Source organism: Ambystoma mexicanum, chromosome 6q (assembly GCF_040938575.1).
Source record: "Ambystoma mexicanum isolate Mex_15411 chromosome 6q, UKY_AmexF1_1, whole genome shotgun sequence".
Classification (NCBI taxonomy): domain Eukaryota; kingdom Metazoa; phylum Chordata; class Amphibia; order Caudata; family Ambystomatidae; genus Ambystoma; species Ambystoma mexicanum.
Window position 1 is genome coordinate 824,845,151 of NC_090937.1, and position 144,179 is coordinate 824,989,329.

Below are 144,179 nucleotides of genomic sequence, written 5' to 3' on the forward strand. Positions count from 1 at the left end.
CATCTATCATCACCCACCCTACCCCCCTCCCTCCACCCTCTCCTCCACCGCCCCATACCCCTCCAGCACCAAGACCATCCTTGGCTGCCGATGTGAACTGCATCCTATTTAACGCCCGATCTGTGGCAAAAAACAGACATTGCATCTTTGACCTCCTCGCCTCAGTCAAACCAGACCTAGTTTTCATCACTGAAACCTGGTTCTCTGACGACTTCGGCCCAATCGTTAATGAAGCCTTTCCGCCTGACTACTCCCTCATCCCACTGAACCGTCCGTCCAGGGGAGGGGGGATAGCATTCGTCTTCAAATCTCTCTTCCGCGCCTCAATCATCGACAACCAACCCTCCATTCCAGCCTGCGAATCTCTCCTCGTTAAACTATCCCTCTCCCCGTCGCTCTCACACAGCTTCCTAATAATCTACAGGCCCCCTGGCTACGATAGACACTTCGCAAACAACCTTTGCGATTCTATTGCCACCCTCCAACTAAACCATCCCAACCTCACCCTTCTTGGAGACTTCAACATATGGCTCGACATCCCCACCAACCCTATGACATACTCCCTGGTTGACGGTTTAAATGCAATTAATCTCCAACCCCACATAAAAGGCCCGACTCACTATAAAGGACACACTCTTGATGCCATCTTTAGCTCCAACACCCTGACTCATCTAATGCCGCCCACCCCTGTCATCCGGTCCGATCACTTCATTCTCTCATTCGCCATCCACTCACCCAAACCCCTTCCCGTACTCGTATCTGAACCTCCAAACATACGCAAATGCTGGAAGAAACTAATAATCATCCCGGACCTAGCCGAGGCACTCCTCCAGTCTCCACCACCTACCTGTCATCTCAACAATCAACTAACCCCTGAGGCCTTTGATTCATGGCTCAACGCATCTCTGATGCGGCTCACCCCCTCGTGCAAACCATCAACCCGCCGTGGCCTTTTCCCCAGATGGTTCACCCCTGAGCTGAAGACCACTAAACGACAATACAAATACCTAGAACGCAAATGGCAGAAAGAGAAAACCCATGAGAGCAAGACCTCCTTAGCCCGACACCTGTATCGGTACAAAGCCGAAATCCGGAAAGCAAAAAAAGCCCACCACAACTCCCGAATCCTAAACTGCAAAAACCCAAGCAAAGAACTTCACAAAATTATCTCCAAATTCACCAATCCGGCTTGTAACACAACCATCCCGACCGCGTCACAATCACTGTGTGACTCTCTCTCCCTCCACTTTTACTCCACGGCTATCGAAAGGACAAAAACTCTAACCACCAAACTGGCTCTCTTACAGCCACCAGGCAATCCTCTGCCCATACTGGCCAGCCCATCAGCTGCGACCTCTACGCAACCAACGTTCGAATCCTTCAGTCCAATATCACCAGAACAATTTCTCAAACTCCTACCGCCCGCAAACCATCTGGATCACCATTGGACCCCTGCCCAGCCACAACCATAAAATAAATCTTTGCCTCCACCTGCGCAAGAGAACACGCAAGATCTATCATAAATGCCTCCCTTTCCGCCGGTATCTTTCCAGACGCATTCAAATTGGTGCACGTCAAACCTCTAATTAAAAAACCTTCGCTCGACCCTCTCGAGCCCAAAAACTACCGCCCCATCTCAAACACCAGGTTCCTTGCCAAACTCATTGACCGAACCGCTTACTCCCAACTAAATGCCTTTGTTGAAGCCAACAATCTCCTGGATCCCGCCCAATCAGGATTCAGAACCCGTCATGGAACTGAAACCACCCTAACCTCGATCTGGGATGACCTTAAAATGACAGCTGACTCCGCGGGATGCGCCGCACTAATCCTTCTCGTCCTATCGGCCGCCTTTGACACGATCAATCACTCAATCCTCCTGGACCGCCTCCACTCCCTAGGAATACGTGGAACCGCCCTTAAATGGATAGCTTCGTTCCTCAAAGACAGGCACCAAATAACGACACTCTCCGACTTTACCTCCCAAGCCCAACCAGTCGACACAGGAATCCCACAAGGAGCATGTCTATCCACCCTCCTGTTCAATCTCTACCTGATCACCCTCCCACCAATAATTCGTTCACACAACATCCTGTGTTACAATTACGCCGACGACACTCAACTAATTCTAAAAATCCTGAACGCAAAACCCAACTCCCGACCTGATCTGGCATCCTGCCTCCTGAACATAGAACGCTGGATGACCCAAAGCCACCTCTTGTTAAACCCATCCAAAACAGAAATCATGGTTTGCGGCAACTCCGATCTTCTACCGCACCCACTACCCTGGCCACCCGCCATGGGCAACTCACCGACACCCTCCAACACAGTGAAAAATCTTGGATGCACCCTTGACTCCGACCTAACACTCTCGCGCCAAGTCAACAATGTCTCAAAGTCCTGCCACTACCACCTCAAAAACCTTAGGTGCATCTTTCCATATCTCTCATTTCCCAACAGAGTTTCCGTGGTCCAATCAATTGTCATATCAAGACTGGACTACGGAAACCCCCTATACCTCGGAATTCATGCCTACCAACTGAATAAACTCCAAAGAGTACAAAACGTGGCGGCCAAAGTGCTACTCGCGCTCGGTCCAAGAGACCACGTATCCCCAGCCCTCAAGACACTGCACTGGCTTCCAGTAGCCCGTAGGGTGGCCTTCAAAACCTTATGCCTCACCCATCGAGCACTACATAAAACTGGACCGCAATATCTTCAAGAAAAGTTAATACCTTATCACCCCACTCGCACCCTTAGATCAAGCTCAGCCGGCCTCCTAGTAATTCCCAAGACAAACTCAGTCAGGTTAGGCGGAGCATCATTTGCAGCCCTGGCCCCAACCCTATGGAACTCGCTCCCTCCCCACATCCGTCTGAGGACTTAACGGCATTCCGCAAACTACTAAAAACCTGGCTCTTTTCCTAAAACCAACCGGTTCCAAACCAGCAACATCAAGCATCACAATAACACTGACCCAGCAAACCACAAAATAAATAAATAAATAAATAAATAAATAAATAAATAAATAAATAAAGTACAGCTAAACTAACCAGACTGTAACCTACAATAACAAACAGAACTAAACCGAGTAATGTAGATCTAAAACAGTGAAGTGGATAATAGGAATAAATCACTGGGAATGTAGAAAGTGCAGAGAGCGGATGAACGTGGAGACCGGACGAGCGTGGAGAGCAGAAGAGTGTGGAGGGTGTGATTGGACGAGTGGGGAGTACGAATGAGTGTGATGAGTATAGATGAGTGTGGATGAGTGTGGAGGATGAATGCTGTTGGCGGATGAGTGTGGAGGGCAGTTGAGTGTGTAGGTCGGTTGAGTGTAAAGAGCGGACGAATATGAAGAGCAAATGAATGTGGAAGAGCTCATGAGTGTAGAGAGCGGTTGAGTGCAGAGAGCGGAGGAGCATGGAGAGCGGATGAGCGTGGAGCGCGGATGAGCGTGGAGACCCGACAAGCGTGGAGAGCGGTTGACTGTGGAGAGCGGATGAGTGTGGAGGACGTGAGCGGATGAGTGGGGAGAGCGAATGAGTAAGGATGAGTGTGGATAAGTATAGATGAGTGTGGATGAGTGTTGGAGGATGAATGCTATTGGCGGATGAGTGTGGAGAGCGGATGAATATGAAGAGCAAATGAATGTGGAGGACGGAAGAGTATGGAGAGCAGTCGAGTGTAGAGAGCAGTCGAGTGTGGAGAGCGGTTATGTGCAGAGAGCGGAGGACGTGGAGAACGGAAGAGCGTGCAGAGCGGAGGAACGTGCAGAATGGAGGAGCGTAGATAGCAGAGGCGCGTGGAGAGCAGAGAAGCATGAGAGCGACTGAATGCAGGGAACGACTGAGTGGGGGGAGCGACTGAGTGAGGAGAGCGACTGAGTGGGGAGAGCGACTGAGTGGGGAGAGCGGTTGAGTGTGCAGAGCGGTGGGGGGAGCGACTAAGTGGGGGAGCTACTGAGTGGGGGGAACGGATGAGTGTGGAGAGCGGATGTGTGTAGAAAGCGGATGAGTGTAGAAAGCGGAAGAGTGTAGAGAGCGGATGAGTATGGAGAGCGGATGATTGTCGAGAGCGGATGAGTGTCGAGAGCGGATGAGTGTCGAGAACAGATAAATGAGGAGGGCGGATGAGTGCGGAGGATGAGAGAGCTGAATAGGAGACCGAATGAATATAGATGAGTGTGGATGAGCGTGGAGGAGGAGCGCTGCTGCCGGACGAGTGTGGAGCGCAGATTAGCGTGGAGGTTAGTTGAGAGTAAAGAGCGGACGAATATGAAGAGCAAATGAATGTGGAAGACAGATGAATGTGGAGAGCACATGAGTGTAGAGAGAGGTTGAGTTTAGAGAGAGGTTGAGTGTAGAGAGAGGTTGAGTGCACAGAGGGGAGGAGCGTGGAGAGCTGAAGAGCATCCAGAACAGAGGACCGTGGAGAGCGGAGGACCGTGGAGAGCGGAGAACCGTGGAGAGCAGAGGACCGTGGAGAGCGGATGAGCGTGGAGAGCGGAGGAGCGTGGAGAGCGAAGGAGCATGGGGAGTGGCTGATTGTGGGAGCGGCCGAGTGTGGGAGCAGCCGAGTGTGGGAGCAGCCGAGGGTGGAGAGCGGCTGAGAGTGGAGAGTGGCTGAGTGTGGAGAGCGGCTGAGTGTGGAAAGCGGCTGAGTGTGGAGAGCGGCTGAGTGTGGAGAGCGGCTGAGTGTGCGGAGAGCGGATGAGTGTGCGGAGAGCGGCCGGGTGTGCGGAGAGCGGCCGAGTGTGCGGAGAGCGGCCGAGCGTGCAGAGAGCGAACGAGGATGTGGAGAGCGAACGAGGGTGTGGAGAGCGAACGAGGGTGTGGAGAGCGAACGAGGGTGTGGAGAGTGAACGAGGGTGAGCAGAGCGAACGAGGGCGTGAAGAGCGAACAAGGGTGCGGAGAGCAAACGAGGCTGCGGAGAGCGGACGAGTGTGTGGAGAGCGAACAAGTGTGTGGAGAGCGAACGAACGTGTGGAGAGCGAATGAACGTGTGGAGAGTGAACGAGTGTGTGGAGAGCGCACGAGTGTATGGAGCGAACGAGCATAGTGGAGCGGATGAACGCATGGAACAAATGAGTGTATGGGTGAATAATGCATAGAGCGGATGTGAAACAAAACACATAGAACGGACCTGACCGCTCAGAATTGCGTGACGTGCATATTTTGTTTTGGAATGTAATGAACCTTTGAAAGAGCATACTGCATATCATACCCCACGCTTACTCTCTCCTTACACCACCATTCAACTAGAACACAGAGATACTATGACACCATTCGGTATAACTGTTCTCATATCAACATCTGCCGCTCACCCCCCATCACTCTAAGTAAACATGGCTGGTCTCACACCCCCAGCCAGGCATTTCTCCTCAGGCCTAACGCCGCCACACTCGGTCTGGATAATTCCAGCCAGACCGAACACATACCCCTGATCTCTCAACCACCACACCTACCGCTAAGAAGCAGCTACCACATGAATTCCGCACCAGCTGCACACATACCGGTGCGCACACGCACCTTTGGACTCTCTCTAATCTTTCCACTGACCCGAACTTCGGTTCCCAAGGGCGTTCAACCTACCAGCACCTTCAGACCATACCAATGGTATATAAGGCGCTATATAAATGCAAAATAACAATAACAATAACAACAATAAATGAGTAATTTAATGGCGGGGATCTGTTATGTTTACTCTGGAACGTAAGTGGCTCCCTGACGCCAGATTGTTGTCATTTGCGCTACAGGGTGCAAACTTAAAGGGCAAAAGGTGGCAAACAAGCATGTACGCCACCTTTTGCCCTTCAAATGTTCACTTTGCAGTGCAAAGTGCGTCAACACTGCATGGCATGCTGGCTTGCCAGGCATCTTTTAATTTTCATTATGAGCACTGCTTGCCATGCACACATTTATTAAAACCCTCCTTGATATTCTAGCACTTCAGGGAGGGTTTCACTTCAACTGGGAACACTGCTCACAATTGAAATGAAGCCCTCTCCGACATGAGAGCATGGCAGGGGGGTTTCATTTCAATTGTATATGCCTTGGCAGGGAGCATGTACATTGGATCTCCGCGCAAATGCTGTAGCATTAGTATGATGGAGAGGAAGGAGGCGGCGGAAACACAATTTGCGTTCCGCCCCTCCTCTCTACCAAATGCCTGAAAATGAGCCGTGGAGTGAATGGAAGGTGTTAAAGCCTTACTCAAGGCTTTTACTCCTTCCATTCACGTTACGACTCAATTTAAATTGAGCTCCTTAATTTGTGTGAGCCATATTTGTTCCCCCAAAAATACATTTGGTTGAGTGAAATACATCCAGTATTGTTATGTGTTTTTCCTTTCTGTGCATGTTACTGCGTCCGTGTCTCCACTTCAATGCCTATGAATAGGACAGGCAGGACTGATGGTGCAATATTTTGCTGTGAAAGCTGCAGAAGAAGAATGCTTTCAAATGGATAAAACTAGATGTTGCGGAAGGTCATGGAATTTGACTTAAGGGAAGATGTTGAACTTTTTTAAGTATATATTCCCTTAGGGAGCTCGAAAGAACATTCAAATGTGTTACCTCACTTTTCATTAATGTATTTTTGTAAAAAACACGGAAACTGTCACAAAGTATCATGTCAGGGCCTGGCAAGGCAAAGCGCAACTGGAATTGCTATAAACCCATTTTACAGAAAAGTCAATACCACTTCTATTGACTAAAAGTGTTGTCAAAAGCATCTGCTGGCTACCTTTGTGCTTGCATTTACGCCGCACCTCTTAAGGACGTTTTGAAGCTTTTACTGATTAAATCTGTTTCCCAGTGCATTAGTCCCAATGAAATATTTTACAATAAACAATACCCTGACATTTAAAGGATAGTTCCGGGACTTTTTTTTTATTGTCCCTACGGTTCGGCCATGTGTTTTTAAGCATAAATCGGTAGATCGTAGAAAACTTTCCTATGGACCTTACCCGACTTTTCGTCCATTAACGCACTCGAAATCAGCCGCCATTTTCTGATAATCCTATCATTTCCCCCCATCGCCCTGGCTCACCTGCTTTTGCGGCACTAAATCAAATTCCCCGCCCCTGAGCCTGACATCAGCAGACGCGTACCGCCCATTTCCCAACGCCAAAGCATGTTTCGTGTCAACAATCGCTGCGCCTCAGCTAATGAAGTGTCGCCATGGAAATGGCAGGACGCCTCTTTCCTGAATAAGTATAAACACACCGTTTCACAACACACAGCAGCAGTTTTTCGATTCCATTACTCTCTCTGTGTTACTTTGAGTATTCTGTGACTCGTTTCTGTGCTCTGGTCAGCTACCTTCGCCGCTTCTAGGCCTTGTGAACACCTGTACCATCTCTGTTAATTATTTTACTTTCTTTACCACACAATGGCTACAATAATGCCGTATATGTACGAGCCCGAGTACACCGAGGAGGAACTACTGGAAAGGCAAGCACGCGAAAACGATGGGGATTCAGACGGCAGTTGGGAGGACCAGTCAACGGATGAAGAGCCTGGACCATGTCGCATGGACGGCGTCTCCACCTGGTGCACGTGCAGTCGGTGCGAGCTAATGCCAACTGAGGAGGAGAACTGCTGCTGCCGTGAAAATTCCGGGTGCTTGGCCTACATTTCGGAAGGCGAGCCAAGTCCGCAATGCATCACCGAGCTGCCAGAGTTCAGGGAAGCCTGCCTCTCACGGACCGTGTTGAGGATGATGATGGTGCTTATGCACGAACTTCGCGGCACTGTTCGTCCGCGTAATCCGAGTAACGAGTAAGTATACTCTGGTTGTGATGTCAGTGATGCCACTACTATTTCATGGTCGTCTCCCACATATAAAATTACATCTACATATCATTCGAACGCATGTAAATTGGTTCCATTGCATCTTTCTTTTTCACAGGTGGTACAGGCTGGTGGCCTATCGTTGCTTCACTTGGTGGCTTCACGGGAGGCTCGGACACCGCCTTCGGAGAGTAATACCTGCCTGTGCGGTACTTGCCATTAGACAACATTTCCCCAGCGACAGTGGACAATACCGCAGATTTTCCCTGGATGTGCTGCAACCGGAACTTTACAATGTGTAATGTTTATTATTTATGTTCAATTGAAATTAAGATCTAAAATAAAACCCAACATATATTTTAACAATGGTTGTTTTGATTTTTTAAATGAATCTAGTGTGTCTCCATTGAATAGTCTTCCTGTGCCTTGTCTTGTCACACCACATGTCTCCAGCCAGCATCCTCCCTCACGCTGGCCGCCCACCTTCAATCCACGTAACCGTTGAACCCATATGCAGCAGACATACATATGTTATTTTGCGGGTTGGCATCAAGCCTCCCGGCCTTGCCTCCTCCCCCAAAAATACTTACCACACCACTTTGTTCAAGCGTTGGCAATAAAAGGCTGTTGGATTTTATTGAAACAAAACATGGTTATAGGTAAATAATCAATTTCGGTTGATCATAATAAATCATCCTTTTGGGCACCGGGTACAGAGATGACTCCCTCTGGCCCGTGCCGCCTTGCCACCACAGGCCAGCCTGCTGCTGACTAACTGCCTAGGCATCCAGGGTCTCCAGGGTGAACTGCACCCATATATTCTCCTGGGAGGCTGAGGTATTTATAAACTCACCCCCCTGCCTTCCATGTACTAGATCCTGCAGCCTGCCTCTTACATGCAGTTAGATGGCCTCTCCTTGGTGAGGCCCTGCGGCAAACGAGTCTTGTCTGCACGACCACCGCCCCAATCCACCCCCCCGCCCTATCAAAGGCAGTTCGCACCGGGGTACTTGTGCTGGCAAGTGGAGCTGTCAGGGAGTGATAAAGGCCAAGAGGTGCCAAATAGCATGTACACTTCAAAGTGGTCTATAGAGCATGGGTTGTTGTTCCCATGTCTACCTCCAGACCCTGTGTCTCCTGCCAAGCATCCCCCCTCACGCTGAACGCCCCCCTGCAATCCACATAAGTGTGTCTCCATTCACGAGTCTTCCTGTGTCTTGTCTGCACGACCACCGCCCCAATCCACCCCCGCCCTATCAAAGGCAGTTCGCACCGGGGTACTTGTGCTGGCAAGTGGAGCTGTCAGGGAGCGATAAAGGCCAAGAGGTGCCAAAGACCATGTACACTTCAAAGTGGTCTATAGAGCATGGGTTGTTGTTCCCATGTCTACCTCCAGACCCCGTGTCTCCTGCCAAGCATCCCCCCTCACGCTGGACGGCCCCCTGCAAACCGCATAATGCCACGACATATACACGTCATTCATTCACAAACACACCCCTGTTTCGAATTCTTTATAACCCACTTGATATTCTAATGAGAACTTCTTTGCGCTTTGCTAGTCAACCCGTGAAGGTGCTGGTTATCTGCTCTTCGTCTCTGTGAACTTCGTGACCACTTCGAGGAAACTTGTCAGTTTGCAACCTGTGAACTGCTCCCTGTTCTACGACAAGAAACTACTCTGATCCCTGCATCTAACTGTTTGTTCGTCAAGGTAAGGCCATGTACCATAATCATTTTGCGTCCAATTTCTTTTCGTTCAAGACAGTACATGCAAGGAACTAGTCACATGTTCTGAGTTTAGTGAAATTATCTTTCTATTTTTTTAAAGTTATTCAAATACTTATCCGCATGTGAATAACGTGTATAGTTCCAAGAACCAAAACGAACCTTGCATTGAACCTTTTATGTGTCATTTAATTTTTTAACACATTGGTATTCATAGAGAATTGTTGATCTTTACTTTTCAGAACTTTCCACAATGCCTGCCTGTTCCATTGGCGGTTGCCCTTCGAAGACCCATAATAAATCTGAAGGTACTATAATGCATGTTTTCCCTAAGACAATAGATCAGATAAGAGAATGAGCTTGAAAGTAGAGTCCTAGAAGTCTTTGCGGACAAGAGGGGTGATCGATACCGCATCTGTAGCAGGCACTTTAGCTCAGACATGTACTCCACATCATTGCTAATAAAGAAGAACACACCGCGAGCGAGGCGAAAATTGCTCTCAACCGCTATTCCCACTCTATTCGTCCACATCCCTCCACTGGTGAGTCAAGTTTACGTATTTATCTCTCGGCCTTGCGGTAGTGTGTAGCATTAGCTAACAATAATTTCCCCATTTATGTATCCACTCAATATGAAGGCGGAAGATTCTCCATCCGTGTCGTTATTGCAGTCATCAGCCACTTCAAGCGCCTATCGGGTAATCTTACTTAGCTATTCTGCCACTGACTTGTTTTAGGCATGTAAATCAATAGTTTTAATTTATCGTGTGATTATTTTACCTAATGGTACACCCTTGTACTCGTCCTCTAGTCTTTGTTTTCAGTTATAATTATTGTTATCCAAAATAATGCAAGTACTGTCTTTCAGGGAGATGCTGAGGAGTCCAACGTATTGACGACAACCGTTGATGTCACTCAGATGCTCGAGGTACGTTTCCAGACAGTTCCATCGATGGAGATCATCAGATCTTGCATTCTTGTAGCGTTATTGTTACACACAATGTTTCTTTCGTTTTTAGCCATTGATATGTCCTTCTGTCGTCGCCCTCCTATGTGTCTTCTTTTTTCAATATTGTGTTCATTACTAATGAAAGTCCTATGTTTCAGGGAGTCGATGGAGCATTAGTCCAAGAAGAAGGGGGAGCATGCAGTTACGGGTCGGCGCAACAGCTTGCAGAAGTGTGCACCGCAGTTACATCGTCCCTTGATGTTCTTATGCATTTCGAGGTATGGATACTGACAAGTTCGATCAAGCGAAATCATATGACGTGATTACATCCGCTATACTTCCTTCTTTATTAACGCAAGTACTATGTTTCAGGGAGATGACGGAGCTTCTTCTACAAGAACATCACCCCTAGTAGTTGATGCAGATATCTGGGTGGTGACACTTCCAACGATCGAGCAAATCGAATCATATTTAGATATCCATTATTTATTTTAGACAACTGATCATTTGTGCAGGTCTATTTAGATGAGCCGTTGACGCCTGCACAAAGTGTATGTTCTTTTTAACAAAATAGAAAACCATACTAATGCAATTACTGTGTTTCAGGGAGTTACTGAAGCATCATCTTCAATAATATCATTAATGGAAGTCTATGAGGAGCCCGAGGTATGGATCTTGACAGTTCCATCGAACTAGATCAACAATGCGTGAATAATTGTCGTTTGAATGTTCTACACAAAGCGTTCATTCGTGTTTTGCTATTGAGATGTACGTGGGTAATGGTCCCCAAGTACATTTTGTGTTTTCAATATTATTATACATACTAATGAAAGTTCTATGTTTCAGGGAGTCGATGGAGCGTCAGTGCGTGATGGATGTGCTTATTATGAAAATATAGTCATTGCAGCGCAAGAGGAAGTGGAGACATGCACACACGAGTCGGAGCAACAGCGTCCCGATGTTGAAGTTCGAGGCAAGAAAGTTTCAAAGAAAAGAAAGCAAAAGAAGGTTAGTGTCCTGGTCACTATATTATGTTGTTTTTCACTGTTAATAGTTCAGTACTGTAAGTTGTGTTTAAACTGAACATCCCTTTTCCAATCTGTCCTCTAGTTGCGAGTGGGTGTACGAACTAGATCTACACAGACAGTGAAGCGAACGAGAGATGTTGCTTGTCAAACCTTTTGGCAGGGACTTGAGACTGGAGATGCATCGTGCCAATGGGAAGAATATGAAGTGATTGACAACGGAACTATGCCACATCCAGCCATTGATAGTGAATGTCCTCCTGGTAGTTCGGATGCAGTCAGAGATCAATTCACAGAATCCACACCCGCAAAAACTAAGACCGCGAGAAAGTTGAAGAAATTGTTTTATTCACCCATCGCCGGAGAAGGAACAGATGTTGCAATGGAAGAGAATGAAGTGGACGACAATGAAACACCATCAATATCACTGAACATAGCGGAAGACGATATCAGAGATTCTACCTTTCATGTGAGTGACATGTCCTCAACGTTACAGGCCGAACCAGCTGGGATGCAGAGTGACAGTATAAGGAAAGAGGCCAAATTCATTGTATTCGATAGTTGTTTGATTGATATTATTATTCGGATGAAATGTTGGCATTCGGTTGGTGGGGAAGTATGTGGGGAGCCATTGATTAATGTGACTCGTGCAATTCGAGGCACTAACCTTAAAATACATGCCACCTGTACAAAATATCATCCTTTCTCATGGTCTGCACAACCCATGCTGGGGCAACTGCCAGCAGGCAATCTACTTTGTGCAGCGGCTGCACTTTTTAGTGGTTCAAGTTTTAAAAAGTTAGAGTCTTTCTTTCAGTTTGTGGGAATCCATTTCATTGCGAAAACTCAGTTCTACAAATACCAAACCGATTATCTATTTCCAGCCATTAGCGAAGCTTGGAGAATGGAAAAAATGTCTATTGATTGTACCTTCGCGGGGAAACGGTTCAGGCTAGCCGGTGATGGACAGTGTGACAGCCCAGGATTTCCAGCCAAGTACTGCACCTACCACTTTCAGGACATGGAAAGTAAGAAAATTGTGAGTTCGGTGGTCGTGCAGGTGTCACAAAGTACATCCTCAGTGGCCATGGAGAAAGTTGGCTTTGTAACATCATTGCAAGAACTACAATCGCGGGGAATGGTGATCGACCTGATAGCCACGGACAGACACGTTTCAATTGCCAAGACAATAAGAGAAGAGTACAAAAATATAAATCACCAATTTGACGTTTGGCATCTTGCAAAAACAATCAATTAAAAAAATGTCTGCTGCAGGTAAAAAAAAAGATATGCAAGGTATTTCACAGTGGTCCAAGTCAATCAGCAACCATCTTTGGTGGAGCTCAAAAACATGTGGAGGGTCGTTGGAAATTCTAATGGAAAAATGGCGGTCAGTAATGTTACACTGTAGCAACGTTCACCGCTGGACCACAAACCAACATTTCCACAATTGTGAACATGGCCATTTGTCCACAGTGGAGGCACGGAAGAAGAAGTGGTTGATTCCTTCATCACCCACTCACAAAGCCATTGAAAAGATTGTATTTGATAAAACTATAACAAGAGATTTGAGGGGACTCACGGAATTCTGCCACACAGGAGATTTGGAGGTGTTCCACAATATGTGCCTAAAGTACAGGCCAAAACGATTGCATTTTGGCATGGAGGGCATGATAAATCGGACTCTTCTAGCGGTCTTGGCACATAACCATAATGTTGGCCGTCAACAAAGTAGGACGACCGGAACTTTAGGGACGCTTCGCTACAATAAGGCCTTCACTAAAAGAAGTAAACAATGGGTGATCAAACCAGTGTTTCAGGATATGCAATATGAGTTTATTGAGAGACTTATTGTTGATGTCCTAGATAGGCACATACATGGAGTTGTGAACGAACCTGTGCAGGGGACAACTGCATTGCCACCCAACATTGCCTCTGTTCCATGTCCACCTAAAGCAGAGCTCGTTGAGAAATACACATCACGGTTTAAATGATTGTAATTTGATTGTTTGTTCTCTCGAGTCTCCTCATGTTGCAGGCCCATTGAATATGTGTATATATGTATTGTGTAAATAAAAGTGATTGCTCAGTGTACATGCAATGTGTCTATCCAACCTTGTTCATTTGCGCATTAAATTAAACCAAACAGTAATATAAATCATTTTTCAAAAAATATAGAATGTCTCCGTATTTATGGTTCTCTGGGGCTGCAAATGCACGCAGACAAAATGCAAAGATGGAGTGTAAATTTCAAGTCCTGTGAGATGGCCTTACACTGAATGTAGCTAACTAGGAATGTCTGCTCGTTCAAAGTGAAGGTCAGCTGCTTTGATTTTTTGCTCGGGTGGCGGAATGGCCCATGACTCAGTATGAGGTTCTATTGTTATTTGACCTTGACAGGCCGGGACCATCCCGAAAGACTTCTTTTTGGGGGTGTGGTGCAATAACGTAAACGATAATGAATATAATTTCAGAAACGAAAGCCATTTAATGTTCGTTCATTAGAAGAAATAACGTCGGCATAGAAGGAGTGGTATTTCAGGGCTGCCCTACGCACAGACACAATGGAAAATGCAAATATAATGTAAGTAACTCTTTAGATGAGTTTATACCGCAATTTAATTACTATACAGTAGCTTTAAAGACGGATTAAGTTGTACTTGTTCGTTCTCTGTGGCATATTGTTTTGTACCGCGCACTATCTTGAGGAGAACCATCTCCTTTTACGGAAGCACCTCAAAACCTTCCTCTTTGCTTCTGCTTTCTCTCTCCCTCTCCCCTGCTACAACTGGTCCACTGTCTGCGACCTCGGTCCTGGGCCCTTCCACTCTCCACCTGCACTGCCTCCCTGTCAACCCCTGCACTGGGGGACTGTCTCAGTATCCTACAGCCCCCCCTTGACGTATAATACCCAGTTGCACTGTCCTAGCTATGAAATAATTTCCCAACCTAATATATAAAATGAATAATTTTAATAAAGATCTGATGGTGAGACTAATTTAATTTTTTATGTTTTTAAAACAGGTACATCCTTCATTATTGTCTGTGTCACGAGTACCAGACACCGGCGGATGGCTTCTACAACCGCCAGTTGCTTCTCTGTGTGAACAACGTTACCACCCTGACCATTTTATGGGACGATCGCCAAGTACAAGTATGCCCTTATGCGGTACTAACGGCTAGATGCAACATACAGACCGTTGTGGTGGCCTAGTGCCTCGTTGTTGGAACAGCCATGTGATTATCAGTGCGACCGAAGAGCTTATTTTATCGTAAACCAACACCCTGTGTACTGCACACGAACATCGCTTGCCTCAAGACAAACTATTTTGGATCGAGAGCAAAGAAAAATGCAAATCGCAGAATATTCTCTAAACATTTGATGTCCAATAAATGTACTTTGCCAAATGGACAATCTTGCCGTTTGCTTTTAAACCACAGTTTCATATTCCGAATTGTGGCGCTGTATTGTGAGATGATCTAAGACCCTGTGTACAGCAAAGGAACATCGCGTGCCTCAAAACAAACTTTTTGGAACGTGAGCAAATAAAAATGCAAATCGCTGAATATTCTCTAAACATTTGATGTCAAATAAATGTACTTTACCAAATTTACAATCTTGCGGTTTGATTTAAAAGTACACTTTCATATTCCGAATTGTGGCGCGCTGTGTTGTGAGCTAATCTGTGTTGGTTTCCGGGTTCTGTGTGGAGTCGCGTAGAAGACGCCTGGGTGCGTTTGCCTACGCAGCACAGTCACGTCACGGATAGAGGCGGGGAATATGAATGTTTTGATAAAGTCTGTTTCAGGGGCGGGGGATTTGATTTAGTGCCGCAAAAGCAGGTGAGCCAGGGCGATGGGGGGAAATGATAGGATTATCAGAAAATGGCGGCTGATTTCGAGTGCGTTAATGGACGAAAAGTCGGGTAAGGTCCATAGGAAAGTTTTCTACGATCTACCGATTTATGCTTAAAAACACATGGCCGAACCGTAGGGACAATAAAAAAAAAGTCCCGGAACTATCCTTTAAGCGTTGCGTTAAGAATCCATGGTGTAAATCAGCAATGCCAACTAAATTAACTGTTGCTTTGAACTTAACTTTTTAACATATAGTTTACAGTGAAAGCAACACTTTTAATATTTTTCCTTGGTAGCTATTTTAGTCTCAGAATGTTTCTTTTAGAATTGGTAGAATGTTTGACATAATAACCAAAGCTTATTTTTTTATTTTTAAAAAGGAAGCTAAATAATATGCACTTACGGCTTATGGTGGGAAACTGATCACCTGTAAAAGGGAGAAAAGATGGGAGCATGAGCAGTCATAGTTGGCTGCACAGTGAGGCAGTGCATTAGGGAGATGAGCTTCCTACTGGGCACCTGAGAAATTATATTTTACAACATTCTCAGATACAATCCTGGTGTAAGTACATTTTTCACACGTTTATTATAAGCATAAATAAAGCAGTTTACAACATATGTGTGTAGCTAAATAATACATTACACTTTGCGGTTGCAAAAGGGCTATGAAGTACGCAAAACAGTTTCCTAATGTAACTCTTATATTAGGTGGTCACTCTCAACTCAGGGAGTTCCTTTCCCCACAAGCAAGGGGTGCGCACCCAAAGCGCTTATACAGATTCAACTTTAGTGAGACCTACAACCCGCCTCGCATCACCCAACAAATACCCCAAATTCCACTAATGAGCTAGGAACCAGGCTGGTGCATTTAAGTCTTTACCAAGAATGATAGAACAATTACACAAACATCAACCACCAATTCTGTGGCACTACACCATATCACAACTTCAAATTACTTTCCTTTATTAAAACAACACAGGTTTGAAATAGGCTGTCATAACTTAGATCAGATTTAATTGCACATTAAACCAATGAAAACATTCACAATACACACTGATGGATTAGTGTGTCACAATACACTTTACTCCCAGCAACCCCCACCCTTCAGGCATCAATTGAATACAACTCCTCTGATTTGAAGGAAAGGTCCCCGGAGTGTGAACACAATGGACACATCATTTTGGCTTTATTTTGAGAAAGGCAATGTTTGAGAAAGAAATGCAATGGGAAAATCGTTTTGGCTTTAGTTTTAGAAAGGCAATGTTTAAGAAAGAAACTCAATGGGGACATCGTTTTGGGCTTTTATTTGAAAAACCAGGTTTGGAAAAGGAACTCAAATGGGGAAATTGTTTTTCAACACACATTCAAAGGACATGCAGTGCTTTGGAATTCTAGTTTGGGATGCACGGGAATAAATGGGTAATTTTGTTTTGCAACACACATAAAATTGAGATGTAGTGCTTGGTAATTCAAGTTTTTGATTCAAGGGAATAAATGGGAAATTTAGTTTTACCCCCTCCCCATTTACTTGAAATACAGTGTTTCAGGATTACTTCTTTTAGGATTCAGGACCCCACCTTCTGGACAGGAGTCATGGACTTCAGGGGGACAGACATTCAAGTCTTTATTGTCTATACCGGCTCTATCCCACTGAGCATGAATTTTGTTAGTGTCGAACTCTAAAAAAACTCATCCTGTGATTTTCTATTTGGGAATTAATTTTTGTTTTTCAATGTATTCCACTAAGGATCTACACTGCTTCCCAACTCCCCACAATTTAATGGAAAGGATTAAGGCAGACAGTTCCCAACACAATAACATGTAAATGGGTAGGGTAATTTACTATAGTGGAAATAATTTGAATTAGATTTAATAAAATGAGCTAAGGGTCTCCCCAGTTCCACCCCCCTAGCCGCTGTGCGAGATGGAGATTATGACTGTCATATTACCCCATGCTTTTGATAGCTTTGGGATATATCTACTTAAATGGGCAGACAGTTCCCAACACAATAACATTTAAATGGATAGGGTAATTTACTATAGTGGAAATAATTTGAATTAGATTTAATAAAATGAGCCAAGGGTCTCCCCAGTTCCACCCCCCTAGCCGCTGTGCGAGATGGAGATTATGACTGTCATATTACCCCATGCTTTTGATAGCTTTGGGATATATCTACTTAAATGGGAGGCCTTGATTATGGGAATCCAGGGAAACAGCAGGGCTCCTCTGAGGACAGCTTATATCTGGTCAAAAGGCTTCAGTCAAGGGTAATTCCCAGCACCCAAACTTCCTCTAGCTCCTCAAATGGCAGGCCCAGCTAGCTTCTAGGTTTCCCAGTCTCTGTCTCCCACCCAATGATTGAGGCCTCTCTGCAAGTTGTTCCTTGCAAGAGTCTAGCAGTACCCCCAGTACTAAAGTGGAAAAAGCCCTGTTCTGATGCAAAATGTACCTCTAACGGGGCTAATGACACTCCTACATTATCATAATCCCCATGGTAAGGATTGGATAGCACTTTCCCTTCAACTCCCACCAAGCCTCCCACTGGCTGCTGCTATGGGGGGTATATGATGCAGGCTGAGGGAGGAGTACAAATAAATAATTTCAAAATGACAGGTGGGTTTTACCTTTTTTGGATTCCGAAAATCTAACAACATGGCAGCTATGCTAAATGTTCAGATAACTACATTTTTGGATTCTACATTTTATGGCGAGTCAGAAAATACTAATTTTATTTTGACACGCCCATCCTGGGAGGAGCTATGATTTTTCACGATTTGCTGCTGTGCTGAAATAGCTAAAAATGTGACACTTCGCAGTTCAAATATTAATTTCACAATCTATCACTTCACCAATTTTCCAGTTACTCAAACTCATGAAAATGCTAGAATCATAATTTTGATCATAACTTAAGTTATGTACATCACAAAAATGTCATGTTTACATGGTTCCCAACTGGCTTTTTATCCCCTTTAAAATGAGTCTTTAGTAAGCTCAGGGAAACACATGATGTTCTTTTTATTTAGGACAATGTGTTCATTGTTAAATATATGGTGATGCAATATATGAGAGGTAGTTTCATATCTGACTATTATCAAAATCTGCCCAATGCACTCACCACTAATTAAATTTAACATAACATTTGACACAACTAGTAATTCATCAATCTCAATGTTTAATATCAATATTTAGTACAATATGATGATATTCTCGGTCTTGCCAACACATGTTTTGAGCATAGGTCTTCTTCAGAGCTAATACATCATCATCAACATCAATAAAAGTTGATACCCAATTTAAAGTTAAACATAAAAACATTAAATAGAAAGTTTTTGTTTTGAAATGCAAACAAAATTCATTACCGACCAGGTAATGAGCCAGCGATGTGTTGCACAGCAGGGGAAATGAGAGAAAGGAATAGAAATAATATATACAAAAATAAAATATAAACATATTGGTAATCACATATCATGGAGCTACTCTCCGTCATGCTATACTACGCTTCCACCATTGTATTGTGTGTACAATCTCTTAGGTGCAAAGGACCAATGACAAGTTGCCGTGAAATCATGTGTCCACCACCATTTGTTAGTTAAATTGCAAGCACTAAATATGTCCTTTCAAAGATACCCACAACTACAGATTGGACATCATCCTCCAAATTAAGATGAAATCAGCATTCTATAATCTTACCTAAACTCAAGAATAATAAGGCACAACATCCATTACGAATGACTCTTCCTTCAAGGTGCACATAGATAATATTTTCTAATGGACACTTAATGCATGACCTATGAGAAATAAGGGTAGACAAAAATAACAGCACCCACATTCCAAACTGGTTTTAGTTCCAAATACACAATATTGCAATTTGCATTAATAAAACAGAATGACCATAACAAGAGCCCTCTACCTAGGTAAGTTAAGTCAATATATTTTCTTGCCTCTCAACTGTGAATCATGAATTAGCAAATATACGCTATTCCTAATACTGTTTAAATTGTCTGCTTCTCAAATTCCGGAAAGTACTTATTATAGCAATCAACGGTCCATAAGTGTCATTTTATTTTTATCAGAATTTTGTATATTCTCATACACTGCGCACTAATCCCAAACGATTGTTTCAACCTCAAAATGTTACAATTTTAATGATACTGATGGACAAACATGCAAAGCCATTGCAGAATTATGTATATTGCCATACACAGCACACTAATCCCAAACCATGGCTTCAAAATCGATATTTTACAATTCTAATGATACTGAATGACTAACAAACAGAGCCATTGCACAAGCTGCACCAATTGAGCCACAGACACTACTTGATTTACCTACATAATGCTCCTAATAGCATGTCTCCATAACGAACTGTAGTGATCTGCTAAGTGCAACCGCGCCATAGTTGATTGTTTGTTTATATAGTTTACCATGGTATCAGACGTGGGCGTCCGATGGAATGTGCGTTCACTGTAGCACCACAAACTAATCCCATTGATTAATCACTCCAAGCTTATTGTTCACAGTCCACTTACAACTAAATGTCATTGTCAATTCCTAATAATAACAATCTGCAATCACGGATAGTTGGTATATAAACATTGTTTATGATCAAGTTATCTAATGCCACACTCATGGACAAGATCTCTACCACAATTACCCATAGAAAGTCACTGCTGCCACAGATGTTTATGCACAATGAACAAACTAAAGTCGCACATTGCATAGACACACTCTTATGATTCAAATAATTGCCCTAATGTCATTTTCTGACTTCATACATCTAACTAGAGCACAGCATAATAGTATCTGTAACTTGAGTACTAGTTACTTATTGTCCCTTCATACAGGATCCATCCCTATCTGAATGATTTAATACAAGTGTATAAAGATCAAAAACTATGAACAAGCAATTAACCCTTATCAGTGTTTCCCAATTATCTAGTCACAAATCTTTCAATCAGACTAAAAGCCATAAAAAATCTTCTGCTTGCACAGCCAACCACATTCCATAAGTGTGATCTATGTTATGCTCATTGGTTAGACATCAGAACTCCCAAATTATACACCTGTGTGCCTGTTGTCCCGGAAAAACCAATAAGACGTAGAGACCAATTCCCCATAACATAAAAGATTAGTCATTGACGGGTACATCAATGTAGAGGTCCTCTAGCAAAGGAACTATTTGTCCATAACAGAGAAATCTGGTTTAGGTGGACACATACATGTACAGCCCCCCATACTCTGGTTAACCTACTTTTTAACCAAACATCTTGCTGTTACAGTATGTACAATTAATCACACAGTATTCAAACAGCTTAGATAAATTCCATATACTGCAAGCTATATTACATGGCCTTTGCAAAAAAAGGTATATGGGCCACTCTGAATTTTTTTTTGCAAAGTTTGGTGAGGTTTGGTCAAGTTATTGGGGGGGTCACAAAATTATTTTTTTCCCATAGACACAATGGGTAAAAAATGTGATCACACCTACAGCCCAAACCGCTGTACGGATTTTCACCAAATTTGCAGCAGGCGTGGCGGCTTGTTCCCAAAAGCGTGATTTTGTTAATTTGGTGTAAATCCATCCAGTAGTTTTTTTTTTAAACAACCAAAACGTAAGACAACAAAATTTGTGATATCTATGTCCGGTCTGCGGACTCCCTTCCCTGTTCGGTCCGTGGACTGGCCTCTGATAGGCTGTACAGTCCACGGACTGGCCTCTGATTGGCCAGAAAAATGTGCAGACTATTACGTGGTCTGCGGACAAAGGGGCGCAGCCGCTGATTGGGTGGTGGGAAAACGTCGGTTTTCCTGAAACGCCCGCCATCTTGAACAGCGCAATGAAACCATAAAAAAAAGCAGCATTTCACTTGTCAAACTCAACAAACAATCTCTGTAAATGTGGGGGGGGGGGTGAGGTTTGGATTCGATATGGCCATAAGAAGCTAAAAACAGGTTGTTTCACCTCCCGAAAGTCCACAAACTCCCCAGATCCTGGCGCAGTCCTGTGGTGTTCGCGGACACATCAGATGTCCTAGGACATCTGTTAGGACATCTGTACCTATTTCTGCATTACAGGGTTGGGGGAAAAGCAGTTTTTGGATGGCTTATAAAGTTTTGTGGGATTCTGTCAAGAGTGGCAAAATTAGAGGTGGGGTCCCAAAATATTGTAAAGGCATATAAATGTGGTGTAATTTGACGAATCTGCACAACATTTGGCAAAACGATTTTGGATCTAGATATAAATGGTTTTCTAAAGTTTGGTGGGATTTTCTCAAGAGGGTGCGAAATTAGAGAAGGGTCTCAACATTTTTAGATGGCTTATAACTTTGTTGCTATTTGACGAATGTGAACTAAAGTTTTGAAAATGATTATAGACCCAACCTTCAATGTTGGTGTAAAGACTGAATGGATTTATTCAAGTGGGGGCTAAATTATATGACTATTGCATGTACATACATTTTGACACTTTTAAACAAATAAAACATGGGCAGATGTCGAGCAAACTCGTGAGGAGCATTGGTAAGCACATTAAAGCATGGTTTTGCAAATATGCCTGTGTTTTATTTTTAGACAAGTGTAATAATGTAGGTACACAAAAAATAGTCATATACCTTTTGTGACTGAGGTATAGCCTGTGGCCGTGGACATTAGCCAGATTGTCTGGGTCATGGCATAAGGTCATGACACGGACAATCTGTCTACTGGCCATTATCGCTACGGCCGAAAAATTGTGTTAAACTGGCTGTCTACCTGGGACCGGGTATGTGGTAAAGTTATTTGAAGGTAGTAACCGTTTGAAAGGGAAAGCAAGTGCTTGTAGTAATATGTTCACAGGGTTTTGCAGGATGCCCTTCTCTTTCCATGTTGGCTGTCATGTAAAAAGATTTTCCTTCCTTCTTACAGTGGGACGCCGCAGGCATCCAGCTATAGGAAGAAAAATCTATATTTTAGCACCCTGGGTTCCTGCTTTGGGAACCAGGGGTGCTAATGGCCTTTATACCCCATTTCAGGGGCTGCAATGGATGATAATGATCCGTAGCCCTCCTTATTTATTTGTTTATTTATTTATAACACACCCATGCCCGCAGACATCAGGCTGTTTGGTTACAGTATTTGTTGAGGAAGATGAGCTGGCGGAACACAGTTTACTACTTGCTGAGAAAGGAATAACCTTTCTGAGAGCATTGCGGTCATTCTATTTGGTGTAGTGGCGCATGGTAGTCTGCGATTGAGTGCAAAATTGCACTCAGTGCATTTCACTTTGGTAGCTTTAGCCTTTGGTACACTCACAACAGTAGCAAAGAACTGGCACACCAATGATTAGATCTTGGTGCTAGAAGTAGGCCCTTCCTCTACCTCTTCTTCTTAGTCCTCTTCATTGTCATGGAAAGTACTGCACTTTTTTTGTTGTGAAGGTCCTCCAGCTGGCGGTGTTGGTGGCTCTTGGGGAGGAGGGATGGCAATAACTGATGCCATTCATAAGATAAAATGCAGTTTTGATAAAATTCTTCCAAGTATGTACTGTGTGCTAGATTGGTAATGGATAAAGAGTACAAAAAGATATAGGAGGTGTGCAAGGGTAATTATGAAGTTAAAAGTTCATAGATCAGTAGAAGATGCAGTCCCGAACTGTCCACAAAGGACGGATCTTTTCGTGAAGTGCGGACGGGTTCTCGGACACGTCATCATGCCGCGCGCCTGCATATGGTCACGTGGCACTGCCTGCAATGAAGTCAGATGTTCGTAGATATCTACGGATGCAAAACTAGTTGGAATAGTTGCAAAACATGTATAGAAGTGTTAAAAATGATTCTAGAAGGTGGGAAATGACAGAGTTTTAAGGTGACACTTTGTAAATTGGACACAAATATTGTTATATTTGGTAAGTATGATATTAGTAAGTTGTAGGAAAATAGCATGTACTGGTAAAAACCCATGCAATTCACTGAAAAAACATTGTTAAAGGGACGTTATGGTTAAGTTGCACTAATAAAAACCTATGAAATTCAGTGAAAACACGTTGTTAAAAGGACGTTATGGTCACAAATAAAATCGAAAAACCCCTGAAATTCACCAGTTATGGTAAGCTAAGCAAACATAACTCGCGCCACGACCGTGCACTGCTAAGACTAACACCCAGGACATCAAAGATGACATCACAAATATCATTGATGACATCACTGATGACATCACATGTCTAGCCCCTTCTTTGTATAACCTATGTGAAATAAGGGTAGACAAAAATAACTACACCCGCAACAGTGTTAGTTCGAAATAAACAACATTGCAACAAGCATTAATAGAACAGAATGAGCATGACATAAGCCCACTACCTAGGTAAGTTAAGTCATTCTTTGTATTTTTAACTGAACCAGTCCTTCTCCTCCTAGAGGTCCTCAGCCAAAGGTCTTGAGGTCAAATTTTCAAAGGCACAGACCTTTCAATTAAGTAGGGAAAACATCAGCTGCATCCCAGCTTCAGAAAAAACAGCTTTAAATTGAAAAGATGTGCTTACATGTAACATTTTAGCATTATATCTAGGCCTGCTGTTCATAAATACAATCTTTCCTTTCTTCTACACTAGAACAGAGGTAGATTCCTTCTTGGTTTCATGCACACAGATAGGCCACAGTTAACATAGAAACATAGTGTTAATTTATGCATAAAACGTACCTTCCATGCAATTTAAATTTGTTCAAACATGTGGTGTAAAAGTGAAGTCAGGCAAAATCGCCCGTAGAGTTCTTTTTTTCACATTGTGCTTGTAAAAGTGTAAAGGCCTCCCAAAATTAATTATTGCAGCAGCCATTTTCAATGAATGCCAATGGAATGCGTTTGTTCTTACCTGGTTTGAAAGTCAGGCGGATTCTATAAGTGCTGGCTCAATGCCACTGTGATAATATGTGATGTAGTTAAACCATGGTTTGATGCTCTCTGTGTAGTCAATGTGCTTTTGGGTTTCTCAAGAATGGTGGACAGAACATGCTCCACATAAAATGTCATTTCACAGCCCATCGTGATAGTGGCTAACATCTCAATTGCAAAATCTGCCACAACCAGTGATTGCTCACAGGCTTAATGGGCTCTGATCACTGGCTCTAGAATCCCGCTGTAATAAGATAATGGTTTGTGTCCCAAGGATGTTTTCTAGTGAGCACTGCTGTTAGTACCACTCCATTTGAGTGAGACAATAGAACAAACTAATTATGCACTGTAATCAAGGATCCCTAAAACTGGTGCTGTGCATATTGATTCCTTTAATTCATTACATTCTTCTATCATTTCACCGGTCAAAACTACACTGCTGTCGTCTTTCTGAGCTTCCTTACTTCTCTTCAAAAAGGGTGTGGTGTATGTGCTGTAGTGAAACACACACGCCCTAAAATAGTTACAAAGACCAAGTAACTGCTGCATCTCTCTTACTGTCTTTAGCTGAGGTGTTTTCATGATCACTTCTGCTCTTTCAGGGGTCACCTTCCTACCGTCAACTGTTCAATATACAATACTTCCTTCTAACAATAATGTATTTTTGCCTTGCCTACCTTATACCCTTTGTCCGCAAGGATTGTCATCAGCTGTATTGAATCTTTTCTGCACTGTTCCTCTGTGTCACTACACACAAAAATATCATCAACATGCTGGACCACTGAGCTGTCAAGCTGTTCATTTCCTAAGTCCATCTGGAGTACCCTGTTAAAGATGAATGGGGACTCACATTACCCTTGTGGTAAATGAGTAAGTTTCCACTTTTTATTTCTATATGAAAATGAAGACAAGTCATGTAATTCTTCATGAAGGGGGATTGAAAAGAATGCGTTCTTCATGTCTATAAATGTAAACCATCTGTCTTTGACTGGAATATTGCATAATATTGTGTCTGGATTGGGACCAATGGAAATTCGGCTTCAACAATATTTTTTAGTGGCTGAACATCCTGAATAAATCTCCATAACCGACTGTCGATTTTCCACTGGGTACACTGCTGTGTTACATGGGGATTTAGAAGGGAGCAGTATTCTTTGCTGTACGTGTGCCATCATTGTATCATAAATGCCCTTGTCTGCTTCCTATGATATGGAATATTGTTTTACTCTTGGTAAAATTGATCTTAACTGCACCTGCTCCTTTAAGCAGAGCAACGTCATAGTGACTGCTGGTCCATAATGTGTCTGCTATTTGTGCCAAGTCTTTCTTGAAACATTTTGGTGTCTATTTTATCATTGCCATCCTCTGTGGCATTTCCATGTTTCCAATCTTCACCCAATACATGAGCCTTATGAAGAATATTACTTCAACATTTGAATTTTTGTCTTTGGACAATTCCTCGTTTGTCAAATCAGCCAGCTTGTGTCCTTCATGCAAAGCCATTACTGCTCGCCACACCTTCCCTTTGTCATCAGTCCATTGGATAACCACCCTTATTTCTTTTATTATGACTGCTTCTAGCTCCAATGGGAATGCATATATGTCTTCCTCATACATAGACAATTGTGGTCTGAATAAGAATTCTAAGGGTAGCTGTAATAGTTTGCCCCTGATCCCGGGGATGCCAAGCTAACAGGAGATTCACTCCATACTGAAAAGACCAACACAAACTCATGTGTGTTCACATAATGAATCCCAGGAGTGGAACACACTATTCCCTTATCAGTAAATGAGATGGTCATGTTGAGTTTGCTCATCATGTCCCTTACCATGATATTGACTGGTGTTTGGCAAGAATATGATAGTGACATGGACAAATCATGTTCCACTATAGTAATAGGTAAGTCGTCAGTGAATGGAACCAAACGTGTAGCCCCAGAAAAACCTTGTGTATTCATGGCAGTGCATGATATTAAGAATTTCCTCTCCCTAACGCATGACCGGGTTGCCCCTGTGTCTACAAGAAAGGAACATGTTTTGTCATCTATGGTTACTCAGATCCATGGTTTCTCTAGTCGGTCAGGTGTAACAGATAGGATTGAACACATCAAGTCAGTCTGTGTGCTGTCCTATTGTGGATATTGGTTAATTCCCATCCCAGTGAAAGGGTTTCTGCCTACCACTGTCACACTCCCTGATCTAGGTGTGGGTGCTTGTGCTCCTGTATTAGGGTTCAGGTCACCATATTATTCTGTTGCATGGCTCTGGTGTCTGTATCAGTGCTTGTTGTGTCTGTATCTGTGGCTTCTGTGCAGGTTGTACTTGCAGTCCATGTTTCTGATACTGCCTGTGATCTTGGACTTAATATTCAGGTGGTTCTGTGATGTAAGGTGGAGGATATGCTGTCCCCCCTCTTGAACCATGCCAATTTTGTTGCATCCCTCGGTCACTTCTGCACACTAGTGCCAGGTGTCCCATCTTCCCACATGCCCTGCACTGCTTTGGTGGTCCTATAGGTCCTAGCTGTCCCCCGGTAAACCCTCTAACTTATGGGACCAGTAGTCCACTCCCTCTTCCTCTGGGGGAAAACCCTCTTCCTTGCTAGCAATATTTATGCTCTCCCCTTCCTACGATGTTCCCTCCAGCCTTTGGCTTACCCTTGCTTCACTTCTAGTCTAACCACCCCCCCGCCTGTCAATAACACCCCTTCCATTGACACATTTTTCTGCACTGTTTCTTCTACCTTTTGTTCTTCAAGTTTCTTTCTGTTCTTTCATTGTAATAATTGACAATGGTGAACTATGGTCAATTGGATCATGGCCAAAGTTTTGCTTCCATCCATACTGGTTTTTTCATTTGTCTCTGCACTGGATTGGGTAGCCCATGACCTAATATTTTATAAAAAAAAACACATTTTTGTCCCACAGTTCACAAGTTTCAAGACACCATCACTCTTTAATCTTTTGAATACACACAACATGGTCTTCATCTTCACGAATTTTGTGCGTCATGATCGCAGTCCTGTTTGATGTGTCTGGGTACTGTACTTGGAGTGCCCATCTGTTCTGTAGTTATTAAATGGTGCCCTGTCATGAGCTGCATTCTGTGCTATCTCTCCAGGGTACCCTTCCCTTTTGCATATGTCATCAGCCCGCTCACCTATGGTGGCAGCAAGAAAGCTTATTATGTCACTGATTGCTGTTGTCAGTTTTTCTCATTCATATATCCACTTTCCCACCTTGAGGTGGGAAAGCTTACATTTCAAATTGTCCTCATCCATTTGTGGCCATGGAATATTTTGCGGTCACCCTCCACTGTTCCCTAACAATGGGAATAGAGTTTCTCCTACATTGTGCCCATGACTGGTTGCATCCTTTGTTTTTGTGAAGGCTCCTGTCATGCTCACTTTCCTTCATCTTGGTAATGTTCTCATCCTGGTTGTATGCAAGGTTATCTCTTCTATATTCTGTGTGCATTCCTTTGAGCGATTGGGGGCTTGTACGGGCTTGGGTCTTTCCTCTTCTAATTCTTCCATATCGGACCACAGTCCTTCCCTCTCTGGGTTCATGCGCATGGAGGGGCCTTGCACTGTCCCCTCATCCACCTCATCTTTACTTCTGTACTTTTCCTCATTTAAACACTTTGTTCCGCAATTGTCATCACTCCCTTCATCTTCCCTGTCTTCAAAACCCAACCTTTCACAGGGTTTTCCTTGCATATTCCCTTTAATGCTTTCTCTAATAGACTTGGTTCTGTCTGTGGTGATTCCACTATGCTCCATGTATCTTCTTGGTAACACTAACTCTCCAGCTTCTGTATAACTTGCCGATCCTCCTTTGTATTGCTGCTGCTTCACTTTCATCTGGAAGAGTATGATTTTTCGTTATCTCTTCCACTTCTTTAAGGCATCTTTCTAACCTCTTTTCTCTCTCTCACTCCTGTTCTTTTCTTCTCTCTTTTCTTTGATGTTCATGCTCCACAGCAAGCTCTTCAACTTCCTTTCACTGCCTCTCTCTACTGTGCTCTGTCTGTTGTTCTGTTTCCTTTACTATTTCCCTCAATCGTTTCTCTTCTGCTTCCCTTTTCCTCTCTCTTTCTACTTTTTGCTTTCTAACCTTTTCCCTTTCTACCCTCTCTTTCTTCTGTTCTCTTTTATTCAGTTCCCTTCTCATCTGTTCCTGATGTCTTTGCTCCTTTTCTTTGTTTGTTCAATGCTTTCTCTCCCTTTCTTCTACTTCCTCCATTATTTCACTCCATTCCCTTTCTTCTTCTTCTAACTTCCTAATTTGTCTCGCTTCTGCTTCCCCTTTTTCTTGTCTCTTTTTAACTTCTCCATCTCTATCTTTTGGCTCGTCTATATTTTTTCCGTCCAATTTAAGTAGTGTTTGTCCTCACACCCACTCATTTGATGTGATCACTGTCCCCTTATTGTCATTTGGTTTATTCTTCTGCCTTTGTATTCCCTCTTCAAGCTCTGTAAATGTCGTCTGTAATTCGTGGTGCTGGCTATATTCTTCACTCATAGACACTGATTTTTGGTGGGTTAACTCTGCTCCATTTAGAGCATCTTCATTGATTTATGCAAGTGGCGCATATGTGGGGTTAGTGTACCCTGCTGCTGCTTTTAATTCTTTTAATGGATAAAATCCCTGTCCCTCAGTTGGTGGATTGAGGCTCTTGTGATTAGGAGGAGGAGCCAAAGGCACCTTATCCTCCCCTTTATGCTGATTAAGAATCCACTCCTTCACGGGTGGTTATTCCACCTCCTCACTGAAGATTTTCCACAATTCTAGCTAGTCTTTTCTGCAACTTGTTACCCTTATATGCAGCATGTACATGTGTTGTCATGTGTTGGAGCAATGATTTTGAAAGGGTTGGCTCTTGAGGCCAAGGTAAAAACATCTAATCTACTGTTTCTTGGACCCACTGCGCCTGATACTTTTGTATCTTATTTTTGTATCTCTGCAGGGATTTGCATAGGTGCATAAGGGATGCCTTCACCCATAATGGCACATTGCACTCTTGACTGCCAATACTTACCAGAATTAAAACCCCAAACTCTTCAAGTCTAATTCCGCCTCAATCTCTACTTATAATTTTCAATCAACAATGTTTTAATTCACTTCCATGACTTATCCATATTTTTTTCCAAGCCGCTTGGCTTCGTCAACAACCATGTGGATCCACACCATAAACAATGTCTATGTTTCACAAATCAACCTTTATTAGTTAAATCGGAAAATTCATGTGTGCTGTGATATAAACCGATTTTTAAAAAAAACGTTTTTTCCATGCCCTAAAAATGTTCACCCTCACCCGCTTGCCAGCAATCACTTACATATGCATTTATACAGGTGCACCTTCAAAATTCTCACAGCTCTCCTCTTTTCATAGCAAGGGAATTTCCTTATTTTACATACCAACAGGATGTTAACACGTTCTTCCTAAATGCTTCGCTAAGGATATATTTTTATCAGTCACTTCTTCAATATCTCGTTCCGATGTTTAATGCACCACCTTCCATGACCCTTGTAACAGGTAATCTTCTCATAAATAACACTTTATCATCATATCCAACTTTATACAGACAATTCCGTCCCACCTTCGTTTGTCACTACAATGCTCTCATACTTATTTTATCCATGCATCGACCGAGGCCTCCTATATCACCCTCCCTCAACGGAGCACTTGTCTTTGCCCTGCAGGGCACCTCCACGGTCATAGGGGTAGGATTTTCACAAAGGGGCCGACTGACGACCGTCTCAAAGTTCACGCATGATTCTCCGGTCTCCACAGTTTACTCTACAGTCCTTAGGCACGCAAGAGGAAAGAGTGGCCCATCCGGGGGTCCTGGTCAACCATATGGCTATGCTACCATATGTAATGGAGGGGCAGAAAATCCTAGCCCTGCACAGACCAGGAAGGCCGGGAAATCCCAGATCCAAAAACAGAAGAGTTAGAGTAAATGACAAAGGCCTTTTTTATTGAACAAATGTAAAACAGAGACAGCAGTAAGCACACAAGTATCAAAGTTCTCTAATTTCATAATGCAAAACAACAGTTTAAAAGGTAAAGATATGTCCCTTCTTACGTCACAACAATATCTGGGTTAGTAAAACGTATGGAAGGTGGGATTGGGTTAGTTGTATCATATAAGTATATAATCTATAGGAGTCAGCATTTTGTTTGGTTTTACTCTATCTGACTGCTCCACCTAGGACCACCTCTAAATTGATAATGGTGAATACAAGTCATCTCCATACTTCTTGATTGGTGAATGCAAATGTTGCAAAACAAATTAATTTGAGAGTAAAGATTGTTTGGCATTGACTTAGCCAACCTTGATTTCTTGGCAGGTCATCAGCACATGAGCATAATTTTATGGCAGTGGGATCGGCATCCAGGTGCTGTCTTTCCCAATTATACCTCAGCATCTCTGATTTCCTGGGGCAGAAGCCAGGGTTTCTGCTTTGAACTGGGTTCTGTTTTGTATCTTTTATTCTGAGAATTTGGAGGCAGTGAAGGTCTTGGTTTCTCTATGTCTGGAGCTAATGAATAGCCTTGGTCCTGCAACTCTAAGTCATGTGTGAGGAGACTACATTTTGAATTATTACACTCAGCCTTTACCCGGATTTTAACCTATTTTTACTAAGGGTGTGGTTGCCCTCTCTGTCAACTGGTGACTTGTTTGAGTTATTTTCCTCTCAGTATTATTCTTAATTAATGAGCACCTGGTCCTTGGAGGCTGTCTGTTTCTTTATTTATTCTAAGAGAAATATGTCTTATGCTTGGGAACTTTTTATCGCATGTGCTCCTTGGTACCAGTACAAACCTCCCTTTTCTATAATAACTTTGGTGAGCTGTGCAGCTACTGTGCAATTTGTTAATCTCTGTGCCTTTTACCCAATTCAGCAAGTTTGTTTTTCCCGCAGCTTTGATGTTCCTTTAAACTCTCCTATTCATTTGAGCATGGCAGGGCAATCAATTTTATCCAATGTGCCCTATTAGCGTCACTATGTTAAAGTTGAATTTAGAAAGTGTGCCCTAGTAGCGTCACTGTGTTAAAGTTTTGAACTTAGAAAGTGCGCCTAATAGCGTCACTGTGTTAAAGTTGAACTTAGAAGGTACCCCCAACATCACTCAGTATGCCCTAATAGCGTCACTGTGTTAAAATTCAATCTAGAAAGTATGCCCTAATAGCGTCACTGTATTAAAGTTGAATCTAGAAAGTGCCACTAATATCATCATCTATGGTGCGGATAGAGACAACACTTGTTCTCCATGTGGATGGAAAGGATAGAGTGGATGAAAGGATAGAGTGGATGGAAAGGATGGAGTGGATGGAATGGATGGAGCGGATGGAAAGGATGGAGTGGATGGAATGGATGGAACGGATGGAATGGATGAAGCAGACAGGGTGGACGGAGTAGACGGAGTGGATGCAGTGCATGGAGTAGATGAAGTGGACAGAGTAAATGGGGTGGATGGAGTAGATGGAGTAGATGGAGTAGATATGTGGATGGAGTGAATGGAAACTATAGGACGGATGGAACAGATGGAAGAGGTGGATGGAGCGGATGGAAATGGTAGGACAGATGGAACAGATGGAGTGGATGGAAAGGATAGAGTGAATGGAATGGATGGAAAGGACAGAATGGATGGAGTGGATACATCTCTGTACATCTCTGTATCTCATATATATTCTATGTATATGCTATGTACCTGTATCCCCATGTTATCTATATCACATGTTGACCCCTATCCATACTGTCACTTTATATTCGTAAGCAGGTATGTACGCCCCCTGTCATGCTCTTGTGCTTGGTCACAGGCACTTTACTGATAACGACCATATCACACTACTACGCTTACTCTCTCCTATAGAACACTGCTATACTATGACACATTCGGTCTAGCTGTTTTCATACTAACATGACCCCACAAACACCTCATCACCCTAATAAAACACAGCTAGCTGAGCACATACCTGTCTCCTCAGGTCTAACACAGCCAAAACTCAGTCTGGGTGTCCACACTCCAGACTGAACACATCCAACTGATTTCCTCAGCACCACACCTACCGCTAAGAAGCAGCCATCATGCAACAACCACAGCAGCTGCACACATATCCGGTGCGCCCACGCACCATACGACACACTCTGTCTTTACTGTCTTGAACGATGGTTCCCGAGGGCGTTCAACCTACCAATGTTTTGAGGTCATACCAATGATACATAAGGTGCTATATAAATGCCAAGTAACATAACATAACATAACATAACATTACATAACATAACAATATGTCTGCTTTTCACTGTGGCATTTCTGCACTAAACAAGCATTATGTGTGTTCTTATGCACCTTGCGTTACAGTGGACACATTTGAGTATATAGTTTCTTGTGTGTATTGAGTGCAATGTGTGTTCTTCATGTAAAAATGCAGGTTGACCTAATGTCTGTGCATTTTCTTGATGAATGTATATCTGCTTCGTGTCTTGTGCATCTACATGTGTCAGAAGTGGGATGACATCACTTGCTTTTGTTATTCTTTAGCTACAGCATGTTCAAGTATGCCAGATCTTGTAGACTCCTCACTTCTTCGATCGTTCCAGGGTAAGGCTCATAGGGCCGTCTTAGTGAATAACACCTTTGTGTCTGCAGTATGGCTGTGGGGGGGGTCAGTTGTCAAGGCTGATACGCTTCTCTCATTTTTACGAAATAGAGGCAGGGGAGGGGCCAACTACATGGATGACATATTTATCTGGCTGTAGACAGATTGCTTCAGCCACTGTTGTATTCTCTTGAAAAATTTTGTTGTTAGAAACACCCATCCCACTTTAATAAAAAAAATATAAAATAGAACTGATTACCACCACTTCAAGCAGTTGTAACAGCATTTGATAACATTTCAATCTCAAAATTTAGGAGAACATATCTACTTTTGATCCTTAACGTATTACCTTGTTTAACGGTGCTTGGACCTTGATCTAACTGATTCTTACTGAATATCGACACAAGTAAACTTGAGAGCGCAAGCCCTTTGTTAACATGTTGTGATAACTTGATGGACTTGTAGGGTAAATATTATTTATAAGCACTTTGTAGACTATAAAAAACACTTTGGTTAAGTTGCCTACCTAGTAATGAGTTATCCGTCTTGATTGCGCTTATTACATTATGGCATGAAATTGAAGAACATTATATCAAAAATGAAAACACAATAATGAACTTATGGTTTTAAATGAGGTGCTGTTTATACTGTATAATATTTCAAATGTATGTTTTAGAAACATGTGGAAAGTGTGATAACAACTAAAACACACAATACAAACATTTTAAAAAAAAAAACAACAACAAAAAAACAAAGCAATGATCTCTTGGCCCATATATCAGATCCAAAAAGTCAGCTTGGTAGGCCCATCAAGAAAACTGTTGGGGTAGAGTCTTTCTGTTTCATATTTACCTGCCAAGAATCTCTTAAACACTATTTAGAGAATCAGCTGAATCAAAACATGCTAATAAACACCTAGTCCAATAGCTCAATCTACCTGACACAACAAATAAACCTTTCACTCACACAGGTAATGGAACAATGCATCACGGTTTTTCTGATTAATATGAATTTGGCAAACCAACATGTTCTGGGCACACATCACCTGATCTCCAAAGCTGGCTGCCAGTTAGTAAGCCTAACAGAGACTTGATTTGGTAATAGCTCTGCCACATTTGTAGATGTCACACTGCCACCATAATATTGAATCATCTAAAAAAAAGAATTAGCGCTTGAGGAGCCAGATGTGCTGTTACATTTGCAAATTATCAATCACACACTGATATCAAAAATTATCTCAACAAATCGTTGAATGCCTGTCAACTATTTTGAGGTTAGTCCCAACACATAATTTATAATTGCTGCAATCTACCATCTCTTTACTTTGATTGGGTAACCTCAAATCCTGAAGGTGTGGTCGCAATGCCTACTTTTAGGGTAATCAATGCATTCTAAACGACATAGACAATAAGTCAACAAGTAGTGCCTACTCAAACATCAAAAAACAATATGCAAAAAGTAATTTTTATTACAGTACACAAACAAATATACAGGACATCACAATTAGATAAAACATCATGCACACACTAATTTGAATAAACACTATTAGAAGTGTCCAAACCTATATCTACACATATAAAAGGAGATCCTATAATCTAAAAATTAGACAATTCCTATAATACTCTATACCACTATCTTGAAACAAATCAAAATCCTGCATACACCTGAACGTTGAGTTTCACGCTATAAAGATTAAAGATTTATTAAAGATTAAAAGATTTAAAAGATGTATTAAAAGATTTATTGCTGGTGCAATAAAGAGCATTATGCATACTTGCATGTACGAAAGGTTTGCGCTGTTCGCTGATTCATATATTCTAAATCGCAAAGTAACCTGCAAAGTTGCGCCCGGAACGCCTTCAGCATGCCCCTCCACACAAGCATAAACTAGCGCCAACAAATAACCTTTGTGCCAGATTTTGCTTCAGAATCCAGCATCCCGGCGGAACTGTGCGCCGTCCCCCATAACTCAGGGCAGCACCATGGCAAAACTGAAAACCGTCCCCCTTAACTCAAATCAGCACCCCGGCGAAACTGCAGACTGTCCCCTGTGTCCTGCATGGCCCTTCAACTGCTGGACTTGCCTAGCCACTCCAACATCAGCCAGGCCTGTGTTGACACACCTGCACAGAGGAGTCCCTCATGCTCCCATGCCACATGTCTGTCACACAGGGAGACATTTACCACAGATGACAATGCATGCAGAAGGTGGGGTCCATGGATCTTGGCTGCAGACAAATGTGGGACACAGCTGGACCAGCTGCGACTCAGGGCATCTGATGGACCAGGGCTGGCCATATGGGCAGTTGTGTCTGACCGAAGGAACTGGCTGAAGGAGCAGATGGAAATGGGGCCTTGAGGTAGACCCAGACATAAGCCCACCATTCAGGTTCCGTCCTTAAGCCGCCAAAACTGTGCTGGTGTCTGCAAGTGGCATAACACTGACTGTGGTGTCAGCCCTGTGTGTTGCTGGGAAGGTGGCCACATTACGCCAAATTGCCTGTGTTCATTGTTGGATGTAAAATTAGCACTGTGGACATCCAACATCACTCGAGGTTGCTGAGGGACTCCTGCACATGTAATGATGATGCACTCAAGTAACTTGCCTTAATGTAGCAGTCTACCACGTCTCACCTATGTATCCAGGTAACTGTAGCTCAGTTTGCTGGCCTTGGGGAGAGCATCATACCCTCGGGCCTGTGTGTGTAACATCAGAGATAGTGGATGGCCCAATGCTGAAGTTTGGGGTGCCCTGTTGATCACTCATTTGCCAAGGGCCCAGCTTGATGGGTGAGAGGGAGAGCCTGGGCCCAGTTACCATTCTTGTGGGAAAGGGGTGGCTGTTTTACACACCCACCCCATCAGTGTTGAGAAGGGTGGTCTGCCACCCTGTGGAACTGCCATTACTTTAGAGTGCAATCGAAAAATGTGTTTGGTTGAGAAGTGCAAGGGCATGCCTCTCGTGGACCCACACTCACTGTGTGTTGGGCAGGCCCTGTGGTCAGCCCACCATCCTTACACTCTCACATGACCACTGGGGTACTGCTGCACTTCCCTTCCTCTGCACTGCTTTGAGGGGAGAGAGCACCATATAAGGGTTGTTGGGTATTTTGTGGAGATTTGGGGCCTGACGGTATTTTCTTACCGCCGAAAAATAACTTAGCAACAATAACTCCTTGTATTCAGATTGGGCCATGTACAACAATAATAGAGTGGACATGCATTATTTCAGCACCCAGACATGCGTATTTGGTATGCGTGGTTGGTATGCGTGGTTGGTGGTATTTTGGTGAGCATAATTCCCTTGTTTTATTTGTGGCCCCAATATCCAGAACCCCTTATTTTTGCTTAGATTTTTCGTGTAATCACTAGAGAGACCTCAGGCTTGCATTTCAGGAACACCACATTTTCATTTTTAGTGTGCCACCATGGGCAATTTCTCTCTGTCTTATCTACGGCAGCGAGCTATCATGTGGTATTTTCACTATCTTATATACGGTAGTGAACTATGTCCCGGGCCTCCCTTTTTGCCGACTCATAGACCTCCGACAAACTACAACACACACAGTTAGTTATAACTGCTCATACTGAATTGCTGTGCACACGGCTGCAACCAAATTTGATGTTTAGCTACCTTGAAAATGACAATTGCACTGTCTAAACATCTCCCCACATCATCAGCACTGTTTTGGTAAATATAAAACACACCACCCGTCTGCTTTCAAATATTTTTGTGTATTATAAAAGTTGCATTTAAACACGATCTCACTCTTTACAGAAATAAATAAAATAGCACAGTAACAGCATTGTCTGTGATACACTGAAAAGAGAGTGGCGGAGACAAGAACTCAATTTGCAACATTAACATGTGATTAAAGCACAGGAATCTCCTTTCCTACACTGACTGAATATTCTCGTACACATTCAGCCCCCACACTTCTGTAATTACCTTATCTGTTCAGCATGAGTTTTCTTCAGCTGTTCTCTTTCTGAATTTGGCTCCCTTGAAGATTAGCCCCGGTGAAAACAAGCGTCTTTCGTTCTCAAACCGGGGTTATTGCCTGGAATTCTCAGCTTTTGCAGCAGGAATGCTTCAGCCAGGAAAACAGGTCCTTCTCCCAGCTCTGCCAAATCCCGACTGTCCTCCCCCTCTCTTCAAACTCCCCCAGCAAAACTCTCATCACTGCCTCTAGCATGATACTTGCTATGACGCTGCTCCAATCAGAAATCAATCATGCCATCTCCTCCCTCACTACACAATGGCTCATTTTTACAGTAACCATTTGTAACCAACTGATTTCCTGTTCCTTCGAGCCCTTGGCTTCCTGTAGTTATGTGGACAGAGCAGCAGAGAAAAAGAAAAAAAAATGAATGTGCGTTTAAAAGTTCACTTTCAGAGTAGGCCTATTTCTGCAGTGGAGACACATTTTTATTAGTGGGTTATGTTAAATGCAGTTCTATTAGTCAGGTTAGTTATTAATAATGTTAGTTATTAATTTTCAAATGTGTCTCTTGCACCATAGGCATTTCAGGTGAAAAATAGTGTGCATTTTTGAATGTGCACGTGTGCTTTTAACTGTAAACATAGATTTGCATCTTATATGTTAAAATCGTTTTTGACTGAATAGCCTGTCTTTACTTATATGTCCATGTTAATCTGGTAACACATATAGCAATGCACCGCACCCATGTGGTGGTGCTGCATAAAAAAAATTGCTACCTGTGCAGTAGTGCTGTACTCTGTGCTGTAACACGCCAAATATCCTTACATACCCTCCTTTTGTTTTTAGAACTTGGCTACAATCCAAGCCAATTCCTAAAAACAACGTGTTCTTTTTTTTTTTCTTTTAAAATGCATGTGTATTGGGATATCTTTCTCTTCCTGACGTAGCTAGTAAAATCAGTAACATTTTCATTTTTACTGGTAGCACAATCAACCATCCACCCATGATTAGCACCAGGACAGCCAAACCCACTATTGAGCGTTCCCCCCAGGTTCTCTAATTAAATCTTTCCACTTCTATTATCCCCAGATTACTAATTGTAATATTGTTTTTTCTCAAATTCATTTTTATAACATGTCTTTCTTTGTGATTCAATAAATATTCCACATCCGGATCTATTGGAAAAGTATCCCTTTGAAAAAAATTGATATTTTCCACTTGGCTTTCCCAAACATCATTTGTTACATGAAACAATGTTAACCCCCCAATTGACACAATTGTATCCTTTGGAACCTGTAAATAAAAAACATTATATTTCACCTGTTTAACCACGTATGTTCCATGGTTTAAATGTACTACCGTCATGTTCTTTAAACAGGTGCTGATCAACCATTTACCTCTGACCATCTTAGCCTGTGCCTTTTCTTCACTCCCCATATTGCTAATAATCACTTCACATCCCTCTGATATACTTGGGTCAGATTTCAAACCACAAATAGCATCTGTGGCATCAGGAAGAAACGGTTTACCTGGACACATATAATTTTGTTCTTTAAATTTTACACATGTTTCCAGGTTTGGTATTAAATAAACTTCAGGTTCCCATGACTGAAATGCCACCACTTCTGGAGTCTTAATCTTAATAAATGTGTCCTCTTGCCAAAATCCCACGTTGTGTACCCACTTCGTTTGATAAATAAGTTCAGGGGCTACATATGGGATGCATAGCAAAAATCCGATCTCTAGTCTTTCCAAGTCCACATATAACGGCATTGCATTACCCATTTCGAATGCAATTTTTACCTGTATTATATCAATTTCCCTCTTGGTCAATCTTTCTATCATTTGACGAATAATATCCTGCGAAACAAAATACAAGGGGATATGTCCTTGAATCAATTGTGAAACTGCAGTTTGAACTTCTCTCATATAATTCGTTAATAGTCTATCAACAGGACTCATTATGTTCAATATTTCATTTACAGTTCTGTCATGCTTAAGTATTATTTTAGTCGCCCGTTGCATTACATCCGCTTGTTCATTTAGAATGATTGCAGTTTCATTTATGAATCTTACTTGTTCATCCAGTCCCCCTCTAATTCCATCTAATGTTTTTTGTATTATTTCTAGGTCAATACTCAGTTGTTGCGCTTTAGTACTCAGTGTTCCTACCGAAATAGAATTGACTGTTGATATTGTGGTACCTATTATGGCTCCAACTATAGACATTACCAATGATATCGCGAGCATCACCGCACCTCTCTTTCCTCTCTTCTTCTTAATGTCTGCTGAATTCACGAATGTTTTTTCCAATTGCATTAATATATCTCTTATTGACTGCTTAGTGTCCTCTTTTCTTATTTCCAGCCACTCTTTAGTCTGTTCAATCTTAATTCCGGTATTGTTCAAGTGTTTTTCAATCAAAATCTCAGGATTCAATGGTATGTATATATTTTGGAAAATCATCCTTCTATCACTCATAATGAATCCTGGTGCCTCTTCCACCGTGATACCAGATGCTGGTCCAGGTTCAACGACAACCTGTGCTTCTGAATTCTTGAAGATCCCTCCAAATATCATCATCATTAACCATATCATCGGTATCATCTTCAATGCTGATCGCTTTGCAGCCTTGGTCTTCACCCCTCTTTGGGGATTTCCCGGAATCCGTCCACGTGGGCTCCAGGACTCCATCGTCTCCCGTGGGCTCTGATCCCGGAACCTCCGACCAAATAATGTTAATTTTCTAAATCAAATAGAAAATAAACAAATGAAGTACATAGCACAATACTAACTTCACCCTTTTGCCAAATATAAAACATGCTTGGTAAAAATATTTGTTTTTTTTTTTTTGTTTTTTTTTCTGAAATTAAACACAAGTTAAAAGAAAACAAGCACATATAAAACAGCATTCAATATTTAATACATTTTCTCTCTGCACACCAACCATGAGCTTCCATTATATATATTTATTTATTTATTTATTTTATATTATATATTTTTACATATATTACAGTGTTTATGTGCCATTATAACCATCAACTTTTTAACTTCTTTGTCACTGCCTCCTGATTGTACCCATTTATTTTCTCTTTTTGTGTTCAAGGGACTTTATCTGTTTCTACATGCTCAAGCTGCCTGATCTCATGTCTGGGATGGCATGGTTTGATTTGATTTACATGGACAAACTGCTCTATTGCCGTTTCACCTTCATTTTTCAAAATTTTATAAACTACAGGAGAGACCTTATCTATAATTCGAAATGGCCCCTGCCAGGCTGCTAGAAATTTAGAATTTTTCTGTTTACTTTTTCCAAAATGAAACTTGTACACCTGATCCACTACACTGTATTCCTTTACTGATGTCTTTTTGTCATAATAAGACTTTGCACTGTCAGCAGCTGTTTCCAAATTTCTCTGCACAAAAGCAAATGCATGTTGCAAATGCCTCCTCAGTTCATCAATATATTCATGAACTGTGGATGCACTCACAAGTGTCTGCTCATGTGTTCTGTATAGTAGGTGTTGTGGTAACACCATTTTCCTACCTGTCAAGACCTCATGGGGGCTAACACCTGTTGCTTTGGCAGGAGTTGATCTGATTGCCATCAAAACCAACGGTAAACGTAAATCCCAGCTGGAACCTGCTTCTGCCACAAATTTCTTTAAAATATCCACAACAGACCTATTGCTTCTTTCAACTGTACCTGAAGACGCCGCCCGATATGCGATATGTAGTTTACTTTTCACACCTAGTATTTGCCATACCTTACTCATTAGAGTACTTGTGAAATGACTTCCTCTGTCTGACTCAATTCTTTGTGGCAACCCAAACCTTGAGAATACATGGTTCACCAGCAATGTGGCTGCTGTTTGCGCACTACAATCTGGTGCAGGAATGCATTCAATCCACTTCGACATCAAACATACCACACTCAAAATATAACGGTGTCCCCTGCTCGACCTTTTTAAAGGACCTACATAGTCTATTTGCAAATCTGACCATGGGAGAGTTAGGCCTCTTTTCATCAATGGTGCTCTATGCATTGGTGAAGCAGGTTTAAATTGGGCGCATACTAGACATCCCCTAGTATATAATTCCACATCTTGGGACATATGTGGCCAGTAAGCATAATCTTTTAGTATTTCTAATGTTTTTTGTGAACCTATATGGCCTGCAGTTATGGCATCATGTGCATGGTGTAGCATTAGTCCTCTGAATGAAAGGGGTACTACCCACTGTATTTGTCCTGTTATGGACTCTCTAATCATGAGTCCATCCTGTAATCTAATTCGTGTTTTGTTCTTTAATAGCACCCTCAACTCTTCTTTTCCCATACAATCATTTTCTGTTAAAGAATTTTGTTCGGGATCTATCAACTGATTATAATAGATTCCCAAAATTTGATCATTCTTTTGTGCCTCAATCAAATCTTGGTCTGGCGTGTCATGACTCCACTGCACCACCGCTTGATCTACCTCCTTTGGTGCTTTAGAACGTGTGACTGCATCAATTTGTATTTCACCCATTAAATAATCAATGGGTAGCAATTCTCCCATCACAGCCCCAATCTTAGCCAGGTGGTCTGCCTTATCATTTCCCTCCTTATCCTCTCCTGGTGTTTTTAAATGCCCACGAATTTTTCTCCAGTATATCGTTAACTTATTCTCTGACACCAATTTGTCTATGGCTTGTATCATTTTTCCATGCTTAAGTGGCTTTTTGTTGTATGCCTCTTGCTTTCCAACCAGGCAAATACTCCACAAAGCTATTCCGTGCATAGTCAGAATCAGTCACCAGGACAATTTCACTGAACTTTTTATCAACTGCAGTAGCAATTGCTTTATAAATGGCTGCCAATTCCGCCACCTGACTGCTCCTATCTCCAATCCTCATCCCTATACTGGGGACGCCTTCACATTTCAACCAGACATTTCCTATTCCTGCCACTAACTGTTTATTACTGTCATTTTCAATGTGAAAAGCACAACCATCCACATATACAGTTGGCAAATCCTTGCATGTTTTTTCATCAAAAGCTTTGTGTGGTGATTGTTCAAATTCCTGCAAACTAGTTTCCACTTCCATTTCATTTGGTATTTGTTCAGCTGCACAGTCATGTAAGTCAGCTAACCCTTGAGCAATTGGGTTCTTTTTATTTTGTCCATATCTCACTTCTACGGGAAAACCTTGTAATGCCAGCGTCCATGAAGTGATTCTGGATTGCGCTAGATTACCTGATCTAATTCTTTTACTCTCTAAAAATTGCAAAGGTTGATGATTTGTTTCAATAATCACCTTTTCTCCCTGAACAATGGGGCGGAAATGTTGTAGCGCCCACACAGTGGTTAATAGGGCCTTTTCACATTCATTAAATTTCATTTCAACTTGGGAAAATGCCTTACTTGCATATGCAATGGTTTTGTGATTCAAATCGTGTTTTTGTGATAACACTGCTGACATACAATGTTCAGAAAAACCTATTTCTATAAAGAAATCCCTGTCCTTTATGGGGTATGCTAAACATGGTGCCTTTACAAGACATTCCTTTAATTTAGCCACTGCATCAGACTGCTCTTTTTCCCATTTCCAGGGAGTATTCAGTTTAAGCAGTTTAGTCAATGGTTGAGTGATTTCTGCATAATTTTCAATGAACTTTCTGTTATAGCCTGTCATCCCTAATAAACTTTTTACTCCTTTCATATTTTTAGGATCTTTTAATCTTTGTATGGCCTCTATTTTCTTCTTTTGTGGATTTAGCCCATGTTCAGTCAATTCATGCCCTAGAAAGTTCACTTTTTTCTTGCACCATTGTGCTTTTTGCAAAGATACTTTGGCGCCTGCTTTCTGCAATTGGCCAAGTACATGTCTTATTTCATCAAAATGGCTTTTCAGGCTTTTATTTTTTATCAGGACATCGTCCACATAAACTATTGTTCCTCTTTCCGCTGCATCCGGCATGGCTTTTCTCAAAAATATGCCAAATTCACTCCCACTATTGATGTACCCGAACGGAGCTCTAAGCCAGGCATATTGAGTCCTGTCAAATGTAAAGGAAAATAAATGTTGTATCTCCTCTGCCAATGGTACGCACCAATATCCAGAGGTGAGATCTAATGTGGTAAATACATTTGAACCATGTACCTGAGCTAGGCCCTGATCAATGAATGGCAGTGGCCATCTAGATACTGGTACTCTTTTATTTAACTCTCTCAAGTCTGCACACAGCCGCCATTGACCATTTGGCTTTAACACACCTAAAATAGGTGTATTGGATGTGCTATGAATGGGCCTGATGATTCCCCGCGATTCCAAATTTTTAATAATCTCTGCCAATGATTCTAAACATGCTAGCGGTAGTCTATACTGGCGTACAAACACTGGATTTCTGCTACACCCTTCTGGTAGTGTGGCCACATGTAAATCAGTTAAACCACAATCATAAGCATCTTTTGCAAATACATCCTTAAACTCCATAAATATCTCCCTCAGATTGTCCCTATCTTCATTGCGTTCACACGCATTCGCTAAGGAGATCTGTTCTTCTACCATTTTGGAAAATTCTGGAAAATCTTCTGGTAAGGGAATCTCGGCGCTTTCCTCTAACTGTGTGGCTGTGTCTTTTTGTAAAGCTGTCACTTTTAAATATTTTGGCATATCAGCTTCCACTTCAATGGGCTGATTTTCTGTTTCATTTTCATTTAAATTAAATATTATGCAATCCTCTTGATGGCAGCACACTGTCTCATTTGAATCATAAGGATACACAGAATGAATTTTAAATATTCCTTTGGGCTGAGAGTCCAGGTGTTCTGGCAACTCACCCTTGGCATCTACATACTTTTCAGGAATATTGTCAATCACCATGTTATTTAAATCTGCCGTATAATGTGATTTTTGTATGGCCATTCCTAATGGGGAGTTTTCCTCTAAATGAATATCCTGACAACCTTTATTATTTACCATAATTTTTACAGATCCTTCACCAATATCTACCAATGGAATGTATTCATAATACAGGCCTTGCTGTTTTATGGATTCATTCAGGCATACAAATGCATCAGAGCCTTTCATCTGCTGTCCATTTTTGCATTTCAGTGTTATTGCAAACTGTTTTGTAAATGCAGGAATAATAGTATCTTTCGTCATTTGTAATTCGATTGCATAAGGAACCAGTTGTGCACAATGATAAGCCCTTCTTTTGTCTTCAAATTCAGGTGCCGGACCACCTAGGCGTGACCATATTTTTTGATTAAGGAAATCTAACACCATACACATTCTGTGCATGATGTCATTGCCCATGTAAAATTCATTTTGTGCTCCACTCACTATCCATACATTATGGTAAATTGTTTTCTGCCCAATGCTAATGTTAAGCATGCATCTGCCTGCAATTCGGTTTTCAAAGTCTGGACTGTCCAACCCAGAAACATATTGGTTTTTAATCCTAAATCTCGGGATTTCTTCCCTCTCCATTATTTTTTGCAATAATTTTTCATTAATGAAACTCCTTTCATGTGCAAGCGCTAAAGTGGCTTTTATTGTTTTAAAATAGTCATTTATACCAACATGAACCCATGGTTGCTCATCTTCCATGTGTATTTCTGCCAGAGTGGTAATGTGTTTTTCTGAATCTGTTTTAGGAGCAATATTCTGTTTGCATGTTTTCTCTTTTAAATAAAAACGTAATGTGTGCTCATCTATGGCAGTCTGCCAATTTTTCCTTGGGTCCAAGTATATTTGTACATGTAGTTTTTCATTGTCGCTCTGCATTTTGTCTTGACACATTAATATAACAGTGACACTAGGTATGCAGCTATTCTGGAGATATACCTCCACAGCATCATTTGTTTTGGCAACAGTGTGACATTCATTTATATTGCTGTTTTGTGATTTTAGTTTCTTAGGCCTCAATGGTTTTTTGGTTAAGGACCACAGCACTCCATTCACCCCATCTATTAGAGGAGACAATCTTTTCAGACAATCTGTCCCCATCAGAAATGGAATTTCCCAAATAGATGTGATCAATACCTCTTGTTTCATTCTGTGCTTTCCTATTTTTATGTCAACCTCAGTTACACCTATGAAGGGCACCTCCTCCCCATTAAAGTTATGCACTGGGCCTTGATTTTCCTTCACTGTGATCTGACTCCGTGGGGGTCCCCCTTCATTGATACTCTTTACCAGCTCCTTGGACATAATTGTGGCCTGTGCGCCAGTGTCAATCATAGCAAAGGTGTGGCATTTTTCTTCTACAGTGATGGGTGCATAATATCTGTCCTCAACTTCCTCTAATACACATAAGAAATGTGAATTCTTACTGATTTCAGGGCTCACCTTTCTCAGGTCTTTTTCACTTTTGGATAAACACATTGGTAAATGGAAAGACATTTTTCCCTCCTTTTTACCCATTTCTGCGCGAGAGATTTTATTCATTTCTCCATGATCAGAGGTTTTTTGGAGTGTGGCCACTGTTCGCCCATCCATCTGGGTAACATCAGAGACCACATTACAACCTTCCAACTGAACATGTGTAACAACATCATTCAGCAATTTGTCATTTTTTAATTCTGTGCATTTGTGATCATTTAGTGTGATACCAGCCCTTTCAGCCTCTTCAAAAATATGTGGCTCAAAGAATTCTTCAGGTGATTGACTTGTACCCTCCTTGTGAGTATTTCCTTTTTCTGTCTGTGTTTGGTCATTTTTTTGCTTGCCCAGGGAAGGAGCTATAGCATCCCCACTTACTCCCTGTCCACTGGTATTCCCCATGCATGAGTCATTTTTCTTAAGTCTGTCCCTTTGTTCTTTTGGAATTCCTAATGTTTCTTTTTCATTTGTACAAATCTTTACTGTTTTATTTAGCTCTAGGTTAAACCGTACCTCTTTTTTAGAAGTATTTGCACTTTCTGTCACAAGTTCATTTACTGGCACTTTCACATTTAATCCATTAGGCATCTCAGAGTCGTTATGCAAAATTATATCAGAGCAATCTGTCATTTTGGCACTGCAGTTATCATGAGTACTTTTCCGAAGCCCCCCGGTCATTGCTATGGCCATCAGGCCCCTCTTTGGAAGTTTTTTTTTGCGCTGTACAGAGCTTTCCTATTTGCTCAGCTAACATTTTCACTTGGGCCTCAAGGCACTGGAACCTTTCCATCTCTCTAGGATCCTCTTTCTGTGGTCTAGGTCGATATTGGTTGTTTAACCCCTGATTGGATCTATTCTGATACCTCTCAGGTGAATGATGTCGGTTGGGATGGTTTCTGAACTCTTGATTCATTTGTGGAGGGGAGCGGGTTGCACCCATCCTTTGATTATAGTCCCCTGGTGGGGAATCATTGTACTGGCGTGGATTGTAGTTCACGTTTTGCCTCATGTCCTGTCTCTCAGATTGTGGGTACTGGCCCCTAGGTTGATTTCCATTATCAGTAAATCGATCCACATATCGGGGCCTATCCTGATTACCATATATCATGGTGTTGGGATCAAATCTGCTCTGTGTCCCCAATGACTGGTAGGGACCATCATTTCTTTGATCTTGATTTTGTCTCTGGTTATTGTTCATACCTGCCATATCAGGCCGATATCCTACCCGGGGTCTGTCCCCTAAATACCTAGGGCTGATGTAGCTCTCTCTATTACTAGGATCATGTGATTGGAACATTGGTACAGGAAATGGCGATCTTTGTTGATTACTCCTTTGTTCAGGTGTCACATTATTTTTACCTTGGCTTTGAGCAGACTCAAGGGACATTTTGGCTGACCTGATTTCCATTACTGTGGCTGAGGGTTCTTTAGATTTAGGTCTAGTATCTTTCATTTTATCACTTTCTCTACCCTGACAATAGAGTACCTCATATAGTTTTGTGCTTTGATGTACAATCCATTCAAGGGACTTGTCACGGTCAAATTCACGGACCAATTGGGATATGATGTCTTTCTGTAGCCCATAGAAGTATGCAGTTTTAAACTCATTGGAATTTGAGTCAAAAGATACATCAAAGCGAGAAAATGCTCTTTTTAAGTCTTGTAAAAATTGGCGAGGGGATGTATTAGGTCCAGCAGTAATTGTGTAAGCGACTTTCTTTGCCTCCTGCAATGACTGAAAAGGAGAAAAATGACGCCTAATTTCTTTTTCAAACTCCAACCAGGTCATATTCTGCTGTTCATTTAATCCCCTTATGATGCTGGCCGTCGGGGCATCTAAAGTTAAATGAAAATATTGTCTGTACTGTTCCTTAGGTATCTGGAGTGCTTTAAAAATGTCATGCACCGCTTCTAAGTGATCCTCAATGCAGCATTCACCTCCCTTTTTAAATGGTTTGATCAGGGCTTTATTGGATTTCATTATTTTTATGAGGCTACTTGTTGCAATGCATGGAATTGCACTATTTTGTGATTCAATCCTGTTTTCAAGTGTATGAGATTGGTGGCTGCCCCCAATGGGAGTATCAAATCCCCCAAGGGCGCTGCAACCAAGTTCAGTCACCGGCCCAGTCACTGGAGCACTAGCTCTTTGGGCAGAGCTAGAATTCACCTCCACTCCATTGAATGTGGTACCCTGCCGCCTCTCCTGGGACCTGGGAATGCACATTTGCTGTTCTAAGTCCTTACACTTTTTAAGGAGTCTGTTGGCTTCATTTTGCAAATAGTTGTTTTCATCACTCATCTTATTAATCACCTCCTGCATGTCGCACATTTGCATTTGGCATTCATTGAACTCTTTATTTCTCTTGTCTCTTTCTTGAATCATTTTAATCATTTTTTGTTCTGCACTCTGGAGATCACATTCTTTTTCACAGTGTTCTTTTTGTAAAATCTGCATTTCTGAAACAACCTCATCTTTATCCTGTCTAATGTGGTCCACTAAGGCTTTTAAGTGTACCAATTCTTGCTCACTATCCTCAAATTGTCTCTTGCTTTTGGATAACTGAGTATCAAAGTCTCTGCATTTTAATTGCATGTCTTTTTGGCATACATCCAATTCTGCTCTCAACATTTCCTGATTTTTACTTGCCCCATCTAATTCAGTCTTTAACCCTGTTAATTAGCTGAGTATCATTCTCCTGCATTCGCAGGGACTTATTCAAAATAAACCATATTTTGCCGCATAGCCGTATTAAACAGTCTTTCTCTGCGCTTTTATCGGCTGCATTCAATAATCTTGTAAGGCAGACCTGAATTATGCTGCCTTCTGCAAAAATATTGTCTAGTTTTTCTTTCTGCACCTCACCCTGAATGCGTTCACGCCATTCTAACGTGCTATTTGACGACCAATTCCCATGTGCAAACAACTTTGCCTCTAAATATTGCACTAGATCTGAGAATGTGGTTTCCCTTTGTGACATTCTGAAATTCGTTTTTAGTGGCACACTGCTATTATAAAATGGGTTCCCTTTAATGTGCAAATGGCAGTGTGAGACACGCTTGCCACGCCCAGTAGGTACTCTATGATCACTTTCCCGGCCTGCAACGCACCATAAATATGTAGGGTATTTTGTGGAGATTTGGGGCCTGACGGTATTTTCTTACCACCGAAAAATAACTTAGCAACAATCACTCCTTGTATTCAGATTGGGCCATGTACAACAATAATACAGTGGACATGCATTATTTCAGCACCCAGACATGCGTATTTGGTATGCGTGGTTGGTATGCATGGTTGGTGGTATTTTGGTGAGCATAATTCCCTTGTATTATTTGTGGCCCCAATATCCAGAACCCCTTATTTTTGCTTAGATTTTTCGTGTAATCACTAGAGAGACCTCAGGCTTGCATTTCAGGAACACCACATTTTCATTTTTAGTGTGCCACCATGGGCAATTTCTCTCTGTCTTACCTACGGCAGCGAGCTATCATGTGGTATTTTCACTATCTTATATACGGTAGTGAACTATGTCCCGGGCCTCCCTTTTTGCCGACTCATAGACCTCCGACAAACTACAACACACACAGTTAGTTATAACTGCTCATACTGAATTACATTGTGCATACGGCTGCAACCAAATTTGATGTTTAGCTACCTTGAAAATGACAATTGCACTGTCTAAACATCTCCCCACATCATCAGCACTGTTTTGGTAAATATAAAACACACCACCCGTCTGCTTTCAAATATTTTTGTGTATTATAAAAGTTGCATTTAAACACGATCTCACTCTTTACAGAAATAAATAAAATAGCACAGTAACAGCATTGTCTGTGATACACTGAAAAGAGAGTGGCGGAGACAAGAACTCAATTTGCAACATTAACATGTGATTAAAGCACAGGAATCTCCTTTCCTACACTGACTGAATATTCTCGTACACACTCAGCCCCCACACTTCTGTAATTACCTTATCTGTTCAGCATGAGTTTTCTTCAGCTGTTCTCTTTCTGAATTTGGCTCCCTTGAAGATTAACCCCGGTGAAAACAAGCGTCTTTCGTTCTCAAACCGGGGTTATTGCCTGGAATTCTCAGCTTTTGCAGCAGGAATGCTTCAGCCAGGAAAACAGGTCCTTCTCCCAGCTCTGCCAAATCCCGACTGTCCTCCCCCTCTCTTCAAACTCCCCCACCAAAACTCTCATCACTGCCTCTAGCATGATACTTGCTATGACGCTGCTCCAATCAGAAATCAATCATGCCATCTCCTCCCTCACTACACAATGGCTCATTTTTACAGTAACCATTTGTAACCAACTGATTTCCTGTTCCTTCGAGCCCTTGGCTTCCTGTAGTTATGTGGACAGAGCAGCAGAGAAAAAGAAAAAAAAATGAATGTGCGTTTAAAAGTTCACTTTCAGAGTAGGCCTATTTCTGCAGTGGAGACACATTTTAATTAGTGGGTTATGTTAAATGCAGTTTTATTAGTCAGGTTAGTTATTAATAATGTTAGTTATTAATTTTCAAATGTGTCTCTTGCACCATAGGCATTTCAGGTGAAAAATAGTGTGCATTTTTGAATGTGCACGTGTGCTTTTAACTGTAAAAATAGATTTGCATCTTATATGTTAAAATCGTTTTTGACTGAATAGCCTGTCTTTACTTATATGTCCATGTTAATCTGGTAACACATATAGCAATGCACCGCACCCATGTGGTGGTGCTGCATAAAAAAAAATTGCTACCTGTGCAGTAGTGCTGTACTCTGTGCTGTAACACGCCAAATATCCTTACATACCACCCCATCAGTGTTGAGAAGGGTGGTCTGCCACCCTGTGGAACTGCCATTACTTTAGAGTGTAATCGAAAAATGTGTTTGGTTGAGAAGTGCAAGGGCATGCCTCTCGTGGACCCACACTCACTGTGTGTTGGGCAGGCCCTGTGGTCAGCCCACCATCCTTACACTCTCACATGACCACTGGGGTACTGCTGCACTTCCCTTCCTCTGCACTGCTTTGAGGGGAGAGAGCACCATATAAGGGTGCACTCCCAGAGGGAGCATGCTCTCGATTCAACACTGTTCCAACACAGGTGGCATGTTAATGCGTGTCTCAATGACCATGGCTGGACAAGCAGTCGACCCAAGTTGAACGAAGTGTGAAAATTCAATTGTAGATTCCAGGGAGCTAGACAGATGGGCTGCCCTGCCGTTGTGCTTCAAGTCATCTGAGGTTCTCTCATCAGTTTAGCACCCTGCTGGGCTGCATATGAACTTGGCCACACAGGAGAGCATACCCAGCAGGCAAAGCTCTGTTGGCACATTGTGTGTGGCACAGACCTTGCCAATCTTGGGGATGTGTGGGCCTGGGTGTGTCCACGAGAACCAAGTGAAGGGTCGATAGGACCCTTACACACTGTCACCAGTAAGTCAGAGGAAAGCAACTATGCTTGCATGTAGACTGTGCACCCTGGGTGACAGAGGAAGTGATTTCACCAAAAGTGTCATGCCTCCTGATAGACACAACTGGAATATAGATTGGAGCTTGTCCAGACCTCTGGACATACCATGTATTCCCCATGTTCACCATCAGATGACTGGGCATGGAGAGTACAACTGGCAGTTCAAAGCACCATGATGGGCAAAGGTGACCTATGGACCTGGCTTCTTGGCAAAGACAACTCTGTATCCCTCTGCAGCGTGGCCCAAGGAAGAAGAACACAAGGGTAGAGGGGTGGGCAATGTGTCCCTTGGTAGGGGAGACATCCAATAAATGCATGGGAGAATAGCAGGTTCAGGGGACCTACCTGGGCAAGCAGAGTGCACTGCTGGTCACACCATAGCTGGCAAGCAACCCAGTACCATGCAAGAACCCTCGAGCCAGCCATGAATTGATCATGCACAGCATGACCATTTTAGTGGGTGAAAAGGTCTCATAACACCTGCTTGGGCGCTTGTACATCCAATTACATGTAGCAACATGCACCCATGTCAGTTTGAGCAGAATTAATGCAATACGTGCAGGCACCCATTGCTGAGGTACAAGCCCCAATGATGTTGCTCCTAGTACAAACAAATGGCATGATCACACGTCATCTCTGGTTCCTCATGCACTGGGCTGATAGATCACACTGCCATCCCTGAGAGGTCGATGGTCCAACATGTCATTTCCAGACATCCATACATATGTGTTAGTCTCAGCTGCTGAGTGAGGAGGATGCAATCTTCATTAGCAAATGTGTAACCCATAGAGGGCTTGTATGTCCCTCACATGCCCTCAACATTGCAATCTGTCATGTGTACCTATATGAGTACATGTTGTCATCGAGTCACAATGCATGCACACAAGTGCACCAACTCACCAATGTGGAGAGTGCAAATACCTACTCTTGTCTACATCACAGATGTTGGCCATCCCATTCGCACAGCATCGGCATTAAACAGCATTCAGGTGTAGAGCAGTGGAATGCACATACTGTGTACAGGCGGGAGTGCCTGCAATCATGCATACCCATGCAGATCACACATACACCTATAGAGCATTGTAGTGCAGTACACTGTAGAGCAGTGCCCCCCATGGGTACTCACCAGCAGCTTCCAGCTGTGCCTGCTACTCAGGCATCCATGAGTGGAGCTCTGGGGAAAAACTCTCCAGGGCCAAGAGCTGAAGGACAGACATCCGATGGCAGTCTGCATGTTGCATGTTCATGGTGGCACCTGCATCGAGGGCTGCTGTCGCCTTTTCATGGCACTGGTGCTTCAGGTCATTCTAGGGCTTCTTCACAGTTCCGATGGAATGGACTGTCACCCCCTCTGCATCAATGGCAGCTGTGATGTTCTCCCATATCCTGGGATGTTCAGCCTTCGTGAGCTGCATCGCTGGGTTGAAGAGGGCATCAAAGCTGGTCCACCAGGGTGCCCATATTGGACCAGGTGAAGTTGGCATCCCTCTGGGGTGCTGCTCGATAGAGGGGAGGATGGACGAGACACAGCGACCCCTGAGGCCAGGTGTGGGACAGCTGTGTCCTGATGATGTGCTGTGGCACTGTGTTGGTGGAACAGAGGTGGAAGTCAGTCACAGGAGAACCGGCACTAGGGTAACAGCAGGCACTAAAAAGCACTGCTGGTGGGCAGCAGAAACTCACAAACACCAGGCAGCAGCAGATGGTGAGATTTGGAGGCAATACAGGGCAGAAAGAGGCAATGTAGAAATGAGAGGAAGGGGCCTCAGCACATACATTACGTGCTACGTGCTGCACACAGCATGATTCCGCAGGCAACAGCAGTAACAGGGAGGTTTAAGAGGTGTGACGTGCATTCCCAGTTGTGCACAAAAAGGTACAGAGACGGAGGATTAACTATAGCAGACATGCATTTGGGGGTGCTTTGTGAGTCGTTGCCTTCATATTAAGAAACCCATACCACATTATTTTTGTGAGGTGCCTTGCAGAGCCCTTTATTCATTGCATACCATTTCTTTCAGTTGTTGGTGACCTCTATGCATTGCATACTGGATTTTTATGTGGGGGGCCTTGTGGACTACTCTACGCATCACGTACCAATTTCTTCAGTTGGTTGTGACCATACGCATCGCATAGCACATTTGGTTTTGTGGGGTGCCTTGCAGAGCCCTCTATGCATCCCATAACCATTCCTTCAGTTGGGGTTGCCTCTAGAACCGCTCATCTACGTTCTGCATCATAGAGCCTATTTTTGAGGGGTGTGTTCCGAATTGAATGCACCATGAGTGGGAAAGCACAGTTGAGAAGGAGAGGATGTGGACAAGGATGGGGGAAGGAGAGGTATGAACCTAAAGGTGCGCCTGAACCACCAAGGACCACCAGGGGCAGGAGGAGACGCACTGCAGAGCAGGAAGACAACAGGGGAGAGGCATATGATATACTCTGACTCTGCCTATGTAACGTCAACTGTACATGCTGGTTTGTCATGCTGGAAAAGGAGGGGCTTCCTCCACGCAGACGGCACTCCAGTGCAACATGCAGCCCTATTGGATATGCTTATAGAAGCATTGAGATATGCTCCAGATGTGCAATGGCTACCGATATATGCTAGTCGTAGTATTTCCTTTTTCTATATGGATAGAGGCCGGTCCATGCACACACCCTGATGCCATGTGTGCTGCCAAGTTCCATGTGCGTGAGGTGTTCCCCACGTGGGGTGTGTGCGATGTTTTGCAGTCTGACAATGGAACGCATTTTGAAAATTAACTATTTGAGCAGATAGCTCTACTATTTGGTATAAGACATACATTTTCCTCTGCTAATCACCCACAGGGGAATGGTGTCTGTGAGAGATTAAACAGATTTTTAAAGGAGGCACAGCCATGTTCAAAATCACTCTGACAAAGGGATGGCTACATTGCCTGACCCTTGCCATATATGCCTTGGGAAAACAGCCTGGTTCAGATCACCATCTAACTACTCATGTGTTGGTGACTGGATGCTATATGAGAACCCCACTTGCTCCTCCAACTAGGGTAAGAACTGATGCCCACAGTGTAGGGAAGGCATTAGGCGATGAGATACACGATTACCTAACAACAATGAATGCAAGTGTTTAATTCATGTCTGAACAGATCAAGGACAGGAGGGAGGGGTTAAAAAGAAGTGATGACAACAATTAACCTTGTGAACCTGAAGATTTGCTGAAATCTCCAAGTTTATATGCAGGCGACCAGGTGCTAGTTAGCACATTTCCACACACCTGGTTACAAGAGGTAGAAGAAGCTAGCCTCACTGCTGTCAAACCGAAGGGGTGAAGAGTGTGGCTAGATCTACATGACGTCAAACTCTATAAAGGTGAAACATCAACACCTCCCAAATATATCCAAAATGAAGCAAGAGAAGTAGTTCCGCATTTGCTGATCCAACCAAGAGAATCCAGAGATGAAGTTCTGCGCATGCAGACTCGCCTAATGGCTAGAAATGATAACAAGGAAAATGACGTGCACACAAGCACAATAGATTTGTGTCCAGAGTTTCTCAACATTTTACTAGAAGATAATAGACTTGCAGCTACCTTTGAATTCTTTTTAGACAGGATTCAAGGAACAATGTGGGAAGAGTCAAGAATCTGAAGAAGAGTATTGACCATTGTTTATGATACCTATTATAGCAATTATATACACACTCTTGGCTGTTATTCTTTCTTATATATTGCAGACTTCTCCAGCCCTAGTCCAAAGGGGAATACACATGATCACGTTTCTGGAATACCCCAATAATAACTATATTGTCTGGAAAGTGATAATCACAATTATATTGCAGTTTATGATGTAAAAGTGATAAAAAACTAGATAACAAATTTGTATCTTAAAGTAAATACGAAATGGAGAGACTTCAACATTTTACATACTCACTACCATCTAGAAAGTTGATAGGTCTTCATGGAATATTGATGTTTATATCGGTTCGTATCACAATTTGTGTTTTTCTCATTATTATGGCATTTTGACATGTAGCAAAAAGTGGTATAGATATAGAGGGAGTTAATGAACATCTATTATTGTCACCACTAAAGGTACAGCCAGTTTGTTGTATAATATAACCAGGAGTCTCTTTCGATTTAAAAGGGATGTTGAGGAAAACCATGAAGATATAAACACATATCTTGATAATGTGGGTTTTTAAAAAAAATAACCTACAGTATCAGTACATCAAGGAGGTGGGAGAGAGGACATCAGATGAAAGCTGCTATGTCTGTTTCTTAAAGCCATATGCCATGAACGCAGCAAGGACATTTATTGCCAAAGAGATGCCTGCACACAATGCAATATGTCTCAGTCATCTTGCAGCGTGTACGACAAGAGGGCAATTCGAAGGAAAATGGGAAACTTTACAATTGCGATCATGATGAACATTTCCATATTACGATACTTATGTGAAGGAAAAAAGGATGGAAAGTGGGATGGCAAGGACAAACAAAAAAAGTATGTATACAGCCCGGATTGGAGAACATGTAAAATAAGTCAAAATGAAGAGGATGGACAGCTCAGATATGACTGAAAGAGCAGGAGAGCCAGGATGCTGGGAGAGACCTCAGCGTGTGTTGCCACCAATACAGGATGGGAAGAAGAACTATTATCTAGCCCTGCACACTTATTGAAGAAAGAACCAGTAGGCATAGTGCACATAGTGAATGACACATATCTAGAATCATGGGCCAAGTATTCAAAGCTACTAACATGAATCGACAACGAAGCAGGACCAGTATCCATAATACCATTGAGGTGATATATATTTCATTTATAATGCACCTGACACAAGTGTTTCTAGATGTGACAAGACAATGGGGGGTGACAGAGGGAGGACAAGACAAATATTCTTACCAGTCCTTGTGTCATTCAGTCCGTGCAAGTGCGACAGGGAAAACATGCTGGGGAAGGCAGAGGGGGCAAGTGCCAGGGAGAAGGAAGGGGAAGTGCAATCAGGTCAGTAATGCTCTGAGTGAGTGCAGCCAGGGCAGTGCAGCTCTGGGTAAGTGCAAGGAGGAAGTGGGCCGTGGATAGGTAACTGTTACAGCCCCTAAGTGTGTGATAGGCCGTGAGGTAGTGCAGGGGAGATTGATCATGGGGGAGCCTGATACCCAGTGAGACTCTGGGGGTAGCCAAGCAACCAGTCGGTGCAGCTGGCAGGTAGGTCAGCAGGGGAGAGAGAGAGAAAGAGAGAAAGCAGAGGAGAACAGGAAGGTCTTCAGCAGCTTTCGTAACTTCAGGTGGTCCTGCTCAAGTTTGAGAGGGGCAGGGAGGCCCTTCCGGAGGGAGGCACCTGCAGAGGTGAGATATCTATCCCCCACTCTCTGGCAGAGCAGCGTCTGACCCTCAAAGAGTAAGAGGTAGCTGGTAGAAGGGCTCGAGAAGGAAGATATTTTGGAAGAGAGAGTTGGATGTTGTGCGGGCCCTGGTCCCAGAAAACCTTGTGGACGATGCAGAGGGTTTTAAACTTGATCCTTGCAGCCACTGGGCGCTAGTGGAGAGATTTCAGGGTTGGAGAGATATGGTCCCTGGGCTTGAGGCCAAGGATAATTCTTGCAGTTCTGTTCTGGGTTAGTTGCAGATGGCTCAGAGTAGAGAAAAGCAGATTGAGAAAGAGGCTGTTGTAGTAGTGCAGCCTAGAGAGAACAAGGGCAGTGACCTTCTGGGGAAAGTAAGAAAAGGAAGGATACCTCTAAAGAGATTCAGCTGGTAGTAGGCCTTCTTGGCAAGGTCAGTGATGTGAGGAGAGAAGGAGAGAGTGGAATCGAAGATGACACCAAGGTTGTTTGCCTCACAGGAAGGGCCAATGAAGGGGCCAAAGGATTTTGGCCAGAGTGAGAGAGGGAACGTGGGAGCAAGGTCCCAATGAGAAGGATCTGAGTCTTACTGACATTAAGGCAGAGATCATTGGATGCACACCAATCCTGAATCATGCATAGACAGTCAGGAACGAGGGAGAAAGGACAGGAGACTGAGGGGAGCCTGAAAGAGAGCTGAGTGTCATCCGCATCACACTGCAAGTTAGAGAAGGTAGAAATCAGGTGGGCCAAAGGGAGTTGAAGAATGCAACAAAATGCATCAAGAATGGATGCTAAGTTCTGGTTGGAGAGAGCAAATGATGTGGACATGCAAAAGAGGTCCCAGAAATGAATGGAAGAACTGCAACACTGATGGACCGATATCGGGCCTGTGAATACAGAGCTTACATGCAGTTGCCTAAACAATGGGGATGAGAATGTTCCATTGTATTAATACATTTTCCATCATTAGTGATTCCTCAAAGTAATTTCTATATCAATGAATTTCTAAAAAATGAATGAACACCAGAGAGGGAAGATGCCACTTATTCTTCTTTGGCTGATAAGGAGGAACCATTTACCATCAAAATCAATAAAAGACTATGGAGACATTCCAGATTAGCAAAATCTGATCAGCAAGGCATCAATAATAATGCCTTCTATATTCATGCCAGGGCTCCAGACTGCAGTGAATGGCAAGTGGCTTCAGATTACCAGATGGGAGCGTTTACAGAAGATTAATGCACTAATAAAAGGATGTATTGCAATAAGAAAAGAATTGAGAGGCATCAGGCTGATGACTCTCCAGAACAGGTATGTCTTAGACCTAATGGAAGAAGGCGTGTGCACCAAGGTTGGCCCTTCATGTTGTATATTCAAACCATCCCATGATGGAGAAAATGGAACCCTGACAGAAACAATAACCATGCTGATTACTTTACATATGAAAATGGAAGATGAAGCTGATGAGACAGCACTAGATGACTGGTTTTCATTTCTATTATCATGGATTCCAACTGGCTGGGCAATGCTTCTAAAATACTCAGAGCCATACTAGTGTTTGTATTTCTAGGATTCTGTCTTATAAGGATCATTTTGGGACAGTGCCAGAAGACAGCCAAGAAAGCTATTGGGATGAAGATATTGATTGATATAGATGTTGTAACGGGTGAGCAGATCCAAAATGAAACCACTACCCATGAGAATATAATGTAAAGTACCCTTGTACCTCCAGGAACCAGTTTCCATCACCCTAAGGATCAGAAAAGATATGTAGGACATTACATACTCTGTTCTCCCTCTGGAGAGTGCTGCCACATGACTTAGTGTGTGGATGAACACACAAAGAATGCAGGTCACCTGAGGGAGTTACAAAAATGTGGATCCAGAAGAAGAAGCAGGATGAAGAGAAGATGCTGACAAATGATGAAGAGGAGATAAAGACCATGGAAGAAGAGAATTTGGTCAAAAATTCAACGAGACAGGGAATGTAGAGTAACAGGTATATGCTATCCCTCCAGTTCCTGCCCCCTCACTGATGTCATATTAGAAAATTGGAGAAGAGCAATACATGGGACCCCTGCATTGCTCCCATACCACCTCGAGAGTATGAGAGATGGTATGCACTCAGACAGCCATACAGAATGAACCTTCACACTGAAATCAATGAATATTATGGACAGACGTTAAAGTGTCATCTGACAAGGACAAAGTGATGTCATAAAGAAGATAAATGAACCTATGCTAAAACTATATGAAAATACTTAGAAGTAACAATGCAACTGAAGCCCTAAGAGTAACATTTACCTAAAGCTAAAGTAATCAAGGATGTAAAGAAGATGACGTAACTTACTGACCAATAACTGTAAATACACAGTAACGGAAGGTAGAAAGAAAACGTATAGAAGCTTGCTATAGAGGAATATATAATGTGGCAACGACTGACATAATGGGGAAAATGGATCCTGACTGACGTTGAACTTAACTAAGCTACTCCAGAGACATGCTGAGGCTGTAGAATCAGGAGACACAGAAAAACAGCTTTGTGTGCAGACCCGACGATGAGTCAAGGCTAGCCCAGAGTTAAGGATGCTATTTCGTGGGATAAGCAGAGAGTACAAAGGGAGTACATGGATTAGCTCTGAATGTGGGACATTCTCCATACATGAAACAAGATGAAAACATCTTGGAGAGCCAAACTGTTGGTCATTTAGAAGTATATAAAGTGTATGTGCGATAGAGTGAGCAAGTCTCTAGAACCCAGGAGGAGCAACAGCACCCTACATAATTAAATGAAATTAGTGGTCTCTTCACATGTGATTCAGAAGTCGAAAACAAAGGCTATTCATTAAAGCCTCAAGCTAAGATAGTGGTGTGCTAACACTCACTTGAATGTTCTAGTACAGTGAACAGGCAACAAGGTCAACTACAAACAGAAGACTTTGGCAGATGGCCTACCGATGAGCGATGATGGACTTATTGGGAAAATGGAGAGTAGTCTGACCTGATTAAAACACCTAAGTTTTGTTTCACGTACGTGCTGCTAAAGAGCCAAAAGTCCAAGGTTGGGATGGTATGCCAACCAATCAGTGGAGTTGAGGGGCCACCTAACATACAATATTGTATAGACCAATCCACTGTTGTTTTGTCAGCTATAATCAGTACAATATGTATTTAGAGGTAGCTCAAGGCGTGCCCTAAAGATAAGGGGTAGCCAATGATGTAATAATCCTTATATGTTCTATAAGTAGATATGTTCCCTTAACCGATGCCTTCCTTGATAGGTTTTTTATTTTGCCATATAGAATGACATCATAAATTACACATATTGGGTTATAAGACCTCCATGTAATCAAGCTGTTATGTGAGTGCATGCATCAGTCTGATGTCTGTGAGTTCTCCCTACTTTATTCATTTGACTATAAAGTAGTACTTTTCCATATTCTTTCAGTCTGTCTGATTATTTGGTTTGAGATCATTACAGTAATTCCATCTAGCACAAACACAAGCTTCAAGGTGCTAGAGCACAGCTGCTTATATGGCAAGGCTCAGAAGAGAATCGAAAGACAGATTTTTTTTATTTTTTATAAAATGAAATAATAATGGCAATACATCAAATTAAATTAGAATTAGAGTAACCCCAACATTATGTTCTTAGAATTATAAACCTTTATTTCCAACATTAGATTATAAACTAGAACATAATATATGGACACCGAGGCCAGCTCCATCCTTTTGTTACTGCAGACAATAGACCTTGGGTGAATTCAGAAGGGTGAAGTCAAATTGTACTTTGAAGAAATGATATGCACAAAATGGTACCTCTTTCCTAGAGTGTTTTGCATATTAATCAATGTCAATCTATTTAGTAGACAGTCGCAGGTCTCTTCCCACAGCTGATATTTATGAGTAAAATGTGATATTCAGTAGTTTTTGTATTGAACAACTTGCACCTGTTAATTTTTGTATGTTATTTTACTGCCACTTTACACCACCCATCCCCCTTCATTTAAAACCAAATAAACACAACCTCTGGCATTTACTATTCATCCATGTCAAATGTGACAGCCTGTCTGGCTGTTACTGGATCTCGATAGAAATTAGAATGCTTGTAATTTAGGCAGGTCGTCTGCACTTCTCTTGTACTTCTGCTGCAGTGGCAAAAACGTTTCCCATGCACTGAGGGATACTAAGAAGTTCTGAGCATGTCCTGTTGAACTCTGGGTCAAGCAGGAATGTGACACATGTGACTCGGATGCCCTTTGCTGCCACTTTATGGTTAAGGTGTCCTTTTCTGTATTCAGAATACTCACAATCTCTACAGTTTAGTGGAAAGCAAAAGCATGGCTTCATGACTTCCTGCTTTGGACAGGCACCCCACTAACCCTGCTACCTCCCCATGGGATTTGCCCACTTCTATTTTGTGTACCTCTTTTGAAGGATGTTTACAGAGTTAGGATGGTGCGCCTAAACCTTCAGAGTAGCCCCCATTCTTAGGCACTCTGTGAGAAACCCAGATCTCATCTGCAACCATGTTCCTTGGTTCAGGATCCTTAGAGTTAGTGAAGAGCTGACATAACTATGTGGAAGAAGGATTCAGAATGTGTTCCCGCATTATCAAATGTCTTAAGCCTTTAAAGGAGTTCCCCTTCTAACCTCTTATTCAAACATCCATAGCTTTTTTTTGTTGCTCCCAAACTTCTCAAGGTATTGAGATGGAGTCTTCCCAAATTGCATAATGAATCTGCATTTCATAAATTCACAATTCTCTTGCTCAGTTTCATCCAGTTCAAGAAGAGTAAAACTTGAAGCTCTAACTCCTTGATTTTCAGTTTCAGCTCAAATAGTCTTGTTGTCACCTTTTGCTGTTCCAGCCTGGCTCATTACTTCTGTTCCTGGGCTTTTCATTAAGCTTCAAGTGCTCCAACTCAATCAACAGCTTTACTTCGGCAATAAAGTCATAAAAGCAGTGCACAATAAAAAGTGCTCCAACTCCAATTGTTTAATTTCAATGTGTGTGTCCTTCTCCCGCTGGGTCTTCTGGGCTCCTTCGAATTACAACCCCATTTGCTGACATTTGCTGGACTCACCCTTGGGGCACAGATAGTGGCGATCAAGTGAAGAAGTTCTGGGGGTTCTGCCTCTGCTGTAGAGAAATGTTCCCGGTATTTTAAAACATAATTCTTTCAGTTTGCCAAATTTAAATTGGTATGGGCATCAACAGTGAACACTTTTGCTTTTTTTAGTAATACTTTCAAAGTAGGTTAATATCGTTTGTAACACTTTATATGTAGGTCTCCGACAAGTTTTCACTACATTGTGTTCACTGAGCCATGACAAAAGTAACTACACAACTGAGCACGTGTTAGGGAGATTTTCCCGAAGCCATATGGGCATGGTATTTAGGTATGTCTTCCTGACTTAGTGGTAAAAGTGATTCTCGCAAGCACAGGCCTAAGTCTCAGGGGTAGAGTAGCTTGGTTAACAGGTACATTATACACATTTCAAAATTGCAAACTTTATTTAAGAAATTGCAAGAGATGAAAACACTACATTTATTGAAAAGTAGTTTACAAAATAAACGCATCACTGCAAAAGGCAAGTAGAAATAATTTCAAAGAGTTCAAGAGTTCAATAAATTGTCTTTTCTATAAGCAATCATGGATAAGTAAAACACTGTTCCTGTATAGGCCAGACAGAGCTTTAGGAGAGACCAAGTGAGACCAATTGTGCAGGTTTGAGGAGAGTTCAGTGAAAAAGGGTTACTTTCAGCAGAAGGCCCCTGGTGATGAATAGGGCCCCAGCTTTGAAGATTCAAGTGAAGGAAGGAATCTTCAGCAGAGCTTAAGTGTTGGGAAAGCAATACCATGGGTACAAAAGGCAGTTCAGAAGCTGATGGTTTAGTGGTTTCAGAGGCAGCCACTATGCACATTGTTTGCAAACACCTTAGGATCCAATGATGACACACTGGTAAACCAGGGACTTTAGGACACTTGAAGAAAATGATCATTGGAATCCAGTGATTCGTGAGTAAACGGTCAAAGCAGAGGAGATGAAATCCAGAAAAGATGTTGTCAGCAGTATTCAGAGATTCAATCTTCATCCATCTTCCCTGAGCACAGTATTCACAGTCTGAGGATGGTGTTAGCTTGAGAAGACCCCAGAGATTAACACTTTCAGAAGATATTCTTGAAAAATGCATACATGTGTTGATCCAGCAATGGAAGAAGAATGGGGATCCGAGTTTGGTGGTGCATTTGAAGGGCAGAGAGCAGATTAGGCCCCTGGAGCTTCTCGAAAGTGGGAGATGGAACCAGAGTGCTTGCCTGATGCCTCGGGATGAAGATACCCAGGTTCATATAGTTGAGTGGTTTTTCAGGTCTGGAGAAGTGAAGGGGCTCCCACTTCTGGATATGGTGATGCAAACATGGTCTCAAGCTTCTAGAGATGAGGCCTTGAGCAGGAGCTGTCATCCAGTTGTCTCCACTCGATCAGAGTGAAGGAGCACTTCAGTCAGATCATTCTGGGCTTCTTGGAGAGATAGAATGTTGTTATTGGATCTGATAGTTTGTTAATGGATGCTGGTGCATATCTTTCGGCCTTCTTCTAGCAGAAGCCCTCTAGTGTGCAGGTACAGAATTCCAACTGTATACAAGTTGAGTGAAATGAGGTTCTACATTTGCCCACATACTGAGACAGTGAGTGAACCTATCACTCAATCATGCACCAAACATTATTCAAACAGAGTGGTGTTCAGCCAATGTCTATGCCTACTGCAGTGCACACCTAGGCATCCAGGAAGGGTTCTCAAACACAAAGGAATTGAATGCACACTATCCCAGACAGGCATCTACATACGCCAGTCAGAACTGGTTTGTGGGCTGACTATATCCCCTGAGTCCTTGGATACAGGCACCAAGGTGGACAAGAGATAATCTAGTCATGTGACTTTGAGGCAAAAACAGAAAACCTGCATTTCTTTAAATGGAAGCAGGGGATACACAAGAGCAGCCCAGTTATATTAAACAGGTTCCCCCATTTAGCACCATTTTACACAAGGCAAAATGCTACCAAAAGCCTAGGCACGTGACAAACAGAGAGGGGATACATTCTGCCTGACACTATTGGGTATGTTTGGAGTACATCTAACATAAGATTCATAAGTACACTTAAGTCACAGCGCAAACAAACAGAGCTACTCTCTCAGTCACACCTGGGATCATGAATGGATAGGAGGACAAAACCATTCCAAACTCCATAAAAGCCAGCAGCAGTACAGCAGGGGATACCTCATCAGGTAAAAGATGGGCTTTCTACCTACCCAGCCAAATTGAGAAAGGCATTTGTATTCAAACATGCGATGCACTCATTGTGATACTTAGTGAGTAACTCTTGTCAATATTCACGCCAAAGGAATGTAAATATGGGGGTAATTTTGCATTGTTGACAACAACCGAGAATTGCCATTTTCAAGCCATCTCTCACCTCCTTATTGTGCACAATGTTGTTGGAGACAGCTGAAAATATCAAATCCTAGATCCATTTACAGACATGCTTTCACCTTGGAATGGGAACAGAGTTGACATTACTTATTGTCACGTGCCTTCTCTGGACATTCCCCTCACACCAGCTCCCACACTGGCAAGCCTTACTGTGTACTGGGCGACTCTAACCCCAGCGCGCATCTCTTTGGTAGAAGAGGGAATTCTCTGCAGGTATTGGGAGATGCACTGCAGAATTCTCGAGCTGTGTGCATGGGCGCCACCATCTTTCCAGATGCACGCAGTTGCCGCAGACTGCTGGCTGTACTTGTAGCAGGCACAGGACAGCACATCCTTGCCCTGTTATGGAGATATCCAACAGAGCCTTGTTCTCTTGCCGGCATTGGATAATCAGTTCCACACTTGAATCCATGCATCTCAGCATCCCGCATTGTGTGTTTCTGCTTGTGTCGCCATCTCTCTTTCTGGGGAGTTTACTCCCCTTTGGGACCTTTTTCCTAATGTTGCTCCTACGTCCTATTGGCTTTGTCTTCCCCTCTGCCTGATGCTTGCATTCTTGTCTTTCTTCTGTATGGCTTTTGACATTCCTGATGTCACCCCCCTTCAATCCTGTCACAGAATCGCCTGACTCTATGCTCGATGCTTCTAAAAATTGCTGACTAGCTTCCCTCCCTTGAATCACTGGGCATAATCGTGTTCTTGGAATAATTTTCCCAAAACTTCATGTGGTACCGTGTTAGTGCACTGCACTGTTCTGGTACAGGGAGTATGACTCACACTATCAACATGCTCCCAGTGCTTTCTGGCAACAGTGTGGAGCAACCCAGCACAACCCTCTCTGGGATTGCAGGTATATGGCACCCGTGCCAGTGTACAGCTCAGTTTGACACTTGTATGGCAGATGAAATCAAATGCTAGCTGACTGTGCTAAGGGCAGTGCCCTGATTCTGCTAAATGTGTTTTTGGTCTTTGATATGGTATGCCAAGTAATTCCTTTAGTCCACCTTCAGCACTGTGTTATCACAAAGTTCGTGCTGAATTGAATCCCTATTCACTGTTACGATCATACTCCATTGGTGGAGGTAGATGGATTGGAACTGCACACCAATAACATTGACTTATGCTGCAAAACTAGGACCATTTACCACTGATGTTCACCCTGTATCTTCATTCTTTGTCTAAATTGCTGCATGTCTTTGGCATGACATTTTCTCTCTAAGGCGACAATACTCAAAATGTGTTAACTCGTTATTGTGTCTGTGACAGCAAAGTTGTGAGCTGTATCTGTTGTATGACTGGCGTCCCGAGACGAAGGAACCTCAACTGTCTCTGTTAATACAGTGAGGGTGTAAGTCATGCTTTGAGAAACACCTGGTCATTGATAGTCACTGTCAGAAACCTGTGTCTTTATATGGATAGTAATGTATTAATGATCCTGGTACCAAAAAAAAGTTACACAAAACACATTTTCTTAAAATATGCTTTATTGCAATTCTGGCCTGTTTCTCCTTCCCACAAAATGTGTTTTTTATAAATGTCTGATTTGCAACTAGGCCAGTGGCGGTATGTCCATAATTACTGCCTCATCACGAGTTTGGCGGTAACCCTTAAATGCGGTGGTAACGCTATTACTGCTGCATTTAAGGGTCTACCCAATCACAGGCTTGGCGGATTTACCCCCAGCTCTGAGCTGGGGGCAAATCGGCTGCGATTTTGCTGATTTTCAGTGCTATTACCGCTGGCAGTAATACCGCCGGCGGTAATAACGTCCAGCCCAGCAATTGGGCCCAATAGGGAATGGGGACTTACCGTTCCGCCAAACCTGTGATCCGGCGCTAATAGGGCCAGGGGTTTTTGGAGGTAGGGCTACTATCCCTTGCGCTAGTACCGCAGAGGTTAGTGCCTGACCCAACACCCATCACGGAGGAGCCACTACAGAGACTGCAAAATCAGGGAAACATGCTTTCCCTTTCTAAATTGAAGGTTCCCCATATGCATGCACAATAAAATTCCTAGCAGCCTCTGTAATATCGTGGGTCACCTCACTTGTAGGTTCCAAAGTAAAACTTTGCTCTTTCCAAAACGAGTGAGTTGGTTTCTAAGCTTGTCTTTTAACTGTGGAAGGCCTTCTATGATTCTCAGATCCATGGTACCCAAGGAGTAAACAGCTACTTAAAACATAACATAACATATGCACTGTAAATGTAATCTCTGCAGAGACACAAGAACTGTGCAACAATCCTGCCGCCTTGTTGTTCTTCCCCAGCCTTGAATGGCACATTGGGCAAGCAGACTGGGAACTGTAGGGCCACATGTGCATGGGGGATGCTCAGTTACAGGGACTGATGAGGCAGTTTCTGGTGCTTGGGCCACACAGCACATGTACAAGAACCCTGCAGCTTCCAATTTCCTGTATACATGGTGCGTGGGAGCCAAGGTTCCTAGGGCAGCAGAGGATGTAGCATTGAGTCAGGAGCTGAAGAAGAACAGATAAGGAAAAATGTGTATGTGTGTATGCATGCAAGCACGGACGTGCATGTATATATGTATGTAGGCTTGAATGTGAGGAGATAGGTCTGCCTGTGTAAGTGTACCTGTAAATGTGAGTGATGTATGTATGTTGTATATGGGTGTGAATGTGTGCATGTGTGACTGAGAATGCAGCATTAATGTTTTCAATGGGTGCGCATGTGAATGTGAGAGAATTTAACGTTAGGGTGTCTTTTGGTTAGGGTGCGGAGAGGTCGAGCAGGATGAGGGCTGAGGTTGTGTTTGGGTCTGCGTTAGTTTTTAGGTCGTCCCAGATGGATAGTAGTGCTGTTTCTGTTCCTCTTGCGGGCCTGAAGCCGACTTGAGCTTGGTCTAGCAGGTGGCGTTTTTCTACGTGTTCTTGTGTTAGTTTGTATTCGTAGGTTTCTAGGAGTTTTGCTGGGTAGGGAATGTTTGAGATTGGCCTTTAGTTGGAGAGGACTTCTACGTTGCCACTTGTGTTTTATAAAAGTAGTTTGGTATATGCTGACTTGAAGGTCCTTGGTACAGTTCATGTTGCAAGAGATAGATATAGAAGGTTTCTGTAATATTCTGCTGGTGTTCCTTGTGGGAGGATTGATTTGTAGATGTCCGGGGGACAGGGATCCATGGGTGATCCTGCTTTCTTGCTGTGTTTTACCAAAAAGGCGAATGCCTCTGCTGATATTTCGGGAAAGTTTGTGAGTTTGTGCTGTGCTTCTGTGTTGGGTTTGTTTGGTTGTGTGTTGTGGTTTTTTGGTCTGTTTTGTATAGTTTGTCGGATGTCGTTGATTTTCTTTCTTGAAGTGGTCTGTCAGGTCGTTGCATAGTTTCTCTGAGGGAGTTGGGGTGTTGTCGCAGCATTGTGGGTTTCTCCTCTCTTTAATGATTCATAAATCGAATACACAGTCTCTATTTTCATTGACTTGAATGGGATCACTGTGGCTGGGCCAAATCAGCCCTTTATCGTTACATGACGGATGGATGGACTGCCCCTAAGAAATGTAATGCAGTGTATTCTGTTACAGCTTTCCCAGTCCATGTCATCTTGAGCCGAGGTGGAGGTGGTGTCTTGTGTTGTGTTGTGAGATAGGAGAGTTTAAGCCTTAAGCTTTTTTATTTATTTATATATATTTTTTTTAAGTGCAGCTTTTGCCATCTGCAGGTTATAAGAAACCTGGGTGGCCTGCAGTAAAGTCACCCAATTCTGACAGGTTTTCCATCTGCAGGTTAGGTCCATGCACTGTAGGCATCGCGTCTACCGCTTCCCGACCCGCCCAGGCACGCTCTCACTGGTCCACCTACACTTCATCACTGGTCCTCCCAGGGCAGCCCTCTGCCCGGCAGCCCCCTGCAGCTAAGGGCCCCATGGCCAAGGGCGGCTCCTACATTGGCGGCTCCGAGATGTGTCTGCAGGTGTCCGCAGGGGAAGCCAGTGAAACCAGCAGCCAACAGACACCAACAAAAACTGTGAGTGTGGCATGGGTGGGAGTAGAGCAATCACTCCACTCCAGAAAACCCCTGCCAATCTATCTTACCTCCCAATAACATAAACTGCCATGGAATCACATCAGGTATACTCAGAGATATTTGTAACCACCAGACTGAACTTATCCATGACAGGATTGTAGAAGTTGCCTTGCATTACATAGTAACATAGTTGTCAAGACCAACACGCACCACATTTAGATGAAATTGTGAATATTGGCCTGCGTTGCATCTAGATAGGACTTTGATTGTTAGCATGTCCACACCTAGACAGAGTTGTGAATATTAGCATGTCCACACTTAGAATTGTGAATATTAGCAATTCCACACATAGACAGAATTGTGAATATCAGCATGTCCACACTTAGACAGAATTGTGAATATTAGCACGTCCACACTTAGACAGAATTGTGAATATTAGCATGTCCACACCTAGACAGAATTGTGAATATTGGCCTGCGTTGCATCTAGATAGGACTTTGATTGTTAGCATGTCCACACCTAGACAGAGTTGTGAATATTAGCATGTCCACACTTAGACAGAATTGTGAATATCAGCATGTCCACATCTAGAAGGAGTTGCGAATATTAGCATGTCCACACTTGGACAGAATCGTGAATGTTAGCACATCCACACTTGGACAGAATTTTGAATATTAGCATGTCCACACTTGGACAGAATTGTGAATATTGGCCTGCGTTGCATCTAGAAAAGACTTTGAATATTAGCATGTGCCACACTCGTATGGAATTCTGAACCCTAGCTAGCGTTGCATCTAGATAGAAATGTGATTGCTAGCACGTGCCACACTCAGGACTCTTAACTTTAGCTCGCTCCGCATCTAGATAGAAACTCTATTCTTAACATGCACCACACTTAGAATTCTGAACCCTAGCTCGGGTCGCATCTAGATAGAAATGTGATTGTTAGCATGTGCCACACTCGTACAGAATTCTGAACCCTAGCTTGCGTCGCATCTAGATAGAAATGTGACTGTTAGCATGTGCCACACTCGTATGGAATTCTGAACCCTAGCTTGCGTTGCATCTAGATAGAAATGTGACTTAGCATGTGCCACACACAGGACTCTTAACTTTAGCTTTCTCCGCATCTAGATAGAAACTCTATTCTTAACATGCACCACACTTAGAATTCTGAACCCTAGCTTGCGTCGCATCTAGATAGAAATGTGATTGTTAGCATGTGCCACACTCGTATGGAATTCTGAATCCTAGCTTGTGTCGCATCTAGATAGAAATGTGACTGTTAGCATGTGCCACACTAGTATGGAATTCTGAACCCTAGCTTGTGTCGCATCTAGATAGAAATGTGACTTTTAGCATGTGCCACACTCAGGATTCTTAACTTTAGCTTGCTCCGCATCTAGATAGAAACTCTATTCTTAACATGCACCACACTTAGAATTCTGAACCGCAGCTTGCGTCGCATCTAGATAGAAATGTGAATGTCAGCATGTGCCACACCTAGATGGAATCCCATAATTGCAGGGACAGCAATGCCAACTAACCAGCCAACTAACAATATCATCCCTCTGCATACACCTCTCAAACTCTAACCAAAGACAACCACAAGCCTTAATCGCAGCAATCCACACAAACTTCACAACAATGCAACAACAAAACAAACCACACATAGACTTGCACAACAGCACACGACGACTATCGACCGTAAAACACCCCAAGCCCAGCCAACGGACCCACCGGGCTGAGGCTGCCAACCGCACATCACTGCTCTCTTGCACTTTTCCAGCTTATTCCCACTAACCCACCCCCTCTCCTCCCCTTTTTCAGAGCCGCCAGAGCGCCAGGGGACCACTTTGGTGGTGGTAGTGCACGGTCCAAATGTCCTTTAACATTAACATTAACATGTGCGAATGGGTATGAATGCATGTGTGCTTGTGGGCTGGTCAGCAAGGCTGGGGAGGGGACATTGAAGCAGCCTCTTTGCAGTGGCATGGCACACTCTACTTGCATTATATGGGCAGACCCAACTTGGTGAGAGTTCTTACATGGGAGACGGGTTGGGGAGTGAGGACTCTACTGTGACACCCAGAAATGACATTTCTGGCATATTGTACTGGCATTATATGGCCCAAGCCAACTTGATGACTGTTCTTACATGGGGGAGCAGGCAGGGAGAGGGAACAACATTGGGGCTGCAAGTTTGGTTGTTTTTTTACAGTGGCATGCTTTACTGAAATCAGGGGCAAAGCCAACATGATTAATGTTCTCATGTGGAATATATCCTATGTTGGTAAAGCCAGTATGGACATGTTTTCTTACATGTTTTCTTACAGTGGCATGCCATTTTTACTGCATTAAAGGCAAAGTCAACTTGATTAGTTGTATTATGTGGACATACTATCTTAGACCGGTATGGCATTTTTACTGGCATTTTGGGAAACGTCAACAGGAGTATGGTCTTAAGTGGGCATTCTGGCATATATTGATGAAGCCAGCTAGCATGGACAGGTATGGGTACAGCCAGCATGAACATGTTTTTCATACTGGGATATATTCTGGGCAAAAACATAATACAAATGTGTTGGAAAATTCCTTTGAGCACTGTGGCATCTATTTAATTTTGTCATGTGTTTCATGGGTAACCCTACAAACCCGATTGTACACTGTGTGTCTTTTTACACAATTTATCACATAATATATACTGTAAAATGTGCCAATGTAAGCCATGCTGCCCCCTAATCCAATTGTATTTGTTTTTAGCTACTTTGCTATACTCATTCGCTCCCACGTATACCTGATGAATTGTCAATTTAAACACATCTCTTAGGGTCACAATTTAACATGGACATGGGTGGGTTGAAAGAGCCGCTAACTGAATAGTTAAAAAATGGATGCCTCTGGGGTTATGTGCGCCATATAAATGACAGAATAAATTAAATTAATAAATGGAGATCCAAGCACTTAGCCTTGCAGACTGGCTGATAATGGGGGACACACTCTGCCTATCATCAACATTCACAGCCTGGGAATGTCTTCCCATTGAGTCACATCAGGGAGCGTTGAGAAACTGAACCATGTCTAAACTCTCATTTGCAAAAACAACAAGGCAGTGTCTCTCTGGAGAAAAAAACAATTCGATATTTATTTTAATATGGAGCTTATTAAACCATATTGAGAAACGAACACTGACTCTCATTTGGGCAGAGTGTCCAAGTCACCATTTCGCCATCATAAACCCTAAATGACAATCTCACTCTTTGACCTCACCACGAACCACCCAATATTGTTAGGCACACAAGTCCACTCCTGATGTGATTATGGCAATGCCACTCCTGTGGGTGTGCCGTATGCCAGATAGAACACACTGAAAACAGTCGCAAATGTTGAAGGCAGGCTATCCTTTCGCTTCAAGCAATACAACTTTTGTGTTTTTGTACATTCAAAATAATGTTCCTTTTGGACAAATTCTTGGAATGATCAGCAGACACATTCAGATTCAGAATGAAAGAAAATGGCATGGTTGAAAGACGGTAGTGAAACACTGAACCATCGCACACATAGAAATAAAAGCACAACTCGACCACAGCACACCGGGAGGCATGACCAGTTTACTCTCATGCACTTTTAGCCCAAAGTTTAAATGTACATAGTTTTACCAGGCCTTTACCTTTACTCTGAACTGCTAATGCCACCATGAAGTCAGCGTGTAAGTCACCAAATGGATCCCCATGTATTGATGTTTAACTACATTAAAAGGTATACACTCGCCATTGTAGCTCAGATTAAATGGCGTTCATTGTGAATCCAGCCTGGATGCTTGTGCCTCTGAAACCAAGATGTGAAAGTAGTTAAAAGAGCAGAGGAGTACACTGTGCATCTGCTCTACTGTGAACACCAAATATGAATCGAGATCGTGGGGGCCTCATCACGAATTGGGCTGTATTCCCGGCTGTAATACAGCCGACTGTAATAGCCCTAACACCGACCAGTCCGGTGGTATTACCACCGGATCACGAGTTGGGCCTTAACAGTAAATCCCCATTCCTGATTGGGTCCATTGGATCCAATGGGGAATTTTCAGCGCTAATTATGCGGGCTAATACAGCCGGCTGTAATACAGCCGAAAACAGAGATTTTCACCTCCAGAAAAAAGCTGGAGGTAAAACAGTCGATTTAGCGCCCAACTCGTGATAGGGCCAGCCCTTAAATGTGGCTGTAATACCGTTACCACCGCATTTAAGGGCTACAGCCCAACTCGTGATGAGGCCCACTGTACATTCTTTTTTACTGGTGCAGTAGATAATTTTGAATGTATATTCGCTTTGTAGACTCAGGGACTGATTTACAACAATGTTTTCAATGGGACTTTCCCAAGTTAATCCGGCCTTTAGAGTACAGAGAAAGCATCACTGCATTTTGGATGCTGCTAGGAATAAATTAGGCTGCATTCAATTAAAGCAAGATTGTCAATTTGCAGCTCTTAATATATGGAGGATATGGAGGCGGCAAAAGATGTGCTAGAAGAACATTAATCATGTCTACAGTTAAGAACTAAGAATGTGTAAAGAAAAAGTACTAGTCAGTTGCAGGAGCGAACCCAATGGCGTGATCTCGCCAGCCTCGCGAGAGAATAGACAAGGAAGAGAACTCAAAGGCACATCATTTAGCTCGCAGCATTGCCATAATGCTTGCCCTGTTTGACAATACACTGCGCGGCCCCATGATCCTGCACTCACAGCAACGCAGAACGCGCCACCTGATTGGCACATAACACCACAGGAAAATCAACAAAAGCACAGTGGGGAGGACCATCGAATGTGAGGCCCCCTGCATTACATTCATAATCCGAAAGATTGGACAAAGTGTTCTCTGAAGTGTATTGCTGAGCAAAAAGGCAATTATTCGTTAATTTTGGCTATTGTTGATGCAACTCCGCAACCATGGCTTACTTTTTTTTTTTTTTGAAAACATACCGGCACAGCACAATAACCTGGCAGGCCCACTGCACGATTCTAAAATGAATACAATTAAAGATAGGGTTCCATGAAACACCTGTGAAAGAGAAAATGTATTGAAAACCACATGGATGGGTACTGGCTGTCCTAATTCCAAGCAGAACGCGTTAGTGTGCATTGCATTTTGAAAAACGTGATACAGAGTGAAAGGTAATTGCCTAAACCCAGTGGTCGAAGTGGGCGGAGGCAGTTGGTACTGGTGGTCCTTCACTTTTAGTTTTTACGTTTTACTGTTCCTATACTTTTACTTTTAAAAGAAACAGTTCCGGAATGGGTTAGTTTTAAAATAAAAGTACAGGAAGAACTTGAAACTTGCCCTTCAGTGCACTGCAATGAACATTTCCTTAAACATTGGGTGTATTTTTTTGGTGGTTTGGTTTGCACGTGGGAAGGGGCGTGGCAGTGGGGCGTGTGAGGAGCAGGCCAGCAGGGCACATAGTTCTGCAACTTCTTTTCATACACTTCGACCACTGCGTAAACTGGTTTTCATTGATTGCATTCTGCACAGATCCAAAGATCAACACATGACTAGAGACTGGGTAAAGGGTTCAGCAAAGGCTATTTTGCTTGGTCAACATACAGGGTTGATTTGAATGAGGGCAACTGAAGCTAGTTAATTTTACTTAACAGAACATGCAGGATCGAGAATGCCACAATCAAGTGAAGGAAATTAACCCAGAGTCCCGAACAAGGCCCATAGCACGATCACACCATCAGTCTCAAGTTATGATACAATAAATGGGCAAGGTGAACTCTCCTCACCGATGTACCACAGTCATTCATAGTTATCGTGGTTGCGGGTGATCACCACCCTTTGGTAAGCTCCTGACATTTGATGGACCTCCTGGGCAGTGGTCACTGGGATTGCTGATGACAGTCTATTTCTCCCCCATATGACCTGGGATGATTTTCAGGCTGATGTTATGATAGCACTGTCTGAAGCAGCAGTTGGGGTTATTGAGCCCTCTTTCCATGCTTTTTTAGGAAATTCCACACACACCTTTTCTGGTCCAAATCAATCTATATTAAGTTTTTGAGTGATCATTCTGGTTCCAGCTGAATTTTGAGATATAGCTCCAGTCTAACCAAAAACGTTTATTTTTGTCCAACTCTTTTTCTTTCAGATCTTTAGTTAGTGGCTTACACATCTCTGGATCCAAGTTGACAGGGTCCATCTTGTTCTCACTACATGCCCCTCAGATGCACTCCAGCACTAGCCTCATTGCATCCAAATCCTGCTTCTCAGTACCCCTCCTCATCGTCCGTCCTATTCTCTTAGCCACGTTCTGACTGTTGTCTCCTGACCACCCTGTCTTCCTGCACTCTCCTGAAAAGCATTCCATTACCTCCTCTTTCATCCTCCGTTCAATCCCATGGTCCATCCCTCCTCCAACATCTTCTTTTCCTTTCTCGCTCTCCTCCTTCTTCCTCTATCTGTGTTTTTACTTCCTCCAGTGCATTATTTTGCCATCTGTGTCTTCCTTCCACTACTTTCCTGGTCTTTTCCCGTAACACCTTTGTTTCCCTTACCCCCCACCCTTCTTCTATACTCTGAGTACTGAAACATTGTCTCCTCATCTCCAAACTTCCACACAGTTGCTTGATCTCGTCCCCCGTTTATATATCTGTTCAGTCAATAATTGGCACTCTACGGCCAATATTGGTGACACCTGGTTTGATTAAAGTACATGCCATGAGATTTGTAGAGGGCTGGATGTTCCGGCCACTACCCATGTTTATCTACCGATGGTGGTATTTCAAATTGCTGACCCATGGCTCTTCGGGCTGAAAGTGAAAGTGTCAGGCCCGCCATCTTGGAATCAGGCATCACTCCCTTGCGGTTTCCTCTGCCACAGACAACAGGTACACAGAAGGTCATGGTGCAGATAACCATTCACAATTGTGTTCCCTAGCCTCTCAAAGTATGGATGCCACGATTGTGATCTTCATCTGTGGACCACTAGCACCTGAGTCGATTTTCTATGTTCAAATGTATCTCATTCATAAGATGTAGGAGGTGGTTAGTGTCTCTGAGAAACAGGTTGGGTATGGAAGAGACCGATAGGTGTTCCACCCGCATACCTCCTCCACTGTCGGCACCACGCATCAAGTAGCCTCCCCGTTCCCCACATTTCCTCTCACACCCTTTAACAGCCTCTCCACCAATGGGACTCCATCATAATACACAGTAGTTGTCACTGATAGGTTGCTTTGTGGCTTGGCATAAGTGAAACGTGGATCAAGGCCATTCCTTTGAATGTACACTTATCTATGAAATATAAAAACACACTTACAACAATAAGGAATTATATATGGGCTTTGGAACACTTGTGCTTGCAGGTTTGCCCCCACTCTTTATGACTTAATGTTATGTTATGTTTTGCTATGTTATGTTACACTTATTAGTGGAGCGCAACATACACCCTAAGACATCTTAGTGCTAACTCAGACAGGGAGGCAAGGAGAAAAAAGGATCAGATTAAAACAACTATTTTTTTCTGGAACGCCTAAATAGCAGGTGATTCTCTGTGGCACACAGTGCACAAGGGTGAAAATTCCATAATTGGGCAGAGACCACGAATGCGGGCGTATTTAAAGCATGGAACCAGAACCAGACAAGCTTCGGCTGAGGGGAGGACCCGAGTCAGGATGTATGGACGAAACTAAAGTCTGTAAATATTCAGCACCAATACCATAATATGTTTGGTGCACCAGCCAGAGGGCCTTGAAATGGATGAGTTTGACTACGGGTAGCCAGTGCGGATAGTATAGTACAGGAAAGATGCATGCCCCCTTGGTGTAGATGTGGCAACTTTGGCTGCAGCGTTTTGAAGAGCCAGCAACCGTTGGACCATATAAGCTGGTTGTTCCAAAAACGAGTTGAAGTAATCCAAAGAAGACAAGACCAAAGAGGAGACCACAGGTGCACGTAACTGGGAGTGGGATGAAAAGGAATGGTCTTGCGTAAGATTTTAAGCTGTAAATAGTCTTTCTTGCATATAGTAGTAACCTGGGGGTCTAGGTATAAGGACGCTGATATTTTGACTCCCATGTGCTTTACCAGTAGTACGGAAAGAGGGAATGGAACAAGGAAGGGGGCCAGAATATAGTCTTCCAAAATGCGGTGGCAGTCGGAGGGCACACCACTAACACCTCTGTTTTATCGCCATTAAGTTCAAGCCAATAATGGCACATCCATTCCCCCACAACTTCCAAGCAGGCCCTGAGCCTACAAGCAGTATTGGCGAGTAAGAGGTCTAGGCAAACTATAATCTGTGTGTCATTTGCATAAGAATAACAAAGCAAGAGAGAAGACAAGTTTGCTCAGTGCCTGAATATAGATGTTGAGCAGAATTGTTGAAATGCAGATCCTTGAAGGACACCACAAGTGAGGGCAGCGAAACTAGAATGAAAAGGTGGAATAGAGAGAGATTGAGAATGGTCAGAAAGATATTAGATGAACCAGGACGGAACATCCACTGAGAGGCTGTCCAGCGCCAGGCAATCAAGCAGGACAGCATGGTTAGTCATATCAAAGGCGGCAGAGAGGCCGAGCAAGATTAAGTATCCCACAGCTCTATGGTCATGCAGCTGCTCTATATTGTCTACAACGGATGACCAGAGCATGCTTAGGAGCCGCAGGGATCTGCCCTGTAAGAAATGATGAGCTAACAGCTTGAGTGACCAAAAGGGCAATCATAGGCATAGCTTCGTTTAAAATGGACAACAGGATGAGATCAGTAGGAGAAGTGGATTTCAACCTGTCCATAGACATTAAGATGTCTTCAGAAGTGAAAATAAGAAAGCAGGACCAGGACTGCAAACAGTTGAAGACAGTTTCCCCAAGTAGAGACTCGACAAGCCTGGGCCCAAAGGAGGAAATTTTCTCCCGAATATTGTACAGTTTCTCCACAAAAATGTTTGAAAGAGAGCCACATAATGACTGAGATGGAGGAATAGCCTCAGAGGGAACTGACGACAAAGCGCTCACCACTCTGAAAGGCTCTTTGGTTTGACATATAGAATGTTCCACCTTATGGGAGAAATAAATACATTTAGCTTCAATTATGGCTTTTTAGTAGGTGGAAGAAATTTGCCATAGTGAAGCCTTAGCCTCAGTAATCCCTACGCTGTAAGGGTTCGGACTGTCTCCGTTGCAAACAGAGCACCTAAAGATGGTAATTAAACCAGGACTCAGACAAACCGCCCTTAAATTTAGGAGTTTTAAAGAGGGCAAGATGGTTCAGCAGTGACCGATAAGGCCTGGCCAATGACATTTAAATCAGGCCCTGAGTAATCGGCGCAATGTTTTCAGGTGGGTGGAAATTTCATCACAAGATTCAGTGTGCCAATTCCGAGAAGGAGTAATATGTGGCTAATGTCCATCAGTAGAAGATTTAACTTCCCATACAAAGGGGATCATAAAATGGTCCGACCAAGCAACAGGGAGCACGGGATAAACAGTAATGGGAGCTATAAGGGCAAAAATAAGGTCCTTTGATGAGTAGGGGCTATGGTCAATTAGGAAAGGCAAAGATCATTCATAGCTGAGATAAATGTGTGGGCATGTAGATCCATAGGGTCATGAGGTCTAAGGCTGAAATCACAGACTATACAAAGATCGGGAAAGCAGAGCTGCATATCAGTGGCTAGTTGCAAAAAAGACTTACAGAGGCTGGAGTTAAAGGCAGCCGCTGGTAAACAATCAGGATAATGCAACACAGGAAAGTAATGCCTCCATTTTAATATCATGCTTTGTAGCAGGGATGGCCAATTCCAGGCCTCGAGGCCGGATCCATGTTGGATTTTCAGGATACCCCTCAACAATATTCATGGGATGATTTTGCATACAATGATGCTGAATGTATGCACATTTATCCTCATGAATACTAATGAGGTGTGTCCTGAAAACCTGTCAGGATCCAGGCCCTCGAGGCCTGGAGTTTGACAACCCTGCTTTATAGGTATCATGGTCTCACTAAATCGGGATCTAAATATGACAGTGACCCCACCTCCTGGATGGGTGCAGACGAAGATCTAAATGCAAAATATTAAAATTAATTGGTAACAATTGGACCATAGAAGGACCAGAGGACAGACTTAATGGGGTTATATGAAAAAGGGATGGCATTATAGTGGGCTGGAAATGGAAATACTCCTGTTATTCAGGTAGCACACAGAGCAGCAACCAAGCGCAGAAGGAGTGAATACCCTTCCTAAAGAACCTTCATGCAATCTGGACTTCAAGGAAGGTTCTGCTAACCCATGAAGAAGCAGGTCGAGTTCCAAGCGCAGCTGAATAGTGTCACCATGGTAACCAGGCATGGGCCGGTTTTACAAGAGTGCTGGAATAACACAACGGATCCCGAAGAGCAGCATTTCATTAATAAATTAAGAATGAACGCATATAGTTGGATAAACACCTCGAGCCTCGGAGACCCACTCGTATTGTAAAAATACTTCATAAAATAATTAGGACATAACATTAATCACCCTAAATTACAGAAAGGACTCGTTGACAACGTAGTGTTGCGTGCCATTTAACTGCGTAGGGAAGAGGAAAGTGGGTGAGCAGTGTTTTCCTATAAGGAGTCAAATAGGCAACGCCACTTCAGTTCCCAATGGGACTCGCACACAGAATCCACTATGTCGTCTTCTCTTGCAAACAGAAACCCTCCATCTTGCAAGGTGGTGGGAATGCAAAATTGCCAAATGAGGCAGAGGCCATCTTGCTGAGAATGGCTACCTTTTCATGTTCTTACCACATGCGCACTACTAAGTCTGACCTTTGGGACAATGTACTGTAGGGCTTCGCCCTTGACTGGAACCACATATTATACGTCTTACTTTACGTTTTTCATGAATGAGTGAACAAAGGCAATAGCAAATAGATTTTTCAGTAGCAGGAAAGTGACTGCACGTACGATATACAAAGGCCGAGGTGTTATCGTATTCTCTAGAGGCAAACTGAATGGCTTGTGTACAAATATTCCACTGCATCGTGTCTCATCTGATCATCCTACATTCTCTATTGTGACCTTGAACATCACAGTTTGAGGGATGAGCGTGTGCGCGTGTGCAGGATCGGACTGGCCAATAAGGCAATAGGGCAATGCGAAAAACGCAAGATGTTAGTGTGGGTCCTTTTTTTGGGTCAAAATGATGAGTTCCTTCACCATACGGCTAGGAGTTTTGAAAATAGTTGATGAATAAATATTTTTTTAAATTGCACGATTTGCATTACATTTTATTAAAAAAACTCCCCCTTGGGTACTATTCAAAAAGTCCATCACAAAAGGAATGAATTGCCATTTGCAGGGATGGGACACTTTTTCACTGGTCCCCGAGACAATGTTATGCCCCAGTCCGACCCTGGGCGTGTGTGTGACATGGCATTCTTCACATAGATTCTCGTATGTCCAAGTCCCCCATGAATGTCAATGACAACAGACATGTGGAATCTAATCAATGACCACATCTCCTTCATGTTTCAGTAACTCACAATATCTGCATAAAAACCGAAATAACAAACAGCGGAGCAATACGTTCTCTGAAACAAAAATGATTCACCTTGAAATGTAAGGTGGGCCCAGTGGTCGAAGTGAACGGCAACGTGGGGAGTGGCATTCCACTACTTTTATTTTTTACTGTTAGCAGTTCCACTACTTTATGCAACCATTTTCAGCATTCCGGAATTGTTCTTTGTGAGGTTAAAACACACTTCTCCACCCAATAGCAAATACAGTTGAACTTAAATCTGTTTCATCTCAATTGGATGTCAACCAGAATGACTAGAACCCTTGAACAATGTGCTACTCTGTTCCCCGTCAGGGTCACAGTTCCACTACTTTTTTTGGTAGACGTCTATCACTGGGTGGGCCTAACAAGTGTAGTTTGGGGGTAATCATGGAGAATCACACCATCCCAGTATGTGTTATTCATGGACAGGATTGCATTATTTAAATTGGAGTGAGAATGTTTTGGGCTGAATGCATTATTTGTCCGTCAGTCTAAATTGCTGCACAGCTTGAAGTATGTTAAACCTTGGTAGAGATCGTATCCGTTGCCTCTTCTTCTGGAGTCCGGCCCTGCAAGAAACTTAAACACAAATATGTCCTCTCACTTTCAGGCATATGCTCTGTCACTTTTTCCCTGTCACGGATAGACAACCTAGGGTAAGACTTTATATTCTTATTTTCAAAATAAACACCTATGGAAGTGGTTTAAATGAACATAACATGTGTTTCTTGAGCACCTGCCACCATGTGCAGCTGGCAGTGTCGGCAAGAAATTCTTATTTTAGACTTTGTAAATTAACACATCTTCTGGGGCACTTTTCACTGTGTCTTCCAACTAAAGGTGAATTCAACCTAAGCTGACAGTTTGCAATTCCACACCATAATGTGCCTAAACCTATAATATTGGTTTAATAAGATGAGATGTGTAAATAGACAGACATGAGGTGAAAATGTTCCATAGTGTCAATTACGCTATTAAAAGGAAACCTACTTGAAAAAAGTATTACAATTACCAATTTCTGCACATGCCTATTTCAAGCCGTGCATACTTTTATGTCAGGCACTGTGTGACCTTATCACTGCTTCTATGCCAATTTCTGAGGACCAGCAGAAAGTATACATGTGATGTTGCATATGTATGTTGGTAGGTTTAATTCGACACGCAATGGCTGGTGTCCACATGCTGTCTAAAAGTAACACTGTTTTGCAGATCAGACATTCATGGCAGAATCCATATTCTAGATTTCCTAAAATATTTTTAAAAATGATGAGATGTCCACTAGCAGATGGAATCAATTACGGAAAACCTCTGCCATGCAGCGTGTGTAACCCCTGGCTGCTGCTTAGCCTGCTTGAGCTATCAGAGCTACTGGGTCTTTAATAAACTATATCTTCTCCGACACAGCTTGTGAAAGATCAAAAGAAATATCTAGGCTTAATACCACAAAAAATGAAATGCGCAAGTCACAAGTTCAAAAGTGCATGTACGGTTTATTGGTCAGATAGCTATCTGACTCTCAATGCCTCGCAGTGTGTACCAGCAGACACCGTGAGGGGGGAGAGTGCTGGACATTACAAAGACATCAGTATTTATCCTTTTTTTGCAACAATCCCAGTTACATCGTCCAGCCCCTCTTCGTGTTACTTATTCATTAAGCGATCGTTGCCAGTTCACATGACTAATACAGAATCAAATAACTATACATTGTCAATGTTTTCCTCAAACACTAGATATGTTTTTCTGCACACATAGCACAATGGTAACAACATTTGCTTTATTTGGTCATGTTGGTTTTTGTTTGTTCTCAAACTTAAGGTTAGTCCAGTTTCAAGTAACGTACACATAGATTTCTGCAAAAGCACACAGTTTCAGCTATTCAGCATTCTGTTCCACTGTTTGAACAACGATTACTCTATTGGTATAGACAACATTTAAATTATTGTTCAGTTCAACTCCAATTTAGCTCCAAGGTTTCTTAAACAATCCACTTTCAGCAGCAGCAGCATGTTTATCTACGTTGACACAGCACAAAGTAAATTTTTCTCTGCTGCAGCAGAAAACACAAAGTTTAACATGAGACAGAAATAGGAGTTAATCAAAATGACAGATAAAATGGCAGTGTAGTCAGCCTTATTCAGGTTCATTCAAATGCGGTTTTCAGTGCGATTCAAATGCGCTTAGGCCAGTTTTCGTTATCAGGTGGTATTATGTAAAATATACTTTAACACGTGGAGCACCTGCGCAGAGTCCTGTGATGAGCCCAGTTACTCGTTAAACAGACCACAGACAGGACCGACTGTGTAAACCTATTCAGTGCAGTTTGTGCAATTACAGGGAGCCAGATGATTTGAAAAGAGTGGGATAAGAAAAGATGTTTTTTTTTTCCCACAATTGTTTAGGTTATAGAGTCAACTAATATTGATCAGTGAGGAAAAGATATCTCGAAGAGACATAATGGGTTCTATTCATGGAATGTTTAGCACGGTGCATAGTCACTTTTCATTGCTGCAAAGTCGCTTTGCACTACCAAAACACACCCTGATTCATGAAACTAAGCAAAGTGTATTTGTGCAGTACAAAGTGACTTTGCACTGACTTTGCACTGCACAGTTCCATGAATCAGGGTGTGAGTTGGCAGTGAAAAATGACTTTGCAGTAGGGAAAAGTGACTTTGCACTGTGCTGAACATTCCACATGAATCGGGCCATATGTCTCTTCTGCACAGGATGGGTCCCTTCAGCAAAACTAGCCCCAGATGTTCCTATCCTGTGAAATATTGTAAAAACCTTATATAGAAATAACTGTCAGAAGCATCATAACAGCTGTGACTCTGCATCAATGTTCATTCTAGTGTAAAACTTGCTATCTGCTCTTCTCACGTGGTCGGATAAGACCCTGTTTCAACTGAAAAAACAGGGCCTTGTTACGGCTGCTCATGCCTCTAATCTCCACTCACTGGAATCGGCTGTTCTTGTCTTATCTGCTTTACTGACAATCATTGGGCATTTTCTTGAATGCTTATCATCCATTGTATCAGAGACACATAAGTCCCCCACATGGGCTATTGCAATTCTGCCCCAACAATCCTTGGCTAAGAAGGCTCTTCATCCCAACAAAGTCAACACTGGACCCTCAAGAAAAAAAAGGAAGGTCATCTGCCAAGCGATGAAACACGCAAACAAAAGATCTACGATGATAAAATTCGGGGCAGCTCCCACCCCTGTTACTCAGTCTTGTTCACAGACTGGTAAGGCTACGTTGACTCCCTTGGCCTCTATCCCTACTGAAACTAACTTTCTTTGGGCTCAGGGCTCAAATATAATCAGCAACAAGGCCACCCTCTGTCCGCAAGATGGAGTCCATCGGGCGACTGCTGGGAACAGCACCCGGATCACCCCAGTCCATGCCTTGGCCCCATTCACGCACACAATAGGAACACCTATCCTTCGCCCTGGTCATTGTGTGTGCAGAAACAACTGTACCGTCCAGACCTCTCTCTGTATCTAGGTCCATGAACCTCTGCAGAGCTCACCTTCTGCAGTGTCTGCTTTAGCTGGTGCAGCAGGCCACAAGTCCTCCACTGACACTTCCTGCCCCTGCTGTTGGACCCAATAAAAGGGGTTGCCCACCAAGCCCTCGGAAGGGAGAAGTGGAGGACAGTGAACGGCAGTATGATTCTGTCCCAGTGTTCAACTTAAAACATCTGTTTGCTGTCCCTGCTAGCTCACCCTCTTCTCGCAAATCCACTGACCTAGCAGCCAACACTGTAACCCCATGTAAGACTCCACTCCAAAAAGTCTTGCAAAAAGTTAGAGAGTTTGTAGAAATTCATTGTTGGGACACAAGCTGTTAGGCTTGTGAAAGTCAGAGATGTGATCCACTCTGCAAAAAGCAGCTACTGCAAGTCTCAAGTGAAATAATTCAAGCTACAGTCAAAAGAGGTAAGTTCCTCTTAGTCAGAACAGTAAGAAGAGGATCCAGCTGGCTTCTGTTCTGGTTGCAGTGTTGCAGATCCTTCGTTCCGGGGCTTCAGTCCTGGGGATAAGAGGGAGGATTTCTGGAGGAATCATGCACTGCAGTTCAAAGGTCGTCGGCAGCTACGGGCTCTTTCAGCTCAGCAGCCCTTCACGGTTTCAGCTACTGGCAAATAACAACACAGCGGATATTGGACACTGGGGGATGGGCTTCCTTCACTCCTTGAGTCCAGCACTCTGGTGAGTTGACTCGAGCTAGAGTTGTCCTGCTTCGGGAGGGTCCTGAGGATCTTCCTGGAGCTTTGGTCAGGCTTAAATTCGTTGCACTCGACTACAGATTTATCGATCCCTGTCACTCTGTTCCAGCAGCAGCAAAGAAGTACAGCCAGTTGGGGAAGGTCCTCCAGCAAAGTCCGTCATGGGGTTAGTAGGTCCCACTAACCCAAGGGAAGAAGTCATCCTCTCTGGAGCTTCACTAGTCGATTCGGAAAAGCAGTTTCAGCACAGCAGCAGGGCTTCACCGGGTATTTCAACGGTCCAGGCGACTGCGGGTAGCTTCTCTTCACAATTCCTTCATCGGATGTTTCATCCAGTGGTCGACAGTTCAAGAACCCTCACCTTTTATGCAGGTTTCTCCCATTCATGCACAGCCTAGCTGTCACTCACACAGCAGGGTGGCTGTCCAGCCAGTCAATCAGCACTGGTGCATTTAGGTAACCAAGGAGTGTCAAGTTTATAAGGGAATAGGGGTCTCAATCCCCTCTTCCGAACCACAGAAGCCAAATAGATTGACCCCTCCACCCGTGGTTGGCACGGGCACCTGAAGACTGATATCACAGGAAGCCACGTGGCAGCCAATGGGGGGAAGATGGAGTTAGGGAAAAGGGGATGGAGTGACAAAGGAAAAGAGGGGAACATACACAAGCAAATACATACAATACAGCGATATTCCTGAACCTGTACCTCTATTTCCTGAATACCTAACCTGACCTCCTATACCTGTAATGACCTTGTTACATACGAATCATAAGAGCTATTTAAACTCCACTTTGCACCACACAGAACATAAGCGAATAACCTGGAACATGGACGACTTTGAACATAACATAGGGCTTGAACATAACGTAGAACTTGGACAGTCATTTCTTGAACACATATAGATTGGCTTACAAGCTCAATGGTACAAACAAAAGGGTGTCCCTTTTTATGAAGACACGAGACACATGGCCCGTCAGGCACAATGAAGCCACAAACAATGATTCTAGGGGAAAAAGACACACACGAACATGCCCTTATACTGTGTGGACCCATGCGTGTTCTTTACATAGTTTCTATATCTTTCCCAGTGCCCAGTTTTATCCGTTCCGAGCTTTATAGCATGTTTTTCGTGTCTAATGTATGGCATGTATCTTAGGGCGTGTTACCTCACACACACACGGACATCTGAACCCTGAAGAGCAATGCCTGAAGCCTTTGGGTGCCCGCTTCACCGCCGCGGCCCATGGTTATTCAGCTGTTCGCCACTGTCGCAGCCCGGGGAAGCTCCTAGAGTCCTTCGGCGTCTGAGAATTACTGCATGCCTGCTCCTAAGCTGCCGCCGCCCGAGCTGGAAATCATTAATTACCTGCACCGAGGCATGGGCAGTGGCGAGTTTTAACAGTTGCTGCTAATGAGCAGCTTTTGTAGCGCGCAATAGGAGAACTACACACCTCCCAACGCCTCATGGGAAATGTAGTTTATCGCCTCTTGCAAAGCAAGAAGCGCCGACCTGACGCTTTCCTCAGATTCCTGACAGTACCTCTGTTACAACTGTCCTGTGGAATTGCACTGCTGCACACTTCCAGGAATCGATACCCGTGACACCCACGGTTCAACCCAGAATCGGGACTCTCAACATGGAGGATCCCGAGACTGTGAGCCGTGCACTAGTTGTTCCCGCTCCCCGGACCGCGGGATTAGCTCCGCCCCCAACTTCCGGAATGGTATATCCGGCAACAGGAACTTCAGCACTAAGCGTTGCTTCTCTATTCAGAGTCGCGCTGCACACCGTAAGTTCGCTACCTTCTTATCTGGAAGATATTTGTCTGCTGCTTTTCAGTGGATCGTTCCTTTTAGCTTCAATCCTTTTTCTCTTTCCTTTTCCGTTTCCTGCAAACTTAGAGATCTCGATTTCTTTCTGTGCCCAGCGGATCAACAGGAAGCCACCTCCCTGTGTTCCCGACTCTTCTCTCTGGTAGTGTTTTTTGTTCTGTCCAGCTATTTGTGTTTCCGTGTCTCTCACGGGGTTTCCTCCCTCTAATCTTGCTTATCTATTACGTCAACATTAGATTTCAACTTCAGACATCCTATTCAGTCTTCAGTCCCCTCGAGCTGAAGCCCTCTATCCTGCTCATTACAATTCCTCCCTTGGGCTATCACCTATTGGTAAGACTCCAAAACCTACAGCATTCCTTGCATCTTCGTGTCTTTATTTCTGGACATATCCTTACCTCTTTAATATTATATAGGCACATTGCCAACTTATCACATCCCATTGAAAAAGAAAAGCTTAGAAGGGAATAGGCTTGTCAGGGTAAGCTGCCTTTCTATATCCCTACCACTCTACTAATTAGAGATTCGGTATCTTTACTTACCTGAAATTCTACTCTGTTTCTATCAGAATCCTCCCTGACAAGATTCCGGTTCACAGCCCAACCAGTGTGACCCTCCACCAGCTGCTGCAGGAATCCACGCTCCCCAGCAGCACCTCACAGGGTTTTTTCCCTTCGGGGTTTCCCCTGGAGACTTCACTTCAACCTAGCCTTTGGCTGGGTTTGAGAGGGGTTTTCAGGTAATTCCCTCCTGCTTCTATTCAAAGAGAGCTGACCATCACGGAGGTAGGTGTCATTTTCATTTGCTAAGAGATAATTTGCTTCAAGTGCTTTATTAGTATAAAGTTTTAACAGTAAGCAACGCCCGGTTGACCTAGAGAATTCTCTTATCTTCGGCATTTGTGAAGGACGACTTCTGTGATGGATCAACAGATTCAGCAGATCATAGCTGCTGTACAATCTCTGACTTCAGAGGTGCAAAGTCTGAAACAAGAAAATGCTAATCTTCGACAGGCTCAGCATCAGTCTCAGCAGCAAACTGTCCAGTTGGCTTCCCAACAGGCAGCAGCTAGCAGGGTTCCGCATTGCTCAGAAGTTCCTCCTGGTCCCTTACCAGGGGGTCAGTTCGATGGCCATCCACATACGATAAAGGAATTCCTTGATGCTTGCCCAGTACAATTTGCCTTTAAGGCAGCCTTCTTCCACACTGATCGTGACAAAGTAGGGTATATGATTTCACAGATGGTGGGACCTGCCCTAGCCTGGGCTACTCCCTTGGTCACAACCAATAATGTTATATTAGATTCCCATTCTGTCTTCTGCAATAGCATTAGATCAATGTTCGGTAGGCAGGAGATTCGGATAGCGGCCCAGGAACAACTACTAGATCTTAGACAGGGAAATCAAGACATCTTGACCTATATTACTAGATTCAAACAGATTGCCAGCGAATCTACTTGGTCAGATGATGCACAGGTTACTCTATTTCGGAGAGGCCTGTCTGAGGATCTTAAGGATGAAGTATCTAGGGTTCCACGTCCCACTTCATTGACAGAATTCATCGCTTTAGTCATGCAAGTTGACTATAGGATAAAAGAAAGGAGTAGTAAAAGGTGCAAAGGGAAACTCATTACTCGTACATATTCTACTACTCCTGTAACACACAGAGGAAACTCTAATGAGGAACCTATGCAGTTAGGATCAGCTAATCGAGGGCCTTTCTCCCCTGAGGAGAGATCACGCAGAAGGACTCAGGGATTGTGCATGTATTGTGGCTCAAATACTCACACTGTCCAGGAGTGCCCCATCACTCCCCCGAGACGATCGGGAAACACCATCTCCCGGTCGTAGGAGGAACCGCGTTCCGGGATTCTAAAGTGTCTTTAGGTTCCTCTCTAAATATGCCGGCCTCACAAGGAAACCAGCATTCTCACACTCTAATGTTTGTATTACATATCACCCTCACATCTGATAACCAGAAGATGACCGAGATTCCGGCACTAGTGGACAGTGGCGCCGCCGGAAATTTCATTGATGAAATTTGGGCTAAACAACATCATCTACCTTTGTTTTCTAAAGGTGAAGCCATCCCTGTTGAGAGTGTAGATGGTAGCCCTTTAACATCAGGGCCAATTATTAATGAAACCTGTCCATTATTCATGTCTATTCTTACACACGAGGAAGTCATTACCTTGGATGTTATACGAACTGCTTATTACCCTGTCATTTTAAGACTACCTTGGCTACGAATGCATAATCCCTACATAAATTGGGCGGCAGGTTCACTCTTCCTGGGATCAGAGTTTTGCCTCAATAATTGTTTAGGTAAAACTAGCAGGGTTTTTCATCCAAGACAAGAGGAGAACAGACAAGTCACTAGTGTTGGGTCTGTCATCGGCCTTCCTTCTGGGTACCGTGAGTTTGCTGAGGTTTTTTCCCCCTCGGAATACTCATTGCTTCCCCCTCATCGCAGAGATGATTGTGTTATCGATCTTATTCCAGACCAGCCATTACCCTTCGGAAGGATGTACATCCTCTCTTCATCCGAGAAGGTTGCCCTAAGGGAATACCTAGATCTCAATCTAAGGAATGGACTTATTACCGAATCTACATCTCCAGCGGCAGCCTCACTATTCTTCGTGCCCAAGAAGAATTCTTCGGAACTTCGACCCTGCATAGACTTCAGAGGGTTGAACAAGATCACCATTCCAGACCAATACCCGATGCCTTTGATTCCAGATATTTTAGAGGCCGTCAAGGGAGCCCTTATTTATACAAAGCTGGACCTAAAGGGTGCTTACCACCTTATCAGGATCAGAAAGGGAGATGAATGGAAAATGGCCTTCCGCACACCGTTTGGCCATTTTCAATACCAAGTCATGCCATTTGGGTTGTCCAATGCCCCGGCCATTTTCCAGCGATTCATGGATCATCTATTTTTCGGATTTACTATTACATTCTGTCATCGTTTATCTAGATGACATTCTGATCTTTTCAAAGGACATCTCTGAACATCAATCCCAGGTCAGAGAGGTATTACACAGACTCCAGAACAATAATTTATTTTGCAATCTGGAGAAATGTTTCTTTCATCAGCCCCAGGTGACCTACCTGGGTTATAGTCTTTCGGCACAAGGTATCGCAATGGATCCAGACAAGGTTATGGCGGTTCAGAACTGGGCTAACCCTTGATCAATCAAAGAAATTCAACGTGTTGTTGGATTCTCTAATTTTTATCGTCGGTTTATCCCCAACTTCTTGGCTCTTACTCAGCCTTTAACCAACCTTTTAAAAAAAGGAGTTCCATATGTCTGGAATGAGGAGACGCAAAAAGCTTTCGATACTTTGAAGAAGAGGTTCACTTCAGCGCCCATTCTCATGACTCCAGATCAATCTCGACGTTTCATTCTCGAAACAGATGCCTCCCAGTATGCCTTGGGTGCTGTTCTCCTTCAAGAGGATGATCAAGGTTTGGAACGCCCCATCGCATATTTATCCAAGACCCTCTCTCCGGCAGAATTAAACTGCACCGTTGTTGAGAAAGACCTATTGGCGATCAAGAGGGCTTTTGAGGAGTGGAGACACTTGTTATTGGGAGCTCAGTTTCCAGTGGAGGTCCGTACTGACCATCAAAACTTAAGGATCCTTCAATACGCTCAGACATGCAACAGCCGACAGGCTAGATGGGCACATTTTTTCTCCCCTTTCAGGATCATATTTTCATTCATACCTGGGAGATGTAATTTACAAGCTGATGCCTTATCGCGTAAGGAGATCACTCATCAATTATCAGTCAAACCGGAACCGATTTTTCCCCGTTGTGTTCTGAACATCGAAAAGAATTACAAATCTATGGATTTTCTCAAACGTCTGGAACGAAGCGCTGTGCCCTACATTTTGAAGAGGTTAACTAGGAAAGAGTTGAGCCTCTTGTCTAAAAAGGAAGGGTGTTATTTACGTGGTAAACAGGTTTATGTACCCACTAAATCCTTACAGAAGGAAGTTCTAAGTATGTGCCACGACTCAAAATCTGCAGGACATAGAGGTAATGTCAATACCCATGAATTGGCCTCCCGATATTTTTGGTGGCCTTTAATGCGAAATGACATTTTAATATATGTCAAGTCTTGCCCTGTCTGCCTGCAAAATAAGAGTCCTAGACATTCTCCTTTCGGAACTCTGGTCAGAATGCCAATACCCACTCGACCTTGGGAGATTATTTCGACAGACTTTATTGTGGATCTTCCAATTTCCGAAGGAATTTCGACTATTATGGTTGTAATTGATTCATTTACCAAACTGGCTCACTTTCTCCCCTTCTCTGGTCTCCCTTCGGCGGCTCAAATGGCACGAACTTTCATTTCCCAAATTTTTTCTCTTCATGGTCTACCTGAGACTATCATCTCCGATAGAGGCTCTCAATACACGTCAAAATATTGGAAACAGGTCTGTCAAATTTTGGGTATCACCCGGGCTTTGAGCTCTGGGTATCACCCGCAAACCAACGGTCAGACTGAAAGATTAAATCAGACCCTGGAAGGATACCTACGGAGTTACATCTCAGCAGCTCAAGATAACTGGCTAAGTTTACTACCGATCGCTGAATACGCTTATAACAATGCGTATCATTCCGCGATTAAGACCTCTCCTTTCTTTTGTTCCTATGGATTCCATCCTGCATCTTTCCCTAACAAAAGATCTTTGGATGACAAATGTCCGGACGTGAAGTCCCTCCTGGAAAAGATACATTAGGGTCAACACGCAGCCTCTCAGGCTCTTAAATATACTCAGGAAAGAACAAAGAAGATGGCAGATCGCCTCCGATCTAAAGCTCCCGTAATACGACCTGGAGATCTGGTTTGGTTATCTTCCCGATTGCTACCTAGGCACCTTAGGCCTTCCAAATTTTCTCCTAAATTCATGGACCCTTTTCGGGTGATTTCGGCCATAGGGGCAGCAGCCTTCAAGCTGAAGTTACCCAAGACATGGGCTCGGATACATCCGGATTTTCATGTTTCTCAGCTGAAACAAGACATTCAAAGTACTTTCCATCCTATGGTTTCTTCTCCTCCACCACCTGTTCTGCACCATACTGATGCGGAGTACGAAGTCTCAGAGTTATGTGACTCACGTATTCACCATGGAAAACTTCAGTATTTGGTGGACTGGAAGGGCTACGCCCCTTCTGATCGGACTTGGGAATCAGAATCCAGTATCCATGCTCCGCGGCTAATTAAAAAGTTTCACAAGAGACACCCCGGTAAACCAGGGGGTAACGACTTTAAGAGGGGGCATACTGTTACAACTGTCCTGTGGAATTGCACTGCTGCACACTTCCAGGAATCGATACCCGTGACACCCACGGTTCAACCCAGAATCGGGACTCTCAACATGGAGGATCCCGAGACTGTGAGCCGCGCACTAGTTGTTCCCGCTCCCCGGACCGCGGGATTAGCTCCACCCCCAACTTCCGGAATGGTATATCCGGCAACAGGAACTTCAGCACTACGCGTTGCTTCTCTATTCAGAGTCGCGCTGCGCACCGTAAGTTCGCTACCTTCTTATCTGAAAGATATTTGTCTGCTGCTTTTCAGTGGATCGTTCCTTTTAGCTTTAATCCTTTTTCTCTTTCCTTTTCCGTTTCCTGAAAACTTAGAGATCTCGATTTCTTTCCGAGCCCAGCGGATCAACAGGAAGCCACCTCCCTGTGTTCCCGACTGTTCTCTCTGGTAGTGTTTTTTGTTCTGTCCAGCTATTTGTGTTTCCGTGTCTCTCACGGGGTTTCCTCCCTCTAATCTTGCTTATCTATTACGTCAACATTAGATTTCAACTTCAGACCTCCTATTCAGTCTTCAGTCCCCTCGAGCTCAAGCCCTCTATCCTGCTCATTACAATTCCTCCCTTGGGCTATCACCTATTGGTAAGACTCCAAATCCTACAGCATTCCTTGCATCTTCGTGTCTTTACTTCTGGACATATCCTTACCTCTTTAATATTATATAGGCACATTGCCAACTTATCACATCCGATTGAAAAAGAAAAGCTTAGAAGGGAATAGGCTTGTCAGGGTAAGCTGCCTTTCTATATCCCTACCACTCTACTAATTAGAGATTCGGTATCTTTACTTACCTGAAATTCTACTCTGTTTCTATCAGAATCCTCCCTGACAAGATTCCGGTTCACAGCCCAACCAGTGTGACCCTCCACCAGCCGCTGCAGGAATCCACGCTCCCCAGCAGCACCTCGCAGGGTTTTTTCCCGAGCGACGGTAAAAGCAATTTCCCTGCATAATAAGGAAGCCCATTGTGGAATTTTTCTGCGGGATTTTTTCCCCAATTCAATTGAACCTTTCCTTTCATTTCTTGTTTTACTTGTCTCAGTAATTGAGTCATTACTGCTCCTACAACCTTTTCTCCCTGGTCTAAAAGTGACTACAAAATTAAACTCATTAAAGTACTGTGACCATCTTAACTGCCTTGGACTTAATGTATGCGCTGTCTTGAAGTATTGTAAGTTTTTATGATCAGTGACCACTGTAACCTGATATTTGGTCCCCAACAAATAATGTCGCCACTCCAGAAATGCTGCTCTAATCGCCAATAACTCTTTATCAGTGATTGAATAGTTTTGTTTGCAGCTAGTAAGCTAGCGAGAGTAGAAAGCTACTGGATGCCATACTCCTTCTTCATCCTTTTGAGACAATATTGCTCCAACAGCTACGTTAGAAGCATCTGTTTCCACTTGGAAAGGTTTTTCTTGGTTAGGGTGTCTCAATACAGGAGCTGATGTAAATGATTTATTTAACTCTTGAAAAGCTACTTCTGCCTCGGTGTTCCAATCAAACTTAGTGGCTTTCCTCAATAATTTGGTAATGGGGGTAACGATTTGTGAAAAATTTGATATAAAGCGCCTATAAAAGTTTGCAAAACCCAAAAAGGACTGGATATCCTTAATGCACTGAGGCGCTGGCCATTCCGTAACTGCTTTTACTTTTTTCTTGTCCATCACAATACCAGAGGGAGTCAAAATAAAACCAAGAAATTCCACTTGAGTGGTATGAAAGGCACATTTTTCCAGTTTTACATACAACTGGTGGTCTTGTAATTTTGTTAACACTGCTCTCACATGCTCTATGTGTTGCTTTTCAGAAGAGGAATAAATTAAAATGTCATCAATATAAACTATAACAAACTGATCTAGAAACTCACTCAACACCTCCTGCATAAAGTATTGAAATGCTGCCGGAGCATTACACAAACCAAAAGGCATCACAAGATATTCAAACAAACCAAACTTAGTCCTGAAGGCTGTCTTCCACTCATCCCCCTCTTTCACACGGATTCAATGGTAAGCCCCTCTCAAATCTAATTTGGTATAAACCACTGCTGTTTTTACTTGATCCAATAATACTGAAATCAAAGGCAAGGGGTACCTGTTCTTCACTGTCACCTTATTCAATGCTCTATAATCAATGCATGTCCTAAGTGTTCCTTCTTTCTTTGGGGCAAAGGACAAAGGTGACGACACAGGTGAGGTGGAATGTCTAATAAATCCCTTACTTAACATGTCATCCAGGTATTCACGTAAATGCTGGTTTTCTGTTTCAGTCAAGGCGTAGATTATGCTACAAGGTAATTTTGCCCCTGGTTCCAATTCAATTACACAATCATAAGATCTATGGGGTGGTAACCTGTCTGCTCCCCCTTTGTCAAATACTTTAGCTAAATCTTGGTACTGATTTGGAATACTTTCAGCCATTGATCCCACCATTTGTGGTTCTGCCACCTTGTCTGCCAAATATAATGCGGGTCTCACCTCCTTCTCCATGTGTCCCCCCCATTCCACTCCTGCAAATACCACCTCCCGCTTAATCTAATCAATCCTGGGATTGTGTTTAAGTAACCAAGGCATGCCCAATATGAGCCCGAATTGAGGTGCCGCTATTAAATCAAATACAATTTCCTCTATATGCGCAGACTCACACCTCATTAGAATGGGTTTGGTTTGTTGACATATAGGTCCTGAAACCAATGGTGATCCATCCACTGATTGCACCCCCTCAACCTGAGCTTTTTCCCTTAAAGGTAAACCCAATCTTTTTCGCCAATCCAATGTCAATGAAATTACCGGTGGCGCCTGAGTCCACCATTGCAGACACTAGCTGCTTAGTACAGGCAAAAAGTAAAGTCACCAAAATGTATAAATGTGAATTTCTTTTCCCTGTCGTATTTGCACTCCAATTGGGAACCTAGTAATTTCTGGGCCTGTCGCCTGCGTTCCCCCTAAGGCCGGCCCAGTCCTTTTCCCGTCTCAACCTTACTTCTATCCACCCCTGCTCCTTTCTTGGGAGTATTCGGGCAAGTTCTAATAAAGTGTCCTGGTTGTCCACAATAAAGGCACACGTTGTTAGCCTTCCGTTGCTCTTTTTCTGCAACAGACAAGAGCCCCCTTATTCCACCAATTTGCATAGGTTCTCCTTCTGTATTCCTGTTTCCCTTACCCCGATCCAACCTAGCAAAAGACAATACTTCTGGTCTTTTCTTCTCCCCTTTGCGTTCTCCAATACGATGATCCAATCTTAGGGCTAAGTCAATCATGGCGGTACATGTACTAGGCTGAGGTTCTACTTGAGCAATAGCATCCTTCAATTCCTCTTTGAGCCCTTGATAAAATAACACAGTCTGTTTATTCTCAGGCCAATCAGTTTCAATCCCCAACCTGTTAAATTGGGTAACATACGAAACCAAGTCGCGTGTTCCTTGTCTTAAAGATAACAATTCTTTGTCTTGCGCCAAAGACACCTCTCAGCGATCAAATAATCTACCAAACTCCACTATAAAACCATCCCAATTATATAATAATGGATCATCCTTTTGCACCAAAGGCATAGCCCATGCTGCCACATCTCCAGTTAAATAGGAAATAACAAATGCTGTTCTAGCTTGTGTTGTCTCAAACGCCTTAGGTTTGCACAAAAAATGAAGTCTGCATTGTGTTAAAAAGGTCATGTATTTCTTAGGGTCTCCTGTGAATCTTTCTGGTGCGGCTAATGGCACACTATTAGAGGGCTGCACAATTACAGTAGGCGGGACTCTACCAGTTTGCCCTCCCGTAGAAGTTCCCGCCCCATCCAGCGGGGTGCCTTGTGCGACCAACCCCTGTACCTGAGCTTTCAATATACTAGACTCTTGCCTAGCTTGTACCAATTCTACTTGTATGTCTTGTAGTGCTTTTAGCACATCTGCTCAAGGGGGAGGATTCGTATCCATTTGGACTGGGTGGTTCAATTACCCCGAAATCGGGGGCAGGTAATTCTGTCAAGCTTATAAGGGAATAGGGGTCTCAATCCCCTCTTCCGAACCACAGAAGGCAAATAGATTGACCCCTCAACCCGTGGTTGGCAAGGGCGCCTGAAGACTGATATCACAGGAAGCCACATGGCAGCCAATGGGGGGAAGATGGAGTTAGGGAAAAGGGGATGGAGTGACAAAGGAAAGGAGGGGAACATACACAAGCAAATACATACAATACAGCGATATTCCTGAACCTGTACCTCTATTTCCTGAACACCTAACCTGACCTCCTATACCTGTAATGACCTTGTTACATACGAATCATAAGAGCTATTTAAACTCCACTTTGCACCACACAGAACATAAGCGAATGACCTGGAACATGGACGACTTTGAACATAACATAGGGCTTGAACATAACGTAGAACTTGGACAGTCATTTCTTGAACACATATAGATTGGCTTACAAGCTCAATGGCACAAACAAAAGGGTGCCCCTTTCTCCTTCACACCCAGAGGCAGCAGGTGAGTGCACCCCCCCAGGACCCTCCTGGGCCCTGGGGAGCAACATCTCGGCCTGTGTGGCTGACCCCATGCCCCCGATCGCCATCCTGCTTCCCCTGCCTTTTTCCCACGTCCATTCTCCCTCCTCCCGCCTCCTGGCCCACCCGCTCCCGTGATTGGTGGAGCCTGACTCCTCGTTGGGCCTAGCGGCCACAGTGCCCCCTGCCTGCCTCCTTCACACCCAGAGGCAGCAGGTGAGTGCACCCCCCCAGGACCCTCCTAGGCCCTGGGGAGCAACATCTCGGCCTGTGTGGCTAACCCCCTGCCCCCGATCGCCATCCTGCTTCCCCTGCCTTTTTCCCGCGTCCCTTCTCCCTCCTCCCGCCTCCTGGCCCACCCCCTCCCGTGATTGGTGGAGCCTGACTCCTCGTTGGGCCTAGCGGCCGCAGTGCCCCCTACCTGCTTCCTTCACACCCAGAGGCAGCAGGTGAGTGCGCCCCCCCCAGGACCCTCCTGGGCCCTGGCGAGCAACATCTCGGCCTATGTGGCTGACCCCCTGCCCCCGATCGCCATCCTGCTTCCCCTTTCTTCCCGCGTCCCTTCTCCCTGCTCCCGCCCCCTGGCCCACTCCCTCCCGTGATTGGTGGAGCCTGACTCCTCGTTGGGCCTAGCGGCCGCAGTGCCCCCTGCCTGTCTCCTTCACACCCAGAGGCAGCAGGTGAGTGCACCCCCCCCAGGACCCTCCTGGGCCCTGGGGAGCAACATCTCGGCCTGTGTGGCTGACTCCCTGCCCCCGATCGCCATCCTGCTTCCCCTGCCTTTTTCCCGCGTCCCTCCTCCCGCCTCCTGGCCCACCCCCTTCCGTGATTGGTGGAGCCTGACTCCTCGTTGGGCCTAGCGGCTGCAGTGCCCCCTGCCTGCCTCCTTCACACCCAGAGGCAGCAGGTGAGTGCACCCCCCCCAGGACCCTCCTGGGCCCTGGGGAGCAACATCTCGGCCTGTGTGGCTGACTCCCTGCCCCCGATCACCATCCTGCTTCCCCTGCCTTTTTCCCGCATCCCTTCTCCCTCCTCCCGCCTCCTGGCCCACCCCCTCCCGTGATTGGTGGAGCCTGACTCCTCGTTGGGCCTAGCGGCCGCAGTGCCCCCTGCCTGCCTCCTTAACACCCAGAGGCAGCAGGTGAGTGCACCCCCCCCAAGGACCCTCCTGGGCCCTGGGGAGCAACATCTCGGCCTGTGTGGCTGACTCCCTGCCCCGATCGCCATCCTGCTTCCCCTGCCTTTTTCCCGCGTCCCTTCTCCCTCCTCCCACCTCCTGGCCCACCCCCTCCCGTGATTGGTGGAGCCTGACTCCTCGTTGTGCCTAGCGGCCGCAGTGCCCCCTGCCTGCCTCCTTCACACCAAGAGGCAGCAGGTGAGTGCAACCCCCCCCAGGACCCTCCTGGGCCCTGGGGAGCAACATCTCGGCCTGTGTGGCTGACTCCCTGCCCCCGATCGCCATCCTGCTTCCCCTGCCTTTTTCCCGCGTCCCTTCTCCCTCCTCCCGCCTCCTGGCCCACCCCTCCCGTGATTGGTGGAGCCTGACTCCTCGTTGGGCCTAGCGGCCGCAGTGCCCCCTGCCTGCCTCCTTCACACCCAGAGGCAGCAGGTGAGTGCACCCCCCCCAGGACCCTCCTGGGCCCTGGGGAGCAACATCTGGGCCTATGTGGCTGACCCCCTGCCCCCGATCGCCATCCTGCTTCCCCTTTCTTCCCGCGTCCCTTCTCCCTGCTCCCGCCTCCTGGCCCACCCCCTCCCGTGATTGGTGGAGCCTGACTCCTCGTTGGGCCTAGCGGCCGCAGTGCCCCCTTCCCGCCTCCTTCAGAACCAGAGGCAGCAGGTGAGTGCACCCCCCCAGGACCCTCCTGGGCCCTGGGGAGCAACATCTTGGCCTGTGTGGCTGACTCCCTGCCCCCGATCGCCATCCTGCTTCCCCTGCCTTTTTCCCGCGTCCCTCCTCCCGCCTCCTGGCCCACCCCCTCCCGTGATTGGTGGAGCCTGACTCCTCGTTGGGCCTAGCGGCCGCAGTGCCCCCTGCCTGCCTCCTTCACACCCAGAGGCAGCAGGTGAGTGCACCCCCCGCAGGACCCTCCTGGGCCCTGGGGAGCAACATCTCGGCCTGTGTGGCTGACTCCCTGCCCCCGATCGCCATCCTGCTTTCCCTGCCTTTTTCCTGCATCCCTTCTCCCTCCTCCCGCCTCCTGGCCCACCCCCTCCCGTGATTGGTGGAGCCTGACTCCTCGTTGGGCCTAGCGGCCGCAGTGCCCCCTGCCTGCCTCCTTCACACCCAGAGGCAGCAGGTGAGTGCACCCCCCCAGGACCCTCCTGGGCCCTGGGGAGCAACATCTCGGCCTGTGTGGCTGACCCCCTCCCCCCGATCGCCATCCTGCTTCCCCTGCCTTTTTCCCGCGTCCCTTCTCCCGCCTCCTGGCCCACCCCCTCCCGTGTTTGGTGGAGCCTGACTCCTCGTTGGGCCTAGCGGCCGCAGCGCCCCCTGCCTGCCTCCTTCACACCCAGAGGCAGCAGGCTTTTGTGGCTGACCCCATATCCAGAGGCCTTTCTGATCCCCCAGCAGCCCGCTCCCACTCCGCACCCTCTTCCTTCTCTCCGTTCCCTCCCGCCTCCCAACCCGCTCAGGCCCGTTCTCATTGGTCCTCTCACCCTTCATCACTGGTCCTCCCAGGGCAGCCCTCTGCCCATGCAGCCCCCGGCTAAGGGCCCCAAGGCCAAGGGTGGCTCCAACAGAGGTGGTTCCAGGAAGTGTCAGCAGGTGTCCGCAAGGGGACGCCAAGGAAGCCAACAGCCAACAGACACCAACAAAAACCGTGAGTGTGGCATGGTTGGGGAGTAGAGCAATCACTCTACTCCAGAAAACCCCTGCCACTCTATTTTACCTACCAATAATATAGAGTGCCATAATACTTCCATGCCCACTCTTAGATAGAATTGTGAACATTGGCCTGCGTCGCATCTAGATGGAATTGTGAATGTTAACATGTCCACACTTAGACAGAATTGTGAATATTAGCTTGTCCACACTCACACAGAATTGTGAATATTAACATGTCCACACCTAGACAGAGTTGTGAATATTAGCATATCCACACTTGGACAGAATTGTGAGTATTAGCATGGCTACAGTTGGACAGAATTGTGAATATTGGCCTGCGTTGCATCTAGATATGACTTTGAATATTAGCATGTCCACTCCTAGACAGAATTGTGAATATTAGCATGTCCACACCCAGACAGAATTGTGAATATTAGCATGTCCACACTTAGACAGAAAGGTGAATATTAGCATGTCCACACTTAGATAGAATTGTGAATGTTGGAGCAGACTAGAGTACGCAGGGCGGACCCGAGCGTGCAGGGTGGGCCGGAATGCATGAGTGCATGGAGCGGACCGGAATGTATAGAGCAAACTGGGGTGCATGGAGTAGATAGGAGTGCATGGAACGGACAGGAGCGCATAGAATTGCGTGACGTGTATACTATGGTCTGAAATGCAGATAACGTTTGAAAGAGCATATAACCCATCATATCAGACCATCATGCTTACTCTCTCCTTTACATCACCAACTAGAACACAGGGATACTATGACACCATTCAGTATAACTGTTCTCATATCAACATCCGCCGCTCACTCCACATCATTCTAAGTAAACACTGCTGGTTACACACCCCCCAGCCAGGCGTTCTCCTCAGGCCTAACGCAGCCACATCCGATCTGGATAAATCCTGCCAGAACGAACACATACTCCTGACCTCTCAACCATCACACCTACCGCTAGAAAGCAGCTATTACACGGATACCGCACGAGCTGCACACATACCCGGTGCTCACACGCACCTTTTGACCCTCTCTACTCCCTCTACTGATATGAACTTCGGTTCCCAAGGGCGTTCAACCTACCAGCGCCTTCAGACCATACCAATGGTATATAAGGCGCTATATAAATGCAAAATAACAATAACAATAACAAGACACGAGACACATGGCCCGTCGGGCACAATGAAGCCACAAACAATGATTTTAGGGGAAAAAGACACACACAAACATGCCCTTATACTGTGTGGACCCATGCGTGTTCTTTACATAGTCTCTATATCTTTCCCAGTGCCCAGTTTTATCCGCTCCGAGCTTTATAGCATGTTTTTTGTGTCTAATGTATGGCATGTATCTTAGGGCGTGTTACCTCACACACCCACTACAGCGTTGAAGTAGTCAATTAATAAACAAGAAACATATAGCAACTCCAGAATATGAACACTTGGGTCAAAAACACTTAACTGATGGTCCGGATGCCACACAAGGACATCCGAACCCGGAAGAGCGATGCCTGAAGCCTTTGGGAGCCCGCTTCACCACCGCGGCCGTGGTTATTCAGCTGTTCGCCACTGTCGCGGCCCGGGGAAGCTCCTAGAGTCCTTCGCGTCTGAGAATTACTGCATGCCTGCTCCTAAACTGCCGCCGCCCGTGCTGGAAATCATTAATTACCTGCACCGAGGCATGGGCGGCGGCGAGTTTTAACAGTTGCTGCTAATGAGCAGCTGTTGTAGCGCACGATAGGAGAACTACACACCTCACAACGCCTCGTGGCAAATGTAGTTTATCGCCTCTTGCAAAGCAAGAAGCGCCGACCTGAAGCTTTCCTCAGATTCCCGACAAGGAGACTAAGGACAGGGAATTTTGGGCACCTTCCTCGCTTCCTGCTCTGCCAAACACACTGGAGCCAGAGGCGGTTTCAGTACTGAAGCCCACCAAAGGAAAAACAAACAAATATGTTAAACTGGTTTGGTGCACAGAGGGCACTCCTATTGAGCTTTTGGCCCAGTATGTATATCTAGGCATTACATTCAAAGTCGATCTTGGAGGCATGTCCCATCTGAATGGCCTAAAGGTTCATTCTGCCGGCACCCTGTGGGCTGTTTGTTCCTTTGCCAGCAGAGGAGGAGGTTACTCAGTGGGAACATTGTTAAAGCTTTATACTGGAAAAATAGCTTCTATTTTTTCGCATGTTGCAGAGGCCTGGGCTCTGGAGTCACTAGGGGTTATTACTACGATCAAGACCAAACTGCTCAGGCATCTCCTGAGACTTCCTTCCTATGTCCCTGCAGAAATGATCAGGAGTTTGACCTCTTCCTGATTCGAGAGTGAATTAAGCTAAGTAGTCTTACACTCCACTGGAGTTGGCACACGCTCGGAGCAACACCCTTATGGGGATTCTGTTTAAGGCTTTCACCACCAAGGTACCTTTCATGAAGCTCTCCACCATGGGAAGGTTGAAGCATCTTGCTGATCAGTGGCTTGGGAGTTCTTGGGAAGAATACCTGATGTTGGGCCTGAATCATTTCAAGCGTATAATGAGGGGTAACCTAGTGATTTGCAATCGTGACAAAATTATAGTCACTTTGGCCTCTAAATCCACGCCCTAGGGTTTCTTTCTCTACATACTTGACAGGCAAACAACCCTTTCATACATTACTAGGTTTCTTGGTTGTGTGGGACTACCTACCACTCAAATTTAATGCTGTCAACACATTTCAGATTTTAGGTAGGTGATCCAATATTCCAAAGGGGGATAGACTCTGTCGATTCTGTGGTGAAAATGCTGTGGAAATAGTACATCTTTTTACTGATTGTAATGCCTTGCTTCTACTGCGCATACGAGTCCTCAGAGAATCTGGATCTATACTACCTGGCTCTCCCACTGGAGACCTTCATGGCTGGCTCTCATGAGGGTTTACTTGTTTTTATTACTAAAATGTGGAGAGAGGTGTATGGTATAGTAGCAATATTAGAGGATTGAATGCTTTGACTCTCCTTTTTTCCATTGGTGTCATCTCACTATGGTTCATCCAGTTGGCTGGTTAGCCTGCATACCTGTAATGCCCTTGCTGTTATGCATTAAAAGTTATCCATTTAACTGTATGATACAATACAAAAAAAAGAAATCACTGTCAGAAGCATTACATCAGGAAAGAGGCACATTCTTTGACCAGGAGTAGAGGTGGATGTAATTTACAGCCAGCAAAACTATGTTGGCATCATTCTCCATCAATTCCATTTCACTGGTGGGGCGGTACTTGTTTGTTTGACTTAGTTTGATATTTTGACTTAGTTTGATCCTGAATGTTTGCTTGTTGGGGACCTGAAACGGGTTGCAGTGCCTGGAAATGAATTTTCAGTTGGAAAAATGTGATGGTGCAGGTAGGGCAGGTGCAACATCACACACCGCCTCCCGAGCCCACCAAAAAAGAGCACAAATATAAAATATGAAAACTCTTTTAGTAAAGATTTTTTAGACCTTTTGTTGTTTGAATAGCTGTCATGGTGTTTTGTGTTTTAGATTATGTACTCAAGTAGACTAGCATTTGTTTTGCCACTCTCCAGGGAATTCATTTTTGCAGCACTTTAGGGAGCTTTAGTTTGCTGGATAAACAAGCACTACTCCTCACTGATGATGCCCAATGAGACCAAAACAGGTCTGGGGATGCTTTGGTCGTGTACAGAAGGGATGTAATCTACTAGTTCGGGCCAGACAGTCCCTTTTAGTTGGGGCCAAGGCTGAGTTGCATATGGTCTTTCCCCTTTCTGTAATGGCTTAGCAGGCAAAGATTGATCATCTGTAAGGTTGCCCAGGGAAATTGCCAGAGGTTTAAGGTTATTGTTAAACCTTCGAGTCATCACCTCTTTGTTTGTTTGCTTGTTTTTGCTTTGTCAGCCTCAAGTGGGACTGTATGCCCAGACGTGCATCCCGTACCTGCTGGGCCTAATGACCACAGCTACTTCTCACTGATGATGCCCAATGAAGCAGAAACATAGTTCATGGCCAGATCTGTCACAAGCTTTGACACTCTCCTCCCTGATGGCTACAAAATCGGCTCAGTGCCTAGATCCAAACGTTCCGGAGGGGGTGTACCCTTGATCTTCCCGGAGTGGATTCCTGCCACTGTCATTCCTATGCAGGCCTACTCCTCTTTCGAATGCCTTGTCTGCAGGCCCTCTATCTCTCCTGGCCACTCTTACCGTGGCTACTATCTATCGGCCACATGGTCAGATCACCTCCTTCCTTTCTGAGTGGGCAGACCTCTCCTCCTCCCTCCTGGCCTCGAACATTCAACTCCTCTTTCTTGGAGGCTTTAACATCCACCTGGATGCTTCCTGTCCCTCCTCTGGACTCTTTCACAATCTCTGCAACTCTCTCTCTCTTTCTGTTCCCCCCTCAGGCCCGACTCACTCTGAATGGCACACTTTGGATGTTCTGATCTCCTCAGACCTCCCCCTCTCTACTTCCCTCACCACTCCTCTCTCCTGGAATGATCACTTTCTCCTTTCCTCCCATCTCTCCCTCTCTACCCCTCAGGCCAATCCAACTCCAGCACTGCCACCTACCTTCTCGGTCATCCGACCCATGAAGTGTGTGTTAGTTGAGGCTTTCACGGCCACTTTCTCTCCCCCTCCTCCTCCTCTGGCTGACTCATATCCTGACACAGCCCTTACCATGCTCCACTCTTGTATCTCTGATAGTCTTGATATTCTTGCCCCTGTCACGAGGATCCACTTGAAACCCAAACTAAGTGCAACTCCTGGTATGACTCTCACCTCATCACCCTTAAATGCAAGTGCAGGGTGGCTGAGGGGAAATGGCTAGCTTCTTACGCATCCTCTTACAAGCTGACCTGCTGCCTACTCCAAAGGCAATACCGGATCTCTGTCCACACTAAGAAGAGAGCCCATACCCAAGCCTGTGTCTTTGCAGCATCTAACAACTCTTTAAAATCTGCAATCCTGCTGCAGCCTCTACCTCCACTGTCCCCTTCCAGGCCCTCTGCATGGCCCTTGCTTCTCATTTAATCACTAAAACACAGGACATCCTGTCTGCCTTTGCCTCCTCTCCTCCTCCTCCCTCTACTCTCTCCTCTACCTCCGGCCCCCCTGTGGCCACCTCTCCTCCTACTTTCTCTTCCTTTCTGTTCTCCCCTGACGAGGTTGCTAGACAAGTCCGATCTATGAAAGTCTCAACAAAACAGGCTCTACCCTGTTCTTCCAAAATTATCAAGGACCACATTGAAACCCTTGCTCCTGCCCTGACTGACTCTGCAACCACTCCTTTGCCATTGGAGCCTTCCCTTCCCCTTTGAAGCATTCTCTTGTGCACCCTCTTCTCAAGAACCCCTCAGCTGAGCCCTCCTGCCCGGCTAACTATCGCCCGATCTCCATCACTCCTTCCTGGGTAAACTCCTGGAAAAGCTGGCCATCTCCCAGTTTAATCTTCACACTGAATCTGTAGGTTGTCTCCATGACCATCAGTCTGGCTTGAGAGCAGCCAGAAGCACAGAAACTGCTGGCCTGAACATCCGTGAAGACCTGCTCTCTAACGTTGATTCTAATCTCCCCGCTGTCCTCATCTTACCCGATCTCTCTTCTGCCTTTGACACAGTCACACATGCCATCCTGCTCAATCGTCTCTGTGATAACCTGGGTATCACTGATCAGGCCCTTACCTGCATGACCTCGTTCCTCTCTCATCGATCCTCCCAGGTCCAACTTGGGTCCTTCCTTTCCTCTGTCTTACTCTCTACCTGTGGTTTTCCCCAAGTGTCTAACCTCTCTCCCTGGCTGTTCAAGCAATGACTGGCACCTCACGCCCACCGCATTGCTGCTCTCTGCTCCAACTTTCATTGCTATGCGGATGCCACCCATCTCGTTTTCAGGCTCTCCTCTGCCACCTCTCCTCCTTCTCTTATATCTGACTGTCTGTCTTGTAAGTGATTTCCATCCGGCACACACCCAAGTCAACGCCTAGCGTGTAATGCACAACTGAAATCCTTATTTATTTTTGTCTAAAAGTTCTTTATTCTGAACAATATACCACTCATATCACGCCCCCCTCCTGAAACCACCCCGGTCACACTGAACCAGGAATGAGGCTGGTTTGCAAAGTTACAATATGTATTTATGTATTCACAATTTAATCACACTATGTTTTAATGGGTACAAAATAATCACCAATGGGGTTATGTAACACAGAAAAATCTCTTTAATACACAACGAGTAATAATGAGCAAACCAATTAGCACAGAAATAATACTTTTGTGTGTGTTTTCAGATCCAATAGCACTGTGGTTAATGGTTCCCCCTGCAAACCCCTCAACACCCTAATAGGCAATGTAAAGAGATTGGAGGAGAGAGCAGTTTTCAGGAATGGCAGAATTTTGTTTCTAGCACAAAAACAGAGGAAGTTATGGACGTAATAGTGTGACGTTGTTTTTTCGAGATAGGCGCAAGTATGGAAAACAGGAATGCACTTTCAAAATGACAAAAAGGATTTCTAACACTAGAGGATGAATATGAACAAAACAAATCCCCACAAGAACACAGCCACTTGATCAGAATGACTGCCTGCCCGGGACTCGCCTTCTTCAGATTAGAAAAGTTCAGCGCAAAGATAGTTTTAGCAATACTAGTAAAGGAGGAAGATAGGAGGGATAAGATAGAGAGTTTAGACAATTCAAAAATACTCCTAACAATATCGGTTCTGAATATAAGGTAGGATGGGTTTAAGATAGGGATTGGACTAAGCAAGGTACATAAGCTAGTGACACAGTTCTATCTATAGATACTCACTAGATATGTTTTTAAATGGAACCATCAGGATTCTGGTCCGTCAAAATTCTGGTCAGGGAAGGAAATCTGGTTCTGGGACAGACAGCTGGGCACATCGGGTTGGATCAGTAATGAGCAAGGCGCTCTGGTCACAGCACGGCACACGACTGGATCAGATCTGCAAGGCACTCCGGTCACAGCACGGCACAGGACTGGATTGGATCTGCTCTTTTTGGTTCTGATGATAATTATTTTCAGCAGGCAGCGCAGCCCGGCTGTATTTTGATACTTCCCCTTAGGTTTATGGGGTTGGTTCTGGTTCTGGAAATTGAGGCCTAGCTGAAAGTGGTTCAGCTATGCAATGGGTTCTGCTCTGACAAGTTTCTGCAGTATGGAGCAAGGAAGATGTAATGCTCTGTAGCAGGGTGCTCCGCCAGCATTCAGATAGTGGGTGAATCTGTCTGTCTTTTTCTGCCCTCTGCTGTCTCTATTTATGGTGTGATAAAGGGTGTGTGTGTGCTGGTTCAGCCTAAGCTCGCCCCTTTGACAGGGATTGGTCAACATCTCCTCTCTGCCTTGATAGGAGGAGAAAAACAGTGTGTCACCTTTATGGTGTGGGATTACGAGGCTTAGAGTCCAACCCTAGCCTCTTGAACACAAAATCTACTTTTGACACAATACATATTTACACATGTGCAACCTCTATAAAAGCCACATATACAGTTTACAAATTTTTACAGCAGCTACTCCTCCAAACCCTGTAGCTGTGGGATCTTGTGTCTGCTTTTCACAGAATTTTGCCCTTTTCATCCGAGACACAATGTCCAATTTATCAGCAAATTTCTACAGGTGTGCACGTATAACATGGGCATAAGTGTATAAAGTTTCATACTTCTAGCAGAAATACATTTGGTATAAAATCAAATTTTCTGTCGTTTCCTTCGAAATTATGTCACACAATTTTGTCGCCTCTTGAAATGTGCAGCCAAAACTTTGATTTACAATTCTGTTACTTTTGTGTTTTTGACAATTTTAAGTGGCACGTTACAAGTCTTTTAACAAAATATTCTTTGTGAATGTTCAGCCACAGATGGCTGTTTGGGTCCGCCTCTTTTTCTCTTCCTTCAGTCCAGAATCATCTCCTCCCTGTTGGCTCTTGGCAGAGTCCATTTACGACGGTCCTCACACCTAGCCTTTCCTGCTTTGCAGATGTTCATTGTTTCTTTCCCCACTGCAGACCAGGTTCTTCCCCCACCCTATAATTATCACTTTGGTGTGATTTCTTGGTGGAGGGAGCTGGAGGGAGAGGCCTTGGTTCTGTTAGGAAAGCTGTTATTCGAGTTTGGAAACTTTTAGCCATCTTATGTTAACTGTTAATTCTGTTGAATTTTCCCTTAACATACAACAAACTTGTGGGACCACATCACAGCTTAATACTTATTTAAACCATGGAATCAAAACCATTACAAGATGGGTTAGTCTCAATAACAGGCCTCTTAGATTGCAAACATTTGATTTTAGTTTATACATGTGTAAAGTTTAATCCTTCAGGCTACTGACAGCTGTCATTCAGGCGGCCAAGGTTACTGCGCCCAGATTATGACAGATCCACAGACAAGCCACTTTTGCTGTGGAAATCCCTTGATGCTTTCAGCTTTTCAGGACATTGTAAGTTCACAATGATTTCTTACACTAAGTGAAGGGTAGCATCCAGCTAGAATTTCGGATGTTTGAAGGTGTTTTGTATCATCATTCTGCAGTTTTAGCAACAAAGAAACTTTGATTTAAAGCAAGAATGTGGGGTTTCCTTTAGCAAAGCACTGCGTTTCCTTCTGTACTCCATCTTCACATGTTGTGGAGCCCAGTGAATTGTTTCAGCAGTGAGATCTCTGTTCCACCACTGACAACACGCACGGCAGATTGGTCAGCCGTCTTTTTGTGCTTTGCAAAGCGTGATTTTCAGAGGTTTTGGCGCGCACCAGGGTTTTGCAGCCATTTTGATGTTTCTGGCACCATCAGAACACAGTGATGCCGCGTGGCAGAGGAGATGTGGGTCAAGACACACCACCATCTTTTATCCAGGAGTGGTGTGCCACCAAAGATCTCTGCCTTAATGCTAGTAAGATGGAGATTCTCCTCATTCGCACACCTGCCACCTCCCTTCCTGTCACTCTCTGGCCTGCCTCCCTTGGCCCTCTTCTTGCTCCCACCTGTGAGACTAAGAACCTCTGGGCCTTCTTTTTCTCCACACTCTCCTTTTCTCCTTAAATCTCTAACATCTCTAAGAAGTCAAACTACCAACTGCACCTCCTCAGAGGTATTCTTCCTTTCCTCTCCTTCCTCCAGAAGCTCACTGTCTCTAGAGCTCCTTGTTCTTTCTAGGGTGGACTACTGCAACATCCTCTTTCTAAATCCACCTTATATCTACTCTCCGCCTTCTGCAACTCATCCAGAACAGGACTGCAAGACTTGTCCTTGGCCTCAAGCCCAGGGATCGTATCTCTCCAGCAATGAAATCTGCATTGGCTCCCAGTGGCTGCAAGGATTAAGGTCAAGACCCTCTGCATTGTCCACGTGGCCTTCTGGGGTATGGGTCCTAAATACCTCCAACTCTCTCTTTGTAAATACTTTCCTACTCGAGCTCTTCACTCCTCCACCTCCTACTCCCTCAGGGTCAGTCACTTCTCCAAGCAATGAGTTGGTGGTATATCTCTTTCTTCGGCTGGGGCCTCCCTCTGGAACAGCCTCCCTGCCTCTCTGAAACTAGAGAAGAACCATCTCTGGTTCCGGAAGTACCTCAAGACCTTCCTCTTTGCTTCTGCCTTCTCTCTTCCTTTCGCCTGTTGATTTACTGTCTGATTCTGAACTGGTCACCTGGCTACCCTCTGATTTTGAGCCCAGGTCCCAGCCTACTCAGTTTCACACCCCCAGTGCCTCCCGGCAGCCCTTGCACTTGGGTCTGTATCTCTAACCCTACAGTCCCCTTACCTGCACTTTTGGACACACGCTGTCTGCACTTACCTTTGCACCTGCTGGCCACACCTCTTGGTATTGTTTTGATCCCATGTACACCAATGCCCCCTCCCCTTTCCCCTGGCACTTTTCCACTCCCCCTCCCCTGCACTTGAGTGCTCTCAATGTCACTTGACCTGGTAAAATTGTTGTCTCTGTCCTCCCTCTGTCCCCCCTTCCTTGACTCATCGCACCTTGAAACACTTATGTATAGGTGCGTTACAAATGTCATATCATATCATATCATATCATATCATATCATATCATATCATATCATATCATATCATATCATATGTCTGGGGATGCATCTGTTCTTGTACAGAAGTGTTCTGACCTACCTGTTCGGGTGGACTACTCTTTTGGGGGTGAGACCAAGCCTGGTTTACATATGGTCTTTTCCTTTTCTGTATTGGCTTGGCAGGCGAAGAACAATGGTCTGGAGGGTTGACTAGACCAATTGACAGAGGGTTAAGATTAATTCTAGACATTCCAGTCATCACCTCTTTGTTTTTACACAGGCACATGTAGCTGAACAGTGTATATATTAGAACTTTAATTTTGTTGAGTTTTGTTGGTAATACTGAGCAAGGGTATTGCCATTTTGAGACAAGGCCCCATTAAAATCTGCACAATTTATTTGTTATATTAAAAGGTTTTCGTTTCACTTCTGGTTGAAGAACACCAGGCAGCCAAGGTGAGGAATGAAGGGAGGATTTGATGGTTTTTGCTGAATCTGTAAGAATCAGCTGTTCCCAGGACTCAAAACTGGATATGCAACAATTAATTTAATTCAGACGATAACTAGATGAATACACAGAGCATTGATCGCCACGTGCAAGAGGATCCATGTAGTAACTTTGCCAAAGATACAAAGCTAAGTTGCATAAACAGTGCCCCAACGACAAGTTAGTGCTATTGCACTGGTGATAGAATGCATTGATGATACCATCAAATTTGACAAATTATTTTCTGCACACAGGGTCTTCACCATGTTTTTTTGAAAACAGCTATTCATCCCATAACCTAATTCAAAGACTTTGCACCTGCATTGGCAACATGTATCGAGACAGGAGTTGCAGAATGAGCTATTCAAGGTTAGGGAATGGTCTGGGTTCATTGGGGCCTGAGCATGGGAGGTATCTGTCTTTTCCTAAAGCCAACTTGCAATCAATCTGTTCACATTAATTTCTAATTCGGATGTCTCAGAGGGATGCAACTTCCAAGGCCACCCCAAGGAGTGTCAACCAATACCATCAAAACGTATTTATGACTGTGAGCATGCAACCTGCCAGCCAATCAAACCGCAAGTTAATGATGCTCAGGATGATGATGTTATAGATGTATGTTGAACTTGTGTGGTTCTGGAGATCGTGAATTAGCCAATGGTAGATTCCAATGTATAGGGTTCCATAGGGCCTTGATTGCAATAGCCAATAATTATGATAGAATTTTATGAAATGTTGCTTTTTGTAATTATGCAAATTCTGTTGTTTTTCAATGTATATACTTGGCCCGATGTGGGCAAAGTGAGAGAGAGTTTTTTTGTTTTTTCTCCCAGCCGTTACTTTTAAAATATAGTAAATAAAGCTTGCAACTGGTGCGCTCCCGTTCCATTATTTTGTGAAATTGGATTGATTTTGGTGGCACATATACAAAAACATCCAAATTGTAGTTTTTACCTGCAAAATGTCATCATTTTTAAGCACAAAGCATTTGATTGCCTTTAGAAAAGGCTGAAACTGCCAATCTCGCTCAATGGTGGAAACTGGCAGTGAGGTGAATTTAGCCTGGAATTAATTACATTTTCCACAGAGCAAAATGTTTGCCCATCCCTAATCAGAAGTCAAACGCAGGAGTTGACCAAGCATAGAAACATTAAGTGATGATAACTAAATGACTAGAGGGTCTGCAACATGTACAAGTTAAGCATTGGATTAGATATGACCTCCATTGCTCCCCTCCTGCATTAGTAGATGCTACGCTCGCTTTTCATTCTTTATCTCTGTAGAGAACAGTTTTCCATCTGCTAATGAAATAATGGAAAGAGGGTTGAAAACTCACGTCTATATGAACATGTTCTTTAGCAAAAGACAGGCTTTCACTCAGAAAAAGGTCCTTAAAATTATATCTATGGAATAGTTGCTTGTGACAGCATTTTGTTGGAAAAGGCAAAATCAATGGTTGTGATACTAAAACTTGTTTTGTTTTTTCAAAAGCTTTCTTCTACTTTTTGTCATAGAGTCTTCTTTTGTTTTCATTTTCGTTTTCATTTACCTGCTGGGTAAAATTCCATCTCAACCTCCTTTTTTAATATTTATTCTTTTCTCATTGCTTCTCTTGAATTTAGTATTGCCACCCCATTGTCATCATTGGTGGCTGTGCACATTTTTCTTCATTCCATCTTTCATTTATAGCATCTGATTCCGTCAGTGAAGCCTTTCCCTTTTTTTAATTTGATAAAATGTTTTTAATGAGTGTTTTTCATCATGGTTATTTTTCTTTGATTTACGTTCTACAAGGTAACATACTGGTAATGCGCAGATGTTTCCATGGTATTTGCTTGAAAGGTATGCTTTGGAAGCTCTAGCCATTGAATTGCCCGCTTTCAGATGAGGTGGACTCATACTTAGCCGTATTGGCTTGCCATTCTTCCAGTTCTTCTGCGGTATCTTTAATGGTTGATCTAGTAGATTTAAACATACTTTGATTCCTCAATAGTAATTATCTGTGCAGTGAGTTATTGTAATGGAGCATGTACATTTGAATCCTGCGCTGTGCAATCTTTGTTCTGGGAATATGAAGCTCTTTGCACAGTAATTCAATTGATTCAAATATCATGTGTGATTTTAGCGACAATGGAGCTACAGGCCTGACTTGTGCTTCACCTTTAATGACCTGCAGCCCACAGCAGCATTTACTAGATGAGCCATTACAAGCCGATAGCTTGTATTATCTCCCCGTAGAAAATGAAAGTGCAAAGTTGTATTTACCATTAAAAGGACAAAACTATTCCAAGAAGCATTCTTATTTGGACAGAGCTGAATGTCCTCTAGAAAGAGAGCACCCTCATCTTGGTCCAGGAAGCCAGCTAGAGGTTTTTATGTGGCACAGTCCATTCAATATTCCTATCGACTTAAAAATACATCTCTCTCAAAGCATATGGAAAGATGATCAGCAGTAGCCACAATAGTAAATTCTATAGAGTCAAAACCCTACTGAAGTAAAGGGCAGTGATTGGAATAGCAACACATGAGCTATGTAAATTATTTTATTCAATGCTACTACATGTCAAGTAACCCTCCGAGGAGCATGGTTCAATATTGGCCTTTACAAGGGTAACCATATGGATTCAATATCAAACTTTTCACTCGGAGACCATGCCCATTATAATTGCATGGTCATGTGCTGTGAACTGATGACTGCCATGGACGCAGAAGGTTGGATATTTGAAAATCTCACTCCTACTAATACATGAGATACTGTGTTGGTTTCAGATTAAGGAATCTGCACTTACAATTCATTGTGCAGCCTGTGGTGTAGTTTTACATTACATATTGTTATCCATGGTTCTGCCTCTGCTGGTGGGGCTCATACATGCATAAGGAATTCAAATCCACCTGCAGCTTGACAGCTATACAACTGTTTGCTGACCACTTCTTCTTAACAGCAAGCCACAATCACACTGATCGAGTTTGTCAATCCAAGCTCATTGGCACCCTGTTCAGCACAGACCTGGGGAGAGTGATTGTTTCAGAAGGAGGAGGGCATGGATTGTGCAAGATAACACCTGAAGAAGGACCTAACAGGATGCACAGTGGTTGTATCCTAAGCACAAGTGCATCTCAAGCCTCTGACGGACACCTCTTAGCAGAGTGGGCTCTGGCCACACTGAACTATGAAATGACAGTACCAGTGATGGTTGTATGCGTTCTTTGTACAGATATCACTTTGTGCAAGAATGTACAGTTTCCTCCATTTCCATCTTTAGACATGCCCTTTACCCAAGTTCTGGTCTATGGACTCTTCCTGCTTCCAGCACACAGTGTTTCTACCCCATCCCGACATCTCTCACTCCTCCGTGAAATGGCTTTTCTTCCCATTCGATGGCCTTTACTCCTTCCACTTTCTTATTCTGGTTGATAGCAACCAGCGGCCTGCAGAGCCTTTGCAACTCTCTGCCCCCACACTATAGCCCTACTCTCACTTAGCGTCTCTGCGTATTTCCCTGTTGACACATGTTTTGTTTCTGGGTCTGTGCAATTCTGGTGCATGCACAAATGAGCCCTCTCCTCTTTTGGCTCTCCATGCCCCATCACAACTATTTTCTGTGATAGGCACTAAATACCCCACCTATTTGGAATGACCTTGAATGTTGGCTATGCCCAATGCATCTATCAATTGAGGTGGGCATCAGGGGCGTTGCTAGGGGGGGCTAAGGGGGCTATAGCCCCTGATCTTTTGGTTGTAGCCCCGGATAGAATCTCAGGAGCTACAGCCAAAAGACCAGCTAGCCCCCAGTCCCAACAGTTCCGACAGCAGCTTAGCCCCGGGTCTTTTCCAGACCTAGCAACTCCCCTGGTGGGCATTAATCTGGATCACTCATTTGTCTGCATAACAAAAATCAACAAGACAGGATAGAGTGAGATTCTGAATGCACACATTTCTCCCTGTGAATCTCTGAAGTCATCAGGAAAACAGGGATCTGGTGCAAAGAACATCTGCATTTACTATAAGCTTCTGATTTACATAGTTTATGCAACCCTACATGGATCATTTATGTCCACCTTTTGAACATTAGTAAAATTCTGTCTAGAGTCACCTCTGCTTCAGGAGACTTCCGGACGAATAGTCCACTGTAGGAATAATTAGTGCATTAGTGTTCGCCCATTTTTTCAGTGCCTCTGAATTCAATAGGTGTAATGTGCACTATGCACAAATGGTGCTAATGTTGTGCTAGGTGTGTGACCTAGTGGTAATGTGAGGCAGATTTGGGATTTAGCTAAGCACAGTGTAGCGTAGGGCTGCAAACAAGTAACCTTACTAATTACTAATTCTACTAATAACTAACTTTAAGATTAATACAAGTGATTAGACTGGGGTTGCTTAGGCTATAGGCTGCACTGCAGGCTGTGGGTGAAAAGCCACCACATCACGATGTGTGTTTAGAAAGTAAATGCAGACACATTGAAAGCTGAAGCTGAACTGCAGTGTACATGGCAGAGCACAATGAAACAGCAGCATGTGCACTAGCAAAAGAAGCTCCTTTGTTTAAACAGAAAAAAAACACAGAAGATGCTACATAGCACATTCATCCAGGCCCGGGAGAAAGAGGGCTGTATAAAGGTCATTGCGGGAAAGCAGAAAAGGTTTGAGAAAATGACTGGGGACACAAACGATTGAAGAGCAACTGTGTGTTCCTGCGTGAAGGGATAGATTCTGCAGGAGCACCAAGGGCTACCAGTTTGACTGCAAAGGTTATAGATCAAACAAATGTGCGTCTCCTGCCAAATGCTGATGTACAAATAACCTTGCTAAGAAAAAAAGAAGCCACTCTTTTGTGTTTTGGGTGGGGCATGTAAAGGGGCATTGAAGTGTGTTCTCATCACTGAGTTATATGTGAATATATGTTCCAACTTTATTATTAGTCCATTGATAAACAAGGCTAATTATGTTGTTCTGTTCCTTCAGTTTCCTATGATTGCAAACGGCCCATCCAAGTTTATTCATTGCTAATGTTTTTTTGTTTAAATTGTACATGTGAATGTTTAATTATTTTTTTTGTTTTTTGATTTAATTGTAAAACAAATTTTCAATTTTTACAAAACAAACAATAAGGAAGTTCATCCCTCCGAGTCCCTCCAAATTAAGTTCTATCGTTCCTGGTGAGGGAGGATTCGAGTGAAGTCTTCAACTTGTTCCTTCATCCGTTATTATTGGCTTTTGAACTCCTGAACTTGTTTTGAGCTCCTGTACAAGGCCAATTTGTTTGAAAAAGAGAGTCACCGCCATTATCCACTCGTTTTTTTCCCCTCCCATCAAACCATACCACCAGGCTTCTTCGTCCACTGTGGTTGCGTTGGTTAGGTGTTTCATTAGGTAGATTTCTCTAGCCTTTTGGGTCCCCTTACACCTTAACAAAAGGTGTCTGATAGATTCCACCTGCTCAGTGTTACAATATCGGCACTTATCCAAAATTGATGCTCCTCTTCTTGCCAAAATCTCGTTTGTCTTCAGGAGGTTTAGTCTGATTCTGAGAAAGGTGTTACGCAGCCGTTTGTCCGGGAATTTTTCCAAATACCCTCTCACCTCATTAACTCTCTTTTGAATTATTGGAAAGTCTTTGGTTGATTTGTAGAATGTTTAATTGTGTGCTAATGTTTTCAAAGGAGCATATAAATTATATCATAAAAAAGTATTTGTGCTGGTCCATTTCTAGCGTGGACTAGTGCATTTTGCACATACAATAATGAGCTTGATTTGTTGGTTTTTTTGGTGATCCAATAAAACCCGATGCGAAAACTGAGTGTGCCTGGCATTATACTAGGCCTGACATTGGACAAGTTAAGTTCCCCATACATAAAGATATAACAGTGAGCTAGTCCCCCACGTTTTACAAAAGAAAAATCAGAGAAGCATTTTGAAAGGGGCCTAGATAAAATTCCCTGCACCATCCCTAGATAAATTATTTAACCAAAGAGACACTTCTCTTACTCCAAAATATTGTTATAGGGATGGGTGCTATGAGTCTCTTTTTGATAGCTAAAAGTCTTAGGGCTCGATTCATGGAAAAGTGCGCAGAAAACCTGCAACGCTGGCGCACTGAGAGCATCACTGCGCGAGCCTGTGCGCAGATGTTTTTATGCGCACTCCATGTATTCATGGAATTGTTTGTGCAAAGGAACCATATACGCAAACTGTTGGGTGGCCAAACCTTGTTAGTAATGGCTCTTGATTAAGGCAATAACCATGGATGCGGTTGCTTCTTGAAGAATGTCAGAACTGTTTGTGGTACACACTTTGATTTTTTATGTGTTGATGTTTATAATCCTTGTCCTGGCACTTAACATGCTTGGTGCATGTGAGAAGAACCCACACGTTTTTCGACCGAAGTCTTTGTCAAGGCAGAAGCAGAATGGTTGAAAATCCTGATTTAAGGATTAGGGTGGCTTGGGGATTGTTGTAGGTACTGGGTCCGCATGGGAAGGGCTGTATAGCCACTGTGAATCTGGTTATCAGAGGTTATTTTGCCCGATGGCAGCGATCACGCAGGTCGCGACTGAAATGCTCGTGACATGCCGCCATGCAAATTAAAAACAGCCAGAAACAGCCACCTTTGTGTGCTCCCCAGGCACAAACAAATGCATCCTCAAAACAGTGCATGGGGTTCCCAGCAAGCAGGCTTGCATCTCAGGGACCCTTCATGGGGTCCCCCATAACTGTTACCTGCACCCGGACAACATGAATGCAATTTATCGTAACTCGGATAAAACTCTGAAAATCTGTGTGCGAACCCTAATAAACCATTCTTGCATCCCTGGTACACTGTGTATGAGCACCCCTAAATTAGATCAGAACCCCGGCTGCGTGCACGCACCCCTAAATCTGACACTGAGTCTTACCTCTGTGCAGTGATTCCTATGTAATAGGGTCCATACGCCTGCCCTTGGGTGTCCAATAGTATGAGGGCTTTGATTGGTCATTTCCCTGCTGGGAGGTTGTGTGGTCAGATCCCTGAATATATATTTTTTCGTGCAATAATGGCCATGCAATGGACTGTCTGTGGGTCGTCCCTCGTAGCGCCAACTTTTTCGCATGTTCTTATTTATTTTTTTAAATATATTTTTTTTTAATGGTATGTTTGGTGATCAAAACTTTTCATTATATTTGTCTTTCAAAGAATCGCTAGGATAATTGCTAATAAAAGATTTACTTCTTATTTTTTTTTCATGATCATTTCGATCTCGATCCAAAATTTAATGGCCGTTAGAATTAGATGTTAGTCATTGCCTTTTAGCAGATGGTTCCAGTGTTCTTTTGTAGTCATCTGTTTTTTTGATATTCTAAAGAAATCCTTTTTTCTTGCAGGGCTGTACAAATCATCATGATGTGGAACAATGTCTCTTTGGTTCCGTTGCTCTGGCAGAAGCGACAGTCTGAAGATTTGATTTCTGTCTGTTGGATGATACTCAGATAGTCTTGGGTTGGTAAGATGTTCAATTGGAACCTTAAGAAGAGATCTCGGGTATGTTGCTCTAGAAAACAGGTCAAGTATGGTGGAAGTTCATGAAGGGCTCTTATGTCTATTTTGCATACTTGGTGGCATTTATATTTAGTCTGAACTTCGAGAGTTTTTATCCAGTCGCTCCTTTGTAGTGTTAGTTTTGCGTTTTGTGGCCTGTTCATTAACGTTTCTTCAGTGATGCCTTCAGCTTCCATTCGGGTCTTGATCTTGTTGGTCCATTGTTGGAGAATCGCTGCGTTCATAGCGTTTTTTTTTGCTTTTCAATATTTCTATGGCTGGGATCTTTTCGTGGCTTATTATTTTCCTATAGAGATCCATCTGTTTCCATGATATTATGGATTGTAATTATTCCAACGCCAGTTCGAAACGGATCCTTGTCATGGGGAAGTTTTTTGGTAGTGCTAGTGTTTTTCTCCAGAATATTGCTTTGTAGAGGTGCCATTTCAGTCCTTGGTTGTTTGCCAGCGTTTCGCCAGCATAAGTCAATATGGGGACAACTTTTTGTTTATAGAAGATGATTGTTGATTTAAAGGAATATGTCCCGTATTTGCAGTGATAGAACGGACCTAGTCTGGCTAGGGATCTGGCTTTGTCTTCAATGTGCATTTTCCACTGTTGTTCCATGGATGATGCATTGACCATCACCCCTAGATATTTGATGGATTTTGTTGTTTCAATTTCTTTTCTTTCAAGATAAACCTTTGGGGTTTATCGATTCTTCATTGCTATTTTTGTTGTTAGGTTCATTACTTTGGTTTTGTTTATGGTGTTCTGAAGTCAATTGGCTGTCATGTAGGTTGCTACTTTGTCCAGAGTTTTTTGTAGACCTGATGGGGTTTATCCATGACTGTGATGTCATCAGCGTATATTAATGATAGAACTGATTCATTATTTAGTTTCAGAGGATTTGAGAGTGGATCTTTGATTGAGTTTTGACAAGGGGGGTCCTGGGAGTCTCTCTGCCAGACATTAGTCCTGGTTACGAGAGACTTACCCAGAGTCTTTAGCTCACTATCTTTCACAGAGAAGAAATATCCCAAACATATCAGTCTTTGTCCTGCCCTGCGGCAGTCCAGCCCCGAAATGCTAGGCAATTCTCCTCTGAACAAGAGTACCAACAGCATCCCCAGACACGTGTTTCGGTCTGGTTGGACCTCATCAGTAGGGAGGAGCTGTGCCTCTCTAAGAATAGTGAGCAAGGGGTCCACGTCTGGATTCCCCTAGTAACTTAGGGTGAGACCCAAAGTTACTTAAATATGCAAATTGACAAGGGGGGTCCTGGGAGTCTCTCTGCCAGACATTAGTCTTTGATTGAGTTGACAAAGTCGTAGGTGTATAGATTGTAGAGGCAGGCGGCTAAGGGACATCCTTGCTTGAGACCGTTGAAGGTATTGATCGGTTGTGTGACTTTACCCTGTTTTGTTAGCCTGACTCGGACTTAGGTATTGGTGTATAGTTGCTTGATTGGATGAAGAATTGTTGGTGGACAGCCCCATGTTGTCAGATTGGTCCATAGTTTGGTTCTGTTTACTGAATCAAATGCTGTTTTTAGGTCGATGAAAACCGCATAAACCTGTTGATTTCTTAATGCCGCCTCGTATCTGAGGAGGCTCAATATTATCAAGTTGACGTTGGTTCTGATTTTGCCTACGAATCCTGTTCGCCTTTTTTCAACTTTCCCGTTGTTCGTTGCCAAATCAGTATGTTTTTTCAGTAGAAAGTTCGCAAAAAGTTTTCCTAACGGGTCGAGTAAGGCTATGGGTCTCTAGTTATGTGGGTTCTTTCTGTCACCAGTTTTGTAGATAGGGATCAAGATGGCTAGTGTCCAGCTATGTGGGATTCATTGGGTTTTTTCAATGAAAAGGAGTAGGTGGGAGAAGAGGCTAGCCCAATTTTCCGGTGCAGCCTTCAGGATTGCGTTTGATAATCTGTCTGGACCTGGCGCTCTTGATGGATTTAGAGTTCTAATGGTTTGAATGATGTCCTCAGTTTCCCATTTCAGATTCCATGTTGGGCAGGTGGATTCTTGTTGGATAGCCTCTGCGTGTGCACTGTTGTTATATAAGGTGGTGAAATGTGCATTCCTCACTTCTGGATCAACTTCTTGGATCATGTTGGTTGTTCTGTTGTTTCCGTTTAGGAGTGACCATAATTGTCTTGTATTTTTCCCTTTGATTGCCACTAGAATAGCTTCAGGGTCAGCTTGTTGTAATAATCCTTTGACTGATTTAAGCGAGTTAGAATAGATCTGTTTTTCTTTTTTTATGGCGATATTTGCTGCTGTTGTATTCAGTTTTTTTAGTTGACGTATTTTTTTTCGAAGCATTTTTTTCTTTTCTTTAATTTCCATATTGAATGCATGTTTATGTGTAACAATGGGATTGGTACTTTGGAAGGATTGGTAGTCTCCAAGTACCCATTCATAGTTGAGTTTTACATGGTCGGACATCGAAGATCTTTCAAATTTGGATACTAAGTCGATCGTTTGATGCTGTTTTATTCTTAGTTTCTTTAGTCTGTTGTTTATTTGTAGTTCTGGGAGGTCCAGGGTCCAGTTCTCGATTTGTTCTGTTTGTCATGTTATTGTAATTTGACAGTGATCGCTGTTAGATTGTGCAGAGTTTTCAGTGGCAATTAAATTGTTCTTTATTCCTTCAGAGGTGTAAATGTAGTCAATGATCGATTTGGAGTTGCCACTGGACCATGTTGGGGCATTTGACCTTGTGTGTTTAACGGTCGTTCTGTTAAGGTTAAATTGCGGATCTCAATCTCTTTGGTCAATTTTCTTGCTCTTGGAGATATTTTTTGGGTGTCTAGATGCATTCCTTCAGAGTTGTAGAGGTGGATTTTTAAATCGCCGGCAACTACAAACTCAGTTTGCGCGAAAGAGTTTGCTATTCTATCCTACTCGTCATAGATGGAATCTATGAATTTATTATCAGTCATTGATATTGCGTTCCAATAGATATTGAAGATTGTTAAGTGTGTTTTATTTGGAGGTTGCTCTGGTTTGGATGGCGGGATCAAAATACAGATGACAATATATTGGGCCCACTGATGGATATTTTTCTTTTTGACAATTGACCAGTTGGGGTCTATCTTGGTCAAGATTACCATGTCAGATGATGGTCTACCTTGTTGTGCTTTAATTGCCAGGTTCATGAATGTGAAAAAACCCATCACAGACCACTTCTGTGGATAGCCAAGTCTCTTGGAGACATATATTAGAGCTGTTTCTTTTTGTTTTATAGGTCCCTCTGAGAGGAGATGTTTGAACCCTCTCGTATTCCATGAAGATAATGTTATTTCTGTTGTTGGATTTCGATTTGAGGTTCGTTGTTATAAAAAAGGTTTTCCTTCGTATACTTTGGAAAGTGTTTCTGGGTGGTGAATTTCTGTTCTTATCCATTTTCGGTGTTCCGCCTCCTTCCTCGCCCTCTGCACAAGCCACGCCCATGCTATGCATGGTTCTTGAGCAAGGTACTCGGCCACTCGCAGGGGCATGCTGGTCCACTGGTAAATCCATGCAAGTCAAAGGAAAATCCCACGCATTTGATTCCATGCATTGACAAACAGGATTACATATGCAGTTTGGCGCATAAATTCCCTATTTTCCGCGCAAATAATTGCATGAATCGGGCCCTAAGTATTTGGCATGCCGCTAATCCTGCTAAAAAGCAGTTTGCTCAATGAGATGCAACAAAACAAGGCAAACTTGTTCTAGAACTTGTTCTAGAATGTTTTAGTTTCCAGTCCTGTTGAGTTAGCTGACATTTTCTCTGTACATGTTTCCAACAGGTCTGTGTACTCGTTGCATCTTTCCCATAAAACATTGCCACACTTGAGACTGATGCTCTGAAAACAGAACACCAAACCCAGTAGAAGTTATTTGGGGATCTGGCTTTATAAATCCATCACTCACCAAATCATCTACTTTATGTATTTGTCCATTTATTTGTAGATTTATAGAGCGCATTAGGCCTTTAGGGAAACAGGTGCTAATACAAACAGAAACACACGCAGGACACACACCACATAGCCTTATACAAAACAAAAGAGAGCAAAACGAAACATTGAACATAAAAAGGAAACAAACAGAGGACACTTAAATATACCACAAACTATCAAAATAAAAATGAAATAAAAACAATACCTGATATAGCTACTTCATTAACTATGCATAAGCTATATGTCCCCTCTAGAACAATCATGATTTCAAATTCTAGAACACCTAGCTGAGTTAAACCAGCTAAAGGTCATCCAAAACAATGTTCGGATTCGAGTCAAATGACCCCTTGGCCAACATCTCACACATGCTGAGAAATGTAGGGAGGTTACAAATCCCAAAGCCAACCACAATACAGTCTTTATTTCCATAGGGACTCCATTCATCAATTCGTATTCTGAGAACACGTTTCAAGCCTTGCGGTCTTAGAATGCACAGACTTTTGATGTTATTCATACATTTGTCAATGGTATCGAACCCCTTGAGCTGAATAATCCACAACATAACTCAACCAGTAGGGCAGGCCACACGGGAACAACCTGTTGCAGAGAGCAAAGAATTTCCATCTATTTTCTAAATATCGGGTATTCTGAATAGCCCTTATTAAATGAGGAAGAGACTCATGCCACCTGGAACCCTGGACCAACAATACATAGCTGACCTCTGCTATTTTAAAAGGAATCACTTTAATAACTGGCCAGTGATAGTTCATTGTAGGTGGAACAGAATGTGGAGATTAAGCATTACTTAAACTAGTGGACGGATCTCAGAGCTTACTGAATATGATCACAATGAGCCAACTGCAGCAAAAGCGGACCTGCCTAGTTATTTGCTTCTATAGATGGTGAATGAGATAAGGCAGAAGGCAGAACAATTATCTCATCCCATCTTTTATTGAGAGGATAACACTAGGCCCAACTGAACTTTCTTAAAATGGATCTGCATGCTCCCACAAATCTCTTAGTGAGATTCAGGTTGCTTTGCGTATTCCGGTTGATTTCCTCTTCCAGGCCTCATCTGTCATGATCTAATCTAAGAGCCATGCATCTTTGAGGAAGTTTAACAGAGGTTTTGGCAAGTTGAAATTGAATCATTAGAAAATGTTTTTTCCTGTTCCTGTATCCTTCAGACTGTCAGTCTCACCATTGGTTCTAATTTACCAACAGAACAGAGTTGGGGGCATCCAAGCCACCAAAGCAGCTATTCATTATAGGAGGTGCAGGTAGAGAAGCTAAAGGCAGATGTCAAGAGTAAGACTGATGAGAACAGGACCTGAACATCCCAGTAATAATAAAGTGAGGTTAATTTCTTGAAGGGCTGAGGAATTTCCTTAGGAAATTAGACTAATCAGTGTACCTACCACTCATAGTTGCTTCATACTAAGCCACCAACACTTATTCCCACTTAACTCTCTATATTTTTAGAAGGAGGTTATGCTGGGGATGCTAGCATAGACATACACAAATATACTACCTCCTTCTGCATGCACAGTTGAACAAACAGCTACAATGTGAGTTCATGCGTTTGGATTTGCAATCATGCACAGAAGTTAGCCTTTGTATGCAACACAGAGATAACACTCATCCTAACAGCTGTGACTAATTATTCAAAGAGAACATTGCACAGACGGGTGCTGCTACCTTTGCTCTTTTATGCAATGTGGTCCCCTCCATGCAAAGGTTTGTCATACGCAATACAAAGTAGAAAAAAAACATGTTAAAGCAGACACAATCACCTTACCACGTTTTTGCACTTCATAGTTCAAGACTTGTACATGTATCTTGAAAATAACACAAAGGTTTCTTATGGAATCAACTGCTTTCAGATTACCATTCCATAGTAATCCATCGGTTTTATGCTAGCATGAACATGCCATGATTTCTGTATATTAATGAATTCTTGTAAATCATTCTAATGACAGACCTCAATATAATATTATGTCAAACAATGTATTCTCTGGGCCATATTTTCATTCAGGTTATTTGAAAATAAATAATCTAGCTTCAAATGTCTGAAACTCATAAAGTGATTTTAAATGTGGCTATAGTGGCATTTACTTGGAAAAGGCAGTGTTGTCACCCACACTCATCATCTTTTCATGACTTTCACTGTAATGCAATTGGGTATGGGAGCCCTGGTAGAGTCCTGCTAGGGCTTCGGCTTGAGAGCAATCCCTCCTGACATATGGGATTTTATGGGACAGGGTGAAATTGTGCACCAACCTCAGTTGTTGCACATTCTTCGGAATGTTTTCACTTTATTGGCCATGGGGGCCCTCTGAGACATAGAGGGTCCCACAGGCCAGACAGGTTCTCCACACAACTTTCTCACAGCATCTCCCATCTTCTGCTAAATTCTGCATTTTCCAGTGAGGGCCCCTTCTGATGAGACCTAGCATTGGTTCTTGTTTTGCCATTGACCTCATGATTAGCTGGGAACTAGATCAATTGAGAGAGAGTAGAGCTGACAATACAAAAGTTGTTCATTTGCTACACCGATTGATTCAGATATAGCCCTGGGCTGGGAGGGGGGCTTTGTTACTTCCACTCTGTACTGAATTCTGTCAGTAAACAACTCTGGCACCAAAGCCCTGCTCTGCCAGCCTTCCTCCTTCACTTCCATGGCTTCGATGGGTTGGGGCCCCTGACTTTCCCTCATACATTTTTCATTTTTGATTGCATGCCCCACTTGTTTGTGATTTCCACTTGATGTCTGCATGGACAATTTATATTAGCCTGAGACTTACCCTCTTCCTGGTGCACAGAAAATTAATAGATCATCAACGCATCACTATATTGTTTGGTATCACCATACACTTCTAACTAAGCGAGTGGTGCTTGGGCAATCAGGAGTTTTAATATTTGCCCAATTAAGTAATACATGGGGGCTTCTATGACCCATTTCATGGTTAGGCATCCTACCCATCATATGCTAGCTCATAGTGGGAAGTTCCTTTCACAAGGATAGCGTTTTCTACTACTATATATACGTTGTTCTATAGCTTGGTTCTACAGAAAAGCGATTGCTTCTGACCCAACATGAAGGCAGCTGTTCTTCATATATATTCTTTTTACAATTAGAGCAGAAATCGATGGATTTGTAATGGCCCTTTTAAGAAGTGGAAACTGGCTTTCTCAGTCACCCCCACACATGATCTAAATATGGTAGGAGGCTTTCAAAATATTGGTGAGGTGTGTGGCCACCAAAGAAAAAGAAGGGACACATTATTGTATTAACCTAAGAAACCCATAAATTATATGTATTCCTTCTTAGCAGTGCGCAGCCAGACTGACGCTATGGCTTTTACTTTATTGGCTTGAAGTTTCACTAGAACACTGCCTACATGGAAGTCTAGAGGCTCTACCACCAAGCTATCATTTAACTAGCTGGATTAACTATAAGGTCAGCTATCCTTAAATTCATGAATACAAGATTCAGATGTCACCTTTGTTCTTCACAATATTTACAGTAGATAACAATGTTTTTGATATAAACTATGGAAATCTCATAATGCAGCCTTAGGTTATGGTAGACTCTGAAAGGTTGAGTGAAAGAACACAAATCTGACAGTGGCCTTCATTGGAACAAAGGGCTGTATTATCATTACTTCCGGGGGTCTAGAAGCAACAGTCAATAACCTTTGTTTATGTCTAGCATGGAGAGGATGGTAAATATTAACTATCTTTCTAATAAATGATAATCACTGGCATCAACTAGGCTTTGCATTTAACAACTCATGACCTTTGACAATTCTGTATAAAATCTTCTTGTGTTGCAAGGCATGGTGGGACAGATAAAAAAGGGTAGATGCCAGGGATTATGAAGAACATATTAATGAGACACTGGGTGTATCAAGCTTAACACACAACTGAAAGGCTGCACATGTGCCTGCAGCTCAAGGGAAACCGAATAGCTCCCATTAAGTGAAGCCCAGAATTACAGACAGTTGGGAAAGAAACTAGTATTTCCCCCACTGCAAGACCATTCTGCACCTTTGCTGGTGTGATTTATGCCACTGTGAATGCAAACTATAAACCCACTTGACAATTACCAGCAGTGGGTTCCTATTGTTCTGGTGACCATATAATGGTACATGCTCCATGGACAATTTTGGATTTCAGGAACTTGTATGAAGAATTTCAGAATGTCAGGGAAGTATTAAGAACAGTGATTCAGTTTTATAACCCTGCTTGGGCTGACAACGAACCAGCTCACTAGAGTGATATTGCTGGCCGTGGTAAACCAATGTATGCCTCAAGAGAGTGGTTAGTGAGGAATGTTTGTTTACAGAAAATTGCAATGCTCTGTCCGAGAAATTCAGATTGGGCCAAGATACATAATTACATGCAGAAGAACTATGATTCACCTTCTGATTATCTTGATTGATTGAAAGTTGAGTTCACGCATCACTCTGGTATAAATAAGCCTGCTGACACAGCACAGGAAGCAGTGGTGGCTGTCTTTTTGTTTCAGGGTTGTTGGCTAAAATCCAATCACAATTGAGTATTTGTGAGGGGTGGCAATCAAAGCCGCTCTCAGACTTAGCTTCTATAGTGAATCATTGTACGTTTCGTAAGAAGAAAAATAAAACATTGAATGAGGGTATGCTTATAACACTTTCAATTACTGAAAATACAACAAGAGGGAGGAGGCAGGCAGTGTTTGTGGATTGGGTAGTGAGGCAAGAAGTTGTGAGAGGAACTGGACAACACATGGGAAAGAGTAGAAGTTGTAGAGGTGGTGCCCCAGCCCCACAAAGGAATCAAAGTAGCTCTGTGAATAGTAATACTTCATGTTACTATTGTAATCAATATGGGGCATTGGAAGTATGAGTGCCTAAACTAGCATCAACTACAATCTACATGAACTATCACTCCCTCTGCCCCTATTTTTCCAAACCTGAATTTGAAGAGTTTCACCCACAGGCTAAATTAGTCAATAGAAATACCAACGTGAAAATGATGTCTCGCTACATTCATTAATACCAGTGGAACAAGAAGGTCCTTTTCTCAAATGTACAATTCATGTGAAACATATGCCATGTACAATAGAGAAAGGAACAAATCAGTCCTGTAATTAAAAGTAAGGTTTTCAAAATCTTACGCTGTCATCTGAAAATATGTGAGCTGCAGGCATCGCCACTAACACTGTAGCCCATTCTTTGACTGAACCCCTAGCAGTGTCCATTCACTTGGCCTCAGATCTTCATGCATTCCTTTTAAATAAATTACTCATTTATGCACACCAAAAATTCCACAGTTGTCAGAGATGGCAGAGAAACCCTTTGTGAAAATAAATCAGGCTCTGGCATGGGCACCTGCACTTGGTTTAACTAACTACCAAAGCTATTCAAATTGCATTGTCACAAAGAAGAGGGGTATGTTCATGCAGTATACCCCAAAACATGATGATACAAAGTTGACATATTTCTTAATATAGTACTCTGTTACATATAGTGGCAGCAGACTTACCATCATGGCTGTTGTCAGTAGATGTAGCACTCCAGTATTGCAGAACTCTGGGAACATAGTGATGAGATAATCCCTTATGGTGGCAGTGTCACATGCAGTATGTGTGCAGTTACTCAAAACAAAAAGGCAACTTTTCATTGTTTCCAGAGTCACTACGTTGTTAAATACATCAAACGTGACCCTAATACAATGAAAAGTGTTAAACCCAGCATCACTGTTCCCTTACTCAGCAGATGTGGAATCCCACGATTGTCTCTTAACCAAAGCACCTCACACTAGTCTGTGCCAAGATGTATCAGAAGTCTGGTTACCACATTCTGACTGACAGTGTAATATGGGGCTCTTTTTTGAGGAATGAGAAAGGAGAACTGAAATCAGATATTAATATGTACTTCAAATGCAGTCATTGACTGTGGGCAACTGCCAGAGGGGCACAAGTAGGTGGCTTGTTGCCTTGGCAAGAGCGTGTTCTATAGCAAATGGCAAGCAAGTTGTTATTTTTACTGACTCTTGCTATGCATTAAGGAAACTGCATGGTTACAGAATTCTGTGGAAAGAATGAGGATTCTGGCAGCCACAGGCACAACGATCAATAAAGCATACCATTTGATGTCCTTATCAAATCATTAATGCTGCCCAAACAATTGCCAATAGTTTAGTTCCTTGCACACCAAGCCTTGAGAGATGATGTCAGCGGATGAAATGCCCTTCGAGACAAAGCATAGAGGCGGGCTGCCATTTCATCTTTACCCGTTATGGAGAAAATAATGTAACATAGGCAATAACGGTCTATTGTTCTGCCTTAATCAATACTTGATGAATTAGCAGAGTGTTGTATCCTGCACATGTATGAATGAGGTCTGAGTCAGTGTAAGAGCTGTGTTGGAATGCTAGGGGAGCTTGGCGTGTTGGGCACCTGGGGATTCCAGGAAAAACGGTTGGGACTGGGAGCTGGGCAGGGGACCAGAGAAGAGGTTACTGATGATCTCTCCTATATTCAATACTGAACCTGTAACCAAGAGAATAAAGTGTTTCCTTTTTCTACATACCTGAGTCAGTCTGGTTCCTGCTCCTTGTTATTACTGGCTCACGGTAGATCCTGAGGAGGCAGGATACCTCATTTGGCGACGAGGATTACTTGGACCCGAAGGAAGTTGGGTGTAGGAGAGAAGAAGGAGTAATGGTCAAGAATTACCAGCTAATAAAGGTGTTTTCCTGGTGAACTAGCGGTTGGAAAATGCAGCTTGTGCCAAAGAAGAAGATGGATGCAGCAAACAGGCATCAGACAAACCTTTGGAGGCCCATCCATGGGATTGGAGGAGATGCTTGTTCCTGTTGGAAGTTTAGGGGCTATGTGGCAGTAGAAATGTGCCATCTTACAAATTCTGGAGTTCCAAGTGCCGTTGCGTTAAATCGTTCCTTCAATGTGACTTTCAGCAACATTCTTTCGGTACTGATTCTTTAGATAATCTAACTATGGCCTGCAGAGGTAACGTTTTAAATGAATTACTTTCATTCTGTGATTCTTGGTATCAGCACTATTTTGACCACGAACATGATCATTGTCGTTGGAAATTTGAATTTTAAAACTTAGAGTTGAACTGCGAATGTTCAAGAGGAATCGCACATTTAGTCATGCTAGAGTATTGTGCTAACATTATGTTTATTGTTACAAGGTTCGGAGTTTACATACATTTGGAGAAGCGGAAGTAGTATGTGTGCAGTGTGGGTTGATTGTGTGCAGCGTGATTTTTTTTTCAGAACGGATTTGGGAAATTGCATTAAGTACATTTTGCCTTGATTTAGATATGGACCGCATATAAAATTTGGAGTAGAATTAAAGTAAGCATTTTATTGTAAAGAAGTTTTTTATTAAGGCACGAAGAGTTTTTTTTAAGCACATTGAAGTCAATTTAATAGTGAAGTTACACAGAGAAGCACATTTAAATTTTGACGTTTAAATGAAGTTGAAGCACAGTCCATTGGAGAAATTGTACATATATTCAATTTTTGGGGAATCATTAATCATTTCATGCTTAATGTTGAGTTGTACATTGGGAAATCAAGATTCTGGGAAATGCTAATTTTGGGGAAGTGCACCTTTGTGTGTATTGCACATATATTGAAGTTGTTCTGTGACTGTGTGTTGAAGTTTGCGTTTGTGGGCGCAAGTGGAGTTTGGGTATGTGACCCAGGGGTGCACATTGTAAGTTGGAGTTGTGTAGTTGTAGTGCGTGTGTGAGAAGCAGCACATGTGTCTTGTAGTGTTGTGCGTGTAGGTGTTTCACGCTTGTAGATGCTGACGTGTGGGAGTGTACACGTTTGTAGTGGAGTATTTTGCGCAAAATGGGAGTATATTATTGGGAGTTGCATGCATGCAATGAGATTTGGGCTTACACATACTGGCCAGGTATGTTTGCAAATGCAGCAAAACCTTTTTAAGGAGATTGGACACAGTAGAGTTTTTATTTATTTTATTTGTATTTATTTATTTATATAGCGCCGAACGCCCGCAGAGTGCTCCAGTAGTGATGATCCTAGGGCATGGGGCCCATTTTTGAGGTCTGTAGTCAGTTCGGGCACAGTAGAGTGTAGTGTTGACATTAGGGCATGGGGCCCATTCATTTTTGTTTGAGGTCTGTAGTCAGTTTTCATCGCAGATTATGCGCATGAAATCTGGGGACATAGGTCCTCAGAGTAGTAGTTAATTGTCTGCGTTGGAGGTTATCGCTTGACTATTCTTTTATCTATGGTAAGGTTGGAGTTTTAGTTAGGAGTAAAGTTTGTTCTCCTAGTTTCTGTAGTGCTAGGCGGTGTATACGGGAGGAGGTACTGTTTGTTATTATTGCACGCCAGTTTTTGTTTTTGATTTTCAATTTTATTGGAGGGCACACAGTTGGTAGGCCAGTGCTTATTTTTGTGGAGATGTACTGAATAATTGGATCAGGTAGGGTTCATACACTGGCATGGGTTACTGGACTTTTGTTCAGTTATATTGTTAAAATTTAATTTCTGAGTTTTCAGGTCACACCATTTATTGTTCCATCCTTGAGGTGTATCTGATTTTGGGTGTGCAAATTTTGAGGTTTGCATAGCGCTACCATTTTCCATCTTAGTAGTGGTTTGTTGTTTTACAGTTTTACATGGACCTTTTTGCTATGTATATTTTGCGTCACGTCTCTTTCTATCTTGGTTGCGTTTTGTATTTTTTGTGATCTTTGTTTCGTATGTCTCTTCTAGATTTTTCATTGCTTTTTCATGTTTTCTCTGGGGGATGAGGATGAGGCATGGTTGTTGGGATATTTGTTAGAGTGCATAGGATCATTGTTGGCATGTTTCGGACTTTCTGTTTTGGCCATTGTGTAGGTTTTCTAGATTCGTGGCTATACTATTTTGGCATGTGAGTTAGCCTCTGTTGGGGTGTTGGGTTTGTGCTCAAGTGTGGCAGGCTTGAGGCCAGGAGTGGCAGGCCTGGCGGAAGGTGTTTTAGTTTGGTGGGTTCTGGTTTGTAGTTTTGGTTTTTGTTTGTCCTTTGTGGCAAGGTTGTGCTTGGTGGTGGCGGCACCGAGACCCTGGTGTGGCAGGCCAGGGTGGAAGGAGTAGTAGAAGTGTTGTGGTTGTTTAGTCCTAGCATGGTTGTGAGTTTGTGTGTTTTCTTTTGATTGTAATAGGGGGGATGTGTTGTATCCTGCATATGTATGAATGAGATCTGAGTCAGTGTAAGAGCTGTGTTGGAATGCTAGGGGAACTTGGAGTGTTGGGGCACCTGGGGATTCCAGGGGAGACGGTTAGGGGCTTGGAGCTGGGCAGGGAACCAGGGAAGAAGCTACTGATGATCTCTCTCTCTTATATTCAATACTGAACCTGTAACCAAGAGAATAAAGCGTGTTTCCTTTTTCTACATACCTGAGTCAGCCTGTGTCAGCAAGGTTCCTGCTCCTTGTTATTACTGGCTCAGGGTAGATCCTGCAGGAGGCAGGATACCTCACGGAGAAATGTGAATGCATTTTTGATGTTGGGAAAAGGGCATGGAGCAAATCAAGACATTCCTTTCACAGTGATAAGCACTGGTGATCCAGTGAAGGTCATTTCTTAGTTCCTTAATTACTTTCATTTTATTTTACATGCACGGTGTAGCATACGTTGAGGCAGGGAGCATGGCAGCCCTTTTGAAAAAGAATGCTATGCTCCAAATTCTTTGCAAGTGGCAGAACTGTATATCACCAATGTTTAATCAGCCAAAAGAATGTGGGCAAAAGCATACGTGTGGAGAGGGTGCACACAGGGCACCATGGACCCCCGATTCCCAGTTGCATTGTAAATGAATTAACCTGCCAAAAGTATCAGGACTTGAGAATGTCCTTGTGGTGATGAAGTGATATGTTTTCTAAACGGATAGCAGCATACCCAACCAGCAAATCTGACACACAATTAGTAAAGGCTCTGATATGTGACTGTATCCCCCTTTTAGATATCCAGTGACAGAGGAACACATTTAATGGAGGGATACCACGCTTTCTAAGGTACTAAATATTCAGAAAAAATCTATTTCTCTTCTCAGCCGCAATCAGCTGAGGTGGCGGGAAGGCAAAACAGCATCCTGACAAATAGGATGTCCAATGCATGCTCAGAAATTGGTTTGAAGTGACCAGATGCACTGTTGCTTGCTTTGATGAAAATGCAAGGAACTACAAAAAGGGTTACAGGACTGAGCCCACATGGAATTCTCACTGGCAGGCCAATGCGCTTAACAGAGTCATTGCCATTGCCTGTGAATCAAGGCAATGCTAAATTGATACATGACATTGTATTGAAAAATTTCCAAGAATTTCTCAAAGTTGCAAAATGCATCGACAGGTATGGGAGCCAGCAGTACCATGTTATTCTTTCCATCCTGGCAGCTAATCAGCAAGGTGTCCCAGATCTTTCAAATATTACAGGAATGACCTTCCACTGCAGAAATGTCCCAGCCTGGACTCATACAAGCTTTGTTTGGCCAGAAATGGCAGCGGGTTATGTACTGCGATCTGCTGTGGACATTCTTGTGTAGTGAAGTAGTTATTTGTCTATTGTACCAGAACACAGGTGAGAGAGATGCTGAAATGTGCTTTGTTGCTGAAAGACCTTCACGTCAGTGAGGAAAAAGGAGTATGCAGGGTATAACTGCTACAAAAATTGGAGACTGGACCTGGTGGAAAAAAGGAATATAATAGTCTGTCAGGGATCAACCTGGGGAAGTGTGTCATGGGATAACAGTTTACTTTTTTTAATGGGTATTTTCCCTGGTGCATGTGAGCGCACATTTAGGCAAGTGCAATCCGCTTGCTTGGTCCTAATAACTGGGAGCTCAAGGTACTTGCATGAATAGCACCTGTCTCATAGAAGCTCATTTTGCTCCTTAATGAATTTTGATGGTGGGAAGCTGTTACGTTAACACTTTAATGAAGATGCAGCCACCACTGACACATTTTCATCATTTGCACTACAGGGTGTACATGTGCAGGGGAAAAGGTGGCATATGCGCATGCATGTTGCTTTTTGCCCTGCACTTTTGCACTCCACCATGCAAAGTGAGCCTAAACCTAGATGGATGCTCGCATGCTAGGCGGCACTTACTTTTCACTGAGAGCACAGCATTTACACTAACAATTAAACCCTCCCCAAAATGTTCACATTTCAAAGATGGTTTAATTTTTATTGTGAACACTTCTTAACTATAATTGTACACACTGTCTGCCATGTGAGTACCAGCATAAAGCAGGCAGACCCTTTAGGCATCCCCAGCATTTGTGTAGGCATGAAAATCCATGATGGACCAAATGCTGGAGCATTTGTATGGTGAAGAGGAAACATGCAAAATGCAAGTTCCATTCCGCCCCACCTCGCGGCCATACAAATGACTGCAAATGAGCTGAGGTGGGAATGCAGTGCATTAAAGCCTTATTGAAGGCTTTTGTGCCTTCCATTCACATTACGGCTCAGTGCAACATGAGCTCCACAGCTGGATAAAAAGAAGAAATTAGCAAAAATTGACCAGGGGAAAAGCACATCAAAAGTGCTAACAAAGATTACAGAATCAGGTTATCCCAGACCTACTAAAAAAACAAATGCATTGCCTTACTCTTCAAATCATCTATATTTTCTAGAGTGAGACACGCTGCATTGACGAGTGGTACAATGGACATCCAATGGCAACATAAAGCCAATGGCAACATGAGAGAGGTACGAACATAATTAAGTCAGACCAATTATTTAAAGATGAGTTGTTATATTAATTGTTGCAGCCAAAGAAACTTGAGGCAATGATCACCCTAGGGTTATGTGTACCTAGCAATGAGAAAAGGTACCTAGAGGCAGATGTTTCATTAACACCATTATATTTCATACTGAACTGTTGTCACAAATGCCTTATGAGTGATGTCATGATTGAGATCTGTGATGGCATCTTTGATGTGATGGGTGTTAGTCCTTGCAGTGCACACTGGTGGCACGAGTTATAGTTTCTTAGCTTACCATAACAGAAGAATTTTGGGGGGTTTTCAGTTTTACCTGTAACCAAAATGTCCCTGTAGCAACGTTTTTCCATTGCATTTCATAGGTTTTTGCTAGTGCAACTTAACAATAACGTTCCTTAACAATGTTTTTGTTAGTGAATTTCATAGGTTTTTAGTAGGGCACTGTAAGCAGAAAGTTGCTTTAGCATAGCGTTTTCTGTTAAGAGGATAGGTATTTGGTACGGCAACATAACCATAACGTCCCGTTAACAATGTTTTGTTACTGCAAGCCTTGGCTGCCCTCATGACAAATATGTGGAAAGGGAAAATTGGCTGGTGTATGTATCCATTTGCGCTACCCCTTACTTTTCCAAATAGTGTTTGTGTATCATACCAATTACAGATGTACATAGTAAATTTTGTTCAGTGTGTCAGTAGACTCACTTTTTGTGTAACAGTGCATGATAAATCTGTGCCGCACACTACTGGCCGAGATAACTAAAGATGAGCCATATGGACGTTTCGTAGGGAGTCTGCACCTGGTTGGCGTATGTGCAATCACACTGCAAGTATCCGTAGGACTCCATTCGTGACTGCATGTCCCCATCTTTGAATGTAATTTAAAGTAGTTGTGGAAGCGCATGTGTTTCTGTTCCACGCCTAGACCCATGCATAATTCATCCACTGTATGCTGGTAACACCACCCATGTCGCCAGACCTACGGATTCATGCAGTAGGCTACCGCATTTAAAGTACTGCTGCTGACTTTGTGGGCGACTCTGCAAACCTACCAATGTGTGGCTAAAGTACTCCTAACAGTTTAACTGCCACTGGTAAACAAGGAACAGCAACCTGCAGTGTCACATGGGCGTGTTAAATGTTGCATTACTTTGATTTATCTGCTGCTTGCCTTTCCATGACCCGTGAAACAGATACATTGTGTCTGCACTCAGCAGTGTGACGGAAAGTATCAAGAGGTCGCCTGCCGGTCGTACAGTTCAAGAAAACATGTAACTGCAGGTGGGACAGTTTGTAGTAAGTCTGCAAAATGGCAAAGTTGGCGCACCTTCCTCATGCACATACTAGTGCAGATAAAGGTAAGTAAGGAAACAGCAGAATATGCAGAGCGCAAACAATCTTAGTCGTGGTTAGAAAAGCACTGTAGCTGCATGGGTCGCACAGAATAAATGGCTTCCTGCTGCACGTAATGAAGCTGTGTTTCGCGTTGGTGTAAACATTCTTGTATTCCACAATGTATATATATCCAGGAATGCTACACAGTGTTTGTACTGCATGTGACGACAACTGAAATGAAAGCACAACGGACCAGTGGGCAGGCTACCGCCCTTCCACCATTTACATAGGGTACTTTCATGTACAGCATTTGCCACATGTGCTGCGGGCAACAAGAGGGGCACTTCTGTAGGGCAGCAGAGCTGCAAAACAACCTTTGCAAACCATATGCCGCGCTACAGACCCTTACCCAGCAAAGGGCATTGTATTGTTCATGTATTGCAATGCGCTACTGTACAGAGGGAAGGTACTTGGAAGTGCATGGGAACGGTCCTTATGAGTGCATTACAATGACTGCCGCCTATGTAGGTGAGGGCAAACAAATAATTTTGTTTCCTGGAACGTCCCCTATGGTATCCAGGCAGGTGCTGCCCCTTCTGTACCAGACCTTTCCTGCCGTTCCTTCTGTGGCATGTGTAAGAACACCATAATAAATGGAAGTGAACTGGCAAAGGAAAAAAGATAAATAAAGAAAGCGCTTTCACAGATCAACAATGGAATTGCCAATGCACGCATTTAGGGCGGGAGGCGTGGCAGTGTGGTTAACACTGTAGTTCAAACGGTTAGAAAGAGGGTCGCTGTACAAAGAGGTTTCTTTAAGTGTTGCAGAGCATTTTCAGAGAGTTACAACAACAACAAAAAATCACTACTTTCAAGAAGGGCACCAAGCCAATTTAGATGGGGTGTTCAGAAATCGGGATGGCTGGCATAGTAAGGTGAACGTTATAGCTTGGCAAAAGTATTCGTGCTGTGAAACGTCATATTTCCATGGGCAAAGTATGCAATTGGCACATGTCGAACAAAGGCACAAATATACTTCTTTGCAATGTAGCGCGCTGTCTGCATTCATGGCCCAAATTATGGCTGCATAATGTGATAGAAAGAGATCAGAAACAAACGCCTGAACTGGGCAAGTGCCTCCTTCATCGCAAACAGGACTGAAACTTGTATAACATGCTGTGCAATTTTCCCTGTACAATGAACAACAATAATATTGGCATGATTCCATCTCAACAAAGTGTCACACAGAGAAACCAAAATCAGGCACTTCGTTGTAGCTACTCCATAGCACTACACGTGCACATGATAGATTGCAAAATGAGTAGCCACTGGACAGTGTTTTCCATTCACTTTCAGTCAATGTATGCCAGAATCCCCTAAAACCTGCACGCTGTGCCTCGAGAAACACACAGCCATAACCGCACTCTTGGCATTTCTGTCAACAAACACATTATGCAGCACAGTCTGTCTGTACACACCACACCCAAAAACCTTATTGCCCAATCCCGTAGCCTCTGCAGACCCATTTCTATGGCCGTCATCTGCAAAAGGGGCATATGTAACATGTGCCACCCTGCAACTATCATGATAGTCGCTGACTTTTCACGCTGGGCGCACGCGGGATTAGGGGAATAACTTTCAACCAGGAGAGCAGACCTCGTTAGTTGTGGTGGCTCTTAAAAGAACCTTTGTGGGTTTTTTGTTTTTTTATTTTTCTAAAGGTGCTTCCCTAGAAGCACTTTTTTTGCGTTTTCATACGTGAATGTGTGTTTTCAACATCAGATCACATTCTTACAATAGGGTCTTCAGTGCAGTGTGTAGATTGTGAAACAACATTTCATTGCCAATGGTCAGCAAAGACATGCCATTTGCCTTGAAAAGATGAATGTATCGCAAACCAATGTTCTCATTCGGACTCTCAAAGGAGAACATCCCAGCAGCACTCAAGAAGTCACACACGCTTCTGTTGATGAGACCCTTTCTGACATCTGGCTGGCGACAAGAATCATTGGAATAGTTCCACACTATTCTCGGGGGTATACATGAGTCTCTTTGCAGTAGGAAAAATATGCTGCACTGCTTTCATCATAATCTTGAGTTGATAGAACACACAGGAACAAGTCATGTAACCCAAAAAGAAGGATCCAAAGTGCACAATCAAAACATGTACAGTTGCCGAAGAGGTCACGCATCGACTTTCTACAAGCAGTCCACCAAAACAGCACGCTTCGACACTACACCACAAAGCGTCCACTCCCTCCAAACCAAAATTGCCAGACAAGTCTTCTAGGAGGGCATACACGCACAGATCTTCCACAAAGCCATCACCCACAATGAAAACTGTGCATCTTGCCATGTTTGCCAACTGCAGTGCTCAAAGTAATGGAAACGTGAATGCCACCCTTTCCTATGAGGCACACCCAGAGCACCTGATTGTCAAAGGCCATAGTCCCATTCCCATTGGCCACCATGGTGAGAAGTGCAAAATGTGTCATGTGCCTTTCCCCAATGACTGCGAGGGCCTCACTCGAGTGAAGCAGGAGGACTCCTTATCCCTATTGGTGCTCTTTCCTTTGACGTACACCCTGAGCACCTGATTGGCCAAAGGCCATAGTTCCATTTCCATTGGCCAGCATGCTGAGAAGCGCAGAATGTGGCATGTGCCTTTCTCCAAGTATTGCAATGGCCGCGCCCGAGTAAAGCAGGAGGAGTCCTTCTTCCTACTGGCGCACTTTCCTGTGACGCACACCCTGAGCACCACATGAGAGGACAATCGCTACAGTCCCATTTCCATAGGCCAGCATGGTGAGAAGTGCTGAATGTGGCACGTGCGGGTCCCCAGTACGTCAAGGTCTGGGCCTGAGTGAAGCAGGAGTCCCTCTTCCTATTCGCACGAACCCTAAGGATCTGATTGGACAATCCCAACAGTTCCATTTCCGTGGCCACCACCTGCAAAATCCCCGGATGTGGCTTTCGTGCTGCGTGCGGGCATGGGGGAATAACTTGCAACCAGGGTAGGGGGAGTTTGTGGTTAGAGGCGGCACTTAAAAGAGCCTGTTTGTTTTTCTTTTTTTTTAGATGCTTCTACAGAAAGACATTTTTTCGGTTTTTATTAGCTTTTGTGTTTTCTTGTGCTCACATTAGTACAGTAAAATCTTCTCCGCATCCTGTAGACGAGCAAACAAAACTGCATTGCCAATGGGTGACAACAAAATGCCATTTCTTTGGGGGTGGGAGGTGGGGGGGTAAATAATATCAAACTGGGTAGGGGATTCGGTGTTCGATTCCTTCATTTTATGTTGTGGGTGCGAGCAACTTTTTTTGTATTTTCTCTTTATATGCGTTTCTGTTTGCCTCCTCACATTTTTACCACTTTCTGGTCAATGCTTCTTGCACAGTGTAAAAGAAAACGGCATTGCCAATGGCACTCAAATAAATGCCATTTCTACGGAACAACTGCATATTTTGCGACCTCATGGTCTCATAGTGGATGGAGAACATGCCAGCAGTCTGCATAAATTCATGCATAATTATGTTTATAGCACACCTTCCGACACCTAGCTGGAGACAAATTACACCTTCATGGACCCATACGCTTCGTGGTGTTATGCATGAGAAAACAATCTTAGCAGTAGAAAAAATATACATCAGTGTGGTCAGTAACCTCTTTAGCTGAGGGATTAATCGTCCACACGACATGTAACCCAAATATAGACTTCCATAGAGCACCACGACAAAGTCAACGTTCGTGACGGACGCCACATATCTGCAAAGGTGACCCATCCTGCTGAAAATGCAGTCACCCTGACAGACCCTGTAAGTGTCCACTCCTTCCAACCCGAAATTATAGCAACACCTCTTTGCCTTTGCACACAACACCTGTGCAGATGGCGCACAAAGGTATCACCGACGATAAGCACTGTGCGTCTCTCCATCTCAACCACCCCCATGACACAGTATTGAGATGAAATGGTACCGCCCTTCCTGTGAACCACACCCTAAACTCAAAATTGCCTATTTCCCACAATTCCATTTCCCTTTCCTCCCTGCTCATAATGGCAGGATGTGGCATGTGCGCTTTCCCATCTACAGTGAGAGCCACGGCCCAGAAAAAACAAACACAATACTTCTTCCCTTTGCACAGTAATTCTTGCAGCACGCCCCCATTGGGTGCTGTCAAATTTTGAAACACGCATGCAGCAATCACATACAAAACCTCTGCATTGCACACTATCATTTCTATACACCACTCCATATTTACCGTTTAACACTGTCAGCACAGGTTCTGTTTGATTGCAAAGCCCCTCCACCAGAAACGTCTGTTAAGGAATGCACAATTGCAGTATCAACAAAGATCCTAAGGTGCACCCGGCATGCCTTTCGCCATGCACACAACAGTGCAGCCTTTTCCACACCCACCACAACACTATACATCCAAGCAAGCGACCATGTGGGCACCTAACATTATGCACAAACATAACCTACTTAGATGAACTTCTACCCAACTCCCCCACACCATAAAACACCCATTCACGAAAAATGTGTCACACTTAGCAGAATCCACAAACATACCACAGCCGGCACGACCACTACACACTGCCATTCACAAAGTATTGTGTCACTGGCAACCTTTGCACAACAGCTTCACAACATTGGGACTACTTCAATAAATCTGCACACAGCAGAGTAACCAACCACATATAAGCTGCACTTCAACCATACCCACTTCCATACTCACATTACGTACACACTGCACCCTGTGTCCACACTACACAACTTCTCACTGCACCATCTCCTGCCGCACACCAAATACTGTAGCATGTTGCAACTATCACCACAACCATGGAACGCACAATACACGCTTTGCAAGTCACTTGTGGTGCTGTAGCACGTCGACAATGTGCTCCAAACCCATTCTCCAAATAAAACCACCCTCTGCCTCATGCACTGTCAAACCTGCATTGCTCCAGTGGGTGTGCTCCTTGCACACATTCCCCGCACCATAATGCAACCATGCATGTGAGCATGTCACCAACTACCAGTATGCACATACGCACCACTGGAAACAGCACTCCTAACCAACATCCACACCGCAATGGACATGCACAGCGTTACATGCAACAGTTACAATAATGTATAAACATTACATGGTCTCCGGCACCCCTAAACCCATTCATTCACATACTGTTGTTTTACCCACTTCCACTCAGAAAGTATTGTGTCACTGCCAACTTAACCACAAAATGTTTACAACATTACCCATACTGCAAGCATTGTACACACAGCACACTATCCAAGCATATATAAGCTGCCCTTCAGCTGTACCCTCTACCATACTGACAGTATGCAAACACTACACCCAGTGCCCACACTGCGTGACTTTTCACTGAAGCATCTCCAACCACAGCGCACCGCCATGGAGCTATGCAGCAGTAAAATTGCAACAGTTACCATAATATACAAACAAAACACTCTCCTGCATCCCTGTGCGCTTTCAATCACCTAGTATCGGGATACCCACTTCCATTCTCAAAGTATTGTGCCACTGCTAACCTACCCACATTCTCTTTGCAACACTGGCGTATAATGGCTGAAATGTGCTCCACAACCATTCCTTACATGTCACCACCCTCTAACTGATGCACAGTCAAAAATGCATTACTGCCGTGGGTGTCCTCAAGGCCTAGGCTCTTGAGTGCATGGCCTATGGCCTATGGCCTTCGGCCATGCCCCCAGTAGTCTAGGCCTTGAACACACCCACAGCAACGTAATGCCATCATACATGTCACCATCTCACCAACTACGAACATCTACATACACACCACTGACACCAGCACTCCTACCAAACCTGCGCACCGCCATGGAGCTATGCAGCAACAAATTGCAACAGTTGACATAATGTACAAACAAAACACTCTCTCCTGCACCCCTGTGCACTTTCATTCACTTGCTATGGGCCTTCCCCACTTCCATTCACATAGTACTGTGTCACTGCCAACCTACCCACATTCAGTTCGCAACACTGGCCCTACTGCAAGCAATCTGCACACACAACACTATGCAAGCACCACCCTCTACCGGATGCAGAGTCAAACATGCGGTCCTGCGGTGGGTATGTTGCAGCCCTATGCTCTTGAGTGCATGCCCTACATCCTATGGCCTACGACCTTCGGCCATGCACCCAATAGTCTAATACTTCCACAGACACACTACACCTTCATTCACCCATGCATGTCACCATGTGCCCAACTACTGCATTCCATGCGCAGCGCACAACCACCCGCTCTCCCACCCAACCTATGTCATGTGCAATTCACTCCCCTTCTGCAATTGACCTGCCACCACTCACCACAAAAAGAGGTCACCACAAACAGGTCACGACAGAAGCTATGGGGCTGTTACGACAGCTGCCTCCAATCACCACACAAAGTACTTGCCTGCATATGTCACATGAACCATTTCTCACTCCCCCACACATTCCCTCACTTATTGCCGCCAACACATTTTGTACGGTACATTTTCCAGACCCTTCCGCTGCCGCACTGTCCTCCGATACACCATGACAGCTTTTTAAAATAAATTGACGCACAGCACGCTTCCCTCCAGCCAACCACCGGCCGTGTCCAAACCTCTAAGACAGCATACTGTACCGCGTGCCAATGACATTTCTTTCCGTGGAGCAAACAGAAATGGGTCAGCTGAGCAGACCCAGATATCACAAAATTTTTGGGACATCCATTTCAGTATTTTGCAAAGAAATTACTGGTCGGATTTCCACCAAACACACAAAAGCACGCTTTCTGACCCAAGCCCCCGCTCCTGCCACAAATTTGGTGAACATCCGTCCTGCCGTCCGGCCTGTAGCCATGCACAAAGTTTTTCCCCATTCAAGCTATGGAGAAACAAAAATGTTTGGGACCCCCTATAACTTTCCCACTCCAGCATGAAACCTCACCCAACTTGGCGAAATAATTCAGAGCTGACTGTATACTTTTTTTGAAAAGTTTGGTGAGAATTCATCCATGGCGAGCAAGCGAAGTTATATGCCGCAGAAAAAGTGCTCTTCTTATGAGTTTAGCAACTTAACCATAACTACATGGACGCTACTGTGGGCCGTGTAATATCTACCGAAACAGGCCCGTCTGCAATTGCTGCGAAAAATGCAGTGAAACGGCTGTTCCACCAAATGCTGTGAAATGGCTGTGACAAGGAGATAGGGTTTGGAATACCAAACAATGACCAAAATGCAGTTAATTAACCCATCTCTGAATTAAAGAACTTCTGGTGCAAATTGTGTAAAGCTCCTACACATGTATAAGCCCTGTATGCAATGTCCAAAAATAGCTTCCCATCCTTCCTCCCAAACCCACAATCCCATAAAACAGTGGGCCATTCAGAACTCACTGAACAACCAGCTCAAGGTTTGCCTGATTAGCATGTCCAAGGAAGAGAAGAATGGCAGTGCATGAGGGGAATGTCGAAAGCCACGAAGACCACATCTTAGAGAAAGGACAACAATTGATCAGAATCATACAAAAATGTCGACCTGGGAATTGCGATGGCCGAAAATGCAGACCTTTATTTTTAACCCTGCCCCTTACACCACATATATATTGTGGGGGGGTTTAGAGTATAATATTAATATGGAGCGGCGGGGGGTCTCACCCCAAATATATATGTGGTGTAAAGGGTTAAAAAAACAGCATTTTCGGCTGTCGCAATAATCACATAGATCGCAATTGAACATGTCAGCAGCTGCAGCCTGCAGGATTTTGGACTAGAGAGAAGGAGTGATGGTAAGTGCACTCTCACTGGATTTAGTAAATAAGAAAGTCTTATAGAACCCTTCACCTTTCTTCCATTTGGGCGCTCAATTTGGATGCAGCAGTTCAAAATGGCACATCTGCCCCAGAAACTTGGAAGAAGGCACTGCCTTTCACCCATAATAGTGGGGCTCAATCCCCTTAGGGAAAACATCAGCATCCTGATCAGTGGCCCTAAGCTATATTCTGGTTCAGACTAGATGGCCTGTTGATCTGGAAAAATACAGTCGACTCAGGGAAGGCCTGGACACCGCTAATGTGCACACAGGCTGGCTTGCTTGAGGGTTTGGCCCATTCCGGCAATGGTTGGTCAGGAAGAAGAGTGTGTGGCAAAGGAAAGAGAAGAAAGAACATGGCCCTATTTAGCCGTTTCAGTCCAGTTTACCGGAACATGTTCCAAGTTAGCGGTGGCTCTTGTTCCAAAACATTTAGCCACTCCTGGAATAGCCCATTTCCCGCAATGTCAGCCTGCTTAGACAGCCTTCATTGGAACTAATGGGGAGTGGTCCTCTGCAGACCTTTATCGAGCCCCCTGCATGATGAAGTAAAATACATTGCAGTGTGTAACTTTAGTTCTGCAACAGAAATTTCAGATTCCTTCAACAGAATACATATATTTAATTATTTAATGTAGGTTGCATACATACACCGATATTTCTGATTCCACATTGCGTTGCCACATATTTCACCTATTCCAATCGTTAACATTGTAAGCCAATTTATTTAGAATGTATGTGGACGTGTTTCCTAGTGACGTTTCTGTTAGAGGGTTTTGTGACATCATGATATATCATGTGGATTCCACTGGTGACACCCTGTGTATGAGGATGCCTTGCACTTCTCAAGCTTGAGTCTTCCCTTTCTCACAGCATGGCATTTACATCACATTACAAAGTCCCCACAAAGCACATCACTTTGATTTGATTTGATTTGATTTATTTGTAGAGCGTGCCTTTCCCAAAGGCATCTGGGCACATATCTTCAGATACAGTTGCACAAGTACAGGGATACTTACAATATTTACAATAAGCTTACATATTTAACAGTAAAAAACACATATATTGTTACAGTTTACAGATGAGCTGCAGGGCGTGGTTACAAAGAGTTACCCTTATGCAAGAAGAGTAGATATCTCGTAAGAAACTTCTCATCACGGGACACCAGCCAGGTTTTGGCTTTTTGTTTAAAGGAGTGGAATGATGGCTCGGTCCTAATGGGGTCGGGCATAGAGTTCCAAACTTTAGTGGTGAGGACAGGGAAGCTCACACCGCCCGCTTTATGGAGCTTATATCTCGGTATGTTGAGGCTATGCAATTGGGCAGATCTCAGGAGCAGTGTTGAGGTGTGGTGGGTAAATCGGTTTGTCAAGTAGGCCGGGGCCTGATTGTTCACGCATTTATGTGTGATGGCAAGAGTTTTGAGAGAAATTCTTTGGGAGACCGATAGCCAATGTAGGCTTTGTCTAGTGTCCGATATATTTAAAGATCTAGGAAAGGTGAGGGCAGCCCTGATGGCATTGTTTTGAATAACCTGAAGTTTATTTAAATTGCGTTGACTAGTCCCTAGGTATAGTGCATTGCTATAGTCTAGTTTGGACATAACAAAGGTCTTGGCAAGCGTAATGCAGTTGCGTGTGGTAAGAAACTGGCAGCAGGCTGAGATCAATTTACAGGTGTATGCCGAAGCTGCAATGACTGTGTTGGTTTGTCTGTTAAGCAAAAGTATGGAATCGAGGTAGATTCCAAGAGTTTTGGTGTTGTTAGAGACCTTGATCATGTTACCATCAATATTAAAGGCTCCGAAGGCCGGGTCCAGTTCTTTGAACCCAAGATGAGGAGCTCTGTCTTGTCATCGTTAAGACAGAGCTCACGTTGGGCCATCCAAGCCTGTATGACTTGATAAACCTTGTTGAGTGCTTTAGTGTCAATAATGTGGTCACCCGTGATCGGTATGAGTATCTGGGTGTCGTCAGCTTAGTTGGTGTATGTAACACCCAGATAGTCAAGTATGTCAAATAATGGCTTGGTGAACACATCATATAGTGTGGGGGAAACACAACATCCTTGTGGGACCCCACATAGGACTGGTGAAGGGTCGGCCACGGCGAAGGGGGAGAAGACACTTGTGGATCTGTTGTTCAAGAACGATCTGATCCATGTGGTGGCTTTGTCTGAAAAGTGAGCAGCAGTTTCGAGGTGTTTAAAGAGGATGTGGTGGTTGACAAGGTCGAATGCCGCTGATGAATCAAGGAGAAGTAGCAGGGCTAATTTGCCGTTGTCTTTGAGGTCCTCAATTTGAGTCTTAAGGTCTATAAGCACAGTCTTGATTCCATGCCTGGGGCGGAAGCTGGATTGTCTTAGGCCAAGGAGATGGTTAGATTCCAGGCAGTCCTGTATCTGCAGGTAAACTGCACGATCTAAGATCTTAAGTATGAAGGGGACGGTGGTGATGGGGCTGTACTCAGTTGGTATGCTGGCATCCAATGTCTTTTTTTTAAGAGGGGGATGACCCCTGCATCATTGAGGTTGTCTGAGACAATGCCAGTGTTGAAAGAGGAGTTGATAAGAGCAGTGATGAAAGGGGCTAGTTCATGATCCGCATCCTTGATGATAGGGGCGGGACAGGTATCACCCTGACAGTTGGATGGTTTGAGTTTGCTGAAGATACTTTCCACTTCTGGAATAGTGAGTGGTGAGAAGCTGAATGGTGCCTGAATGTGCGTCGGCAAGGTGGTTGAAGGATTAGGTAATATGGTATTTTGAAGGCAGTTTTTTTTTATTATTGATTTTCAACTAGAGCATATCTATCTTGTCTAACAGTGCTTTTTGGATGTTGGAGCACCACGTGCTATTTTTGTTAAATGTGTCAGGAGAGGAAGAAGGCGATTCTAGTTCCTTCAAGATTTTGAAGAGCTCCTTTGTATTAGATTCGGCTTGTGTTATGCGTATGTTGTATGTCTGTTTCTATACAAGGAGAATGGCTTCCTTATATTTGAGAGTAGCAACAACAAGGTTGTCTTTGTTCGTGATGCAAGAGAGGCTTTTCCAGCGGGTTTCAGCTGTGCGTTTTTCTTTACGAAGCGCTCCCATTTGTGGTGTGAACCAAGAATTGAGGTGCGCACGTTGTTTAGGTTTCCTGAGTTTAGAGGGAGCTATAGTATTAATAGCCTTTAGCATTGTGCAGTTGTATACATCCACAAGGATGGTAGGGTCTGTGCACGATCGTGTGATTTTATTAAGCGTGGGCAGTAGATGGGTAGAAGTTTGTCTCAGGTGATATCCTTTTTGTTTCTTGTGGATATGGCTGGTGCAATGTCCTGTTTAGTATGTGAATTTTGGGCTAGGATATTGAAGGTGATAATGTGGTGGTCTGACCATGCACAAGAAGTGTTCTGTTCTATGTTAATGTTGCAGTTAAGGTCGGCTACCTAATCAAGTGCCTGGCCTTTATTATGAGTGGGTTCACATACTCTGTGTGCGAAGCCTAAATCAGAGAGAGTACTTGCGATTTCCAATGCAGGCTGGTCATTGGGGTCAAGAAGTCCAAGGTTGAGATTGCCAAGTAAGATGATTTGGGAATTTGTTTTAATTGTTTCT